Source organism: Lynx canadensis, chromosome C1 (genome assembly GCF_007474595.2).
Source record: "Lynx canadensis isolate LIC74 chromosome C1, mLynCan4.pri.v2, whole genome shotgun sequence".
NCBI lineage: Eukaryota > Metazoa > Chordata > Mammalia > Carnivora > Felidae > Lynx > Lynx canadensis.
Genome location: NC_044310.1, coordinates 105,592,830 through 105,728,575, shown reverse-complemented (window position 1 = coordinate 105,728,575; position 135,746 = coordinate 105,592,830). Strand labels below are relative to the sequence as shown.

General features: G+C 46.6%; 5 protein-coding genes and 1 long non-coding RNA gene across 17 annotated transcripts in view; 3 read left to right on the top strand and 3 right to left on the bottom strand.

The window, feature by feature from the left end:
• Positions 1 to 33,681: 33,681 nt before the first annotated feature.
• On the bottom strand, positions 33,682 to 53,267 carry LOC115522167. Its single transcript, XR_003971267.1, has 3 exons — positions 53,064 to 53,267; positions 52,069 to 52,148; positions 33,682 to 34,319 (listed from the first exon to the last, which is right to left on the bottom strand). It is a non-coding gene; the product is annotated as an uncharacterized LOC115522167 (long non-coding RNA).
• SELENBP1 (selenium binding protein 1) lies at positions 35,574 to 43,412 on the top strand. Of its 2 annotated transcripts, none has more exons than XM_030327801.1 (12): positions 35,574 to 35,666; positions 38,070 to 38,126; positions 38,310 to 38,422; positions 38,680 to 38,865; positions 39,523 to 39,643; positions 40,797 to 40,979; positions 41,256 to 41,434; positions 41,860 to 41,938; positions 42,033 to 42,154; positions 42,422 to 42,514; positions 42,686 to 42,804; positions 43,010 to 43,412. In XM_030327801.1, the coding sequence occupies exons 1-12, from the start codon at positions 35,663 to 35,665 to the stop codon at positions 43,170 to 43,172; spliced, it is 1,419 nt and encodes a 472-aa protein (XP_030183661.1). In that variant the 5' UTR covers positions 35,574 to 35,662; the 3' UTR covers positions 43,173 to 43,412. The 2 variants fall into 2 exon arrangements, with proteins under 2 accessions (XP_030183661.1, XP_030183662.1); XM_030327802.1 differs by lacking the exon at positions 35,574 to 35,666 and adding an exon at positions 37,872 to 37,985.
• Positions 52,955 to 59,213, top strand: RFX5 (regulatory factor X5). Of its 3 annotated transcripts, none has more exons than XM_030327797.2 (10): positions 52,955 to 53,041; positions 53,927 to 54,055; positions 54,286 to 54,319; positions 54,753 to 54,835; positions 55,088 to 55,207; positions 55,415 to 55,534; positions 55,678 to 55,759; positions 56,018 to 56,219; positions 56,460 to 56,560; positions 56,706 to 59,213. In XM_030327797.2, exons 2-10 carry the CDS (start codon positions 53,940 to 53,942, stop codon positions 57,693 to 57,695), a joined length of 1,848 nt encoding a protein of 615 aa, XP_030183657.1. In that variant the 5' UTR covers positions 52,955 to 53,041; positions 53,927 to 53,939; the 3' UTR covers positions 57,696 to 59,213. The 3 variants fall into 3 exon arrangements, with proteins under 3 accessions (XP_030183657.1, XP_030183659.1, XP_030183658.1); XM_030327799.1 differs by having other exon boundaries at positions 53,038 to 53,101; XM_030327798.1 differs by lacking the exon at positions 52,955 to 53,041 and adding an exon at positions 53,377 to 53,520.
• A 7,728-nt stretch (positions 59,214 to 66,941) lies between these two features.
• On the top strand, positions 66,942 to 94,251 carry PI4KB (phosphatidylinositol 4-kinase beta). Of its 4 annotated transcripts, XM_030327793.1 has the most exons (13): positions 66,942 to 67,485; positions 76,286 to 77,222; positions 81,756 to 81,800; positions 84,212 to 84,439; positions 85,459 to 85,686; positions 87,333 to 87,442; positions 87,993 to 88,097; positions 88,313 to 88,436; positions 89,096 to 89,361; positions 91,919 to 92,051; positions 92,305 to 92,425; positions 93,095 to 93,157; positions 93,462 to 94,251. In XM_030327793.1, the coding sequence occupies exons 2-13, from the start codon at positions 76,314 to 76,316 to the stop codon at positions 93,641 to 93,643; spliced, it is 2,514 nt and encodes an 837-aa protein (XP_030183653.1). In that variant the 5' UTR covers positions 66,942 to 67,485; positions 76,286 to 76,313; the 3' UTR covers positions 93,644 to 94,251. The 4 variants fall into 4 exon arrangements, with proteins under 4 accessions (XP_030183653.1, XP_030183654.1, XP_030183655.1 ...); XM_030327794.1 differs by lacking the exon at positions 81,756 to 81,800; XM_030327795.1 differs by lacking the exon at positions 93,095 to 93,157.
• Positions 94,252 to 94,505: 254 nt separating this feature from the next.
• On the bottom strand, positions 94,506 to 104,024 carry ZNF687 (zinc finger protein 687). 4 transcript variants are annotated; one of them, XM_030327791.1, is made up of 10 exons: positions 103,150 to 103,670; positions 101,625 to 101,719; positions 97,993 to 100,115; positions 97,677 to 97,855; positions 97,125 to 97,301; positions 96,874 to 97,036; positions 96,367 to 96,702; positions 96,157 to 96,269; positions 95,751 to 95,892; positions 94,506 to 95,605 (listed from the first exon to the last, which is right to left on the bottom strand). In XM_030327791.1, exons 3-10 carry the CDS (start codon positions 100,096 to 100,098, stop codon positions 95,111 to 95,113), a joined length of 3,711 nt encoding a protein of 1,236 aa, XP_030183651.1. In that variant the 5' UTR covers positions 100,099 to 100,115; positions 101,625 to 101,719; positions 103,150 to 103,670; the 3' UTR covers positions 94,506 to 95,110. The 4 variants fall into 4 exon arrangements, with proteins under 4 accessions (XP_030183651.1, XP_030183652.1, XP_030183649.1 ...); XM_030327792.2 differs by lacking the exons at positions 101,625 to 101,719; positions 103,150 to 103,670 and adding an exon at positions 103,949 to 104,024; XM_030327789.1 differs by lacking the exon at positions 101,625 to 101,719 and having other exon boundaries at positions 103,150 to 103,669.
• A 30,953-nt stretch (positions 104,025 to 134,977) lies between these two features.
• PSMD4 (proteasome 26S subunit, non-ATPase 4) overlaps positions 134,978 to 135,746 on the bottom strand; it is a 9,166-nt gene continuing 8,397 nt past the window's right edge. For all 3 annotated transcript variants that reach the window (XM_030327447.1, XM_030327445.1, XM_030327446.1), the window contains one exon: positions 134,978 to 135,271. In XM_030327447.1, the coding sequence (XP_030183307.1) occupies positions 135,101 to 135,271 (171 nt within the window). In that variant the 3' untranslated portion in view covers positions 134,978 to 135,100. The remainder of the gene's footprint in view (positions 135,272 to 135,746) is intronic.

Here is a 135,746-nt window from a genome sequence, read left to right as displayed (position 1 = left end):
GCTCAATTGGTAGAGCATCCAACTCGTGATCTCTGGGTCGTGAGTTCAAGCCGCACACTGGGCATGGAGCCTACTTAAAAAAATTATAAAGAAAAGAAAAAAGAAAAGTAAAGATCCTTCCTTAAATGACAACTGCAAACACCCTTTTTCTAAATAAGGTAACATTTATTTTTTTCAACTTTTTTTTTTTTTTTTTTTTTTAATTTTTGGGACAGAGAGAGACAGAGCATGAACGGGGGAGGGGCAGAGAGAGAGGGAGACACAGAATCGGAAACAGGCTCCAGGCTCCGAGCCATCAGCCCAGAGCCTGACGCAGGGCTCAAACTCACGGACCACGAGATCGTGACCTGGCTGAAGTCGGACGCTTAACCGACTGCGCCACCCAGACGCCCCTAAATAAGGTAACATTTATAGGTTGCAGGGCTAGGGAAGTAGATCTATCTTTTTTTTTCCCCCATGAATAAATAAGTAAATAAATAAATAAATGAGGAGGAGGAGAAGGGGAAGGAGGAGGCATTATCAACCAACTGCATCTGGATACAGAAATGCATCTGTTTTTTACCTTTATAGTTGAAAAATAAAACACAGAAGATCACGCAAAACAAATATATGACTTGATGAATTATTGTAAGGCAACTACCCTTGAAACTACCATCTAGATCAAGAAATGGAACCACTCCAACTATCCCACCCAGTCCTAATCACAATTCTTACTTTGCCCCTAAAAAGTAGCCACTATTCCTGACTTTTGTAATCATCACTCCCTTGTATTTCTTTTTTGTAATAAGTTTATTTTTTTCTAAGTTTATTTTGTGAAAGAGAGAGAGAGTGCAGGGGAGGGGAAGAGAGAGAAGGAGAGAGAGAGAATCCCAAGTAGACTCTACGCTGACCTGGGGCTCAGTCTCATGAGATCATAACCTGACAGGAAATCAGTGTACCCTCCCTTGTATTTCTTTATAGTTTTATCAAGGAGGCATGCTTCCCTGGACACTATCCTCCAGTCTTTCCCATTTCTTTGATTTGGCATGTATTCTAAGTTTGGTTTTGTTTTGTTTTCCAATCTTTAGCCCTTTTTAATGACATGTTATTCTTCTATCATTATATACAAATCAATATAGAGTCTTTTCATCTCCTCTTGCCTTTTAGGGATAGTTAGGACTAAGAAAAACCACTTATTTTTATTATTTCCATTCTAAAATCTGTAGAATTATTATTTTTTTATTACCCTTTGATTCTTGGTTGGAATGTGTCCAGTTGGGTAAAATAGTGAAGATATGCTAAAAGTGCTCCAGTTATAACTACTTAAAATTTTAAATATGTTGGGGCACCTGGGTGGCTCAGTGGGTTGAGTGTCCGACTTTGGCTCAGGTCATGATCTCACGGTTCGTGGGTTCGAGCTCCGTATCAGGCCCTGTGCTGACAGCTCGGAACCTGGAGCCTGCTTCCGATTCTGTGTCTCCCTCTCTCTGCCGCTCTCCTACTTCTGCTCTCTTTCTCTCAAAAATAAACGTTAAAAAAATTTTTTTAAGTTTTAAATTATGTCATAATTTTTTCGCTCTGTCTCTTTCTCTCAAAAATAAGTAGACATTAAAAAAATTTTTTTAAGTTTTAAATTATGCCATCTTTTCAAATGAAAAAATGAATTTAGAATGAGAAGTTGGTAAATGTCAAACTTAAAAGCTATGGAATTCCAAACAATTAAAATGGCTTAAAGATAATTCCTTACACTGACAATAGAAAATAAAGCTCTTCAAGCAGAAAACTTTGGTTGTTAGAGGAACTGTTCACACTTCACACGATGATTAGAATTAGGTTGCTGATTAGAATTAGGTTGCGGAAAGTTTTGTTAATTACAGGTGGCTGATTTTCCCTGAAGGCACAGCTCAGGCTTCCTGGCCCTCCCAACACCCTGCCCCTCCCATCTCATCTCAGATTGTCCTTTAGGATGCCTGGCTGGCTCAGTGAAGCATGCAACCCTTGATCCTGGTGTCAGGAGTTCAAGCCCCACGTTCGGTGTAGAGCCTACTTTAAAAAGAAATAAAAATAAAAATAAAAGTCAGGTCATGTCATAAAAAAAAAAAAATTGCAGTCTAACCTTTCCCTTAATCTTTCTCACCTTGAGCTCATTGGAACTGCTTTCATTCCACCTCTTGTGGAGGTCATGAAACAATCTTCTATTTTGAAGATTACTGAATGTACAGATTTCCTCTTCCATCCCTTTCTTTTCCTAACCGTTTATCCATTGAAGACTCCAGATGTCTGACCCGAGTACCCTTCCTTCTGCCTACAGCCTGGGTTTTGCTGATTGTATACCAATAGTGCAACTCACTGTGTTCCTCTCTCCTCTGCTTTTCTGCATGTGGGCAGCTCAACCCAGAGGTCTGATCAGACCCAGGTTGGATGCCTTTGGCGAGACTGTAGGTGGTGGTGTATTCTTTCATTGGAGGCCCATTGTGTCTGATTGTCTCTCTTTTTTGTGATGTTAACAATTGCTTCTGTTCAGTAAATTCACTGGTGTTGCAAAATAATGATATTTTGAATCTGCTATTTCATTTTCATTCCTTAGCTTGACTATTTCCGTAGAGAGACACTTACCCTCAGCTACTTTTTGGTTACTCAGCGCTAAACACATGTAAGGAAGGCGGGATAAGAGGCACCTGGCTCATTTGGTAGAACATGTGACTCTCAATCTCAGGGTGGTGAGTTCAAGCCCCACATTGGCTGTGGAGCCTACCTTAAAAAAAGAAAAGTTAAAAAAAAAGAAAAGCAAGATAACTGGATTCTTTCTCTTTTTTTTTTTATTTTTTATTTTTTTTTCAACGTTTATTTTTTTATTTTTGGGACAGAGAGAGACAGAGCATGAACGGGGGAGGGGCAGAGAGAGAGGGAGACACAGAATCAGAAACAGGCTCCAGGCTCCGAGCCATCAGCCCAGAGCCTGACGCGGGGCTCGAACTCACGGACCGCGAGATCGTGACCTGGCTGAAGTCGGACGCTTAACCGACTGCGCCACCCAGGCGCCCCTGGATTCTTTCTCTATAATGACTTTTTAAGATGATTTTGCCCCATCATTATTTAAATGCGACAATTTTTGTATTGTTTTAAGTTTATTTATTTTTGAGAGAGAGAAAGAATCCCAAGCAGGCTCTGTGCTGTCAGCACTGAGCCCAAAGTGGGGCTCAAACAGGGCTCAAACCCACAAACTGTGAGATCATGACCTGAGCCAAAATCAAGAGCCGGACACTCAACCAACTGAGCCACCCAGGCGCCCCGACATTTTTTGTATTTTTAGAAACTCATGGATTTAAACATTATTCATTTTAGTGCTCAAATTATTCCAGATTTGGCCAGTAAGAGTGTTTTCAAGCCTTTTAACATTTCCCCATCATTTTTGAGCCCATCCTTTCTGGCACAACAGGATATTCTACGCTCATCTCATAATTTCTCTCCGCACAAGCCCTGGAGTCAGCCATTTTTCCGAGGAGCCTTGATTTCTTTTAGTGGAGACTAGTATTTAGGAACCAAGATTGGGTCCTTAGGTGAGCTTTTTACTATGGAGATGTTGATGTTCACAAGACTTCTCAGTGGAGTGAGCTACACATGTACGTTTACATCAATATTTATTTCTATACTTATCTATAGGTATTAAAAACTGTTAAGTTTACACCAATATCTCCAATTCCAATCCAACACCACTGGGAATATTCTAATTTTCTCTCTTTTCATTTCTATAATTCCCTTTTTCTGAAAGTGAGAAACATGGCTACCATTAGCTTCACTGTATGATTTTTTTTTTTTTTTAATTTTCGGGAGAAAGAGCGAGAGCACAAGTGGAGGAGAGGCACAGAGAGACACAGAGAGAGAATGGTAGCCCAATGTAGGGCTCAACCCCCTGACCCTGGGGTCATGACCTGAGCCGAAATCAAGAGATGCTCAACCAACTGAGCCACCCTGGAACCCCTCACTATATGATTTTTTTTTTAATGTTTATTTATTTTAGAGACAGAGAGAGCACAAGTGGGGGAGGAGCAGAGAGAACTGGAGACACAATCTGGAGCAGGCTGCAGGCTCTGAGCTGTCAGCACACAGCCCAACGCAGGGCTTGAACCCACGAACCATGAGATCATGACCTGAGCTGAATTCGGACACTCAACCGACTGAGCCACCCAGGCGCCCCACTATATGATTTTTTTAATCAGCTCTCTTATGTGTGACCCATCTCGTGTCACTGCCACCATCTCTATCCCTGCACGAACATCCTCCTCCTGGCGCCCAGACTTCAGTTCTCCTTGCTGTGCTCTTGCTTTGCTATCCCAGCCCTGTGCCAGTGAGCTCCTCAGCCTGCTCTGATGCCAGCAGCCTACCTGGCCCACCCTTCACGAAGATGTTCCCTTTAGCCTCCTGTGGCTCCAGCGGTCCATCTCAGGTCACTGTCACTGCTCCCTCCCTGCCTAGATGTCTCCTTCACATCTCCTGCTGGGCCACAGTGCATCCATCTCTGCCTCACAAAAGAGGCCTGTCTTGCTTGGGCCCACCTCATGGCTTTTGGGCCAGAATTGTTTACAAAAGGAAGGGGTAGGGGAAGAGGAAAGGGGGAAATATATATATATATATATATATATATATATATATATATATATTTTATATATATATATAAAACAAAGTGTCTCAAGATTTTACACTGATACTTCCACTTCAAATAAAATAACCACAAGCCTTTTACTTAACCTAGTCTGTATTACATCTGTATTTCTTTTCTTCCACAATGAGAAGAGACTCTGTTTTCTCGAGGACATAGGGGGTTATAGAATTAACATATCCCAGGATTACTCATTTATTTTATCCCACAGTTTACAACAGTCTCAGGATAACAGTACTAATAGTACCACCAATATATTAATATCATTTCTACAACATTATTTCTAAAAAGTTAAAACAGTTTTTTGTATTTGTTCTTTAAAATATTTCTTCCCTTGATTTACAGCTTTTTTTTTTAATGTTTATTTTTGAGCACAAGAGAGAGCAAGCAAGAGTGAGTGGGCGAAAGGGCAGAGAGAGAGGGAGACACAGAATGTGAAGCAGGCTCCAGGCTCTGAGCTGTCAGCACAGAGCCCAACACAGGGCTCAAACTCATGAACCACGAGATGGTGACCTGAGCTGAAGTCGGACACTTAACCAAGCCACCCAGGGGCCCTGATATTTTTGTATTTATCTTCTTCCCCTGCTTTGATTTTCTTCTTTAGGTCTACTATTATTTGCTCCTGATCTTTACCTGTCTTTAGTATTTGTCACTGGCTCTTGAATCCTTAATATCTTTTCATTTATTTTCAACCTAAATTTTTTTTTACATTCTGCTTCTCTTGGGGCTTTATCTGTTGTATTTATTCAGTCTTATATTCCTTTTAGTTTATAGTCTTCATTTCTGAAAATACTTTTTCTTTTATTTCCAATGATTTCCTGAGGTGAGTCACCCACACTTGCATTTTTTTCAAATTCTGACTAATGTTGTTCTTTTATTTCTTGTATCATTTCCTACTGAGGAAATCTTTCAGCTCGTTTGGAAATAGTGAATTAGATTATTCTGCTTGTGGGAACATCTGTCTGGCATGCTTCCATTGCCTGTAGGGATGTTATTCTCCCTATTCTCGTTCTTGTTAGAATAACTTTGTGTGGGATTTGCCTTTTCTCTCATATTTTTGGAAACAATTGTTTTCCTGAACTTGTAGGAGTCGTGGTTCAGGATAGCTTTTCTAACTTCACAGAGCCCCCTCTGCTGTCGTGTTTTGTGTAATGCTTCAAAAAACCTAGCGTGCTAAGTACGGTTTCCTAGCTTGGTTCTCCTTCTCCCCTTTTGTGGGGAGAGAGGCAGAGGGAAAGAGAATCTTAAGCAGGCTCCACGCTCAGTGCAGAGCCCAACGTGAGGCTCAAACTCACAACCCTGGGACCATGACCTGAGCCCAAATCCAGAGTCAGATGTTCAACTGACTGGCCACCCAGGTGCACCCTCCCTCCTCCCCTTTATCTACACCTTCTCTTCCTTTGGCTCTGTTATCCCTGTTCTGATTAATTTTTTTCTCTACTTCCAGCAGTTTCTTCTCAGTGTGTAGCACTATCCTAGAAGGGAGCCTTGCTGTTCAGTTTGGAAGTTCCTGGGACCCAGACTACTCCAGCCACTTCAGACCTGGATCCCCTTGCCTTCTCAGCCATTGGATTGGGCATACCCCTTTTCTGTTTCAACTGCTGTTTCGAATTAGCCTGCTGTGTTTTCCAATGAATGCCTCTTAGCTGTTTTGGGATCTCCTGTTTTCAGGTGTTTCTTCTCCCACACAAATTCCAACAACTCACAGGTCTTTTAGGTAGTGGCGATTTTGAGACAGGGAAACTGAAGGTGATGCAGACAGGCCGGTCCGAGGACCCAAAGAAGGGGAACCCCAGGACTAGCCAGGAGGACCCTTGGCTTCACACAGGATGGAAGTCAACCGTGAGCCAGCAGGAAGTGAAGGCAGAGTTGACTGAAAAAAAATAGAGAGAGAGAGATACAGACAGAGCATCCAGGAGACTCGGAAAGGAAAAGAGCATGAAATATCATCTTTGCTTGGGGCCTGGGGTTTTTATTGGTGATTGTGGGCTTATTCACATGTCCTCTTAGGCATCTGGGAGCTGGTCAGAACAAGGATGGGGTCCAGGTGTCCATTATAAGTCACTCATTTCCTGAAGCCAGGGGTCTTGGAGGATGTACGCTCCTCCTGGTAAACTCCATAGATGTTATCTTTGGAAGACTCCAAAGATAACATTAGCTCTTTGTCCCTTACAAGGAGGACATATTTTATCTGCATTACAAGACAGGTGTTGATTGGGGGGGGGGAGGGGTGCAGGTCTGAGCAAGAATTGAAGCTGGGCAAGGAGCAAAGGGAAAAAATGGCTTTTTTCATGGGGTCCCTTTGAGACAGTGAAACTGAAGGGACCTCATGAAAAAAAAAAACCTCTCAGTGAATGCTGCTCTTCCTTTCTCTGGTCTTGCATTTGATTTCCATCCTGTACGAAGCCAAGACCCTCTGGGCTGGTCCTGTGGGACCTGCTCTGGGTCCTCATGATGAAGTTTTGGGGTGATGGTTGGTGGTTAGGATCTGCTCTGGGTCCTTGTGATGAGGTTTTGGGGTGATGGTGGGGTGGTCCAGAGCCCACGCCCAAGAAAGAATTCTTGAAGACGTCTTTGGTGCAAAAAAGGTGATTTTATTAAAGCATAGGGACAGGACCCGTGGGCAGAAAGAGCTGCGCTGGGTTGTGAAGAATGGCTGGTTACATACTATGGAGTTGGGGAGGTATAGACAAAAGGGAGGCCTCCAGAAGGACTTTGATGTGCTAAAGAGGACTCCGGAGATACCTGAGGCCTTGCTATTGTCCAGCTAAGGTGGTTTTTCCCTCTAGCAAAGCATTAGCGTTAAGACAGTAGGGAGTTCCTGGGAAAACGTTTTACTCTGCCAGCCTCAGGTATTAGTCAATGGGCTGCAGGTTATAAGGAGACTTAATTTTACCTGTCATTTCCTTCTGCCTTTGTTCCCCGTATCACTGTGGAGAGGCGATGTTGGGGCTCCAGGAAATTGACTTTCTAGGATTCTAGAGCTTAGGCTATTGATAAGATTGCCTTTTTCTTGTAATTTACTAGATGGAGACCTAAGTCTCCATGGAGACCCAAAGTCCTGTATGACTGTGATCTCTATCACTTGGCCATTTGTTTTCTTTCCTTTTTTTTGTCCTTGGGTAGCCAGGAGTGCCTGAGGAATGTCACACACATCCCACCTGCGGGAGGGGTGTGCTAGCATGTATTTTGCCCTCAGCCTGCCTGAGACTCCCTCATCACTTAAACCCGGCCCTCCTGCATCAGTTCGTCCTTACCCACTAATGTTTGGATGTCTCGGAGACAACTTGTCACCTAATTTTGTAATCATTGGAAACAAAGTTGATAGGATTTTGGTTTGCTGTCTAGTTCTCTCCTTTTTTTTTTTTTTTTTTTTTACAGTTTATTTATTTATTTTGAGAGAGAGAGAGGGAGGGAGGGGGAGAGAGAGAGAGAGAAAATCCCAAGCAAGCTCTGTGCTGTTAGCATGGAGCCTGACGTGGGGCTTGAACTCACAAACCTCGAGATCATGCTCTGAGCTGAAATCAAGAGCCGGACACTTAACTGACTGAGCCACCCAGACAACCCTCGTTTTCTTAAGAGAGAATTTGGTGAGATTAAAAAATCATGCCACTACCATTGTCTGAGAATGCTGTCATTCATTTTTACAGTGTACAAATACAGAAAAGTTTACAGTAGAAAACACTCAATAGTGAGTTTTCCTGTACATAAATTATGCCTTGACAAAGTTGATTTTAAATATTTAAAACAGAAGTTAATCTTTACTCTTACCACCTAGAGATAATCATTCTTAACATTTTGACATAGTTCCTTCCAAGATATCAATAATGATCATGTATTTTTTTCCTTACTAATACTGTTTACTTATTTATTTTAGAGAAGCATTTTTACTTCAAAGACAAAATACAAGTCAAACAATACAAATATATCTTTCAAAAGTTGGTAATCTCCCGGGCGCCTGGGTGTCTTGGTGGTTAAGTGTCTGACTTTGGCTCAAGTCATGATCTCATGATTTGTGGGTTCAAGCCCCACATAAGTCTCTGTGCTGACAGCTCAGATCCTGAAGTCTGCTTTAGACTCTGTGTCTCCCTCTCTCTCTACCCCTCCCCCGTCTCTCTTTCTCTCTCTCTCTGAAATAAATAAACATTAAAAAAATTTTTTTAATTCTTAAACTTTTATTGTTACCTAGTGATGCTTTTGTTTCTGTAGACTGAGTCAAAAGATACATACCTCTACTCTCTATGGATGGAGCATACATATAGTACACAAATCCGATGCATAATTCCACTAAAAATTGTTTTATGTTTATTTATTTTGAGAGAGAGAGCACAAAAGAGAGGGGGAGGGGCAGAGAGAAGGAGACACAGACTCCCAAACAGGTCTCTAGCTGCCAGCGCTGCAGAGCCCGACTCGGGTCTTGAACTCACAAACTTTGAGATCATGACCAGAGCCGAGATTAACCGACTGAGCTACCCAGGCAGTCCTCAATTAAAATTTATATATGTATATGTCCATGTAACCACTATTTAGATCAAGGTATAAATCTTTCTGCAGAAACCTTCCTTATACCCTTTCAAGTCAATAATCCTCCCCCGAGAGGAAACCACCCTCCTGATATCCGTTAATTTAGATTTGTCTGTCTGTTCTTGAACTTCAAATAAACAAATGACGCGGTACTCTTTTGTGCTTGGCTTTTGCTCAACCATATGTATTTGAGATTCATCTATGTTACTGTGTGTAAGAGTAGGGTGGTTTTTTTTTTTTTTTTTCTGTGTGGTATTCATTGTATAAATTGGAGTGCATATTTAAATTTTTTGTATCTTTTATTGTAGTAAAATATACATAACATAATTTACCATATTAACCATTTTAAGTGTACAATTCAGTGACATTAAGTGTATTCACAATGCTGTGCAACCATCACCATTATCCATTTCCAGAACCTTTTCATCACCCCAAATAGAAACCTTGTATCCATCAACAAATAACCACCCTTCCCCACAGGCCCTGGTAACCTCTATACTACTTTCTGTCTTTATGAATTTACCTGTTCTGTATACATCATAGTGAGTGGCATCATATAATATTTGTCTTTTTGTGTCTGGCTTATTTTACTTAGCATAATGTTTTCAAGGTTCATCCATGTTGTAGCATATGTAAAAAATTCATTATTTTTTAAAGCTGAATAATAGTCCATGGTATGTATATACCATTTTGTTTACTCATTCATCTATTCATTGGTATCTGGGTTGTTTCCACCTGTTGCCTATTGTGAATAAGCACATTTTTTTTGTTGTTTTGTTTTAATAGATGCTAGCAGCTTATTTTCAGAAAGATTGTGTTTTGGACTGAACTGTGATCACCCCTCTACCAAAATTCACATGTTAAAGCTCTAATCCCCAATGTGACAGTACTTAGAGATAGGGCCTTTAAGGAAGTAATTAAGGTTAAATGTGGTGGTATGAGCGGGGCCCTAATCCTATAGGACTGGTGTTTCGTTTTATCAGAAGAGGAAGAGGGGCACCTGGATGGCTCTGTCAGTTGAATGACTCTTGATTTCAGCTCAGGTCCTAATCCCAGGGTCATGGGATAGACCCCTGCATCAGGCTCTGCACTGAGCATGGAGCCTGCTTGGGATTCTCTCTCTCTCTCTCTCTCTCTCTCTCTCTCCCTCTCTCTCTCTCTCCATCTTCCCTTCTCCCCAGCACATGCTTGCTCTCTCTCTCTCTCTAATTAAAAAAAAAAAAATCTCTGTGCACTCTCTGTCTCCATAGGCATGGAAGAAAGGCCATCCAAGAACATAGCAAGAAGACAGTCATCTCTAAGCCAGGAATAGAAGTGTTGCCAGAAACCAACCTTGTTGGTGGCACCTTGACCTTAATCTTCCAGCCTGCAGAACTGTGAGAAAATTAATTTCTATTGTTTAAGCTACCCAGGCTGTGATACCTGTATTTTGTTATGGCAGCCCAAACCAACTAATACAGATCATATCAAACTTTTACTCTCATGAGTAGTGTATGACTATGTAATTAGAATGTGCCAGATTTCCCCACACTCTCAAAACCATTAGATAGTATCAGTCTTTAAATTTTTGCCCATCTGATAGTGAAAAATAATTTCCATTATGCTGATGAGGAGTGTTATACTCAATTCTCTTCTTCTATGAATTACTTCCACATAGTCTTTATACTTTATTTTGCTTATTTGTTTCACTTTCTAACATTTGGATCTTTATTCTCTGGATTTTTGTTTTGTATATGATAGGAGATAATGTATCTAACTTTATTTCCTTCCAGATCAATACCCAGTTGTTCCAGGGAGCCTGGGTAGCTCAGTTGGTCAAGTGTCTGACTTTGGCTTAGGTCATGATCTCATGGTTCATGAGTTCAAGCCCCATATTGGGTTTGCTGCTGTCAGCAAAGAGCCTGCCTCAGATCTTCTGTCCCCCTACCTCAGCCCTTCCCACTCTCATACTCTCTCAAAAATAAATAAAACATTTTTTAAAAATACACTGTTGTTCCAACATGATGTATAACTAAGCATCCTTTTCTTGGGGTGCCTGGGTGGTACATTCAGTTAAGCATCCAACTCTTGATCTCTGCTCAGGTCATGATCTCACAGTTCATAGGATTGAGCCCCTCATGGGGCTCCATGCTGACATCTTAGAGCCTGCTTGGGATTCTTTCTCTCCCTCTCTTTCTGCCTCTCCCCTATTCATGTGCATGCACTCTTTCTCTCTAAATAAATAAATTAAAAAAAATTTTTATGTTTATTTATTTTTTTGAGAGAGATACAGAGAGCAAGTGGTGGAGGGGCAGAGAGAGAGGGAGACACAGAATGGGAAGCAGGGTTCCCGGCTCTGAGCTGTCAGCACAGAGCCTGATACAGGGCTCTAACCTACAAACCAAACTGTGAGAGCATGACCTGAGTGGAAGTCAGACACTTAACTGACTGAGCCACCCAGGCTCCCCTAAGTAAAAAATAAAAATTAAAAATCTATCTATCTATCTATATATATATATATATTTGCTTTTTAAAAATTTTTTTAACTTTTTTTTTTTTTGAGAGAAAGAAAGTGTGAGTGGGAGAGGGGCAGAGAGACAGGGAAACACAGAATTGGAAGCAGGCTCCAGGTTCTGAGCTGTCAGCATAGAGCCCGACGTAGGGCTTGAACACATGAGCAGTGAAATCATGACCTGAGCTGAAGTCAGATGCACAACTGACTGAGCCACCCAGACGCCCCTGCTTTTCTTTTTCTTTTCTTTTTCTTTTCTTTTCTTTTTTTCTTTTCTTTTTTTCTTTTTTCTTTTCTTTTCTTTTTTAAGTTTATTTACTTATTTTAAGAGAGAGAGCAGAGCCCAGCACAGGGTTCAATCTGACAAATCATGAATTCATGACCTGAGCCAGAATCAGGAGTCGGTCGCTTGACTGAGCCACCCAGGTGCCCCTATTGTAGTGTTTTTATTCACACTCACATATTCACTGTATTTTAGAGTTCTTAAGTTTCAAAGAGCACGTGGGATCCACAGCACATGCTCTCCCCTGAACCGCTTGGCCTGACCATTCTATTCTGAGTATCTCTCCTGCTGAAAGCCCAGCCAGGAGTGCAGAAGAAAAAAATCAACGATTTACACATCTAGTTCCCTTCCCTCTGTTTATCTGTGTTGAGGGGCTGTAGCTGGTGTATTAAATTAAGAATACGCAGATTATGGGGCATCTGGGTGGCTCAGTGGGTTAAGTGTCTGACTTTGGCTCAGGTCATGATCTTGCGGTTCATGAGTTCTAGCTGACAGCTCAAAGTCTGGAGCCGGACTCAGATTTTGTCTCCCTCTCTCTCTCTGCCCCTCCCCCACTCACACAGGCTCACTCTCCCTCCTTCTCCCTCCCTCTCCCTCAAAAAACATGAATAAACATTAAAATTTTTTTAAGATATAGAATATGCAGATTATGACTTGCTGAATGAGAGGGCCCAAGCCACCCACACGGGGTGGGAAGGCAACTTCCTCAACATCCAAGCCCCTGATGAGGTTTTGGGGTGATGGTGGGGTGGTTCAGAGCCGACAGCCAGGAAAGAATTCTTGAAGATGTCCTTGGTGCAAAAAGGTAATTTTTATTAAGGCACAGGGACAGGACCCATGGGCAGGAAGAGCTGCACTGGGGTCTTGTCGGGTAACTCGTCATTCTATACCCTCAGGTTGGCAGGGGGTCAGGGATAGAGTAAGTCTCTAAGGAATTTTGGAAGCAAGGTTTCCAGGACCTTGAGGGACTAGCTGTTGCTAGGGAAACACCATTTATTACCATTTAATATAAGTTCAGTCATGAGACCCTTTAGATGTATATCAGGGGGCCATAAACTTGGAGTACGATGGCCAGCATATATCCTGGGGCAGTTGAGATAAAGGAAGTTGACTTACAGGGTCCTTGATGTTGGGATAATGTTAAGCTAAAGTTCTCTTTTGCCCCCCACAAAGTGCCAGCATCCAGGCAGCTGAGCTCCTAGAGGGAGGTCACTCTGCCAGTTTCAAGGACTTGTCAATGCACTATAGGCAGTAAGGGAATTTAATTTTTCATTTGCCTGAGTTTCCCCCATGACCATGGCAAGCACTTAAACCCCCTTCCTTTGTTCTTGGGTAGCAGGAATGTCTGAGGAGTATCACACATATTCCACGGGGGGGGAGGGGGTGGGGGGGGTGCTAGCTTGTGCTTTGCCCCTCAGCCTGCCTCATGTTCCCTCAACACCCCCACTTTGGGGAAGTGAAAACTCCATTTTGATTGAAGCCGCAGTCTCAGTATAAGCACACAAAGGAAGTAAAGTCACAAGAATTATTGTAAGCAAGGGGAAGAGCAGTCCTCTGTCCCAGGTCATCAGTGAGCAGGAGACAGAAAAGCAGGATAAGAGGCACCTGTTACTTACAAGATGGTTGGGACGGAGACCACTCACTTTTCGGGGGTTCAGCGCTAATTGGTTATTTTAAAAGGTGCCCCAGGAAAAGCACAGTGGGAACTGGGGTGGAATCCTAAACTCAGGTCCTTATCTAAGTATCCAGACTCTGGGTGTGAGCAGGGTTGTTACACTGTGAAACGCCAAGGCAGCAACTGAAAATGGGTTTCCTCATTACACTTATGTCTAACCTTGAAGCATTTGCTGAACTGCATACTTCCAAGTTCTAGAAAGGGTAGAGGAAATCTCATGCTCAACCCCCACACCCCTTTCAAGCAGATGAACCCTTTCTGGGTATGGGTATTCAGACTTTTCCCAATCCCTCCTAAATCAAACAAACAAAAACAGATTGGAGATGAGAAGGGTAATTCTAACATACTTCCTGCCAAAATTATACTTGAGAGCCATTGTCAATGTGAATAGAGCAGATTAGAGTCAAATTTTATCTCTAGGCAAAGGTCACTGAGGCTTGAGGCATGGAGATTATAAGGAAAGTTTAGGCTTTTTAAACATAATTGCAAAACTGATAAAATATTAGCAGATTAAATCTAATAGCATATTAAATAATACAGCATGACTAAGCAGGGTTTATCTCAGATTAAAGGTTAATTCACCATTAGGAAATTTATCAATGTAACTCACCAGATTAAAGAAGAGACACTATATAATTATTTCAATGGAAGCAGAAAGAGAATTTGATAATATTTAACAGCCATCCATGAAAAGAATATAAACAGCTTTTAATGAAGAAAGCAGAGAGGGGAGTTTCTTTAACCTGATTAAGGATATCCACCAAAAATCCTACAATAGACATTAGTTAGTGGTAAAACTTTAGATGTAGTCCCATAATCTCATTAAAGTAAAGAACAAGATAAAGAAGACCATTATCCCTGCATCTGATGGGCTGGCAATCCTCACCTCATAAATAACACAGATGGAAGGAAAGAAGGGAGGAAGAAAGGAAAAATTGAGATACAGGTGTTGAGAAAGAGAACGGAAAAATTGTGGCTAGGCAATCAATATGATTGCCCATATAGAAAATCCAAGAGATTAAATAAACATGGTATTCAAATGTAATTGAAATATAGAATGCTGTTCAGATGCACATAAAAATAATGAGGAATAGAAGTATTATGTGCATTCATGCATTGAGTCTGGATTAAAAGTAACATAAACCATAAATCTAGACGAAATAGTGTAATGAGAGATGTAAAATATTTAGAGACAAAAGCTTTTTTTCAGTATATAAGTCAGTTAATTACCTTCTTTTATTTTTATTTTTTTAATGTTTATTCTTAGAGAGAGAAATCGAACATGAGTAGGGGAGGGGCAGAGAGAGAGGGAGACACATAATCCGAAGCAGCTCCAAGATCTGATCTGTTAGCACAGAGCTGGACGTGGGGCTCAAATTCACAAGCTGTGAGATCATGACCTGAGCAGAAGTCGGATGCTTAACTGACTGAGCCACTCAGGCACCCCAGTTCATTACCTTTAAAAAAAATGTTTATTTATTTTGAGAGAGAGAGCGAGCAGGGAAGGGGCAGAGAGAGGAGGAGAGAGAGAACGAATCCCAAGAGAGCCTGATACAGAACCCATGAACCATGAGATCATGATCTGAGTTAAAATTAAGCGTCAGATGCTCAATCAACTGAGCCACCCAGGGGCCCCCAGTTCATTACCTTTCCTCAAAAGTTAAAGGTGAAAGTATTCTTTCCGCACATCCCTGCCAGCAACAGCTGTTAATAGCTCTTTCCCATATTATGCCTGACAAGGTAGAGCATGGCTTCTGATCCTTAAGTTGCATTTCCTGGACTGTCTGTGACTTTAAGCATCTTTTCATATTTCTTTGTAGAGAATTTTCTCCTCTCTGCATTGTCTCTTCATATTGTCTGTCCACTTTTCTGTTAGATTGCATGTCTTTTCCTTAACAATTTAGAAGACCTTTTCATGTAATGTGGATATTAATCTGTTGTCTGTCTTCCTGGGTATTTATCTTCCTTTAGGATCATTTATCGATTTAAAAAATCAACCCAATTGTATTGGGATTCTAATTGAAATTACATTTTGCATATATAATATATGATACAAATGATATGATACCATTTGTAATAATTTAAACACACAAAATAGGGGATGCCTGGGTGGCTCAGTGGGTTGAGTGTCCAGCTTCAGCTCAGGTCATGATCTCACAGTCTGTGAGTTCGAGCCCCATGTGGGGCTCTGTGCTGTCACCTCAGAGCTTGGAGCCTGCTTCAGATTCTGTGTCTCCTTCTCTCTCTGCCCCTCCCCCACTTGTGCTCTGTCTCTCTCTGTCTCTCAAAAATAAATAAATGTAAAAAAAATTTTTTTTAACGCACAAAATAATACATAAACATAAGGCTAATGGGCTCATGATGGTGGTTGAAAGTGACTTTTATATAATTTTACTTAGGGAAATTTCAAAGAACCTCTGAAAATTTTCCTAACAATAAAAAATCAAGAAAATCTGCCAAATGAAGTGGAATTAAAACAGGAAGTATGCTTTGCTGGGATGAGGGGAATAACTTGGCCCCTGGAGAGGGAAATGGAGTTGAGAGAAGTTATAATGGGATTTTAGCTTTACTATAATTTTTTTTTAAAGAATGGATATAACTGCTTACATAGTTGATTTTTAAGGTATTTATGAGACGTTTGGTTTTAGGATGGTAAAGTAAAGGTATCTGCACACCCTGGCATCTTGAAAAATCTTAGGATTTGGAGGCATTGGGTACCTTGAAAAGCTGGGCTGAGGTGGGGGTGCTGAAAATTCAGACTTTGATGGAAACAGGATCACCAGGGATCACTAGATATTTGAGGAAAGCCTTCAACATAAAGGAAACAGAAACCCTCTTCTGCAAACAGAAAAAGTTCTCTTGCCACTCCTGAGTATACACCCATGAGAGATGAGAACATATATCATAGGAAACCTGATACACACATATTCATAGTACTCCAAAAATGGAAACAGCGCATATGTCAATCAACTGATGAATGAGCACACAAAATGTGGTATATCCATACGATTGAATGTTATTTGGCCACGAAATGGAATGAAGTACTGATATGTGCTACAACATGGGTAGACTTTGAACCTATCATGCTAAGTGAAGTAAGCCAGGCACAAAAAGCCACATATTATATGACTCCATTTAAATGAAATGTCCAGAAAAGGCAAATCCATAGATTAGTGGTTGCCTAGGGCTGGGGGTGGGGAATGGAAAGTGGCCACTAATGAATCCTAGGTGGTTTTAGGTTTTTTTCTGACCTCATGGAGATATTCTAAAATGAGATTGTGTTGATGGTTGCATACCTGTGAATATACTAAAAATCACTGAACTACACTTTTTATATGGGTGAGTTTTTTGGTATGTGAATTATAGCCCAATAAAGCTTTTAAAAAAGTGATCTGAAAAGAAGCAAAGATATTGGAGGGCAAAGAAGAGGATGTCAGCCCTCCTCTCTTCATGTTTGGAACAAGCCCTTCGAAAATCCTACATCAGAGAATGTGTTTCTACACATTTGTCTTTTCTTTTCTTTTTTATATTTAATTATTTATTTTGAGAGAGAGAGAGAGAGAGAGAGAGACAGAATCAGACGCGGGCTCCAGGCTCTGAGCTGTCAGCACAGAGCCCGATGCAAGGCTCGAACTCATGAACCGCAAGATCATGACCTCAGCCAAAGTCAGACGCTCAACCAATTGAACCACCCAGGCGCACCTGGTTTTTTGTTTGTTTGTTTGTTTGTTTGTTTGCTTAAAGAGAACATGTTATACATACAGTTCGGCAGTTGGCACCCTGCTTTTTGCTCAAATATCTTGACTGTCCTTCTGTGCCAGTATGTATGGTCTGCTTTCCTTGTGTTCTACAGCACAGATATAACCCAAATTACGTAATCATTCTCTTCATGAAATGTCTACTGTTGTCACTATTACAAATAATGCTGTACCGGACAGCTATTTTTGTATACTTATGCACTTGTTAAAGTATTTCCATAAAATTGTATTGGGGTCAAAAACTTGACATCTAACATTTTGAAAGATATTAACAGTGTTGCCCTCCCCAAAACATCATTTTGAGCACAGCATAATGTATAGGAGTATCAAATCACAATGTTGTACACTTAAAACTAATGTAACATTGTTATACTATACTCAAATAAAAATAGTTTCATTTGATTTTTTAAGGCATTTCATTAACGATGAGTGTCATTCTCTCACACCTCTCCATTATAGGATATTATTAGCCTTTCTAACTTTTGCCAAACTAATAGGGCAAAACAGTTTTGCTGGCCTGCACTAGCTTGTGAAACGGACTTGTGCCCCATCTCTTCCCAATTCTGTGTTTAATGATGACTCATTGGCAGCTGGAAATCAGTCGTATTTACACCACAAAATTGGCAAAAATTACAAATTAAAAGCATACACACACATATATACACAAAGTAAGGAAGGGAATATGACTAGAGACTACAGTTCTCGTCTTTTTTGTTTTTTTTACTGTTCTCTTGTTCTCATGTTTTTGTTTTGTTTTTTGTCTTTTCATTTTATGTAGAGAGAGAGAGAGAGAGAGAGAGAGAGAGAATGAGCAGGGGGAGGGGCAGAGGGAGAGAGAGAGAGAGAGAGAAAGAGAGAGAGAGAGAAAGTGTCTTAGGCAGGCTCCACACCCAGCGCAAAGCCCAACTTGGGGCTCTGTCCCTCAACTCTGGGATCATCACCTGAGCCAAAATCAAGAGTCGGACGCTCAACCGACTGAGCCACCCAGGTGCCCCTCAGGTTCTTATTTTTAATTAAACTTCTTCTTTGGAGGTAATTATAGATTCCCATGCAGTCCTAAGAAAAAATACAGGAAGATTCTACATACTCTTCCCAGTTTCTCTGGATGGTAACTTCTTGCAAATTATAGTGCAGTTTTGCAACCTGGAAATCATTGATACAGTCAAGGTACAGAGCATTTATATTACTACAAATTTCCCTCATGTTGCCCTTTTATGGCCACACCCACTTTCTTCACACCTTAACTCCTGGTAAACATTAATCTGTTCTCAATTTCTGTAGTTTTATAATTTCAAGAATGTTAATGTAGATTGAATCATACAGTATGTAACCCTTTGTGATTGGCTTTTTTCACTCCACATGATTCTCTGGAGATTCATCGAGGTTACTGTGTGTAAAAAATAGTTCATTTTTTTTTAATTGAGATATAATTGACATATGACATTATATTAGCTTCAGGTATACAACATAATGATTTGATATTTGTATATATTGTAAATGATCACCACAATAAGTCTAGTTGACATCATCACCATAGTTACCGATTTTTTTTAATGTTTATTTTTGAGGCAGAGAGAGAAAGAGAGAGAGAGAGAGAGAGAGTGCGCATGAGCAGGGGAGGGGCTAGAGAGAGAGGGAGACACAGAATCTGAAGCAGGCTCCAGGCTCTGAGCTGTCAGCACAGAGCTCGATGCAGGGCTCGAACTCACAGACTGCGAGATCATGACCTGAGCTGAAGTCAGATGCTTAACTGACTGAGCTACCCAGGCACCCCACCAAATTTTTCTTTATTGTGATGAGAACTTCTAAGATCTACTGTCTTAGCAACTTTTACATTTGCAACATAATATTATTCTATGATCACCAAGCTGTATATTACATCCCTATGATTTATTTTATAACTGGAAGTTTATATCTTTTGACCCCCTTCACTGATTTTCCCCACCCCCCCCACACCCCTCTTCTCTGGCAACTATCAATCTGTTTTCCATATCTATGTGTTGTTGTTGTTGTTGTTGTTTAATTCTGCGTATATGTGAGATTTGTCTTTCTCTAACTTATTTAACGTAAAGCCCTCAAGGTCCATCCGTGCTGTTGCAAATGGTAAGGTCTTATTTTTATGGCTGAATAATGTTCCTGTGTGTGTGTATGTGTGTATTGTAAATAATACTGCAATAAACATAGGGGTGTGTATATCACTTCAGGTTAGCATTTTCATCTTCTTCAGATATATACACAGAAGTGGAATCGCAGATCATAGGGTGGTTCTAGTTTTAATTTTTTTTACAAAACTCCATACTGTTTTCCACAGTGGCTGCACCAATTTACATCCCCACCAACAGAGTACAAGGGTTCCCTTTTCTCCACATCCTTGCCATCACTTAACTATTTCCTGTCTTTTTAATAATAGCCATTGTGACAGGCATGGGGTGATATCTTATTGTGGTTTTGATTCACATTTTCTTGGTGATGAGTGATGTTGAGCACCTTTTCATGTGCCTTTTGGCCTTCTGTGTGTCTTCTTTGGAAAAATGTCTACTTATGTCCTCTGCCCATTTAAAAAAAAATTTTTTTTTAATGTTTATTCATTTTTGAGACAGAGAGAGATAGAGCATGAATGGGGGAAGGTCAGAGAGAGAGGGAGACACAGAATCTGAAACAGGCTCCAGGCTCTGAGCTGTCAGCACAGAGCCCGACGCGGGGCTCGAACTCACAGACCGCGAGATCATGACCTGAGCCGAAGTCGGACGCCCAACCGACTGAGCCACCCAGGCGCCCCTTCTGCCCATTTTTTAAATGGATTGTTTGGAGTTTTTTTCTGTTGAGTTGTGTGTGTCTTTGTATATTTTAGATATCCACTCCTCATTGCATAGAGGATTTGCAAGTATTTTCTCTTATTCTGTAGGTTCCCTTGTCATTGTGTTGATGTTTTTCTTCCTGTGCAATGGTTCATTTCTTTTTGTTGCCAGGGAAACTTACTGTGGTGTGGATATACCTTCGTTTAATCATACCCACATTGAAAGACATCTGGACTGTTTTTATTTTTGGCTAATAATAATAAAACTAACATAAGCATGCCTGTACAAGTTTTTGTGTGTACTGTTCTCATTTTCCCAGCTGGTCCTGAAGCTGTTGCTGGTATATATGACTTCCCTCTGTTACTTCTCATTCCTTTGCCTTAATAATGGCTAACATTTATAGGGTGTTTACTGCATGCCAGACCCTGTCCTGAGTGCTTTAGAAGTATTACTCAATTCTCAAAATAACCACTTGAGGTATGAACTATTATTATCCCTAGTTTATAGGTGTGGAAACTGTGGTAGGGTCCCCTCCCTAAGGAAAGAAAAAAAAAACCCTCAAGGCAACCTTGACAACATCCTTTCCAACGTTGTAACATGAGACCATTTAATCAGACTACGTGTGTGTGTTACCATATATGGGAGACGAAGAAGTAAAAAATATATAAAAAACTATGCCACATGGCATTCGGGGCTCCATTCTTTGGGTACAAACCCAACTGAGCGGTGCTGGAACAAATAAAGTTGCTGCCTGAAAAAAAAAGCCTCGGTGTCACGACTCTGTGCGAGAATCCTGCTACAGAAACTAAAGCAGAGATAGACATGCAGCCAGCTTGTGTTAGTGCTTAGATCTGAATCCATGTAGACTGGTTCTAGAGCTCAGCCAGGACTTAAGACAACTGAGGTTCTTTCCTTGTGGAGTGACCTCGGCCTTCACTCCTGGAGGACCTGAACTCTCAGTTCTCTTCTGCTGCTTAGTCTTCTGTTAACATTAACCATTGCACCTGGTGGTATGAGGTACCCTGGGGGTACCCGTGGGTTGCACCCATCTCTCTCCCTGACCCTGTGTGTAACAGCAACCTTATTTTCTCTCAATCATCAGGATCAATCGCCCCAGCTAACATCTTGCCCCCTTTTCTGCCTTTCACTCGATGGCATAAAAAACTAAAATACTCAGGTTACTGTCTCAAGGTCCAGTTCAACGGAACTACTGGTGTCTCCTCTTTGCAGAAGCAAATCTCCTTGGGATACCAAACCCCTAAACGGGCAAAGCTGATAGCCATGGATCTGCATGCAAAAAATGTTGTGAATGGGTTATAACTCCCACCCTTCTCTCTGTTTCTGGACTCATCGTGTATTCTGGCTGGAAGAGAAATGGTTGCTGGTTCAGAACATAAATTGCACTCTGTGGTCAGCGCTCCAATCTTAAAAGGTTTTACCATAAATGAGTCTTCTGGGAGGTCGGCTGCTTCTGAGGGATGGGATACATGATAAGATCCATGACTCCCATGAATCTTCGTGTGGTGGTTAAAGCATGGACTCTAGACCAAATTGTCTGGATTCAAATACAGGCCTCACCACTCACCTACTTCTGACTTTGAGCAATTTAAGAAACTTCCCTGTGACTCAGTTTCCTTATCTGTAAAATGGAGCTAATAATAATAGTATTTTGCTCAATATGATTGCTGTGAAGATTAGATGAGTTAATGTCTGCTGGACATTGCTAGCACTCCGTCACTGTACATTGAGAGCTTTGGTCAGAAGCCATGTTATGTGGGCCACCAAGGGAGCCTACAAAGCATCCAGGATGCCCACAGGTGGTGGTGGTGGTGGCAGCGAACATATGGGAGCAGGGAAAATAAGTCCAAATATGAAATTGACTTATAGAGAGAACACATTTCTGCCTCCTCTTTGTTGAAGAGACCTAACATAAGCATCCTTCACCAGGTGGTGGGCTGGTTTGGTAGCTTTTGTAGGCCAAGTAATAGCCCTGGTAGGTCAGCCACTGTAAGGGGGTAGTACATCCTGGGAAGGCCACATGCAGCCTGTGTTCTTGCCACCACAGCCACTTCTTTCATGGAATGTCTGGGGAGGAAACAGAATGACATCCACAAAGTAGGTTCCCTTGACCCACTTGGCCACCAGAAGCAACCCTAATTTCTGATGGTGAGGGACCACTGACACAAATATTCTTCACATTCTGGGACCCTCCTGTGTGGTCTATGCACAAGCCTTCTTCCTGAACCCGCTGTCCCCGATCCTCTGTTCTCATTCTGTTTGAATCTGTCCACCCAGCCAAAGCACTGGCCTTGCACGTGGATCAGTAAAGATCCTCAGACTGTGTCTTCCACCAACAGAGCCAGTAATAAATATTCTACTTGAAATTTTACCCACTGGAGGATTCTCCTTCTCCACTAACTTATTATCTTTTTAAATAAAGAGGCATTTATTAATTATCTGCAAGTTAAGAAAAGAATCACTAATTCTCTAGCTTTGAAAGTGAGTATCTTGGTTATAAAATTCTATGTGTAAAAACTTCAATTTCACAAGTTTTATAACATTTTTTATTGTGCTGAAGAATCTATAACATTAAATTTACCATCTTAACCATTTATTTTATTTTTTTATCTTTTTTTTAATATTTATTTATTTTTGAGAGGGAGACAAAGCGTGAGTGGGGGAGGGGCACAGAGAGAGAGAGGGAGGCACAGAATCGGAAGCAGGCTCCAGGCTCTGAGCCATCAGCACAGAGCCCGACGCGGGGCTCGAACCCACAAACTGCGAGATCATGACCTGAGCAGAAGTCAGATGCTAAATCAACGGAGCCACCCAGACGCCCCTATTTTATTTTTTTAAAATAAGTTTATTTATTTATTTTGAAAGAGAGCACGAGCAGGGGAGGGGCAGAGAGAGAGGGAAAGAGAAGATCCCAAGCAGGCTCCACACTGTCAGCACAGAGCCCAATGTGGGACTTGATCCCACAAACTGGGAGATCATGACCTGAGCTGAAATCAAGAGTTGGGCGCTTAACTGATTAAGCCATCCAGGTGCCCCCATTTTTTTTTTTATTCTAGAAAGAAAGAGAGAGCACATGAGTGGGAGAGAGTGACAGGGGAGAGGGAGAGAGAATCTTAAGCAGGCTCCACATTCAGCATAGAACCTGATGTGGGGCTCCATCCCATGACCTTGGAATCACGACCTGAGCCGAAATCAAGTCGCTTAACCGACTAAGCCACTCAGGTGCCCCCATCTTAACCATTTCAAAAAAACTTTTTTTAATGTTTATTTACTTTTGAGAGAGAGAGAGACAGAGAGACAGAGGGCAAGCAGGGCAGGGGCAGAGAGAGAGGGAGACACAGAAACCAAAGCAGGCTCTGAGCTGCCAGCACAGAGCCTGATGCGGGGCTGGAACCCACGAACAACGAGATCATGGCCTGAGCCGAAGTCTGGCCCTTAATCGACTGAGCCACCCAGTCACCCCTTAACCATTTTTAAATGTACAGTTTGGTTTTGGGTTTGTGCAACAGATCTCTAGAACTTCAGACAGGCTTTATTACTGCGATCATAACATTAGCACTCCAGTGCATGCTCACTGCTACTAGAAGAACTTTACATTTATTAAGTCATTTAATTTTCAGTGCAGCCTATGAGAGTAGGTATTTTTATTATCTCTCTTTTAGAGATGAGGAAACTGAGGTACACAGAGGTTAGATAACTTGCCCAAATTCATTCAGCTAGGAACTTGTAGAACCAGAATTCAAACACAAGAAATCTGGTTCTAGAATTTTTGCTGTTAATCTCCTGATGGGCCACTCCTGCCTGGCAATGGTCTGTTGTGGACAGCCAGCCACCTGTAACCCAAGCTAGAATGTTTTTTCTTCTCAGTATCTTTCCTGATGCCAGCAGCTTTCCTGATGAGCAGGCTTTTGAAGCCAGTAGAGCATACTGAGAAAGATGAGTTTTGGCAAGACAGGGCAAATGAGAGGGCACAGAGGGGCATTTTGTGGTTTCTTTCTGCCTTCAGGATGTTCTCAGGCTCCACCCAGCTATACTTGGAGGTAAGAAGCATGGAGCTACTGAAATCCTGGGCCAACTAGGCGAATCAGATAACCCTTAGTTTATGAAGGGGCTTGGGCCACAAAGTCACCCGGTGTCCCATCGTCCCACATTTTGTTTCTCTTGGGACCCAGAAGCCCACAGGAGTCTATTTATCAAAAGAGGAGTCTGCTGAAGGGGGCTAAGCCTCAACACCTCTTTTGGCCTCCGTGGGGACTCTCCTTCTGGGTCTTGCTTGCCACAGCCTCGTGGGTCACCCCAATTTGTCAAGCACTGTTGGATCCTTTGAGTCATACGGCCCCATTGGCAGATGTGTTGAATACAGCCAGGCGTGGCCAGAGAGCCCTTCTTGGTAGGAGACCCCGCAGTCTCTGCAGGGGTGGGGGGGTCACTGCCTCCACCCATCATGCTCCAAGTGCAGCCCTGGACCCTGCAGCATGGCTGGTCACCCGCACACTTGCCTGTGTCCACATCCACCAAAGCCCACTCACCACTGTCCTACCTCTTTGTGTCTGAGCCCTCCTGGGCACACCTACATGTCCAGGACTGTCATGTGCTTGATCCTAGCTGCAAAGGGATCTGGGACAGTGAGCATGGGGCCTTTTTGGTTTCTAGAGTGGTTGGTGGTGGGTTCCAGCTGCCAACAGACATAAAAAGAGCCATACGTGCTGGCCAGCCCCAAACAATGAAACACAAAACAACCCATCTCAAGGAGCTCTTGCGAAAGTTCTATGATTCACTACAGGAGAGTGTAGCCGTTATAGGCACAGAGTCTGAAGCTGACTGTCTAGATTCAAATCCTAGACTCTGCTACCCACTAGCTGTGTGAGTTGGAGCAAGTTACTTCCCTTTTGTATGCTGTCACTTCCTTATCTGTAAAATGGGCACAGTAAGAGTCTCCACTTCATAGGTTTGTTGTAAGGATTAATTAAACAAGGTAGAGGGGCACCTGGGTGGCTCAGTCGGTTAAGCATCCGACTTCGGCTCAGGTCATGATCTCGTGGTCCGTGAGTTCGAGCCCCGTGTCGGGCTCTGTGCTGACCGCTCAGAGCCTGGAGCCTGTTTCAGATTCTGTGTCTCCCTCTTTCTCTGACCCTTCCCTGTTCATGCTCTCTCTCTCTGTCTCAAAAATAAATAAACGTTAAAAAAAATTAAAAAAAATAATAATAAATAAATAAATAAACAAGGTAGAGCATGTAAAGAGCTTACGGAAGTATCTGGCACATAGTAAGCTTTTATGTGGATTGGGGTTCATTTCTTTTTTGTCTTTAAAGTGCTTAGAGCGATACCAAGGATATGTTAAACATTTAATAAGTGATGTCTGTTTTTGTTGTTGTTGTCATTATGACCTATTTATTGCCTACTTGTCCAGGTGCTTCTATGGACTGTATCCTAGAACTGGAACTCCCAGGTAAAAACGCTGTGCACAATTTAACTTTTGATAGGTATTGACGAATCGCATTTGTTAATAAGGCACCAGTTGGCACTGTCACCCGTCTCCAGTGATGACCTTTTCTTCATGTTCTCACCATGACTGGATTTTAACCTTTTAAATTTTGGCTCAAGACACAAGAGTGTTGGGGCGCCTGGGTGGCGCAGTCGGTTAAGCGTCCGACTTCAGCCAGGTCACGATCTCGCGGTCCGTGAGTTCGAGCCCCACATCGGGCTCTGGGCTGATGGCTCAGAGCCTGGAGCCTGCTTCCGATTCTGTGTCTCCCTCTCTCTCTGCCCCTCCCCCGTTCATGCTCTGTCTCTCTCTGTCCCAAAAATAAATAAACGTTGAAAAAAAAAATTAAAAAAAAAAAAGACACAAGAGTGTTATCGTATTCTTTCACTATTTCAATTTTTAAATTATGTGTGTATTTCAAGATTACTTAAAAAAATGTAAAAAATACATAATTGGTACATAATGTGAAAAAGAAATATTGTTCCCTATAATCCAAGTCCTCAGAGGTAACCAGTGTTGGTTACATTTGGTAAGTTTGGTATGAACTTACAAAAACTACAAGAAGTTTTGTCTCTTCAAATGCTTTTCTACAAACATGTAACCTTATTTATTTGTTTGTTTGTTTATAGTATACATTTATAGTACATATTAAATTAGAAGTTATGTAATTATATACTACGCAATTATAAATTATAATTTGAATTAATTAGTTTAATATGTAAAGTAGTCAAACTAAATAAAACTATATGGTTTAATTAATTAATTTTATATATAGTTTAAATTCTGCCTCTTTCCCCCTCGTCCATATTTCTTGGATATCCTTCCACGTCCATGTGTATAAAATTATACATTATGGTTTCTTGGTGTTCGTGTTATGGATGTTCCATAATATATTGAACTATTCCCCTACTGGTTGTTTCCAACCTGTCACTATTATGAGCAAGGTTGCAGTGGACATCTTATTAATAGATTTGAATACTTGTCCATTTCCACAGAGTGGATCATCCAAGGTGGATTCCCACTGAAAATGCTGCCAGGTGCTGCTAAACTGCCTTCTGAAAATGTTCCACCATTTTATACTCTTGCCAAAAAATACAAGAGTGTCCTTGTCCCCACACCTCTTCCAACACTAAATGTTAACAATCTTCTTATTTTTGAAAATCCTGTCATGTTGTTGTTTTAACAAGCATTTCTTTAGTTGCTAATGAGGTTGGGTATCTTTATTTATGTTTATTACCCATTTAGCCTTCATTTTCGTATCCTTGGAATATTTTTCTATTGTACCGATTGTCTTTTTCTGATTGACTTGTTGGAGATCTTTGTATCCTTTTTTTCTTTTGTTTTCTAAGTTTATTTATTGTTGAGAGAGACAGTGTGAGTGGGGGAGGGGCAGAGAGAGAGGGAGAGAGAGAGTCCCAAGCAGGCTCCACACTGTCAGCACAGAGCCCAATACGGGGCTTGAACCCACAAACCGTGAGATCACGACCTGAGCCGACGTTAAGAGTCAGAGACTTAACCGAATGAGCCACCCAGGTGCCCCGGAGATCTTTCTATATTAAGAGAGATCATCATTTTTCAGTTTAAGCCTTTTTTTAAAAAAATTTTTTTTCAACGTTTATTTATTTTTGGGACAGAGAGAGACAGAGCATGAATGGGGGAGGGGCAGAGAGAGAGGGAGACACAGAATCAGAAACAGGCTCCAGGCTCCGAGCCATCAGCCCAGAGCCTGACGCGGGGCTCGAACTCACGGACCGCGAGATCGTGACCTGGCTGAAGTCGGACGCTTAACCGACTGCGCCACCCAGGCGCCCCAGTTTAAGCCTTTTTAAACTCTGGTTTCTGAGCAGCCTTTTGATAAGGTGAGACAGGAAATCCCAAAATACCCCCTTTCCAAACAGCACTCTCCATCTTTCTACACTTGTGACCCTGGGGAAATTGCAGTGGTACAGCAGGTTAGATATGGTATATGGAAGACAGAGAGTCCAGGACATGCAGTGAGGCCCTTTCCCAGACCTTCCTCTGATTCCATGTAGAATGAAGACAGGTGTCCCAAAGCCTCAGGATTCCTGTCTCTTTGGGACACTGGAGGGAGTATCCAAGCTGCCTGCCCTTTTCCCAGGCAGCATCTTGGTGGTGAGGTGAGAAAATGTAGGCCCTGAGAAGGAGGGCAATTTGTTCCTGCCTGTCCTGAGCTTAGTAGAGAAACTGTGACTCAGAGATACGACTCCAGGGGCCAAAGGTCCTTCCAACCTCAAATAGAAGGGCTTTCATTTTCCTTTGGATTTTTTTTATTTGCAGTATTATAACATGTCCAAAATGGAACCTTGATTAGAGGTTTTGATGGCTTAATTTGGGCCATTAACCGAAACTGATGTAATTCTTTCTTCCCAGGGCTCGTAACTGAGAAGGTGCAAGCCAAGTGAGCCTCTGTAAAGGTGGAGACGATTGCATAAAAGCCTTTTTATGGTTCTCGTCTCAGCTCTTCTGGAGCCAGGCTTGGCACAGGAGGAAGGCTGGCACAGGAGGGGCCGGGGAGGAAGTCACAGCAAACTTCCCTGTGTCTCTGGGACTGATGTCGCTGTTACCTCCTCTAGACTACAACACTGGGTTCACACCCACCTCACTTTTTCTTCTTGTAGGTTAGATATGTGACAAGATACATAATTTCTGTTGTAGTGAGATCCTCCTTCACTTAAACTTGAATCTATCTTCAAGGTAGATAGATACCCTTGCTTTCCTACAGATTAAACAGATTTAAGAACAATAGAGGGGCGCCTGGGAGGCTCGGTTAAGCGTCCAACTCTGTTTTGGCTTGGGTCATCATCACACGGTTCGTGAGTTGGAGCCTCACATGGGGCTTGTGCTGACAGTGCGGAGCCTGCTTGAGATTCTCTCTCTCCCTCTCTCTTGGCCCCTCCCCCTCTCACTCTCTCTGTCTCTCTCTCAAAACTAAATAAATAAACTTTAAAAAATGCATAAGAAAAAGAACAATAGAAAGGTATGGACCCTCTTCAGATCTTGATTCAAATAACCTGTAAAACAAAAACGTGTAAGACAAAAGGGGAAATTTGAATATCTGATAATAGTGAAGACTTACTAATTTGCATAGGTGCGATTACGAGACAGTGGTTTAAAAAAAAAAAAAAAAGATGGGAATGCAAGCTGGTGCAGCCGCTCTGGAACACAGTATGAAGGTTCCTCAAAAAACAAAATAGAATTACCCTAAGACCCAGCAATTGCACTACTGGCTATATAACCAAGGGATACAGGTGTGCTGTTTCGAAGGGACACATGCACCCCAATATTCACAGCAGCACTATTAACAATAGCCAAAGTATGGAAAAAGCCCAAATTTCCATCGATGGATGAATGGATAAAGATGTGGTATATATATATATATATATATATACACACAATGGGGTATTACTCAGCAATCAAAAAGAATGAAATCTTGCCATTTGCAACTACGTGGATGGAACTGGAGGTATTATGCTAAGTGAAATTAGTCAGTCAGAGAAAGACAAATATTTTATGACTTCACTCACATGAGGACTTTAAGAGACAAAAGAGATGAACATAAGGGAAGGGAAACAAAAATAATATAAAAACAGAGAGGGGGACAAACATAAGAAACTCATAAATATGGAGAACAAACTGAGGGTTCCTGGAGGGGTTATGGGAGGGGGGATGGGCTAAATGGGTAAGGGGCATTAAGGAATCTACTCTTGAAATCATTGTTGCACTATATGCTAACTATGATGTAAATTTTTAAAAAATAAAATTAGGGGCGCCTGGGTGGCTCAGTCAGTTAAGCGACTGACTTTGGCTCAGGTCATGATCTCACGGTCTGTGAGTTCAAGCCCCGCGTCGGGCTCTGTGCCTGACAGCTCAGAGCCTGGAGCCTGCTTCGGATTCTGTGTCTCCCTTTCTCTCTGACCCTCCCCTGTTCATGCTCTGTCTCTCTCTGTCTCAAAAATAAATAAACATTTAAAAAAAATTTTTTAAATAAAAAATAAAATTAAAAAAAAGAATTCTAATCTTGAAAGGATGCTTATAGAAATATTAATGCAAGGAATAATACAGTGTCTCGTGTTGGCTTCAAGAAAATCTGAGGTAGAGGAGGGCTAGGAAGAAGAGTTGAAGCAGGTAGGGTTGTGAGCAGAGTTTTAGGGAAGATGGTGGTGTAACTGCAGGTTCATCATACTCTTCTATTTTTGTAAAAATTGACATTTTTTGCTGAGAGAGAGACCTAGAGAGAGAAAGAGATCTCCCTCTCTCATTTACCTTTCTTTTCTTCTGTCCCAAGAGACGGCTTTTTAAACACTTTCCTCTCCTTCGCATCTCCCTTGCTCTTAAATTTTTTTTTTAACATTTATTTGTTATTGAGAAACAGAGAGACAGAGCCTGAGCGGAGGCGGGGCAGAGAGAAGAGTAGACACAGAATCTGAAGTAGGCTCCGAGCTGTTAGCACAGAGCCAGACGTGGGCTCGAACTCACAAACCGCAAGATCATGACCTGAGCCGAAGTCTCAGCTCAACCGACTGAGCCACCCAGGCGCTCCAAGTCTTCCTTGCTCTGATAAAACCAAGCCATGCTTAGCACCTCAAGGGTAACCTCTGAGGCTGGAAGGTGAGAAGAGGACATCCCATTCCACAGAAATAAACTGTTAGTGGTGATCTTTCCAGCATCCGTGACAGGCCAGAAGGCGGCTATTTCTGAGTGCACTGAGGGTGGGCCGGAAGCCCTCCAAGTGCCTCTCAGATCACCCCCAGTCCTGGCAGAGGGCTTTTTTCCTCTCTCTGAGCTCTGTTATTCTGAGTGGCAGGCTTTGAACTCAGCATTGTTCAGAGATAGGGAGGTGCTGTGAAATTAGCGTGAGCAGCTGGTTGAATTTGTAAAACTCTGTTTCCTCTGATGTAATATGAAGAAAAAGCTGTTTACCTGTCCAGTTTGCTGTGGGCAGTCCCTGAGCTAACTGCTAGTGTGCAGGGCCCGGCCTGGCACCAGCCACACCTGCTAACAGGTCCTCAGTAAATGCTACTCCCTCCTGCACAGGGCGTGTCGTTGGTCTGTTAAAACCAGGAGAAATGAGCAGGACGTGGCTCAGGAACTGCTTAGCTGCGAAAAACCTCCACCTGTCCAGCCAGTCCCACATGAGGCCTCCGCAGGCTGCTGCCTTGGGTGCCACAGGCACCTTGGGTTGTGTGTTGGGTGTGTTCGTTCTGTTCGCGCTGCTCGTTTGCACACAAACCTGCACGTGTATAGACCAGAGCACCCTGTCCAATCCCTGTTTACTCTCGGCCACCCACATTACCCCATGTCCTTCATTGCACTTTATTGGTAATGATGCTATTGCCTTGATTAGTGGCCATCTCCCTCCGCAAATCATCTCTATGATGGCAGAAACTGCCTTGTTTCCCACTCTGCCTACCAAACCTGGTGGAGGCCAAGACGGAATGAATGAATGACCACGCACGCATGTCTCTCCCAAAGGAGAGGGCAGGCAGGCAAAAAAATAAATAAAATAAATTAGTACCTTTATTTGGGGTTTTGATTACAAAAGTAATACACGCTTATTATTTTTTAAAATGTACAAGTGTCGGGGCGCCTGGGTGGCTCAGTCGGTTGAGAGTCTGACTTTGGCCCAGGTCATGATCTTGTGGTTTGTGAGTTCGAGCCCCGCATCAGGCTCTGTGCTTGGAGCCTGGAGCCTGCTTCTGATTCTGTGTCTCCCTGTCTCTCTGCTCCTCCCCTGTTCATGCTCTCTCTCTCAAAAAAAAACATTAAAAAAAATTTTTTTTTAAATGTACAAGTGTCTGGGGGTGCCTGGGTGGCTCAGTCAGTTAAGCATCTGACTTCGGCTCAGGTCATGATCTCACGGTTCATAAGTTCAAGCCCCGCGTCGGGCTCTGGGTTGACAGCTCAGAGCCTGGAGCCTGCTCTGGATTCTGTGTCTCCCTCTCTCTCTGCCCCTCCTCCGCCTACTCTTGTCTCTCTCTCTCTCTCTCTCTCTCTCAAAAATAAAAAAATAAGCATTAAAAAATAGATATATACAAGTGTCTGAAACAAAAGTAAAAAAATTATCCCCTTCCTTCCGTTGCCTCTCTCCAAAGGTAACCATGGTTACACATGGACGTAGTACCTTTCCTGTAGCAGGGGGCATCCCCCACTCCCTCCGCACCAGGAAGACCCCACTGTTCAGTTCAGGAGACACCTGCTTCTTCTCTCCCCATTCCCAAGAAAGTGTCCCTGAGAGTCCCCAGAAACAAAACAGCACAGCTTTCCACATTCCTTCTGGAGCTTCTTCCTCCCCACCACCCACACCCCTCCCAAGCCAAACAGAGCCAAACAAAACACCAAATGGCCTGGAGTGATTAGAAAAACTGTGAGCTCCAGAACCCAGGAACCTGAGAGGGGTTCCTGCTCGGCACCTACCTTGGCCTTGGCCCCTCTGAGCCTCAGCTTCTTCCTAAGTCAAAAGAGAATGATTTACCTACAAGTTTGGGGTGTGGCAAGGGTTAAGTGGGGGTGCTGTGGGCAAGGGTGAGTGTGACCAGGTGGTTCATTCAGTTTAGTTCTGCTTGATCCCTGATATCCTCCCCCCCCCCCCCCCCCCCCCCCCGCCCCCACCGGCCGGACTGGGATTGCTTCCCCATTGCTTTTGTTTTGCGAGAGATGAAGAACAACACTTTTTTTCCTGTCTCTCTTTTTTTTTAATTTTTTCAAATGTTTATTTACATTTTGAGAGAGACAGAGCATGAGTGGGGGAGGGACAGAGAGGGAGACACAGAATCCAAAGCAGGCTCCAGGCTCCTAGCTGTCAGCACAGCTGTCGAAGCTCAAATCCATGAACTGAGAGATCATGACCTGAGCTGAAGTTGGACTCTTAACAGACTGAGCCCCCCAGGCGCCCCTCTTTTTGTCTCTTTTCTTTTTTAAATGTTAAATTATTCTTGGAGACTCTGACGTCATCTCCTCTCCTTTCCCTTCTCTGGATTTAATCTTTCTTTCCTCACTTCGCCATCTTGCCAAACAGTGGTCTGTTTAAAGAGGCCCAAAGAAGTCTGGCAGAGACTGGAAGGAAAAGGGGGAACCAGCAGAGGGGCTCCATACCCCCTACGCCACAAGAATCTGCTTTCTGTCTGTAGATGATGGAGCAAAGCCAAAGTTCGGGCAGCGGTTACATAACCGCCTGGCTGTTCAGCTGCTGGCCTGATAACCTACCTCCTCTAATATTTACTGTGCTTTTTTGGAGCTTGAACCAGCAGGAAGGAACATGGGCTGCACCCACCCTCCTTTGGGGTGGGGGTGCCCAGTGTCAGGCATATGGCCTCCTGGGATTAGCAGACCTGGGCTGGGGTCTCACCCTCCCTGGGACTGCCCAGGGCAGGAAGCTTGTGGCCCTCCTCATATGCCTTCATATCAATCTGGGAGTCAGCCAGCTCCAGTTGGACTCTGGTTGGCTAGGGAAGGGCAGATCAGAGAGAGGAGAGAATGCATAAGTTCCTGAGAAGCAACATTAGGGATGCCTGAGCCACAATGAGGCTGACTGGGGTGGCCCATCATGGAAGCAAAGATGCCATGGGCCGTGGACCCTTCTAAGACCAGCCTGAGCCCTCTCCCTGGGCTGCTTCCACCTGTAGCCCTGATTTGAACGAATTTTCCCAACCACCTTGCAGGCTGTGGAGGAAGCAGTAGGTAGGGGCTAGGGGTGCCATTCAGGAGCCACAGAGAACACCAGGTCAGGGTTCAGAGCATGGAAGAATCTACAGTCTGTGACAGAATGGTGCTTTGCGGTTCTTGTCTAGAATAAGCAAAATCACAGTTTCTTTGGGGGTGATGACTCAAGAACCTTTTTTTTTTAATGTTTATTTATTTACTTTAAGAGCACATACGCAAAAGGGGGAGGGGCAGAGAGAGAGAGGGAGACAGAGGATCTGAGGTGGGCTCAGCACTGAGAGCAGAGGGCCCGACGCGGGGCTCGATCCCACGAACCGCAAGATCGTGACCTGAGCCGAAGTCAGACGGTTAACCGACTGAGCCCCCCAGGTGCCCCAGAACTTTTGACAAGGGGGTGAGGATGGGCTTTCTTTCTCTTTCAGATCTTGGTTGTAAGGCTACTTCAAGCCCCAAAGCAGGAAAGTAGAGGAGGTATGAGATGGGGTCCGAGGAGGAGGAGGAGGAGGCCAGAGGCGCAGGCTGGAGGCAGGGTGAGGAGAGACAGCCAGCAGATGGGGAGGCGAGCCCAGGCGAAGAAGCAGCCCCCTGGGCCACCCCCTGGGGGACAGCTGCACCCACAGGGCTGACTGCGGCACATGCCTGGCTGATGGCGTGATGGTGAGGACCCAGATGTAGGAAAGAGTCAGGGGAGTTGAGTGATATTGAGGAGAAGGGGGTAAGGGCAGCCACAGAGCATCTCCCTCTGGGTGCTCCCTTACCCACGGGAACCAGGAGGACAGATGCCCATCATCTGTCATACTGCAGCCCAGCTTTGTTCTTCCTTTCACTCCGGTTTGGAAACACCATGGATCTTTCTGCCGGCAGTCTCGAGACCAAACTTCGTCCCTTTCACTATCCAATAAAAACTTCACCCCATAGCTTTCATCCAAGATGAAAGTGGCTTCTGTAGACGCCGAGTCAGCAGGTTCCTAGAAGAAGCAAATGTTACCCCTGTCAGGCAGCCAGGTTTCAGGAAAGAGGGCCCCTTGACTTCATGATGAAAAACAAGTGGGGTGGGTTCCCTTGCCCAGCCCTTCGAACCCGGGCCTCTCTGGATTGGGGCAGCCCCAGAGAGAGTTAACAGATCAGGCCTCAACCTTGCCTTGGTTCTTCAGCAAGCACCTGTCATTTGCTTGGCGGCTGTGTGGCATATCCCTGGGACCCTGTACTAGCAGGCTAGGCAGCCCTGGTGGCATTGAATCTTCCAGCTGGGGGACTCCTTCCTTCCTGGATGAATGGAACCCTGAGAGTCTTCTGACTTGTCACAGGCCAGTTAGGGACAGTGACATCATGCTGGACTGCTCTGGGGCCCTGCTACCCACCTAGGGAGCTGTATGAGGTACCCAGTCCAGAGATGGGGGGGCACTACACTTCCACCTGCCGGGATTTATGAGGGTAATGAGCGTGATAATGAGTGCTGCCAATTTTCCTTCCACTTCAAAGCTCAACAGGAATACACAAGTCAGGAGAAAGTGAAACCTGGACATGGGTCCTAGTTAACCCCGGTTCCTGTCAGGGCGGCCATAGCAGGAGGACAGGGTGGGCAGTTTGGGGGTGGGTAGGACTGTGCCTTTTGGAGCCTGGACGTCTAGAATCAGAGGGCAATCTTAGGAGAGAGCTGACCCTGGCTGTGAATAGGAGCAGATGGGCCCACAGCCCTGCGTGGAAACAGACCCAAGTACAGAGATGAGCACTGACACAGGAACATGTGCGCTCATACGCTCGCACAAACACACACACTCACGCACACAGGCACATATGCATAGGCCCACACAAGCAACACTCTGGCAGGCACAAACTCACTTAAGTACACACAGACATGCACAAGTCCAGACACACAGGAACACTCAAAGGGCACGTATGCACACACAAAGACACACACACACACACACACACAGGCATACAGGACTGTGCACATACACAGACCCACAAAGTATTCCCAGGCACCCACAAGAGATACACACACAGGTACAGTGCATATCTGCAAATGCACAGGCTCCTAGCACACGCGCACACACAGATACACACACACCCTGCAACTCAAACAGCAGCCTCCCAGGCTATTTGAGAACATCCTGGCCAGCTGCCCTTAGTGGTTCACCCTGGGCTGCAGCCGGGGCCCTCCCCCTGCCCCGCCCCGCCCCCCAATTGGTTGTATAAATTCCTTCCCTTTGCCCCTTCCCGGGCACAGCGTGCCTCGGACACCAGCCCGGCCTCTGTTTCTGCTCCCTCCTGACAGGCCAGTCAGGATCAAAGCATACCAGCAAGCAGCATGGGTAAGGAGGGGGCTTTCTGACAACCAAGTGCTGCCCACCCTGCCACAGGAAGTGGCAGAAAAGCTAGGTCGGGAGAGCTGGGTGGGGGGGCAGGCGCTGGACTCTGCTCCACCGGCGCCACCCCACCCCCACCCCTGAATCTCCCAGCTCAGCCAAAGTTTCTAGAGGGTGCCAGAAGAGGAGGGTGGAGGGGCTGCGGAGATGGGTGGCCCTGGACCCCCACCTGGCTTCTCAGCTGCAGCCCGGGCGCCTTTCTGCAGCTGGGAATATCTGGTGGGGCGGGAATACAGTGGCAGAATCTTTTGTCCCCGGCCTATCACCATAGGTGAATGACAGTCCTGATTTCAGCCCTGGGCCAGCTTCTTACTCCAGGAAGTAGGGAGCCCAGGCCTTTGGGGACAGATGGCTCTCTAGCCACCCGGAACCTGATCACTCTGGGATGGAAAGCAGAGCCCACACTCGGCCGCTGGGCGCCTATTCCAGTGCCTCCCACCCCTCAACCCACCCCCCAGTCCCCAAGCCCTCCTGTTCCTCACTCTCAGGCTTCTAGAAGCTCCAGTGAGCTACCCTGTGCTCATCCTAAACCCACAGATGTTCAGAGATCTTGCTTAAGATGCTTAAGACAGGGCATTGTTTCCCAGAAAGAACACTGATGCTCCTGGGGGCCTGGTGGGTGCATGGGCCTGACTGATTCTAAGAACTGCTGGGAGGGGGTGGGGGCAGGCACAGGAAGACAGCACAGCCAGCAACACCTCCCTCACACCTTTATTTCTCTCTCTCCGTTCAGCTTTGCGGGTTTTGTGTCTCTGTCTTGAGGTCTTGGGAGTTTTGAATCTCCTTCTGTTCTGTGTTGGGCAACCTCCCTCCCCTCTCCCTCCCCTCCTGTGCCAAGCCCTGGCACAAGTCCTCTTAATTCCTTTGGACTGGACCTCTCACCCTGCCACACCCACCCAGCCCTCTCTATGAGCACCAACCACTGCCTGGGATGTCTGTCCCCAGCTTCTGGCACAGTCCTTCCCATATTTATACAACACTTCTCCTTTAAAGTACTTCTGAATACATTGGCTTATTTGACCGTCATGGGCACCTAGAAAAGAAGGTAAGATATCATTACCTGCTTTTAGCCAAAGCAGGGGAGAGAACATGAGAGAACAGACATCAGACCTGGAGCTTGAAACCAGGTTTCCGCACTCAACAATGCTGTTGCTTCTACCTGGGCCTCCTAAGTCACTTGGCTGCCATGAGTAGGGGACCTGGCTTCCCGGCTGAGGCCCGACTGAGGGCCTCCAGGTACCATGGAGGCTCAACTCTGGCTACTCCTGCCTCCCTACTTGTGGCCCCCCAGCTGTCAGGGCAGTGGCCAGACCGGCCATGGGCTGCAGCAAGGAGGCAACGCCCCATCCTGTGATTTCCACTCCGGGATTTCTTTCCTCCTACAGCTCCCTTTGTGCTAGTCCTCCCTCTCCCTCCTGGTCAGGCTCCAAACCCTGATGCCTGACACCTGGTCCTGGCAGCCCTCCTTCTCAGAGACTGATGTTGGTCCGGTAGATCCATGTGGCTTCTCTTGCCAGACTTCAGGGACAAGGAGGGCCACACCCTATATAGCTCTGGTAGGTGGGCCTCTGAGCCCTCCAGAGCAGGACCAAACACCTAACATTACAGATGCAGGAAGTGGGTGACACCCGGGGGTAGAAACTAGTCTCTGCACATCCAGGTGGTAACAGCTCTGTGGCCCCAAACTTCAGCCTCTGATCCTTACCAGACCTTCGGAGAAGTAACCCAGGCTTTGGACAGCAGCCTGGGGTCAGGACCCAGAGGGGAGAAAGGCAGGAAGTGTCCCAGACCCTGGCAGAGACAGCTTTCTGGGAAGGGAGGTGAACAGGCACCACCCTCACTCGCTGAGGAACAGCCAGGCTTTGATGGGCTCCTGTCAGGCAAGCACGAGCTGCATACTTCACTCATTGCACCTTCTTGTTTCCTTCTAATAAAAGCCAATCGTGGTATTCTTATTACTTTCTTTTTACAGATGGTGTGGATGTTGAGGCTGGGGAGGTTAAGTAACTTGCCCCAAAGCTCCCATGGCTTGGAGCAAGTCCCAGTGAGCAGCCGGGACTGGGACGCAAGTCAATGTCATAGCCATTGTACCGCACAGCCTCTCCTGCCCCTCTCCTGGGTCCTGCTTGAGTGTCTGTCCACCTTCAGGTCATACCTGTGAAGGCTCTTCCTGCCACATGCACACATGCATCAGGGCTCTGAGGGCCGGGGAGGATGGTGGCGGTGACAGGGCCAGAGTCAGGACAGGACCTGGGCCAGCACGTGGTGAGATATGTGTTGCCACAGGTAGGGAAGGAGCCTTGACCCTGCAGCGAGTGACAGAGCCAACCTGCCTCATTGTTTTCACAGCTACAAAGTGTGAGAAGTGTGGACCGGGCTACCCTACCCCTCTGGAGGCCATGAAAGGTAAGTGTGCAGCATCTGCCAGCCTGTGCCCCCAGAAGGGAATTGTGCAAAGTCATCACCCTCTACTGATCCCACTGCCGGTGAGGGCAGGAGACCTGAGGCCTCAGCCTCGGGCATGCCCAGCTCCGTGCCCGTCATTCCTCTCCACCCTGCCATCCCCACTAACTGCTTTCTACCCTTTAGGACCCAGGGAAGAGATTATCTACCTGCCCTGTATTTACCGAAACACAGGCATTGAGGCCCCGGATTATTTGGCCACCGTGGACGTTGACCCCAAGTCTCCCCACTATTGCCAGGTGAGGTGCAGCTTGGGCACTGGAGTACCCTGAGTCCCCTCTCTAGCCCTGGCCCCGGCAATGCCCTTCCCCAGCCGCATCCTTCTTCACCCTCCTTGGGTACGGTTGTACAATCTGTTCCCTGCACAAGGGCACCCCCAAGGTACAGGACAACGATGAACACCAGCCTGTGCTGTGCTGCCCAGCCCAAGTGGGTCCAGGGATCCCAGTGGCATGGTCTGGGTGAGCACCACCTCCTGCCCCCTCTCCCATCCTAGGTCATCCACCGGCTGCCCATGCCCAACCTGAAGGACGAACTGCATCACTCAGGATGGAACACCTGCAGCAGCTGCTTCGGGGACAGCACCAAGTCCCGCACCAAGCTGATGCTGCCCTGTCTCATGTCCTCCCGCATCTATGTGGTGGATGTGGGCTCCGAGCCCCGTGCCCCAAAGCTACACAAGGCATGTTGCCTGCCTTTGTTGCTCAAGGATCTAACAGACACGCCACTCTGGGCACCCTCCAGGCCACAGGCCACCCCCCAGCCAGCTGCCTTCAGCTCTTGCACAGTGTCAGGGCTCAGCAGCAGGGGGAGGGGGCGGGACTTCAGAGGAGGGTTACCAAGGCCTGCGGGTGGTCACCATATAGAATCATGGGGGTGGGCACCAGAGGGGTTGGGAGGAGCTTTTTGTTTTGACTCTGAGAGAGTGAAGGAGCCCTTTTTTCCCCCAGCCAATTATGAGCCAAGGACTTCCCTCAGGCAGGAGCCTCTAACCACCCTTCCCAACACGTGGTTGAGTGCCATCTTTGTGCCTTGATGCTGGCGATGGCCCAGCAGGGGAGGAGCTTCTGGTCTCACGGACTCATGGTGCCTTCAAGACAGACAATGGGAGAGAAGTCAGTGCTTTCTGCCTGCGGAGTTAGTCTCTCAGACTCTCCCTTGCTGCTCTGCAGAAGCTACCAGACTGAATCTCTGCCATATTCCCCCTGGGAAAATTGTGTTCATGTCTTAAAGGAAAAAATATGATGGTGTCAGCAGATAGGAGTGGGGGGATGGGGGAGTCACAGGTGGGTCCCCCCAGCCCTATAACATTCCGATGCCATTCCTTACCCATATCCAGGTCATTGAGGCTGAAGACATCCATGCCAAGTGTGACCTGGGCTACGTCCATACCAGCCACTGCCTGGCTAGCGGGGAGGTGATGGTCAGCTCCCTGGGAGACCCCAAGGGCAATGGCAAAGGTACCTGTTGGCACTGTAGGCACATCTGTGGGGAGAACAGCGCCCAAGCTGAGACAGAGGGATAGAATGACCTTCCAGGGAGAACCAGAGGGCTGGGTCTTATCCAAAATTTAAACTATCATCAAGGAACTTCAGTCGTTTCAATGATTTCTATAAAGATGAAACTTGAATGACAAATTCACTTAGAAATTACAGTCAGAACAGTGCACTATGTTCTGGGGGACTATGACATGACTCCGGAAAACACAGACATTTAATATCAGCCTTTACGAATTCATGGGCAAGTCTCACAGTCCGTGGGGTCCTTAACCTTCACATCGGCACTCTCATTTATGGTGCTGTCTTAGCTAATACTTACACAATGTCTCCCGTGCGCCAGGTACAACCTATGAGGTAGGTGTGCCTAGCATCTCTGTTTTCCAGATGAGAAAGCCGGGGCACAGGCTGGGTAAATAACTTAGCCAAAGTCATACAGCTAATAAGCTGTAGAGGCAGAACTCAAACCCAGCAGTGTGGTTCCAGAATCTGTGACCTAATCACCACACTGAGCTGTTTCTCTCTGAACCTTACCTATTCCATCTGAGGGCTTGGAATGGGACACCAGTTCCTTCTCAGAGGTAGGAGGAATGTGACCCTCCTAGGTTTAATACCACTGAGGAGTTGACATCTAGTTGTATTTGCAAAGGACTATCAAGGTGTCATAACACACTAAGCAAGGGAGGACATGTTAGGCATTCACAGTGAATAACGAGTATACGCAATTTGTCTGCTCTAAAAAAAAAATACAACTTAGTGAGCAGAATGGAGCCTAGCCTCTGGAAGGGAGTCCACACTGAGAGAGAGGCTGGGCAAGAGAGCCACAGCCTTCTGAGTCCCAGACTCTCGGCTCAAGGGGACAGAAATGTCCCCTGTGGTCTAGGACCGGGATGAAGTTGACGGGAGGTAGGGGCACCAGAATGAGTCCCCACCTCCCACCTGGTCCCCTGGATGGAACCCTTTGGGCACCTGAATTGAAGGAGCTAGCAAATCCAGGGGGAGGAAGGGGCACCATGAAATGGACTTGCAGCCCCTTGGACGTGCCTGGGGGCAAGGGCTGGATAAGGCTGGCATCTCTACTGTTGCTACCTGCCACTTTACTTCCTTCACTGTTCAGGGGGTTTCGTGCTGCTGGATGGAGAGACATTCGAGGTGAAGGGAACATGGGAACGGCCTGGGGGCGCTGCACCCATGGGCTATGACTTCTGGTACCAGCCTCGACACAATGTCATGATCAGCAGTGAATGGGCGGCTCCCAATGTCTTTCGAGATGGCTTCAACCCCGCTGATGTAGAGGCAGGTGAGACTTGTCCCCCATAGACCAGTAGGAGCCTGGGCACACACACCCCTACTGTCTGCTTGAAAACCCCTCTTCAGGTCTCCTACTTCTCTCCTGTGAACCTGACTCTTGGGGTGATTGATGGTATAGGACTCGCTGAGTACTCCGGCTTGCTCAAGCATCCTTCTTATCCCTCCAACCGGTTTTTCAACCTATGCCCTGGGTTGTGCCCCAGCCTTCACTCATGCTGCCCTACCCTGATCCTGAGCCCATCCTCTGGCCCCATCCCTTCCCCAGGGCTGTATGGAAGCCATTTACACGTGTGGGACTGGCAGCGCCATGAGATCGTGCAGACCCTGCCCCTGCAGGACGGGCTCATCCCCCTGGAGGTCCGCTTCCTGCACAACCCAGATGCGGCCCAGGGCTTCGTGGGCTGTGCCCTCAGCTCCACCATCCAGCGCTTCTACAAGAATCAGGTGCCTCTGTGTCCTCTGGCCCTCTCCTCCCAGCCGTCCATAGCCATGAGGCACCCCTCTCTCTAGGGCTGACCCAAGCCCCTCTGCCTGGCTCCGCTAGCCCTATTTCTCCGGGAACAAAAACCAAGGCCACTTGTCCCATCTCTCTTCTCCCCTGAATCCTAAATTCCTACTCATTCATTCAAAAAACGTCTGTGGGTTTCTATGTTAGGCACTGTGCTAAGTGCTAGGAATGTAGTGGTGAAGGAGACATCATCCCTACCTTAAGGGTCTTGCACAGGAGTTAGACCCAAGTGGCAAGAGGGCCCTCCATCTGCTGTCTCACTGCAGACAGCAGGCGCTGGGGAGACCCAGATGCAACCCCAAGTCCCCAATCTAACAGGCTCACCTCTCTGCCTAACCCCACCGTCCACCTCCCGACGCAGGGAGGTACTTGGTCAGTGGAGAAGGTCATCCAGGTGCCCCCCAAGAAAGTGAAGGGCTGGATGCTGCCCGAAATGCCCGGTGAGTGTCCAGGGGACGTTGGGAGTCAGAAGGCTGATTCCTGGCCCCGGGGAACAAAAGTCCTTACAGCCTCTGAATGGCACCCCTGCCCCAGGCCTGATCACCGACATCCTGCTGTCTCTGGATGACCGCTTCCTCTACTTCAGCAACTGGCTGCATGGGGACCTGCGGCAGTATGACATCTCTGACCCTCAGAGGCCCCGCCTCACGGGACAGGTGGGGTGCTAACATGATGGGGGAGAGAGAAGGGGGAGGAAGAAGAAGGCTGGGGATGAGGTGGACGGTAGGAAGTGGCTGGGGGATGATCAGGGAGGTTCAGGAATAGCAAAAATGCAGACTGAGGGGTGGCACAGGCCAGGACTGTGGGCAGCCGTGGCCACAAGTGAGGGAGTGTGGGCACACTGACTGAGGCACCCTGCTCTTCCTGCGATGTCCTCACCTCCCACCACCGTCCTCCTTTCTGCTCTGTATCCCCCCACCCAGCTCTTCCTTGGGGGCAGCATTGTTAAGGGAGGGCCTGTGCAAGTGCTGGAGGACCAGGAGCTAAAATCCCAGCCAGAGCCCCTGGTGGTCAAGGTGAGGATCTACCCCCAACATCCACCCCTCACCCGCACACCCCCACCCTCCACTCCAGCTCATGGGTACCCTCATATCCATGCTGGAGAAGTATGGGGTGGGGGCATGCTCCATGATCCCTCTCCCAGGACCCATGTGTTATCACGGGCCCTGACCCCTGATTTTCCCAAGGGGAAACGGGTACCCGGAGGCCCTCAGATGATCCAGCTGAGCCTAGACGGGAAACGTCTGTACGTCACCACATCTCTGTACAGTGCCTGGGACAAGCAGTTTTACCCTGATCTCATCAGGTGAGAAGCAGACAGCCTGGGCTCCCCTCCCCAAGTCCTCCTTTCCCAGAAGAGTCTGGTTTCCTGAAGACTCCTTGGGCACCCCACCCGCCTCCGCCATACAGGCCCTGCTCCTTTCTTAGGACCCACCCCTGCATCACAAACTCTTGGGGGAAAGGGATGGCCACCCCTGACCTCTTTCTTACCCCCTCCCTCTTTCTGCCAGGGAAGGCTCTGTGATGCTGCAGATCGATGTAGACACAGTAAAGGGAGGCCTGAAGTTGAACCCCAACTTCCTGGTGGACTTTGGGAAGGAGCCCCTAGGTCCGGCCCTGGCCCATGAGCTCCGCTACCCCGGGGGTGACTGCAGCTCTGACATTTGGGTCTGAAGTCCACCCCGGGTAGCCCCATCCCACATCTGAGCCCTCACTTCCTCAGACACCTGGCTTCACGCTGCTCCCTCTCGGCCCCCACGCCTTGGCAGATAGTCCCACCAAAGCCAAACAGAAGCTATTGGGACGTATTGAGTGGTGTCTTCATTTACTGACCACCTGTTGCATGTTGCTCACTGGCTGTTTTTACACAAACTTTTGGAAATTGCTTTACCAAGAAATAAACTACTGAACCTATTTCTTAGATCACCTTGTCTTTGGGGGCACAGTCTGTGACCCCGCTTCTGCCGATCCTTTGTATCTTGTATGGGAAAGTCCTGACGAGGACTCCGGGGGACTGACTAGTTCACACCAGGGATTACAACATGATACTGAAGGTGCCCAAATCTCACTTCTATGGCCAGACAGAATGTGAAGACTTTGGAGGTGGTTGTCACAAGGAGACCTGAGGGGACAGAGTGTCTACTGGTGTTCCTAAACTTCACTATTTTTTTCAATCCATCCTCCACAGCCTGGAGGCTTTTAGGCTCCCTCTCCAGGATGGGGCCTCCTGCACTTAACCTCAGAATGAACATATGTCACATTACATTGAGACTACCCGCTTATTCCCAGCACCTGGCTTGTGCCTTAGCACAAAGAATGCTTTACTGAACAAATGAAAGTAAGGAGGCATGTGTGATGCGTGACTTATGGGGGCCTTGGGATCTAGGGTGTCTTACTAGACGTTTCTCTCCTAAGTTTCTCCCCTGTCCTTTTCAATGACCAAACTGCTTCAGAAAGAAAAAGGATCATATCGTTCTACATCGTATTTAAATATTTCTAAAGGTCTGGGGCACCTGGGTGACTCAGTTAAGCGTCTGACTCTTGAGTTCAGCTCAGGTCATGATCTCATAGTTTGTGACTTTGAGGCCCACGTTGGGCTCTGTGCTGACTGCGGAGCCTGCTTGGGATTTTCTCTCTCCCTCTCTCTCTCTGCTCCTCCCCTGCTCTCTCTCTCAAAATAAATAAATAAACATTAAGAAAATTTCTAATACTTCTAAAGGCTTAAAATTCCATTCAACAAAATGAGCCTCAAACACTTACCATGCCAGAATCTATGAAGACTACAGGGGTTATATCTAAAGGACATGGGACACATCTGACTGACCAAAGACTTGTATCTAGAATACAAAGCTCTCAAAATTCAACAGTTAAAAAAAAAACCCAAATTCCAGTTTGAAAATGGACAAAAGACGTGAACAGACATTTCACCAAAGAGGATATAAAGATGGCAAGAAAGCACATGAAAAGATAATCAACATTACCAGACATCAGGGAAATACAAATTAAAGCCATGTGATATCACTACACACCTATCATGATGGCTAAAATAGAAAATAGTGATAATACAAAAATGTTGGCCAGGATGGGGAAAAACTGAATCATTCAGACATTGCTGGTGGAAGTGTAAAACTGTACAGCTACTCTGGAAAATACTTTGTCAATTCCTTATAAAGATCAAACATGGGGCACCTGGGTGGCACGGAACCTGCTTGGGATTCTCTCTCTCTCTCTCTCTGACCCTCCCCAGCTGGCACTGTCTCTCTTTTCCTGTCTCAAAAAACAAATAAATAAACTTAAAAAGGGGCGCCTGGGTGGTTCAGTCGGTTGAGCAGCCGACTTTGGCTCAGGTCATGATCTCGCGGTCCGTGAGTTCAAGCCCTGTGTTGGTCTCTGTGCTGACAGCTCAGAGCCTGGAGCCTGCTTTGGACCCTGTGTCTCCCTCTCTCTCTGCCCCTCCCCCACTCATGCTCTGTCTCTCTCTCTCTCTGTCAAAAATAAATAAACATTTAAAAAAGAAATTAAAAATAAATAAATCAATAAACTTAAAAAAAAAAAAGACCAAACATGAGTGGGGGGAGCTAAGATGGAGGTATAGCAGGAAGACCCTAGGCTTGCTTCATTCCTTGAACACGGCTACGTAACTGTCAAATCATTCTGAATACCCAAGAAATCGACCTGAGGACTGAGAGAACAAACTGTACAACTAGAGGGAGAGAAAAGGCCACGTTGAGGAAGAAGGAAGCAAAGTCACCGTAAAAGACAAAATAATTCTCAGTCTGAAGCAAAACAACAACAACAACAACAACAACAACAACAACAAAATTGAACTTTTGGGCATATATCCCAGAAAACTGAAAATGTATGTTCGCACAAAAATCTGCACACAGTTAGTTGTTCATAGCAGCTTTACTCGTGACAGCCAAAAACTGGAAACCATCCAAATGTCTTTCAGTGGATTAATGGTTAAACTGCTATATCCATGCCATGGACTATAATACTCAGCAATAAAAAAGGAATGAACTATTAGTACACGCAACGGTCTGGATGGATCTCAAGAGAATTATACTGAGTAAAAAAAAAAAAAAAACAATCTCAAAAGGTTATAGATATTATGATTCAATTTATATAACATTCATGAAATAACAAAAGTATAGAACTGGAGAAAAGATTAGTGGTTTCCAGGGGTTAGGGATGGGACTGGGTGTGTGTTGGGGGGGGGATGGCTATCAAAGAGTAGCACAGAGGATTCTTTTAGTGATGGAACTGTTGTGTATCTTGACTGTTGTGATGGTTACACAAATCTACAATGTGATAAAATCGCAGAGAACTAAATATGCATATACGTACATATAAGTGAGTGTATGTAAAACTGGTGAAACCTGAGGAAATTTGGTGAGTTGTATCAATGTCAGTCAGTTTCCTGGTTATGATATGGCACTATGGTTATGCAAAGTGCATCATCAAGGAAACTGGGTGAAGGAAGGGTACATGAGATCTCTCTCTCTCTATCTGTATTATTTCTTGCAATTATATGTGAATCTACAATTATCTCAAAAGAAAAAATAACACAGAAGTCAACATGAAGGAGCTTCCACTGGCCAAAGATGGGACAATTAGAGTTTCAAAGAGAACAATAATTGAAATAGATTGAAATACACTATGTTAAAATCCAGAAGTTCATGAAAACACACATAGGAAAACTCTAATTGGTCATGTTTGAAAGATACTAGAAAACCATCTTGTTATTCTGAAAACTGGAGAACAGAGAGAAAGAATCAAGTATTTATCTTGCTTTTCCTCAGGAATCCACCTTAGGACAACCAAATAGTTGATGAGGAAAAGATCTTTAAGGAATTTTAGCTAGTACATTAAGAAGGAATGATAGAATTTGGATAACACCAATTTGTAACTTCTAGTGACAAATGAGCCTAACCAGTGGTCACCAGTAGCTGCTAAAACCATTAAATGAAACACCAAAATGAAATTTTATAATGGATAGAGCTGACCGGCAAAACCAGAACTCACTAATCAATCTGCATCACAAAAAGAGTAATGACCAGGCATTATGTGCTACCTATGAAGTATTCTTGCCAAAACATCAAAATGAATCTGAACAAGTCTCTAGATCTCACAGTCGGTTTATAGGAAATATAGGAGACAGAAGAACAAGTTTCAAAAGCTTAAAAACATTACAAAGATGCAATTGTAAAAATGAAGAATGCGGGAAATTCTACAAAGCAAATGACTTGTTTCCTCAATGAATAAGTTGAAAGAGGGAGGGTATAGTTTAGAAAGATTTAAGAAACACATCAACCAAAACTAAATGCAACGTTTGGATCTTGTTGATACTGATTTGAACATAACAGGAAATACATTTTCTGATTAAATTAGAGAAATTTGGACACTGGCTGTTCAATGATAATAACTTATGTTTAAGTTTTTTAGGCATGATAATGGCATTGGGACTATGTTTAAAAAAAGTCCCTTTTTTTAAGTTATACTGAAGTATTTACATGAATACTAAGTTACTTACAGATGTACTGATATAATGAGCACCTCTATTAAAATGACCAGGAGCAGGTAAGTTGGAGAGTGGAGGAGGTACAGATAAAACAAGATTGACCAGATGTTGTTAATAATTCTTTTTTTAAATTTTTTTCTAACATTTATTTATTTTTGAGAGAGAGCACAAGTGGGAGAGAGGCAGAGAGAGAGGGAGACACGGAATCCAAAGCAGACTCCAGGCTCACACAGGGCTCAAGCTCACAAACCATGAGATCATGACCTGAGCCAAAGTTGAACGCTTAACCAACTGAGCCACCCAAGCGCCCTTCTTGTTAAAATTCTTAAAGTAGGGTGATAGGTATAGGTATGCGGGAGATTATATACTTCCTTCTTCTTTTGTATGTTTGAAAATTTTTCATAATAAAAACTTTTTAAAAATTCACCTGTATCCTAGATCTGTACTTCTGATCCTATATCACTAAAACAGAAACTCCAAAAAGAAGATAGTACTTCCTGTCACAGATGACCCACTCACCAGCAGTATGTGACCCAAATCTTCCCTAATCCCTGCTGTACCCACCCTGACAGGACCTTTGTCTGTTGTACTCACAAAGATACCACCCCTACACCAGACTAAGGGAGCAAGAATACCAAAACTGAGCTTAGCATGTCTTGAGTCCAATGTATCATCTAGGGGCTCCTGCTAGCACCATGGTCAGCTCCACAAATTGGTTTATGACACCATCTGGAAAGTTCTAGAGAGTTTGCTGAGCTCAAGGATATGCCCAGAAAAGCTGTAGTCCCAGGCCACCATGTCAAAGAGTATGACAGAGTTCTGGAAGGTGTCCACTCATCTTTGGTCCCTTTAGACGGATTAGACCTCCTACCCATTGTAATTTGGGTAAGTCTTTCAGGACAACCTCAGGTAATTGAATTTGTCTTAGTGAGGATCACCCTCCTTCTTGCATCTTCCAAAGTTGATTGCCTGGCTGCATGTTCTAAATATCTGCTCCTGGCCATTCTCTGGCACCCTACTGGGAGTCTCTTTCCTGACTTACTGATTTTTGAGGCCTAGCAAATTCTCTGCTCTAAACACTACCTGACTCAGAGGAATATGTACAACATTATGTTAAGTAAACAAATTAAGTTGCAGAGTTATATATATAAGAGAGAATAGTATAACCCCATTAAAATTTTTTTTAATGTTTATTTATTTTTGAGAGAGAGAGAGAGAGAGAGAGTGAGCAGGGGCAGGGCAGGGGCAGAGAGAGAGGGAGACAAAGAACTCGAAGTGGGCTCCAGGCTCCATGCTGTCAGTACAGAGTCTGACGTGGGGCTCAAACTCATGAACTGTGAGATCACGACCTGAGCTGAAGCTGGATGCTTAACCGACTGAGCCACCCAGGCGTCCCTATATTCCCCATTTTTAGGAAACGATTGAACAAAAACCTTGGGTTGGGTGGACCTGGGTTTGTAAGAACATGAAATGGGTATGGAGCATACTTACCAGAATGTGTTGTCCTAGAGGGATGAGGGTTATATACGAAATTTCTAAGCTGTTTCTAGAACTAAGCGGGAAATATAAAGGCATAGTGCTCCAGTCATCTATCGCTGGGTAACAAACCACCCCAACACATAATGACTTAAACCAATGGCAACACTACTTTTTCTCACAAATTTGTAATTTGGACAGGTCTCTATGGGGACTCCATTCAGTGTCAGCTGGAGCAGCTTAAAGACTAGAGGCTAGAATCATCCAGTGGCTCACTCACTCCATGTCCAATGATTGATGCTGGCTGTCACCCAGGACATTGGCTGGGGTTATGAGCTACACATGGCCTTTCCATGCGGCTGCTTGGCTTCCTCACAACATGGTGGCTGGGTCCCAAGGGTGAGTGTCCCAAGAGACAGCAAAGAGGAAACTGTACCAGCTATTCTAACCTAGACTTGGAGGTCACACAGCATCACTTTCACTGCATTCCATTCACTGAGATAGTCACAAAGGCCTTCCCAGATTCAGGGAGACAGGAAATAGATTCCATCTCTCGATGGGGAAGTGGCAAGTTCCTGGAATAATCTGTGAAACCAGCAATACTGTTGTGGCCGCATTTGGAAAATACAATCTTCCATATGTAGACACAACTATTTTAATTAATGAAACTTAGGGTGGAAAATGTTCAGCATTAGATAGCAAAACATACTACATAATTACATTAATTAAAACAGTGTATTATTTGGGGCACCTGGGGGCTCAGTCGGTTGAGTGTCTGACTCTTGATCTCAGCTCAGGTCTTAATCTCAGGGTTATGAGCTCAAGCCCTGCGTTGGGCTTCACGCTGAGTGTGAAGCCTACTTAAAAACAAACAAAAAAACCAGTGTGTTATGGGTGGAGGAATAGACAAATAGAGTCAATAGAAAAGAAGAAGGTCCAGAAACAGACCCAACTAAAAAAGGGAACTTAGCAGGCACCTGGTGGCCCATTTGGTTGAGTGTCCGACTCTTGATTTTAGCTCAGGTCATGATCCCAGCGGAGCCTGCTTGAAATTCTCTCTCTCTTCCTCTGCCCCTCTTCCCTGCTCATGCGCTCTCTCTCTCTCTCTCTCTCTCTCTCAAAGGTAAAAATAAATAAATAAAATAAAAATAAACATTAAAAAAAGGGAACTTAGCACCTGATAAGAGTATGAAAGGAAAGCTATAACAAGAAGGAAATGAGGGGCACCTGGCTGGGTCAGTTGGTGGAGCATGCAACTCTTGATCTCTGGGTTGTGAGCCCGAGTCCCACATTGGGTATACAGATTGCTTAAAAAAATTAAGTCTTTAAAAAAAAGAAGAAGAAGAAGGAAATGATAAGTATTTTGAAAAGGCTGTCCGTCTATTTGGAAAACAAACAAATTAAATCAGATCCTATGGAAGACATTGTCGATTGGCTCTTGAAGAAACATTCCCAAAACTCTTTTCCCTTGCTCACTGAAGGTAAGTTATATCTTTACTTTTATGGTAATAATTCTATTACTCTTACTCTTTACCACATATGTATTTATCCATAAACAATATATTATGCAGTTTTGCCTGCCATCAAATTTTGCAAATTGCATTGTACTGTATGTTCTCTTCCGTGTTATAGTTCTTTCACTGTTTCTAAAGATTCGTCCTTGTAGATGCATGTGGCTGTGGCTCATTCATTCCCACTGCCCTATGACATTCCATCGTATGAATATACCACAACTTTTCACTCTACTGTTGATGGACATTGGGGTTCCCAGGTTTTGCTAATGCAAACAGTGAAACTATAAATCCTACTGCCTCTGTCTTCAAGGCATGTTTGTAGGAGTAGAATTGTTGAATTATAAAATATTTCCATATTCGACATTATCAAGTAATTCCAAACTCTTTCAAAATGATTACAGAAAACCACGTCCCCACCAGCAGTGGGTGAGGGCTCCTCTGGGCCCACAGCCATGTCAGCTGTCAGCATTGGCAGACTTTGGAATTGTTGCCAATTTAGTGGGTATGAAATGGCATCTTATCGTGGTTTTAATTTGGAATTTCTTGATTACTATAGAGAGTGAACAACTTTTCATATGTCTATGAACCATTTCTGCTTCTTTCTTGAAATTCCTGTTGATCTTCTCTGCCCATTTTTTGATTTGGCTATTTATCTTTTTATTTGTAGAAGGCCTTTATAAATTCCAGATAATAATCCTTTGTCAGTTATATGTCTTGAAAGTATCTTCTCCCAACGTGTGGCTTGATTTTATATACTTTTCATAGTGGTTTTAAAAATAAATTTAAGTTTTTAATATTAATCTATCTAAATTTATCCATCTTTTCTTTTATGGTTTGCTTTCTAATGTTCAACAAATTCACTCCCAACATTAGTAGGCATTGTACAATAGTGTTTAGAGCAAATTCTGAATCCAGATAGCCTAGGTTCAGATCTTGGCTCTCTCACTTACTGTGTGACATTGGGCAAATTATTAACCTCTCAATGCCTCAGTCTTCTCATCTGTAAAATAGGGATAATCACAGTACCTATTGGCTAGAGTTGCTATGAGATAAAGTGGCAACATCTGGGAGGCCCTTAGAGGAATCCTCGGCACATATTAAACTCTATATAAGTTCTTGCTATTACTGTGGTGATGCTTATCAGATAATTTTTATTGTTACTTCTCAGGGCAAGGTACATCATACCTCATTCAGCTTTATATCCCTAGCCCTTAGCGCAATGCCTGGCATAAATGAATACCTGCCTTTTTTCCCCATCTCAAGTCTCTCCCCCTACACAACCTCACCTTCTACAGTGCTGTCAAAATAATCTCCTTTACAGAGCTATGATACTTTTTCTCTCTTTCCTGAAATTTCCATTTATTCCCCACCACCTGCGAATTCCTAAGCTGGCATAATTTATCCCAAACTCTTTTTCCAATCAAGTGCTCTATATTTCCCTTCATACCAAACCGTGGTGTTTGGGGGTACCTTTCCATCAGTCTATATCCATATTTGTATATGAATATCTACGAATATGTATCTACACGGCCTAGGACAGTGTTCAAGAGAATGGGCTCTGAAGGCAGACTGCTTGCCTTTGGATTCTGATTCCAGCACTTAACTACATATGTAACTGTGGACAAGTCCCTTCACTTCTCCAAATCCCAGTTTCTTTCCCTGGAAAACGGAGGCGGTAAGTACCTTCCTCAAAGAGCTGCCAGGAGCATTAAATGAGGTGTTTAGCATTTGGTATGGTGTCTAGCACACAGTAAACATCAGACACATTTTTGCTGTTATTAGAAAACCGTCTTGCCACTATATCCTTATTCCCCCAAACTCTGCAATTCCCTGGGTTCTCCCAGTACCCATAGAAGCTAGTAGTAGATAAATGGAGGCTAAAAAGGGCAAAGGTGACAAGATCAGCCATCATTGCTGTCCTCCTTACAAAAGTACACTGATGATGAGACTAGAGAATGTATTAGAAGTCAGGACTCCAAATGCAGTTTTAGGTGTAACGTATCTGTTGTGCCAAACAAAATACATCCATTCAAAAAATCGTTAACCTGCAGTCCCTTACCTTTGAAATTAGATGCAAAACTTAGTCCTCACGTGCATTTTTCATAGCAGAGGGTCCACTGCTTTCATTTGACTCGCGATCTAAACAAAGCCGTAACCGAGAGGTTAAGAACCCATGGCCTATTCAGCACAATGTTCTCTTCAAGAGTTCATGTGGGCATCCAGCACCCCCTGGGGGTGTCAGTCAAAATTCCAGTGTTCACCAAGTGCAGAACTACAGGTATGCAAATACATTAGCAACTCTTCGGAAGGAAATAAAATACCCACGGGAAACCAAGAAACGCTTGGCATTTTAACTTAATGTGGTACAGCTGCTGAGATTTTGAGGCCTCCATCAGAGAGCAACGTGAGCCCGTGTTTGCAGATTTGCTGTGGATGCCTGTAGGCTGTGTTGAGGGCGGGGGTCGGAGGGTGGGGTGTTCAACTTATTTTTCATCAAAAGGAGGTGGTGTGAACTTTCAGCGAACCTCCATCACTACTACCCATAATTTTCCAGTTATTTTATCAGCCACTGATTCTTTTCTTCCAGTTGCTCTGACAACCGAAGGCAAAACTGAAACCCTGAAGACGAGGGCAAAGGAAAAGAAAGCTCCAAAGGGAGCCCAGCGCCCGGCCTTTCGTCCTGCGGTCCCTTTAAGAGAAGAACCTCTCGGGACCGGCAGTCCCAACCGACCCCAGTTTTAACCGAAACCTAACCCGGACTTCCCCCTCTTCACTCAAATAAGACCAACTTTGGATTTTCCCTCCCCTATTGACCAATCAGAATCTGTTACCAGGCAGACTTTAGCTGCCGCCGGTGCGAGCCCGGCGCCTTCTGTCTCCGGGTGGCCGCAACGACCAATGAGAGAACAGGCCGCGCGAGTCTCTAGGCAGATCGGGACTGCTCCAGCCACTCAGAAAAAAGAAAATAAAGCAACGCACGAGCCCGCTGGGCCAGGACCGTGGGGCTGGGCTGGAGTGAAGGTGGCTACGAGGTAGTTTCTCTTTCTCCCTTACCTTTATTGTTGCTTGTGTTGGAAGGCGACTGTTCAAAGGTAGGGAGGGGGCAGTATGAGTTGGGAGGAGAGCAGAAAAAGATTGTGGCCGTATTTTCAACAGCTCCTTCGCCCATGTGCACGTGCCCCGAATCCGGGACCCCGTTCCCCCAACCGGGTTTCCTACGCCCAGCCCAGGAGTTCGCCCCCCTGAAGCCTCCCACCTTGCAGCAACGCGGGATTGAATGCAGGGGGAAGGGAGGGAGGTGGGGGTGCGCCTCAGGATGGGAGGTTGAGGGAGATGACGTAGGGACCGGCGACGTGGGGAGGGGGAGCCGCGGGGGAAGCCGTGGCGAGATTAAGTAATGAGAACTTGGGCCCAGTTTTTTCCAAGCCTGCAAGGGCAGAGTATGTTCGTATCCTTTCTGACCTCCCAGGAAAATTCAGGCGTGAGGAGAATCGGAGAACTTTGTTTTGTGGTGGTTCTTGTTTTTGGTTTTTTAAGGGGGTGAGGGCGGGACGGAGCCAGAGGCAGAAATGGACATTTCTAACGTGGATTCCCAACCCGCCTATCTCTTCCTGTACAGTTTTCCACACTCAGGAGACTGCAGGAAGCGGGGGGGGGGGGGGGGGGGGGGGGGGACACAGATAGAATGGAGGTGGCAGAGATCTCTTTGGGTATATATGGGCCTGGAGAAGTAATGGGATCATTTCTAATTTGGGGAGAAGGCAAGTGGTGAGAAAAAAAAGACCACTGAGGACATTCAGAGGCTTTCTGTTTCTCTGTGTTTCTGGGTAGGGAGAAGAGGAGCGCCTGGGGAGCGGCGGGGTGGCTCCAGGGGAAGGGAGGTTGAATCTTCCTGTCGTGTCTCCTCTCAACTCTAGCCCTCATGCCGGGATGGCAGAAGATGAACCCGACGCTAAGAGCCCCAAGACTGGGGGACGGCCCCCCTCAGGTAGTGCTGAGGCGGGAGAACCCACCACCCTTCTTCAGAGGCTCCGAGGTACCATTTCGTAAGTACTCCTCACCACCTCCAAGTCTTGCTCCAGAACCGTAGCACTTCACTTCCTCTGTAGATGAACTGCCTCTCCCTGAGCAAGTGCCTGTGAGCACTGGGAGATTCTCCATCATGGTAGCCGTTGCTGAGCACCTGCCAGGCCTCTCAGCCCTCTTCCTCTCCCTAACAGTAAGACACCAGGGAAAATCTTGTGTGTGACCTCCAGCTTTCTCCTCTCCTCCACAGCAAGGCCGTGCAGAACAAAGTCGAGGGGATCCTGGTGAGTGTTTTCGGGAAGAGGGCAGTAGAGAGATGGAGTTGGTGCAGCGGGGAGGAGGAGGAAGAGGGTATGCCTAAGTGAAAGGTTTCTATGGGACAAGCAGTGTTGTCTTCCCCGTCAGAAGATAATTGGCTTTGCAACTTGCTGCCAGTTTGACCTTGAGCATCTTAGTTCATCTCTCTGTGACCTGTGGTATAGACACTCAGTAGGAATAAAATCAAAGCCGATCCCCTCCATTCCCCTCTCACCATGGTAGCTCACCTAGGTGCCTCTCAGATAGAGTGAGAACCCGGCGCCAGATCATTTCTAAGGTCCTTTTTCACTCTGACAGTCTCTAAGGCAGCCCAATTTTGGGGGAAGGATCAGAAGATCCTACCTTGGGTCCTTCTTGGCCTTATTTATTTTCCCCTGCCTCTGTTCCTCCCAACCTCAGCAAGATGTACAGAAATTCTCAGACAACGACAAGCTGTATCTCTACCTTCAGCTCCCCTCAGGACCCAGTACTGGAGACAAAAGGTAGGTTTGGTGCTACAGTTGAAGGCGTCAGAGGTTCTGGTTCTTAAAGGAAGGCTCACTGAGATGGGGCTGGGTGACTAGGAATACTCATAACCGCTTGATAAAGAAGGAAATGTGCTGTCCTGGTTTACCTGGAAAAGGTGGATTCTGGGCTGAGTGATTTGGTCCAGCACTGCTGAAGTGGTAGTCTGTTGAGAACCACAGCAGCTATTAGGATCTTAGTAAGGTGTGTCCCTTTTACTTCTCTTGCAGCTCAGAGCCAAGTACACTTAGCAATGAGGAGTACATGTATGCCTATCGATGGATCCGCAACCATCTAGAAGAGCATACTGACACCTGTTTGCCAAAGCAAAGTGTTTATGATGCCTATCGGTGGGTGAATGGGGGGCCGGGGTGTGGGTTGGTGGGCTAGGACTACTCCCTCACTTCTGGAGAGCTCCCTGCCTTGATAGAGCCCCACTGACTTGTTAAGGGGTTTCCCATACTTGATGCCAGGGACCCTCCGAATCTACCCATGATTCAGATACTCACTGGTGTCTAAGTATCTTCCCTCTTTGCCCCCTCCCCCCACTTACTCAGGAAGTACTGTGAGAGTCTTGCCTGTTGCCGCCCACTCAGCACCGCCAACTTTGGCAAAATCATCAGAGAGATCTTCCCTGACATCAAGGCCCGAAGGCTTGGTGGCCGAGGCCAGTCCAAGTATCCTTGAGTGGAGAGGTTGGGGCTGGAGGATGGACCTGGGGAGGAAAACTTAGGGTGTGGAGGGCCAGGAGTAGAAACAGCCTAACCTTCCCACGGGGCTTGGAGATCCCCGTTGTTGGCTGCTCTTTAACTTGTCTCAGATATTGCTACAGTGGCATACGAAGGAAGACCTTGGTGTCTATGCCACCCTTACCTGGACTTGACCTGAAGGGCTCTGAGAGTGTAAGTAACAAACAACCCTCTGATTGCATTCTTCTCTCCGAAGTGGAGGGTGACACAGCCTAGGTCATTCTGCATATAGCTTCTGGGTGTATAGGATATTCCCTTTACCTACCTGATGGCTCAGGCAGACGGTGAAGAGAATTTGTGGGTTCCTGGGGCGAGTTACTCCCATTTGCAGTCTGGTCTTGCTGTGGTTGACACTGGTGTCTGACAGGGGCCAAGGTGGGGTGTGATTGGGCATGTCCTTCCCCACTGCAGCCAGAAATGGGCCCAGAAGTAACCCCAGCACCCCGGGACGAACTGGTTGAGGCAGCCTGCGCTCTGACCTGTGACTGGGCAGAACGAATCCTGAAACGATCCTTCAGTTCCATCGTTGAAGTCGCCCGCTTCCTCCTGCAGCAGCACCTCATCTCTGCCCGGTCTGCCCCTGCCCACGTACTCAAGGCAGTGGGGCTCGCTGGTGGGTGGACCATCATCTCTCAAGTCCTGAGAAACTCTCTGCCACTTTCAACTTCATAGGCCCTCCCACCTGCTAGGGTAGAGACACCTTGCATTTGCTTTCTATTTCTAGTGGCCCTTATAGGACATTAGGTCATGCCTTAGACCGCCTTCTTCCTCCTTCTCCACCAGTCAGAGTTGCCTCACTTGTCCATTGTTTCCTCCTCGCCCTCGCCTTACTACCTTTCCTGCACCTCCACAGACGACGATGAACATGCCCCTCGGGAGCGGTCCTCTAAATCCAAGAATGGTGTTGAGAGCCTAGAGGGTGGAGCCCATAAGAAACCAGAGAGACCAGCCCAGGTAAGGAAGTTGATGCCCCTGACCTTGCTGCCCTGGGCTGGGGGCTTTTGGTATCCCTTTCCCCATATTTTCTCACCCTTCTATGCCTGTGTTGACTCCAGTGTCCAGTCTTCCCACTTAACTGTGTCCTCTCTTTACCTTTCAGCCACCTAAGGAGCCGGAACCCCGGGCTGGGGCTGGCCCTCCTGCACGTGGAGAGCGGAAGAAGAGTGTAGTGGAGAGCCCAGCCCCAGCAGCCAGTAACCCACAGGTTAATGCCCTGGTGGCCCGGCTGCCTCTGCTCCTTCCCCGGGCCCCTCGCTCACTTATTCCACCACTCCAAGTCTCTCCCCCCATCCTGGCCCCCAAGCTTTCTTCAGGCCCTCTGAAAGTGGCTCTGCCCAGTAGGGCTGGGGGACCCCAGGCAGCTGTGCCCATCATTAACATGATCTTACCAGCTGTTCCTGCTTTGCCTGGACCTGGGCCTGGGCCTGGGCCTGGGCCTGGGCAAGCCCTACCTGGGGTGCTCGCTCAGCCACGAGGCACAGAGAACAGGGAGGTAGGCATAGGTGGTGACCCAGGACCCCATGACAAAGGTGTCAAGAGATCAGCAGAAGTACCTGTGAGTGAGGCCATTGGGCAGGATCCACCAGCTAAAGCAGCAAAGCAGGATATAGAGGATACAGGAAGTGATGCCAAAAGAAAACGGGGGCGCCCTCGAAAAAAATCAGGTGGAAGTAGGGAAAGGAACTCTACCCCTGACAAGTCAGCAGCTGCCGTGGACTCTGCCCAGCCCTGCCGGTTACCACGGGAGACATGGGCCTCTGCAGGGGAGAGCAACTCTGCCAGAGGGTCAGGGAGACCAGGGCCAGTGGGAGGGGCTGAGAAGGGGATGGTGCTTGCCCGGGATCAGGAAGATGGTGTTGTTTCCAGAGGAGGAAAGGGCCCCAGTTCCCGGCATGCCAAAGAAGCAGAAGATAAAATTCCTCCGGTCACCTCAAAAGTGAGTGTCATCAAGGGCAGTAGAAGCCAAAAGGAGGCTCTTCCAAAGGGAGAGGTAGACACCGCAGCACAGGGTAATAAAGACTTAAAAGGGCACGTGCTTCAGAATTCCTTATCCCATGAAGGGAAAGACCCCCAAGCAACACCCCCTTGATAGGTACGTGGGGAAAAGTGTTTATATTCACATTAACTCTACCTGCCTAGTAGAGGTCCTTCTCTGCACTTGCTTCTCATTTGGCTCTTCTTTTCCTAAGGCAGTTCATTCTCCTGTAGAGACTGCTGAGGCCCCCTTGTCTTACACAGTGTCTGGCTCCTGCCTCTGATGTTTCCAGCTCAATACCCTTGGCTTTAGAGTCCTTGATAAATGTAGTGACTGTCTTACCTGGATCTCTGCTATCCTGTGGGAGGATAGGGATGGAGTAAGTATGATGAATGTATCGGCTACGAATCTTTCGGTTTTAAATCAAAGAAAACCTTACAAACTGGCTTAAAAATTAAGACTTCCTGGCTCACGTAACTGTGAAGTCCAGAGGTAGTACTGGCTCCAGGGAGAGCTGATGCAGTGGCTCAACCAGTTTCTAAATACCTGATCTCCCCCCCTGCTGCTGCCTTCTATAGGATCATTTTAAACCTGGGCCACCTCATGGCTGCCAGCACTCCTGGGATTACACGTTTTCTCATTTATATCCAACCTGAAAAGGGAACATCTTTGTGCCAGGAATCTTAGCAGAAGCATCAAGATTGACTGATTAAGCCATCCTGGGTCACATGCCCACCCCTAACCAATCACTGTGGCCAGAAGGATGGTGTATGCTAATTTGTTCATTCTACATCGGGGAAAGCCTGGGATCAGCCTCCTTAGAATCACAAAGGTCTCCAAACGGGCAGTTCCTGGGGAGGCAGCTGACGCAGGCCACACTATAAAGTACGTGTGGTTTTAGCTTTCTAGGTTGGGATCGGCTACACCTGTTTCCTTTTTCCCCTCCCTGTCTTGCATTTTCCTTACTGCAGCTATAATAATAGTCTCTTTCCTCTGGTAGGCTCAGAAGGAATGAGAGGGATGTCCCTCTCCTTTAAGGACTCTCTTTGGTCTCATTTAGATGATACTTCCTACATTTCAGAGATGGAGATCCTTCCCTTTCCTGTTTCTGAATGTTTGTTTTTTCCTCATTCTGCTTCCCTACTCATTCTGCTTTCCCGACCCTACTGCCAGCTTTCACCAAGTGGAGTGAAAGATGAACTTCTTAGCCATTTTATTAAATCCATTCTGTATCCACCAGGTGTCAGTCTCTTGTCATACATGTGTCAGGACTTGGCCAGGGTTGTGGGGTTTAGGCTAGGTGTGTGGCAGGAGGTAGCTCTGCAGATCAGCACCAATAGTAAGGGAACCCAGACCTTATGTTCTCCTTTGGAAAAGCAGTAAACCAATATTTACTGAGGACCTACTTTGTCTTCTGCGTAGGGTAGCTTCTGTCAGGGAATCTGGTTCTGCCCAGGAAATAAATTTTCTTTCAGGGAGACTTCATTTCCACCACAGCATATTTTTTAAAATTATAATATGTAATATTTGATATATATAAAGAATATATTTAACATGAATAAATTATGAAACATAATTAAGTGAATACCTTTGACCCATCACTCAAATTATGCATTAAAACATTAGAAATACCGTTGAGTTTCTTGTGTTCCTACCCTGGCCTATTCTGCTGCCTCTCCCCCGACAATAACCACGGTCCTTAACTTTGTGTTTATTAGTTACCTACATACACACACACACACAAATATATGTGTATCTCTATATTTAACCATATACATATAATATTCTTTTAAAATATTCAGTTTTGCTTTTTTAGCTTTACAAAAATTTTGTACTCTAATAGTCCCCTGCAGTTTTTCACCTAACACTATTTTTAAGATTCATCTATGTTGTAAGTAGCTATAATGCTCATTTTTCACCTGTAGAGTATTCTACACATTCACCTATTACTGGACATTTGGGTTGTTTCCATTTTTTTGCTATTACAGTGTTGCTATGAACATTCTTGTACCTGTTAGTGCCTTTTTTTTTTTTTTTTTTTTTTTAGTAAGATTTCGAAAAAGTTTCTAAGATGGTTCATTTGATCTGTGCATCCTCTGAGTTGGGAACTGTTCCCTCTCATTCTCTGAAAGAGTTGACATCAGATCAGTAAAACTCAACTGTTGAACCATTTTTGCCTGGCATTCCTTTTTGGGAAAAATTTTAACCATTGATTGGACTTTCTATTTTTTGTTGAGTCAATTTAGGTTAAGTGTTTTTTTTAGGATTTTGTAATTTCATGTCTTTTTTTTTAATTAAATTTTTTCCTTTTTTTTCCCCCCCTGTGCTCTCTGGGTAGTCATGTACTTTGTTTTTCATTTCTACTATTTACTTTTACCTTCCTTTGCACCAGAAATTTGTTATTTTACTTATTCAGCTACTACTTTTGGTTTTGTTGATCCTCTCCCTTATGTATTGTTTTCCATTTCATTAATTATGGATATTATCTATAATATTTCCTCTTTTCTGCTTTCTTTAGATTTAATTTTATGTTCTTCCATAACATCTTAATTTTGACACCTAACCTAATTTTCAAGCTGTTATTTTTTTCTACTGTAAGTTTTTAAGGACCTGTTTCCCTACATCCCCCCAATTTTTCTGTTGTAAATTACTTTAATTATAACTTAGTCCTAAGATATTTAAATTACCTTTATGATTTGTGATTTATGAATTATTTAGAACAATTTTTTGAACTTCCAAACATCTGAATATTTAAAGTTTTACCGTTTTGATACCCACTTTCAACTTTAATCATTTGTACTCAGAGATGTGGTACCCTATGATGCTAAATTTTTGAAACTCGTTGGGTTTGTTATTTTGTATTTCTGTAACTTTCCTGGATATCTAAATCTGTTTTGTTTTCTGCTCACTCTTGCCTCTGGTAGCTTGTTTCTTTGTATATTTTCAATCTTGGGGTTTTGAGCTCAAATTTTGTTAAACTTAATCTATGGGAATCCAGAGAGCCTAAATTGGGGGCACTTTCCTGCAGAGAAGATTTGCATTTGCTTCTGCCAGGAGCCAAATGATGCTCCTGACCTGGGACTGTGTTAGCCCCTTCATGGGGCTCAGTTTCTTTCAGGAGTCCCAGGTTTTCTCCCCTTCCTTGGCTAGGCCCGGGGTTTAGCCTCTGTTCACAATACTGTTCACTCCTTCATATAGGTTTCAGCTTAATGTTATTTTTTTCTTCCTTTAGTGATTTCTCTTACTTTCTAATGAGCCCAGCAATATGCTGACCATTATGTTTGTTGTAATGTATCCAGGATCTACTTGTATTTTAATGGGAGAGCCCTTTCTTTTATCCAGGCTGTCAGAAATCAGCCTTACTGTGGTTTTGGCAATTTCCTTTTTGTTTTTTAGGTGCCAGGCACTTTTTAGAAGCCAACTGACTTAAGCTGTCTTCAAGTCAATAATGATCATAGCGTAGTGGCAACATAACAGTTATGTTAGCAGTAAGCATAGAGCTATGGGGGCCCAGAGGAATAGCATATAGATCAGACAGGGATCCAGATGACTTCCCAGTTGAGGTAAGTAGGAGTCACCTGGACAAGTCTAACTCCTAAAACAAGGACAGAACAACATAAGACCTATAGAAAAAAAGCTAAATCATGGTACTCATTCTGCATAAGAGCTATAAATTTAGAGAGATCACTTGGGCTGAATAATTTTGGAAGACTTCATGGAAAAGATAGGGTAAGTAGAGCGTAGATAGGTGGAAAAGAGAGGACATTCCAGGGAAAGCAGAGGTTTGGGGATGTGAGATGTGACTAAAGACCTAGGAGAACCATCCCCTGATAGAGACCTGTCAGGTAGAAGCGGGGTGTACGAACAATAGTGAGAAGTCAACTAGAAGGACATGGAACCATCATAGTTCTCTGTTGACTGAATGAGTGGATAAAGGTATGAAGTTTGCATTAAAGGATGGAGGAACTGGAGTCATAAGGAAACAGCCAAGCAACTGGTTCCATGTGGAAGGAGAAGAGGGACTGGACTGGGCTGCTGATACATTAAAAGTGACAGGCAGGGGCACCTGGGTAGCTCAGTTGGTTGAGCATCAGACTTCGGCTCAGGTCATGATCTCACAGTTCGTGAGTTCGAGCCCCGTGTCAGGCTGTGTGCTGATAGCTTGGAGCCTGGAGCCTGCTTCGGATTCTGTGTCTCCCTCTCTCTGCAACCTCCCACTCTTGTGCTTGGTCTCTCTCAAAAATAAATAAACATTAAAAAAATTAAAAAAAAAAAAGTGACAGGCATATGGGAAAATAAACCACTCATGTTAGAATAGATGAAAGCATCCAAGAAAACCTTGTCCTCACCATGGTTGGCTTTGGGGATGTATCCATTCACTCTGGGAGACCAGCCCACCTGAGGATTTTGAGATTTATGGTTTTTTTTTTTCCAAGTTTGTTTATTTATTTATTAGTAAACTTTACACCTAATGTGGGGCTCAAACTCACAACTCCAAGATCAAGAGTTGCATGCTTTTCTAACCAAGCTAGCCAGGCATGCGCCACTCCCTCCCCAGCCCCTAATCCCTGCCATAGGATTTTTAAGTAGCCTATTTTATTTATTTGTTTATTTTATGTTTTATGGTTGTTGTTGTTTTTTAAGTAGGCTCCACATTCAACTAATGACCCTGAGATCCAAGATCTGAGCTGAGATCAAGAGTCAGACGCTCAACAAACTGAGCCACCCAGGCGCCCCAGTAGCCTATTTTTAAAACTTACCTATTAAAAAAATTTAACGTAAGGGGTGCCTGGCTGGCCCGGTTTGAAGAGTGCAACTCTTGATCTTGGGGTCTAGAGTTCAAGGCCCACGTTGGGTGTAGAGATTACTTAAATCACTTAAATAAGTAAAACTTTTTTAAAAATGTAACATGGGGGGGGTGGGGACCTGGGTGGCTCAGTTGTTTAAGTGTCCAACTTTGGCTCAGGTCATGATCTCAGTTTGTTGAGTTCAAGCCTCACATCAGGCTCTCTGCTGTCAGCACAGAGCTGGCTTCAGATCCTCTGCCCCCCCCCCCAAATAAATAAATATTAAAAATAATAATAATAATCTAACATGGGGTACCTGGGTGGCTCAGTAGATTAAGCATCTAAGTCTTGATTTTGGCTCAGGTCATGATCTCACAGTTTGTGGGTTTGAGCCCTGTATTGGGCTCTGCACTGTCGGTGCTTGGGATTCTCTGTCTCCCTTTCTGCCCCCTTCAAAAATAAATAAACATTTAAAAATAAAAATAATCTGGGGCACCTGGGTGGCTCAGTCGGTTGAGCGCCCAACTTCAGCTCAGGTCATGATCTCGTGGTCCGTGAGTTCAAGCCCCGCATCGGGCTCTGTGCTGACAGCTCAGAGTCTGGAGCCTACTTTGGATTCTGTGTCTCCCTCTCTCTGCCCCTCCCCCACTCATTCTCTCTCTCTCTCTCTCTCTCTCTCTCTCTCAAAAATAAACTTTTAAAAAAATTAAAAATAATCTAACATGAAACAAATTATTCTATAGTTTAGGCAATCTTCAGTTTACTAGATGAAGGGTTAAACTAAGATTTTGGGGATTGCCTACTGCTTCCTCTACCATTTTTATTCTTTCCCCAACACCCTACTCTGTACTCACATGATCTCACCCCCCAAGTGTCATGTTTTTTCATTTTAACCCTATCATAAATTAAGTTAAAGATAATTTATAATTTACTAAGATTTGAAATAACTTTACTATGAAGCCAAGATAAACTCTACATGTCTAGTCAATGGCCCCAAATAGGTGAACTTATTATTTTTGTGGACAATTAACTTTCTTTAGAAATCAAAGCAAATGCCACATTTACTCACATACTAAATGAAAGGACTAATGTCATCACATGTTTGTCTAAGTATTTCATCTTATGGTATGGTTCCTCAGTAGGTCTATCCCTTCTTTGCCTAGGTAGCTCTGTCCTATGAGATAAAACTAAGCACAACATGTAGGTAATGCATTATTTAAGAGATGTTCATGAGAAGGTATTTGTTTGCTGAAAAGAGCATGAATTCAGTTCATATCTTAGCCCATTCATGGGTTGTAAAACTGATTTAGCAGGGTGCAAAACAGTGTTTTCAAAAGTGAAGTAAAACAGAAACTATCAGAGTTATTTGCATATAGTAAGGGTAAGTATTAGTTCCTGAAACCTTTATTTCAGCGAAGGTACGTCTGTGTATTCTTGATCATGATATAAAATGTACTTCTTATTGTGGGTTGAAGTAAAACAACCTTGAAAAAGTGACTTAACCGTTCTGAAGCTTAGCTTCCATAAAATGGGATAAAATCTCTTTCACAGGGTTGTAATGAGGAACAAAGCAGGTAATATTTGTATTCATACACAGTAGGGGCTTGGCCAACAACTGCTGGCTTCTTTATCTTTTCTCTGGAGGAAAAAAAAAAACCCTAATTTCTGTGGCTCAGGGAGAAAAAGTTGTTCTTTATAATTTCTTTAACCACAGGGGTATTTAAAATATACCAGGAGTTACATTATGAACTGGGTCCGCTAGTTATACCAACTTTTGATGACTAAGCCAACTTCTTTACCTGATTTGGTTAAACTTAAATAAATAAACGACATGGGGTGGATCAGTCAGTTGAGCATCCAACTCTTGATTTTAGCTCAGGTCACAATCTCAGGGTGATGGGATCGAGCCCCACATTGGGCTTCATGCAATCAGTACTGAGCCTGCTTGGGATTCTCTCTCTCTCTCTCTCTCTCTCTCTCTCTCTTTCTGCCTCTGCCCCTCTCGCCTGCTCACACTCTGTCTCTAAAAAACAAAATAAAATAAATGACATTACCTGACCCTGTTGGTACTTTCCTGTCCTCCCTATACTCCAAGGTGCCACACACACATATACTTTTCCATCAAAACAAGAGGTGTCCCACACACATAGGACAGTACAGTTTCCCATAGGGTCACATCATCCATGTGCAACCATCTACACCTGCAGTGGCTCCCTGGGACCTAGGAAGGAGGCAAATGGTACTTTTTCTAGCAAAAGAAAATTTTCAGAAATAGGTTCAATGTGGTGGGGAATTTTAGAAGATATCCTAAGTGTTATGCTTTTAATTTAATATGGGAAACAGAATAGCATTCAGCTTTATAATTTGACAACTGAAAGCAAATAGGATGAGAGAAGAAAACTAGTCAATATTTACTTGTTAACATTTTTAATTTATTCATTTATGAAAAATAACTTTTTCCAAACCAAAAAGAAAAAAAATCGGTAAGACAGTTGGTATTGTTTTACATTTTTGGAAATCCCTTTAATGCCTAACTAGATTCTTATATCTGCTTCTGCATTCCATCTGTTGCTATATCAACAAATATAATTTCTGCCCCTGTGGTAGAAACTAAAGATACAGCTAGAATACACAGGTGAATCCCTTCCTGCCTTGGGTTCAGACTAGAGGGATTTGGAGACTCACAGAAACAGGAGAGTAACAACAACAACCACTCCAGAGAAAGAAAGACCAAGTCATACAGAGATGCAAAGAAGTTCACACGTGAGCCCTTAGAATCATAAACACAGAAAATCAACATACTTCTGCTTAATATTGTTTGTAGGGGAGGAAAAAAGTGGGGATCTCACTTGGTTAATAAAGGACTTAATAACTGCCTATGGCTATAAAAAGTTCCACTTAAAGTTTGAACAGAGATGTTCCTGAAATCTTGTTTTGTTGTTGTTATTGGAAAATAAAAAACTTCCTACTATAAAAAGTAGTGCTTTCACATCCCTTTTCACACTGTTTCAAAAGCTGGTCTGAGGCCCTTTGGAATCCTATCCACTGGAAGGGAGGGATGTATGACATTTTAAACTCTAGGCTAAAGCAGGATCATCACCTCTTGACCCTTGCCTGACAGCTGATTGGGAGCTGGCCAAGAGTTGCAGGACCTAACAGGTGGGTTGGTGATTCTCTCCTCCAGACCAGTGGTGACAAGTTTAAACTATCTATGGCACTCTTGTCCTCTTTCTCCGCTCATCTTTCATAACTGTACTCCTGCTTTAACCAAGTTTATCAGCTTGCCCTCAAGCAAATTCCCATCTCTATTCTTCACCATACAATTTTTTAGTCTTCAGAATGCTCTCTCCTTTTTTGTTCTGCTGGATCATGTCCAATATCTCTTCTAAGACCTGGCTTATAGTATTTTTTGAGAAGTCTTCTATTCATTTGTTCACCATAATACTGAGTGGCTAGGCCTTCCATATTAATTCATCAGACTCCTCTATGTTCCTTCAGCAATTGGATAGCCCATTTGTTCTACTTTTGTACATACTGCATTGCATGTTTTACATAGGTATTTTAAAGCGACTACTCTTTATTCTGCTTCCCTATTAAACACAGAAGCAATGACCCTCTTTTCTTTCATTATCCTATATAGTTGTCCAAATAACAGTAATATATAGTACCATGGTAGTAATCTATACCTCTTTTAATCCTCACAAAGCCTGTGAAGTGTTAAAATTCCTGTATCCATTTTACAGACCTAGAAACTGAGGTTCAAAGCGGTTACTTCAGTCCCCCCAAATCAAACAGCCTTTAAGTGGCAGGGAAGGCGGCATCCAAGATCAGGGCTAGCTTCAGAAATCTAGCCTCAACGTCGAATGTCCCAGCGAGACTGGGACTGAGGTTCTGAGAGAAAGGGCTCCCAATCAAATCAATCAATATTGACAATATACAAAACCAACACCAGAGGTCCATTGCAGGGCGCGTTTTTATTTGTTTAGCTGCATATGGTTTGGTTTGGAAAGAGGGGTTATGATCACTCACCTCTCCCAATTTAGGCCCGTCCAGCCCCTCCCTGGAGAGATCAAAGTCCGGAGGCTGGAGGCCAAAGGACTCAGGCAGGTGGTGACCTCGGAGGCAGAATCGCGGCCTCGAGTCGCGCCGGTAACGGCGAAAAGATTGACGCGGTTGGACCGCGCCATTTCCGAAGCGACAAGGGGCGTAATCTTGGAAGCTTCCTTAAAGATGAATTGGAAAAGGGTGTTGAGGGTGACTATCTTCCCCGCCCGCCCTTTCTCTTTCTCCTCTCCCGGCTGGGTCCCCTGCGTGTATCCCACGGTCTGATTTACTAAGAGAGTCATGTGGAACAGGGGAGGGGGAAAAGCCACTGAGAGCAATTACGGTAACTCGGTGGCTAACGCAAAAGGACTTATTTACATATAATTTGCATGCTCAGAAACGTATGGAAATACCCGATATGTCTGTACTTCCTTTCTAACAGGTCATCCGCACCCGCCTGCTTGCCTGCTCTTCTCTCCTCTAGGGCGGCAGCCCGGTCCCTTATCCAGTAACTTTTACGACCTTTTCGGTTACCCAGCCTGGCACACGCTACCTCCTAGCCTTCGGAAGATTGACCCCTCCTCCCACCCGTAGGCTCCTCCCTTCCTCTTCTCCCTCTCCTGCTTTCAAAGGCCTCTTCCCCGCCCCCTTTTCTATTTCTAAACAGGCATGTTGCAGGCAGCTCAGCCGACTCCTTAGATTGCTATGGGATTGGTAGGGTCCTGAGCATCGAAGAAGCAGGAAGGCACATCCCACGAAGAGCTGCTGGGACTCACGAGAAGACTCGAGCCCTGCTGGGATTTTATTTATTATCTGTCTGTTATTTTTGGTCTTGCTTTTGTGGAGGGAGGGAGAGGAGGCTGTGCGGCTCGGTCGAACTTGAGGCAGCGCGAAGGTCCCCTCAGGCGGCGCCGAGGGCAGCCCCGAAGCCGGGGCCTGGCTCAGCCGCCGCGGCCGCTGTCAGGGAAGCGCAGGCGGCCAATGGAACCCGGGAGCGGCCGCTGCTGCTGAGGCGGCGGTGTCGGCAGCCCGACCCCGACCGCCCGCACCCCCTCTGCGGGGTTCTCCCGGAGGTAAGCGACTCCTACCCCGTGAGTCCCCCTGGCCCTTGTGAGTGGGGGTGAGGGGGGCCCTCTCCCACCCTGTCCCGCACAGCCTCTCCCCGCCCCCACACCTGGGTTCAACTACAAAACTGACGTCCTGGTGGCAGCTGCACCCCGAGTGTCTTCTCCACTCTTTTCCCTCAAGCCTAGGGTCCTCTTATGCTTTTTTGGCTTCCTCTTCTGTTTAGCTCCTCCCTCTGCCCCGGGGACCACCCCCCCCCCCCGTCCCTGTTGCCTCTGTCCCGAGTTATTTTCTATTAAATCATGAACCCTTTCCACATCAGGACACCTCTTGTAATGCCCACCCTTGTTTGCCCTTCCTCGTCATCTGTGTTCTCGCCCCAAACCTTTCCCACAGCCTCCGCCTTCATCCCCTTTCCTATTTTGCCCCTTTTCTCCGATGTGTTCGTGCAGCCCCAGCACTGGGTTCCACTTCCCCGTGGCCCTCTTCCTCTGTTTCTGATTCCATTACCTCACTGCCACCCACCCAGCTCCTGGCTTTCAAGAATTGTCTCTTTCTCTCTCCTTAAGGAATCTCAGGCCCTCATCGGCATTCCCAAAGTACCATTTGCATTGTACTTTGACCTTAATTCTTACCCTTCTTCTCTAGAGTGCTTTATGAGCCCTGTAACTTTCTTTAGCTTCCCTTTCATCCCTCCTCAAACCCCCCAACCTCTGGAGGTTTGTTCCTATAGAAGAGAAAAGATCTGACAGTGCCCCTTCCCATTTGGGATTTCCAACTTTGACACCTTCTGCCTCGAATTTCAAGGATTTTTCTGATCCTTGTGACACTTGATTTTGTTTTCCATGTGGTCTTCATGTGCTCTCTGTCACATTCTTCATCTTTACATACCACTTATTTCAGGATCAGCTAAACCTTGAACTGAGATAAAATGTGTTGGGAGGAGGGGGAGCCTCAGCTGTCTCACTCAGGCTGTTCTGGACAGAAGGGTGTTTCTGAAGGATGGAGCAAGTTTTGAAGAAGTCCCTATCAGATTACACTTTGTTGACTACTCAGGATCAGCCACTAGGAGGGATGAACAGGCCTGCATGGAGACTGAATGAGGTTGTGAGAAATTTTGTTTTGGATTACTTAATTTTAGGCTTGTCTTTAAGGCATCACAGAGTAGAGTGTCTTCCCACCCCTGTCCAGATCCAGGAATCAGTTTACTGTCTGTGGCTTACTGGAACTTACTGGAATAGTTTTGGTTGATTCTATAAGAGCTTAGGCCTGGGGTGGGGTTGGGAGGTAACTGGGAAAAGGAACATGAGACATTAGAAAAAGGTTGTACATTCGGAATCAGGATTCCTGGGTTCAGCATATGACTTCCTCACTTGACCTCTAGAGTGACCTTTTGGGGAGAATGGCCCACTCTGTGGGCATTGGTGTGTAATAGGCTATTTGTAGGATGTGGGTTAGGGGAAAATTAGACTTGGTTTATTTGTTTACAGAATATTATGGGTTTCTCAGACAAAAGGCACTTATTAGTAGTGGCTTAGCTGACCTAAGACTTTTCCTTCATTGTGGTCTCTCTGTTGGGTCTTTCTAGTTGCCAGCTGTGGTGATAAGTCCGTTTGAAAGAACTGAAATTACTGACCACCTCTTCTGTTCCTCATGGACTTGGTCCATAATCCAAATTTTATAGGTGGGAAGTATGTTTGTGGGAAAGCCCTTGGAGGGAGATGGCTGGAGAAGAACTTGGAAACATGCTCCCTGTGTCCATGTCTCCCGGCCTATGACAGTGAAGAGAGCTGGTGAAGTTCCATTCATCTTCCGACTCTAGGCTGTCTGAAAGTAATCATGCTTCCTCTTCCCCCTTCTTCCTGGTCTCCCTCCTTGCTCCTGAGCCAGAGCACAGCCTCCTCATCTCCCCTTTTAGGAGGACTTTCACTCTTTTCAAATACCCCCAAAGAGAAATCCTGTTTCCCCTAGCTTCCCTGCTTCATTCTCAGAGCTGGGTCCACGCCTCATGAGAACATGTTTGCCAAACGCCATCCAAAGCAGCAGATTGAAATTCTTTGATTTGGGGAAGAAGTTTGGGTGGAACCTTTCAGCAATTGGCAGGAGACAAGACAGGGCCTAGTCCAAGCACATTTGGGGCTTGCAACAGGGAGTAACAGTTCAGAGAGAGGTGAGTGCATAGGTTACTTTCTTTGCCATCTGTCTCTTTCAGCAGGGGCTCCCAGAGCTGGCTTGGACTGTCTGGCTGGAATCTGCCTACACCAGCTCCCATGGCCCTGCACAGAGACTTCTCAGCCTGATTCAATATTGACTTAACTACCCTGCGACCACTGCCCTCCCTACCCTCTTGCTGGTAGCTTGAGAATGCCCTCTTCCCTGATACCAACTCCCCACTGGGGCCTTGGGGAAGCACTTACCTGGTTCCTGCTCGGGCCTGAGCCTGCTTGACTGTTCAGCCCGGAGTTTCTACAGGGGAAAAATAGTACTCTGTCTCTACCTTATCCATTGAGGTCAAGGGGGAAAGATGAGCAGAGACCTTCTTAAAGGAAGGTTTGAGTTAGACTTTAAGATATAAGAAGAAACTTCTCAACAGCACAACAGGCAGCCTAGGGTGATGTGGAGTCTCTTTGGAAGAGCAACCTCTTTTTTTTTTTTTTTTTTATGTTTTTTTCAACGTTTATTTATTTTTGGGACAGAGAGAGACAGAGCATGAACGGGGGAGGGGCAGAGAGAGAGGGAGACACAGAATCGGAAACAGGCTCCAGGCTCCGAGCCATCAGCCCAGAGCCCGACGCGGGGCTCGAACTCACGGACCGCGAGATCGTGACCTGGCTGAAGTCGGACGCTTAACCGACTGCGCCACCCAGGCGCCCCAAGAGCAACCTCTTTTTTTTTTTTTTTTTTTTTTTTTATGAAATTTATTGACAAATTGGTTTCCATACAACACCCAGTGCTCATCCCAAAAGGTGCCCTCCTCAATACCCATCACCCACCCTCCCCTCCCTCCCACCCCCCATCAACCCTCAGTTTGTTCTCAGTTTTTAACAGTCTCTTATGCTTTGGCTCTCTCCCACTCTAACCTCTTTTTTTTTTTTTTTTTCCTTCCCCTCCCCCATGGGTTCCTGTTAAGTTTCTCAGGATCCACATAAGAGTGAGACCATATGGTATCTGTCTTTCTCTGTATGGCTTATTTCACTTAGCATTACACTCTCCAGTTCCATCCACGTTGCTACAAAGGGCCATATTTCATTTTTTCTCATTGCCGCATAGTACTCCATTGTGTATATATACCACAATTTCTTTATCCATTCATCAGTTGATGGACATTTAGGCTCTTTCCATAATTTGGCTATTGTTGAGAGTGCTGCTATGAACATTGGGGTACAAGTGCCCCTATGCATCAGTACTCCTGTATCCCTTGGATAAATTCCTAGCAGTGCTATTGCTGGGTCATAGGGTAGGTCTATTTTTAATTTTCTGAGGAACCTCCACACTGCTTTCCAGAGCGGCTGCACCAATTTGCATTCCCACCAACAGTGCAAGAGGGTTCCCGTTTCTCCACATCCTCGCCAGCATCTATAGTCTCCTGATTTGTTCATTTTGGCCACTCTGACTGGCGTGAGGTGATACCTGAGTGTGGTTTTGATTTGTATTTCCCTGATAAGGAGTGACGCTGAACATCTTTTCATGTGCCTGTTGGCCATCTGGATGTCTTCTTTAGAGAAGTGTCTATTCATGTTTTCTGCCCATTTCTTCACTGGGTTATTTGTTTTTCGGGTGTGGAGTTTGGTGAGCTCTTTATAGATTTTAGATACTAGCCCTTTGTCCGATATGTCATTTGCAAATATCTTTTCCCATTCCGTTGGAGCAACCTCTTTTTAAAAATTACTATCAAAGGTGGGGCGCCTGGCTGGCTCAGCTGGTGGAACACACCTCTTGACCTCGTGCTTGTAAGTTCAAGCCCCACGTTGGGTATAGAGATTACTTAAAAATATAAAATCTTAGGGGCGCCTGAGTGGCTCTGTTGATTAAGCGTCTGACTCTTAATTTTGGCTCAGCTCATGATCTCATGGTTTGTGGGATCAAGCCCTGCACTAACAGTGTGGAGCCTGCTTGGGATTCTTTCTCTCTACCCCTCCCCCCACACTCATGAGCTCCCTCTCTAAATAAACATTTAAATAAATATGTAAATAAATAAATGTTTGAAAAATTATTATCAAAGGCAAACATATACTGGGTAACAAATCCAGTGGCACTTTTATGATGAGATCAACAGTTCCTTTCCATTCATCCCTACTCCTATTCCTTTAATGTCTTCATTATCACAATATTTGTTTCTGAAGGTTAGCACTGTAGCATTGGATAAAATGCTTGTGCCTCTATTTCTTGATTTATTAATTGTAACAAAAGAGGATTGAACTTTAGAGGAATTGCACTTCTCGTTTATATAATTGTCACTTTTATTTATTAGAAGCCTGTGTAACTATAAATAACATATGTGACCCTCCCTTTCTTTTCCATGAACTTGTAAGGGTCTCTACTTTTTTAATGTTTTATTTATTTTTGAGAGAGAGACAGTACGGGCAGGGGAGGGACAGAGAGGTAGGGGGGACACAATACGAAGCAGGCTTCAGGCTCTGAGCTGTTAGCACAGAACCCGATGCTGGGTTCAAGCCCACGAACCGCGAGATCATGACCTGAGCTGAAGTTGGACGCTTAACCGACTGAGCCCCCCAGGCGCCCTGTAACAGTCCCTTTCAGCTACTCACCTTGTAGGATTAAGATAGTGGCTTCACTACCTTTTTTTCTAATTCACATGATCCATCTCAAAGGGAGGGAAATTGAGCTTGCCAACCTGCTTGGAAATTCAGATGTTCTCTTAAGACTATTCTATGAAAATACAGGAACATGTAAAAACATGAGGTTTGGTTTGAACCAATCCATATTTATCTATTCCCCCAAGAAGGGAATGGTGGTTAACTGGGTGAGAGGATTGATTTGGGACTTTTTACCTCCTATCCTAGCAGAGGCCAATCCAGGAAGGCCTTTAATGGAGACCAGTACAGGGGTGGAAGGTTGTTGCTTAGAATCTTTTGAGAAGTGGGAAACCAGGTTAAACATCCCCTCCCCCTAGAGGTTTTGCAGAGATTTACTTAAATCCTAGGTCACATAGAACACATGCATGTATAGCTTTTCTGTCTGCCCCTGCTGCGCTCTGCCCTGAACGGCCGCCTGATGCTCAGATGAGGATTCCCTACATTGCCCAGACAGTAAGCTGTGGAGCCCAGTCAGTTTTTAACACCCCCCACTCCCATCGCAGTGCCTAGAAGCCAGCTGCTAGACTGCGGCAGGGGAGGCATTTTCAGTCCCCTTTATCTAATTGGAAGGACAGTTTAGATTCCCAGTGTGAAATGTGGGGCTCAGTTGTTTGAACATCTTTGAGAGCATAGGAGCCATTTGATACTAAAGATTTGGATTTTCTTCTCTTTTTGCTTATTCTCTCTCTCTCTTTTGAGAGAGAGAGAACATGCAAGTGAGAGGGGAAGAGGGAGAGAGAACCTTAAGAGGCCATTCTCAGCATGGAGTCTGACTCAGCGCTCGATCCCATGACCCTGGGATCGTGACCTGAGCTGAAATCAAGTCAGATGCTCAGCAGACTGAATCACCCAGGCACCCCTCTTTTTTCTAATTCTCTTACAAGGGGAAGGGTGATGAATACAGGACCTGTTTCTTCGTTTCTTCTTTAGCTTTCTAGTCCTTTCCCTTTCTTTAAAATGGTTACTTACCAAAGCTATATTGTCTTTGCTTTTGAAAAGGAATGAATTGATGTTGAAGACCATATCAAGATTTAGGTTTTAGAAAATCCTTTTCCTGTTTCTTATTGTCTAAATTGGCAACTCAACACCTCCTTCCCCCCATGACTTGCTTCAGATGCAGGCAATCCCTGAGGCTCAAAGAGGCCAGGGAGGTCCACCTCCAGTTTGGTAGTTTCTAGTGGCAGAGCCTCCTACATAGGAGAAGAATCCAGTTTTCCTGCACCTCATGACACTGGTTCCCTAGGGAATAAAGACTGCTAGATGGGGGATCTGTTCAGTGAGGAGTCCCCTGAGTACTGTGATGTGGGATTCCTGGCTGAGCCCTGGGATTAAAAAAAAAATAATGGCAGGCTTACCTCCCTTGCTGGTGCCAGTAACAATCCCAATTGTGATCAATGTGGGCAGGCATCTGCTGCAGATCCTGGTGAGGTCTGTGGTGCTAAATGTGGGAGATTGTCTGAACTTCACATCTCTCAGAAGTTTTGAAAAGTGGATTTTAGGAGCTTTTGGTGACTTGGAAGTCTCTGGAATACAGGGAAGGGGAAAGATGTGCCACTCATAGACAGATTGAGGAAACAAAGTTAGTTGCATAAAACAGTTGAAGCTGTCATGTGAGTTTTTCAGCAGACCTAAAAGGTAGTGGTCTCAGTTGAGTTAGAATGACCCTCTGCTCAGAGAACCCTGCAAAGGTGTGGCAAGGGGAGATGAAACTTCCTTATGACTCCTGTGTCACCTAAAGCTGTGAGTAGGGACAGATCCACCTAGGCAGCCATGCTGGTTCTGCTGTTCAGAGGATGCTGCCCAATTTTAGGAGAGATAATGAACAAGTTGCCAAATTTTTACTGATTCCGAGCTCAAGCTGCATCGGAGAAATTAAATTCAGGGATGGGAACTTCTTGTTTGACAGAGTTGGGAGAAAGATAAACCGAAGAAGCCTTTTTTGGTGATCTCTGAGAACAGAAGAGTTCCTCATCTGTCTTCCAGCAAGACTTCAATGGGGACTGCTGGGAGGCAGGGAGCTGGGCTATAATAGTATTGGCAGAGCAGAATAGCTTTGACTTTTAATGTTTTAGAGGTTCAGGAAGAGGCCCTGGGAGGGTGGCAGTGGAAAATGGGGCTTCTCAGTGTGATCAGAGAATTTGTATCTTGAGCCTCTTTTCACCTACCCAAAGTCCTATGTCCCCAGATTCACAAGCATCCAAGGTGATGTCACTAATAGTTGGAAATTACCTGCATTCCAGCTCTACAGTAGATTCTGCCTTCCTCTTGCTCATGCTCTTGAGTTTATCTTAGATTCTGTGTTTTCATGAAGGGGCCTCTGAGCCCATTGCTTACTACAGTCAGACTCTGGAGCTGGGTTGAGCTGACATTAACAATTTGCCTCTCCCAGTCCCCGTTTTGAAATTTCCTTCAATTGTGCACTAACTCTTCTGATGTGGATTCGGTGAGGCTCTGAAGAACCGTTCTAGGAGAGCAGTGGCTTTTGTCACTCCAGAGAGGGCTTCTTGGTGATGTGATTCCTGTTCCTCCCTGTAGTTTGCATGTTATAGACCCATGAGCTCTGGCCCAAGTTCTTTTTTTTCTCTCAGCCCTTCCAGTTCTTGAAGTGTGTGTGTGATAATGGGGAAAGTAGTGTCGGGGTAGGAGAGAGCTGTCATAAATGTTTTGGAGGATTCTCAGACAACGAGTGTAACTCAAGTTCACTTTCCTTACAAACAGTATATGCGTGCGCACACACACACTTGCATGCGTGTACACTGTTTACTAGCCTGTTAGGTGATTGGGAGTCACCTAATATTTATTGACTGCTAATGTGTGCCAGGGACTGTGCTAGATCCTTCTACACACATGAAGTTATTCCACACAGTAACAATGAGAAATAGATGTTTTTCCCATTTTCCAGTTGAGGAAACTGAAACTCAGAAAATAGATGGTTTGCATAAGATTACACATTTCATAATGGCAGAGCCAGGATCTTGAATCCCATCCCAGCCTATTTGACTCCAAGTTCAGGAGTCTTTCCACTTTACTTCAGCTACCACAGCACTAGAGAAAGAGAGAATGGTGTCATGAAGTCAGACAAGCAGAGAAATGACACACTTCTGCAGAGTTGATGATGGTTGTTTTAGAGCTGTTTTCTTCTAAGTGAAGCCTGGATATTATTTGCTGGCCCTATTCCTTGGAACTTTGAGTCTAAAGAGAAGGTAAAGTATCTGTGATTAGAAAAATATATGAAGGGGCGCCTGGGTGGCGCAGTCGGTTAAGCGTCCGACTTCAGCTCAGGTCACGATCTTGCGGTCCGTGAGTTCGAGCCCCGCGTCGGGCTCTGGGCTGATGGCTCAGAGCCTGGAGCCTGTTTCCGATTCTGTGTCTCCCTCTCTCTCTGCCCCTCCCCCGTTCATGCTCTGTCTCTCTCTGTCTCAAAAATAAATAAACGTTAAAAAAAAAAAAAAAAAATTTTAAAAAAGAAAAATATATGAAGACTTTGATACTAAATAAAGGTGAGATGCTTAGGACCTGTGTATGGAGTGTTATATGAGTAAGGAAATAACAGATTAAAGAAGAAAAGAAAAAGGTTATGGGCAGGCATGTCAGGGAAGACCCAGAAAGAGTACAAAGATAGAAAAACATTTGAAGAGTTAGAGACAAGGGAGTAAGACGAGAATTGCTTCTCAGTCTATCTGCAGAATGTATACACCTATACAAACATAACATGTAAAGCAACATTTTGCAAATACAAGGTAGGAACAGAGGCTAAGCCGAGTAACTAAGTGCAGAAGGAAGGAAGAGTAATGTGATCAGCCATAGAGGTAGGAAGGGGAGGCTCCATGGGAGATGGCTTGTCGTCTGATTTTGAAGAAGTCCAGGAAGACAAAAAGAGGAGGGGCCTGGGAAGGTTTCATGGTGGGCAAAGGAAGACCCAAGGATGCCACCACTAACTGGTGTGTATGTGTCTCCCTTTCTGTTCCTTTCTCTCTCCTTCCTCCTCCAGCTTGGAAGCTCGAAGTCTGGCTGTGGCCATGGGAGACATGGTGGTGGAACCTGCCCCTCTGAAGCCAATCTCTGAGCCCACTCCTGGCCCACCAGGGAATAACGGGGGCTCCTTGCTAGGCGTCATCACGGAGGGGGTTGGGGAACTATCGGTGATTGACCGCGAGGTGGCTCAAAAGGCCTGCCAGGAGGTGCTGGAGCAAGTCAAGCTTTTGCGTGGAGGTGTGGCCGTCTCTAGCACAGGCACCCCACTGGAGCTGGTCAATGGAGATATTTTGGACAGTGCGATCCGTTGCCTGGATGATCCACCTTCCCAGATAAGGGAGGAAGAAGATGAAATGGGGGCCACTGTGGCCTCAGGCACAGCCAAGGGAGCAAGGAAGCGGCGGCAGAACAACTCAGCCAGACAGTCCTGGCTCCTGAGGCTGTTTGAGTCCAAACTGTTCGACATCTCCATGGCCATTTCCTACCTGTACAACTCCAAGGAGCCTGGAGTACAAGCCTACATTGGCAACCGGCTCTTCTGCTTTCGCAATGAGGATGTGGATTTCTATCTGCCTCAGTTGCTTAACATGTACATCCACATGGATGAGGATGTGGGTGATGCCATCAAGCCCTACATCGTCCACCGTTGCCGCCAGAGCATTAACTTTTCCCTCCAGTGCGCCCTGCTGCTCGGGGCCTACTCTTCAGACATGCACATTTCCACTCAGCGACACTCCCGTGGGACCAAGCTCCGGAAGCTGATCCTCTCAGATGAGCTGAAGCCAGCTCACCGGAAGAGGGAGCTGCCCTCTCTGAGCCCAGCACCTGACATGGGGCTATCTCCCTCTAAAAGGACTCACCAGCGCTCTAAGTCTGATGCCACCGCCAGCATAAGCCTCAGCAGCAACCTGAAACGAACAGCCAGCAACCCCAAAGTGGAGAATGAGGATGAGGTAAAATGCCTGGAAGGGGCAGTGGGGCAAGGTGGCATGGAGACAGGATGTCTGACATACAGTTCCTCTGTCCTTTTCTCTCCTTCCCTCTGTTTCATTTCACTGATAAAAGCATGGGATGTCAGAGTGGAAAAAGACCTTAGGATTCATGTATTCCAACTGCCTCATTTTACAAAGGAAGAACTCAGAGACCCAGAGAGATAAAGTGACCTCCCTCAGGTCATATAGCTAATAGCAAGACTGACACTCCTGACTCTGCCCGGGTGTTTTTACTCAACTTCCCTGCCTTTCCATTAACTGTTTACTGAGAACTGTGGCAGAGACCCCTCCCACCCTGGCTTGATAGATACCTGGGGTATCTACCAGAACCTCTCAGAGCAGCAGCCATAGGGGAGGAAAAGGGATGGTGTGTGTGCTGGAGGGAAGGCGTGTTAAATACAGCCTTAGCTTCATTCTCCTGGTCCCTCCTCCTCATAATCCCTCTGCCCCACTCCCAGTGATCCTGCTTTTTGTCGACTTAAGAGTAAGGTTTATTCCCTGTCACTGAGGCATCTGCAGAATGCCCTTGTGCCTGCCTTTCCTCCAGAGAAGGGATGTCTTGCTGGGATCTTTCACTTTGCATTTGGGAGAAGCACAAAGGGAAGAGGAAAGTAGTCTTGGTGTGGAGTAAATCTTGGGCATGCCCAGAGGCTTGTCAGAGACTTGAAGGCTGGAAAGAGGAGAAGGCTGCAGGAACAGCTGGGGGTGTCCGGTTTAGGACCCAGAGCAGGGAGGAGATAAGCACATCAGTAGGTTATGCCCAACTGCCATCCCATGTCTGGACAGATAGCTTGGGAAGTTGCCAGGGGACAACCAAGTGTCAGTGACCTGGTGTCCCAGCCAGACAATGGTGCTCCAGTACCCCCTTCTGACTCACCACCATCCCGGCTCTCGTCCTGGCTGCCAGCCCAGCCTACGAAAGAAGGGAGAAAAGAACAAGGAATTTGCACTTGTTGGAAAATGCATATAGCCATGGTGCTGGCATGTGCCCCTGTGGGGCACATAACCCACCCACGGTTTTGATACAATGAGACTTCTTTCAGCTTCTTTGAATCAGAGTGACTAAGGAAGGGAGAAAGCAGGAGGGACAGAGACTACAGAGCCTGCTTTCTGGAATTTTGGGATTTTGTTACAATAGTTTAATAATCGTGAAGCCAACAGAGCTAACATTTATTGAGCATCTATTATGTGCCAAGCATCATGCCAGGTACTTTACGTTTCATCCTCACAAAGTCCTAAGAGATGGGGATTATTTTACCATTGGGGAGACAGGTTTAGAGAGGCGAGGTGATTTGCCCAGGGCTGCTCAGCCAGGCCTCAGTTCACAGCTGGTACTCCTCCATCATTCAGCCAGGCCATCTTGCTTACTTCTCAGCATCTGTTTTCCTAGGCCCTCAGCTGTCTGAGTCGACCTGGGGAAGAATGGCCTAGGCCTTAGCCATCTAGGTTTCCACAGTTCCGTGCACAGGCAGAAGAGCTCAACTGTTCTCAGAACCAAAATGGACCATTTCCTTTTCTGGTTGAGCTTGGCAGGGAAGTTCAGAATCATGAAGGGTGGTTGTTACAGAACAAGAAGAATCATTTCGATCTGGTGGGACTACGGTCATGAAGGGTTTGGGAGCTCCTCTTCTTGGGCTCAGGCCCATAGCAGTGTGTGTGTGAGCAGCTGGAAGTGAGCCCCTTGGTGCCTCCTGTCAGGCGTGGCTTTTCTCTGTGTGCATTTGATGGTCCTCATCTTAGGATCAGAAAAGCTGAGGCCTCAGGGCTACTCTGTGCTGGTCCTTGATCTCTCTTCCTTGGTTCTAACTCCTTCCCAAGATGCAATCATGAATGACTCTGAGACCTAGGTATTCTGTTAAATCCTCTGGGATGGCTTCTCTGGCTGCCATTCTTTCCAACCTGGCACCTTATCGTGGGTCACTAGATCCAGGAAAGGAAGGAGATACCCCATCCCTAGGCATTCCTGGGTTATCTGATGCTGGCAGAATGAGATACCTGAACCCACTGTGCGTTCTTAGGAAACGTGAGAGCAGGAGTGAGAGAATAAACATGAATATCTCTACGGGTCCAAGCACTGGCGTCTGGCACAGAGGTCTCTCCAAACCCCTTTGTCAATTTGAGGATACATCTGTCAAGGCCCAATACCAAGGGAATGGGTTTGCCTCCTCCTCCTCCTCCCCTGTTATGCAACATTCATTCACTCAACAAATGAGGTTGTACAGTGTGCAGAGTGTCCAGTGCCAGAGGCAGTGGGGGCTGGCCTGTCCCTCCAGGAACTTGGAATGTTGAGACCCCATTATCCGAGAGACCATTTAGTGTGGGACTCCCGATTTTGTTTCATGAAACTTCACTGAATTCATCAGTTCTAACAGTTTTTTGGTGGAGGTCGTGACTCTCTTGAAAAGCTGTCTCCTGCGTATAAGGAGGAAGTCACCAGCTTACTAAACAAAGCACGAAATTATCTAAAGAGAAGCTCTGGAGAGTAAAGTGAGGCCGCACAAGAGGCGGCCCTGGGGCTGCTGGTCTAGCTGTCCCCCTGCCCGGAGTCTCCCTGCAGTCTTCCCCTCCCCAGATGTCACACAGGGTTCTGTTTTCCTCTAATGATGGGTCTTTTCCACTCTGGACCACAGCAGCCAAGGGCTCTAGCGCGGATTTCTCCCACCCCTCACCATTTCAGCCCCTAGGACGCACCGCTTCAAAGCAGTTTTTGTCAGCCTAACCAGAGGACTCTGCTCAGGTGGTTTTCCTTCCCGTTTGTAACCAAAATGCTGGACATTCTGACCTAGAGTAGGGGCCCAGGGAGCAGAGATGATTTAGGTACCACCCCCACTCCACACCCCGTCCCCATACAATGACAGTCCTAGTAGATGAGCTTTGTCTTTTCAGGACTGCAACCTTTGTACAGAGAAATCTGCTGCGTGTCACACTGGAAACCCCGGTGGGCCTTCCAGCCTGATGCGGTGTGATGTCAGCTTCTTGGCCTTAGCTTTTGTCCTGGAGCTGACTCAGTATGAGTGACTCAAGCCTACAGAGTAGGACAGATATACCTCCCTTCCCCCAGGGCTGTTAATGAGTCAGACAGGGCCCGTCCGTGGAAGACTCAGCTGGAGTGTTGCTCACGGAGCCAATATCCTGCCTGCTGTTTCTTCCCCAGCCAGCTCATAGGTAGAAATTGAGCCACTAAGTCAGAACAGACTCTGGCATCCTCCTCACTGCCTCAGCTCTCCCTCCCACCTCTGCCTACCTACCCAAAGCAGAGGAGTTGTTGCCTTGGGAGAGTGTTTGGCTTGCCTTCTCCCTCAAAGTGCCCTTCTCCCCAGATCCTTCAAGGAATGATCTGCCTGTAGGACCTCCAGCTAGAAGAGAATGTAAACCATGGAATGGAATTAAGTAGATGCTTGACATCCTGATTGCAAAGTAGAAGCTCAGTGACCACTGCCCTCCTGCCCCGGGACCTCCCAGGGCTTTGTCTCCTAAGGCCAGGCCCCTGCCCTCCTGCAGGTTGGTGCACAGGTATTGCCCCTTTGTCCCTGCCCTGGGAGACCTTGGCGACAGAACTCAGGATGGGTCTGTGCGTGAGCTGCAACAGAGCCGCTGGAGGAGAGTTTGACCACTAGCCGTTTCCCCTGATTTGCTCTAGACACCAGTAAGACACAGGGTGAGATTTAGACAAATCCCCTCACCTGGGACCTGGATGGCTGCTACCCAGCTGCTCAGCTTTCTCAGGTGGATGCAGCTAGGGCCAGCTCCCCAACTTGGGTCCAAGAATTGTAATTTATTGAGTGGGGCATGAAATAACCTGATAGGAAGCCTGCGGAGGTTTGATAGATAGAGTCATCCCCTCCTTTATGCCCAGCAGCATCTAGCCCTGAGGTGTCATGCTCATGGCTCTGGAGTGTCCCTTGTCACCTGCTTCAGTGTTGGGACTGGTCTTCCCAGGGTGATAATGAGGCTGATTGGAGAGGAGACACCCTTGACACTGAAAATTTAGCTTTTCTCCTTCCTCCTTGCTGTTTCCAAGAAGCTGGAGGAATGCGGGCTTTCCAGTATGGGGGCCACACAGCTTGTTACATTCAGTCCCTTTGTGGTGGTTTCCACAGAGAAGACTCTGGGTGGGAGCGCATGAGTGGACTGAGTGGACGAAGAGAAAGCAGGCAGCTTGCCAGGGCAGTTACCGCCCTGAGGCACCCAGATGTTAGAGGGAGAGCTGGGTTCAGGCAAGGAGAGAAAGGCAGAAAGTGAAAAGCACAGGCCCTCTGTCTCTTCAACCCTTCTTTTACGAAGGTCTGAGCTAGCAGCCTTCCAGTGTCTCCCACAAGTGTCAAGAATTGGGGCAAGTGGTGTTTCTGGGTTGACTTTCTCCTGTTAAAGCAGCAAGGTAGAGATCACAAGAGAAGCTGTTATGATCCAGGTTGGAGCTAAATTCTTTGCCTTTGTCTCTCTCCCCTCCCTCCCTGCCCCTCCTCCTCCCTTTGCCCTCTGGCCCTTTCCCAGGAGCTCTCCTCCAGCACCGAGAGTATTGATAATTCATTCAGTTCCGTAAGTGGGGCCAGGCTGGGACTGGGTGGCAGGCTCCCCCTGTGGCCGCATTTCCTCTCCGTCCCCAGGTCTTCTGAGTCCCCAGGCCAAGGCTGGAGTTAAAAGGTGCCTTTTTTTCCTGGGAGAACCGCCTCTCCCACCCGGCCTCCCCAGCCTGGAGGAATCCCCCGTCCTTTGCCTCTAGTACCCTGAGTCCAGGTGGGGCCTTCCCCCAGATGCACCTGGGATGCAACATGACTCAGCCCCTGTTCCTGGGTCTCTAGAGAAAACAGCTGGGAGAGAGGTAGAATTTACCCCTGGATTCACGCCAAGAGCTGTTTGGCAGAAACCCCCAGGATCCTGTTTCCCCCACCCAGAACCCTTTCCCTATGGCTTCTGCCATCAGACCATCAAATATTTATTCAGCCCTTCTAAATGCTAGCCCCTGTGCTGGGGGAGCAGACTCCAAAAGTAAACAGGATTTGGCCTGAAGGAAAGTTTTACCTCCCCACAGCTGGTTTTCTTTTTTAGCTTCAACCACCTTTCTTCCAGGTCTGAGTTCTTCCCTTTCCCAGCTCACTGCCAGGAGGTTCCTTAATCTGCATTCTCCTTTCTTGTTCCCTCTGGACTAACCCCGTGACCCTCTGATCCCACAGGGTCTTGGACCTTGTTGCTGGGCAGAGACGTGAGAGGAAATGCTGGACCCTCTGGGAGTTTGGATGATTTTTTTACATTTTCTTTTTGATTTATCTACCCAGTCAATTTTCTCCGTTCTGTGCTGATTTCCTTTCAATCATGATTCCTATCTCCTCCCATGTGGCAGAGCCTCTTTCGAGGCCTGGGGTCACATCTCCAACATACTCAAGGAATGTAGGGGCCCCCGACCCAAATGCTGATTGGAGGATGGGAAGGAATTCTGCCTTTTCTAATCTAAGATGACTCTGAATTGGTTGGGGTGGAGAGTCCTTGGAACAGTGACCATTTGCCACCTGAGTGGATGGATTAGGGGATCAGGATGAATGAAGGAGTGAGTCTCCAAATTTCCTCGTCCTTTCTTTTGCTTTCTCCATGGGCCCCTGTGATATTTCCAGGGGCCACAGAAGCCCAGTTCTGCTCTCTTCCTGTCTTTATCTCTTTTCAACCCTGTTTCCCAGAGCAACCCTGATTGATTCTGATACCCTGTTTCATTATTGTGTGGAGCCCTGAGCCAGCCCCTCTGTGGGGCAGAGGCTGAGAGATGAGCTGTTCCTTTGAACCCTGGCCCTTTGCACATGCAGAGATGGGCCTGGTACTGCCCAGCTTTCAAAAGAAGCTCTTCTTTGCAGTGTAAGGGAGTGAGGGTAGAAATTCTCAATTCTCAGGAAACTAAACAGGACCCACAGAGAGGGAGAAAAAGGCCTGGTGAGTGAAATACTGTTTCTACCAGAAGAGGAGATACTGTTCTTACATAGCTGAGGGGAGCTGGGATGGGGCTGCTGGTTGGCTACCTTGATAAAGTGCCCTTATGATAGAAGGACTTGGACTGGGAAAAGAGCCCTTCTTTGTGTCCATCTTTCCTCCTACTCCCACCTCCCTCCCCAGGCAGACTTTGCCCTTTCTGAGAATGACGAAGTACCCAGCCTGCTAACCAGCCTGCGGAGCCAGGCCCACAGCAGGGAGCTAATAAGGGGACGCTAGTCCCTGAGAAGGGGGAAGAGGACCTAAGGAAGAACCACTGAAAGAGATAGGCCTTCAGGGCCCTTGGCAAGGGCTGAAAGGAGCTATTGCTTTCTCCACCCACCTCCCCGCACCTCCCTCCCTCCATCTCCTTTTTCTGTCCCCATAGATTGTTCCTTCATTAATGCAAAGTCTACTCCCATCTCCTCCTCATCCCCTGCATGTGCAATGACCCCTTGTAAGAGACCGTGGGGTGGACCAGGGGGATGCCATGGAAGGTAACAGAAGTCATTTGAATGGTGTAAGTCCTCCTTCTTTGCAAGGGGACATAGTGACTCAGAGCTCCCCTCCCCAGCCGTGTGGGCTCTGGCAGAACCCTGCAGCAGAGACTCAGCCCAAGAACCTTGAGCCGAGTGAAGCATGTCAGGTGTAATCAGCTCTTCTCTCCGTCCGCTCCACCCATCTTGAAACCTTGGGACAGTTCCTAAGGAACTCAGGGCCAAGAGAAGAGGGGTGCCTCCCAGTGACCCACATTCATGCCCTCCTCCCACCCAAGAATCAGCCTGTGGAGGAGTGGGCTGGCTTTTCTACGTACTCCCAGCTCAGGTTGTCTGGGGTGGAGTGGTGGGATCTGCTACCAGTGCTGAAAGGTAGCTCTTTCCCTAGGGTTCAGACATTGGGATCCCTGCCCTGCACGGCCAGGAGTGACTGAGTGGGTGGCCCACTTTTTTCTATGGTCTCTTCACTGTCTTTTACTTCACCCCAACCCCCTGTAGCCCGTCAGACTGGCTCCTGAGCGAGAATTTATCAAGTCCCTGATGGCAATTGGCAAGCGGCTGGCCACACTCCCCACCAAAGAGCAGAAAACACAGCGGCTGATCTCAGAGCTCTCCCTGCTCAACCATAAGCTCCCTGCTCGAGTCTGGCTGCCCACTGCTGGCTTTGACCACCACGTGGTCCGAGTGCCCCACACCCAGGCTGTTGTCCTCAACTCCAAGGACAAGGTAGGTGGACTCTGGCCCAAACCCATCCCTACATTTGACTCTTCTCCCATGGTTGTCCAGGTTTGTGTGTATGCCCAGATATGCTGCACCAACATCCTGGATTCCTTCACGGTTCATGTGCGCCTGTCAATCTTGACTTTACCTCAATGCTGTTGTGATCCTGGGGCCATCTTGTCCCCCTTCTTGGGCCTTTTTTCTGGTCCCAGAGAGGCCTAATCTTTCTAGTCCTCCTCTTCCCATGGTCAGGAGAGAGTTGCTCTCCAACCTCCTTCCAGCCCATCTTTAACTCTTAGGCTTTCCAGGCACAGTGACAGTGGGAGTAGAGAAATCTCTTGTTTCTAAGACCTTCTCTCATCACAGTGGGTAGGGAGGAGAGAGAAGGATGCCAGACACACGTTGGAGAGAATTAGCTGAACTTGCGTGCTGATTGGAACGAGTACTAAGGTTCGGGCTTTTTCGGAAGAAGTATTGAGGATTAGAACCCTGCTTGGAACAGCACCCAGCTTTTCCCCAGTCTCTTTGTCTATCTTTAGGACAAGCCCCCAGAGGCTTCCAGGCCTCTTTGATGGTGATAGTCAATAGTTTTGCCTAAGTGCATCATCTGTACATGTGGGAGCTCAGCTGAAACATTCATTCATTCATTCATTCATTCATTTATTTATTTTTAAAAATTTTATTTTGAAGTAATCTCTACACCCAACATGGAGCTCAAACCCACAACCCTAAGATCCAAGAGTCACATGCTCTTCCAACTGAGCCAGCAGGCGCCCCTCAGCTAAAACATTAAAAAAAAAAAAACCAAAACCTGTGCATGCTCTCACGCAAATTCTTGAAATGCGTGTTCGCAGGACAAGTTCCTGCCCTGAATGTCGTGTTCACAGTGTCAAGGGACTGACAGGCAAGGGTTGGAGCTAGGAGTGGGCAGCTAGAAGGACAGTGTTAGCAGAGGGGAGATTTGGGAGACGGTGGAGCTAAGTGGCAAATACTGGTCTCACACCCACTGCACCCCACCCTGCCAGGCTCCCTACCTGATCTATGTGGAAGTCCTCGAATGTGAAAACTTTGACACCACCACCGTCCCCGCCCGGATACCTGAGAACCGAATTCGGAGCACACGGTCCGTGGAGAACCTGCCCGAATGCGGTATCACCCATGAGCAGCGGGCAGGCAGCTTCAGCACCGTGCCCAACTATGACAACGATGACGAGGCCTGGTCGGTGGATGACATCGGCGAGCTGCAGGTGGAGGTGAGGGAGCTCCCAGGAGGTGGTACTAGGGCCCAGCACCCGTTCTCCAGGAGCTTTCGTTATATTTGAGACAGGACCACACACCCTGAGAGGCAGGCTGAGGCAAGTGCCCATACGAATGAGCTAGGTAGTAACGGGGATGAGGGGAAAGGCTCTGGACAGAGCTAGTCTGGAATATTCAGGTGGAGCTCGTTTTCCTGCTGAAGGAATTTAGGTTAAATATAAGGATGAATTCCTAAGCCCAAGGAGTGAGGGAAACTTAGAGTATTTATTGAACATTTGCTATATAAAGCTGTCTTATGGAAGCAGAGAATGATAAGTCATACATTCATTCATTCAAGAAATATTTATGGACCTTCTTTGTGCCAACCTTGAGTGCTGTGTGCTAGTGAGCACAATGGCCCCTGCCTGCAAGGAGTTATGACCTGAAAAGACAGACGACAAGACCAGTCAGCAGGTAGCTGTAGTCAGGCGAGACCCCAGTTGTGCTGCAGAGGGCAGGGCGTTATCGGGAGCACCTGAGGGTAGAGGTAGGACTTACTACAGACTTGGGCCTGGGCACACCTCAGATGATTTCCTAAGGAAGTAATAGGTCAATGGGGGCCTGAAGATGGGTAGGAATTTACTGGACGGAGCACTCCTGGCAGAGGGAGTAGCAAATGTGCAAAGGCTGGAGGACAAGAGAGCTCGGCCCGGTTGAGGAACTGAAGGACATTGTGTGTGACTGTGATGTGTGGTGTGGGTGAGAAGTGGTGAAGAAGGAGGCTGGAGAGGTTGGCATGGGCCCGGTTGTAGGAAGGATCCTATCAACCATGGAAAGAAACTTGGACTCTCGTGCAGAGCCAGAGCCACATTTTATGGAGGACTGTGACACAACCACATTTCGTTTTGTGAAGACAGACTCTCTGTCCTTGAGCTTACAGTCCAATTAGGGAGACTGGACACAGACATCTAAGGGGAAAATTTTTGTTTAGGATATACAACAGGGCAGTGTGCAGTAAGTGCCGAGTGGAGTTGAGGAGAAGGGATCCACTGCGAAGGAAGGAGAAGGGAAAGGCCTTGCTGTGGACCCTGGGGTCTGGTAGAATAATTTGTATTTGAGAGAGATGGGGAAATAAGACTGAATGGCTGAGACTGAAGAAATGGTCAGAGACGACTAGTCGAGAGAGGCTCTCTTCTCTCCTAAGGGAGAATGAGGCCGAAGCTGTGGACAACACCTAGTAGAAGGCCTGAAGTCCAGCTTTCTGTGGCCGTTGTGGCGGGGCTGTGCAAACTTGAGCACACTTGGGGTCTTCTGAGAACTTGTTAAAAGTTCAGACTTCCAGATCCCATTCCCAGTAATTCTACTTCAGACTGATGGCAGGAAATAGGAGTCTGTGTTTTAGCAGCGTACCAGGCAATTCTGATGCAGGTAGAGTCCACGCCTGGAGAAACACTGCTGTAAGGCCTGTGTGAGTGCCTAGGCATTTGGGGTCCAGGTGGCGAGGATGGCATGGAACCAGGGCAGTCTTTTTGGAACAGCATCCATAAGGTGGTGGGGTGATTGTGACACAGAGGCAGCAAGCAGGCAGAGTGGCTGGAGGAGTAGATGACAGAAGCGAGGCCTGTGCTTGGCACTTCTGACTTGTGGTCCCCTCCTCTCTCAGCTCCCTGAAGTGCACACCAACAGCTGTGATAACATCTCCCAGTTCTCTGTGGACAGCATCACCAGCCAGGAGAGCAAGGAGCCTGTGTTTATAGCAGCAGGGGACATCCGGTATGGCCAGGCCACCACCCTGCCCCTTGTTCTTCCTCCCTCTCAGGCACTGCCTGTCTCCGTCCCCTTCCTGTGTGTCAGCCTGTCTTTCCCTCTTCTCTCTCCTTACTCTATCCTTGTCCTGAGACCACAAAACTTGAGGCAGTGAAGGTGCAGGTTGAGAAATTATTGGGCTACCACAGAAGGACGTTACATTTTAAGAGGACTCCAAAGGGGTGAAAGCACCAGAGGAAGGAATTAGAACAGCGTTTCTCGGACCCAGTCTGAGGACTACACGTGTCAGAATCAAGGGAGAGGGGAGGAGAGCTTGCTGGAAACACAGATGCCAGAGCCACACCTGATCTGACTCAGAGTCTCGGTGGAGGAATGGGGCCTGGTAACCTGCATTGCAACATGATTAGAAACCACCAGGTTAGCAACACTCTCAGCCCAGGTTTCTAGCTCTGTGTGCCCGGAGTCAAGGAAAGAGTACAGGAAATTCCGGCATTGACAGGGACGTGAGGCTCTGGGGTGTCTCCTCCAAGCAAATGATATAGTTTCTTCCTGCTAGACGGCGGCTCTCGGAGCAGCTGGCTCATACCCCCACAGCCTTCAGACGAGACCCAGAAGACCCTTCTGCAGTTGCTCTCAAAGAGCCCTGGCAGGAGAAAGTAAGGTGAGTCAGGTGGGAGTGATCTCTAGGCCCTCCCAGAGCTTGCAGGTGACCCGGGACTCACCGCACCCCCTGTCTTGTCCATCAGCCTCTCCCAAACCATCAGGCTCCCAGGCTTCTGAGTCCTTGCCTTGTGGGGAGTTTGATCTGGACTTCGGGCAGAAGCAGTGTCTGTCCTCTCCTGGCATCACCTTTTGCTTTTGCCTCTTTCTTCACAGGCGGATCAGAGAAGGCTCCCCCTATGGCCACCTCCCCAATTGGCGGCTCCTGTCAGTCATTGTCAAGTGTGGGGATGACCTTCGGCAGGAGCTCCTGGCCTTCCAGGTGTTGAAGCAATTGCAGGTAAGAAGGGGCAGGGGGGACAAAGGTGAAGAGCCAGCTGAGGTGAGCGTGCAGGTTGTCCCACAGGGCGCTTGCTGGGGCCCAGCTTTCTGCCCGGGGCTAACTTGGATGCAGACACAACTTGAGCTGGTGCTCCTTCCCCAGTGCACTTCCCCAGGAAGTACAACCATGGGAACAGCTCCACAATGACCCCTCGTGGCTTTTTCGTGGCCCGTGTCTGCTGTGATCCCTGAACTTTGGGGGCTGGGTTTGTCCTTTAGTCTCCGGACTGGCCTGTGGCAGGTGGTTTGCAGTGTGCTGTCGATCCCCTGAACCTTTGAATTGGTCGCCTGCAAGCAGCTTCGCCTATTTCATCCAGTTCTTTCTGAAAATATTGTCATTTTCTAGGGAGGGCTTTTCTGCACCTAAATCCTTTCTTTGCCTTTTTGGGGCTTTCTATCTATCCGATGCTTTTCTCACATACCTCCCTGTGTATTGTTGGGCCCTGGACTTCTTTCAAACCTCCCTGGTCCTCAGTGGGATCAGTGGGTTTTTTACTCACTTGAAGATCCAGAATCCAAAACCATGGGGACTGTCCAAGGTTGAGGTCAGAGGGGGATTTTAACCTCCTCCCCCAGTTTGGAAAGATGATAGTCGCATGCCTCTGTGTCTCCTCACAGTCCATTTGGGAACAGGAGCGAGTGCCCCTGTGGATCAAGCCATACAAGATCCTTGTGATTTCGGCCGACAGCGGCATGATTGAACCAGTGGTCAACGCTGTGTCCATTCACCAGGTGAAGAAGCAGTCACAGCTCTCCTTGCTCGATTACTTCCTGCAGGAGCACGGCAGTTATACCACTGAGGCATTCCTCAGTGCCCAGCGCAATTTTGTGCAAAGTTGTGCTGGCTACTGCTTGGTCTGCTACCTGCTACAAGTGAAGGACAGGTGGGTGAACTCCTCATCCTAACCTCGGCCTTTCATGCGTGTTCTCACTCTTCCCCGCCTCCTGTTGCCTAGATGTCAAAGTGGAACGAACAGCACAGTTGAAGCAGCGACGTGTTTGCGCGCGGGTTCAGCAGGGAGGCAGACTGACAAGTACTAGGATACAGAGGCGGAGACCTGAAGGACCTAGGGGAGGAGCAAGGGATTGAGCAGGCAGTGTCTTGAAGGATGAGGAGGACAAGGCTAGAGGGCACTGTGGGGCAGGGACTCTCCAGGAGAGGGACCAGCCCAGTGTGCTGAAAGCCGGGGCCACGCTGCCTGGCAGAGGGAGCAGAAGGCACCGCAGGTAAGCCGAGGCCAGGTCGGAGGGCCTCCCTTGTGAGGCCCAGGAGCCTCAGTCTGCAGGCACAGGAGTGACAGAGTCCAGTCTGTGTTCAGTGACCGTTTGGTGACCGCCCCTGTGGCGCTGAGGGTGAGGCTGGACTCATCCGGGTCTTCAGCAACAAAGCAAGAGGTACTGAGGCCCAGCCTGAGGGTGGTGGCGACGGTGACAGAGAGCAGGAGACAAGATGCATGTGAGGGACATGGTGGACACAAAGTTTTGCCTCCCAGCCCCATACTCCCTTTCTTGTTCCAACACATGACTTCCAAAGCTTTTAAGTGTCTGTTGTTTCCCCCAGAGTGGTCATTTCTTTCAATATCACATTGAACTTTGTGAGGTCCGACTTCACCTATAGGTGAACAACGTGTTGTACAGAGATAGTTACCCCTGAGAAAGTCTGTCTTAGAGAGTCTGTCTCCGGACAGTGAGTGACTCAAGGTCAGCACCCTGAATGTTCCTGTGACTTGCACCTCTCACTAGATAGAGGGCAGCCTCCTGGAAAGACAGGTGTGCAGTGGCCTGAGCTCCTAGGGCTCCCGGTAACATGGCAGTGTGTGAAGATCTAACGGGATGTTTAACAGAAATCTCACATCCGTTAAGTACCTTTCATGGCCTGGCATTCTCGTATTAAAAGCCAACGAAAACCTTGTGAGGCAGGCGCTTCCCCCAAGGGAAATGAGGGTCCAGGAGCTTTCAGGACCTCTGCCTATTCTACCCAGGCAGCCCTACAAAGGAACCCAGCAGAGGCTCTGCATGCACAGGCCAACGGGAAATGTGATTATTTGTAAGGATTTTGGTTGCAAGCTTTAGACTATCCCTGAAGAAGTAGGATTTTGAACCCAAGGCCCAGAGAGCCTGGAGCTGAGCCCCGGATTAAGTGGGGGTGGCAGGTGGGCAGGTGCTAGTCAGGCCTTTGAGCTTTCCTGTAGGAAACTAGTGTGTTTGGAAGAGTAGAGATCATCCTTTAAAGAGGGTGAGGGGTCAGGCAGCTGATAAGCCTTGTAAAATAAAGAGCAGATGTCATCAATCTGTGAATGGATCAGCCACTGGAGAGAAGTGGTGACAGTGAACCATGTAGAATCAGGTGTAAGATCTCCTTAACTGCTGCAGAGAGCCCCGGACCACCTTGCAGCGGAGTGGATTCCAGCATTTGAGAGAAGCCTCCCCTCCATAGCCATGGGGCCGTGGGCATGAAATTCCCTTCTCTTGGAGCCTCTGTTTCCTCACCTGTACAATGAAAGGTTGGACTAGGACATCTAAAACCCTTCTCACTCCCAAGACTGCCTGTATTGCTAAATTTGTAATGCTTTCCCCAAGGGGGAAGGACTGAGGTGGGACTGACTCCCCCTCTCTTCCCTTTTTTAGCCAGTCACACCAGACCTAGAGAAGGGGGCTCCAGACTAGGAGCTCTTAGCCTGCCAAAGCCTCTGTTGACACTGAGAGAGAGGGTCAGTTAGGCTGAATGGGCCGGGCTCACATGCTTGGCATGCTAACTGTTCCTCCTTCTGCTGGCCATTTTGGGGGGATCACGGAGACCTGGGATTTCTCTCCCTCTAACTCTTCTTCCTGCAGCTAGCTTGTAATAATTGTCTCCGGAGATTTTTTTTCTTTTAACGTTAGTGATCTTACCATGTAGTTAGAATCTCCTGCTCAGAGCCCCACGCTATTTTACACGTACACTCTGCTCAGCCTGTGCTCTTATAGTGGGGCTCTGCTCTGCAAGGGGCTGACAGGAATTACCATGAAAATACAGGTAAAGTATGTTCTGACTAGAGGCCTCCCACTGAGCAGAGGGCTTGGCCTCTGAGACAGCTGGCTGGAGCTAGAGACCTTTCCTTGCCTCCAGGTGCTCTATTTGGGATCAGTTTGGATGCCAGAAGCATGATTTTTGGAAAATGGGGATATTCTTAAACTGTTTTCAGTTGTTAATGCAATTTCAAAAATAATCATAATACAATTTCAGATTCCACGGCCTTTGATAGCAGTTTACTTTTCTGATTTCCCTTCTTTCCGCTGTTAGCTTTAGGTCCTAGGAGGTTGGGCCCAGAGTTCTAAGCAGCAACAAACGTGGCAGGAGGTGCCCCTGCCTGGTATCACGTGGCCAGTGTGTTGCATCTTGAGGCTCCCGCCTCAGTCAGACTTACTACTGCCTCTTTCTCTCCTCTGCCCCCTCCTCAGACACAATGGAAACATCCTTTTGGATGCAGAAGGCCACATCATCCACATCGACTTTGGCTTCATCCTGTCCAGCTCACCCCGAAACCTGGGCTTTGAGACGTCAGCCTTTAAGCTGACCACAGAGTTTGTGGACGTGAGTCAGGAAGGAGAGGTGCCTCACTGTGTCCTTTCTCTGTCTTGGGAGAGGGAGCTATGGGCTCCCCCCAAATTAGGGACAAACAACAGAAATGGCAGCAAGTCAGGGTGAGGCTGGATGTCCTGGGAGGCTTCCTGCCTGATAAGAGAGCGGGGAAGTCATGGAGTTTGGCGTGTCTGCCCCGACGGAGGGGGTCCTGGCTGGCTTATAGGACACTGAGCCCTGTGCACACACAAGTGTCCCTTCACAGGTGATGGGGGGCCTGGATGGCGACATGTTCAACTACTACAAGATGCTGATGCTGCAGGGGCTGATTGCTGCTCGAAAGCACATGGACAAAGTGGTACAGATCGTCGAGATCATGCAGCAAGGTGGGCTGGGAAGAGGCCGTATGTTTGGGGACAGGGCAATGCCCATAGTGCCTCAGGGTTCCCACTCATATTGGGGCCCTGGAGCATGGAACTTCCAAAAAGTGGATTCCACCTCAAGACGGGGTGGGGGGGGTACTCCCAGAGGGTTTCCAGCTCCCATGATCTAGTGCCATTCTTCCTTTGGGACATTCCTCCTGATTCCTGATAGAGCTGGAGGGGAGGTGGGAGGGTATGCAGGGGGTGGTGCACAGGCCACAGAAACCACCCTCTAGGCACACTCAGGGAAAGAACAGCATCCCTCCCTGTCTCCTGTCCCTTGTCGGCCTTAGCTTGTTTCCTTCCATGTCTCTGACTCTTTTCTTTGCCACCCCATGTGTTTCTGGTTACCACTTTCCCCCCTGCTGGCCCTTGACCACACACTGCCCTGTCCCTAGGCCCCTTCCCTGTCCCAACACTGCCCTCTCCTGCTGAGCTGGAAGTATTCCCTCGGCTCTCCTCTTGATCCGCTCCCACGGAGCCATCTCCTGGCCACCTCGCCCTCCTGTCCCAGATCCCTCCTCTCCCAGCTCTTCTGGGCCCTGTCTCCCATCTCCCTTCTCAAGGCTGCAGTGCACACTGGGCTAAGCTGCCAGTGTCCTCCTCCTCCCCGCCCCTGCCCCCACCCCACAGGTTGTCGCCGTTGCTCAGGAGCATCCCCGTCTGGCCCCGTGATGACGGTGGCCCAGATCATCTGTGAGTGTCAGACGTAGCATAGGCATTGGCCTGCGACCAGATAAGTGCCCAGCTCAGGGCCCGTTCCCCAGACCCTCTCCCCAGCCTTTCCTCTGGGTCCCGCCCTTGGCGAGATGGTGCTGGTCCTCTCCCCTTCTGCCCTCATGCAGCACCTGGAGGGCCTGAGGAGTGTGGGGTGCAGATGGGCTCAAGACGGAACTCCCCTTCCCAGGCAGAACTGTGTCCGCAGCCAGGGAAGGTGCTGAAGTGGGAGGGGAGGGCCTCGGCAGACAGCCCATGACCCGCGCCCTCGCCACTCCCCCAGGCTCTCAGCTGCCTTGCTTCCACGGTTCCAGCACCATCCGCAACCTGAAAGAGCGCTTCCACATGAGCATGACCGAGGAGCAGCTTCAGCTGCTGGTGGAGCAGATGGTGGACGGCAGCATGCGGTCCATCACCACCAAGCTCTACGATGGCTTCCAGTACCTCACCAATGGCATCATGTGAACTGGGCCGGCAGGGGTGGGGGACCCTCCCGGGAGGAAGCCCCGCCCGCCCATGGGAAATGGAAGGCAAGAAATACAGAGGATCATGTGGTAACTGTAGAGCTTGCTGGGAGTGGGAGTGCCAGCAGCGGCAGGGCCCAGACCTGCCAGGACCTCCCCTCCCGACAAACTGCAGGAAACTGCAGGACTCGATGCCCTCCCCCTCCGGAGGAGAGGCGACAGATGGGAGGGACACTGGGGCCTTTCTGCTCCTCACCAGGGTCCACAAGGTTCTTCCCTTAGGCCATCCTTGCTGTGTTCTGGGCCCCAGGAAGGGGGGAGGGTGGGGACAGTAGGTTCTTGGTACTTAGGACTCCTGTGGTTGCCCTTTGGCTGTGCTGCTGCCTGCCTCTGTCCCCTCCTAGCGGCTGGCTCTGACGTAGGGTCCTGCACGCGTGGTGGTTCCCAGTCCCGGGGTCAAGGGCAGGAAGGACTGGGACCCCTTCTGTGGATGAGGGGATCAGCCTAGCCACAGGGGATTCCTTGGCCTGATCCCTCCCCCACATCCGGGGAAAGAACTCTCAACTTTTTATTTTAATTTTTGTTTGAAATAAAGTCCTTAGTTAGCCATCTGTGTCATTACTGGGTTGTGTTTTTTTCAGGGGTTGGGGGGGAGGGGGATAGGTGAGGAAGTGTTGAGCAGATGCCTCAGTGTCCCTGATGCAGAAGGCACCACACAGAGCCAGGTGGAAGAGGACTGCTCCTTCCCTGCCTTGGCTCAATCAGTGCCTCCTTGTCCCTGGGAAGGGCCTCCCCGGTTTTGACTCTCACCAGCTCCCTGTCAAGTCCCCAATGTCTAGGTCACATAAAAAGAGGAGCCTGAATGGGGATTAAACCATGAGCAGTTTTAATGGTCTGGTTTTCTCCCTCCCATTTCCCCACTGTTAGTATTATTACTACAAGAATAAAGGATTCCTGAGAGCCTGTCCACTCCTCTCCCTTGGGCCCTCCCTTGACAACACTCATCCCCACCAACCCCCTCTGGATTTCTGGATTAAAAAAAAAAAAAAAAAAAAGTGAAAGGCACTGCAGGGGTGGGGGGCTCAAGTGCCAGGGAGTCTGAGGGGTGGTACAGGGGCAGGGCCAGGCCCTTGAGGGTGGAGAAGCATCCTGAGGGCCCCAGTGGCCTAGGAAAGTCCCTCCTCCCACCCCCAGACCCACCTAGGGGGTCTGCAGCAGGAGAGTAATTAGTGTTGGGCTCAGAAAGGAGGAATGGAGGGCCCATTCTACTAGGACCCACGGGCCAAACCCAAAGGGGACTGCAAACCACTATAATCCTCAAAAGCCTGTTGTGTTTGGGGGATGGGGGTGAGGAGCTGAACAAAATGTGAATTAGGATGAAATCCCTAGTCCAGGGACCACACAGCAGCAGTGACCCAGGCTCCCGGCAAAAAGGAAGGGGAGAGGGCTGGTCAACTCAGGCCCAGGCCTAGTTGTCCCCACTGCCCCCTTGCCGAGCCCTGATGAACGCCATGCCGTGTGTGCGAAAATGGGTCTTGAGGTTGAGGGGGCTGTCGCAGCTCTTGCCACAGACCTTACAGGTCAGCGGGCCCCCAGAGGCAGGCAAGGGGGACTCTCCCCCCTCTGGATCAGACCTCAGTGGAGGAGGGACCTCTTCCCCATCACCCAGGCCCAGGGCACTGGCACCACCCACACCCCGTTTCTTTTTGTGGCTGATGAAACGGTGCCGGCTCAGCGAGCCCGGGGAGGCGAAGCACAAGCCACAGTCGAGGCACTGCTGGGCACCGCCGTCCACCCTCAACCCCACCATAAGGCTCTGCTCCACTGAGCCACCACTCCGGTAACGCAGGGGCCCGTGGCCTCCTGAGCTGGGCCCGCCCCTGGGGGACTTGGCCGGGGGTGTTGTGCTGTCAGGCTCCTCACTACAAGAGTCAGAGGACTGGCGGCGTTTCCGTCCTGGCCCCTGGAGGAGAGAGTACAGAAACTAGGCCTCCCCATCACCCCGCATGGTCCCGGGCACACCCACCTAGCTTCCCGAGGCCAAGGCCTAGAATCCTGCGGCGCTCCAGCCCCAGGGCCCCGACACAGTGGGCCGGGCCTCTGCCTACCTGGGCTCTGGCACCGGGGCCCCGAGCCAGGGTGCTCCCCCGGCCAGGGGACTGGGACCCGAGTGGCAAGCCATGCCGAACCTGGACGTGTTTCTCCAGGATCAGGCGGCTGCTGAAGGTGCGTTTTCCCTCTGTGCAATACCTAGAGGGGAAGAGTGCGGAGCGTGGGCACCAGGGGAACAGCCCAGAAACCAAGGCCTAGGACTCAAGGTTGGGTGGGGTGGGGTGGGGGGGGGGGCAGGGCGGGACGGGGGGGGGGCTCCCAGAGAGGAGACCTCAACCTTCAGTCCACTCAAGACAAGACTCAGGTTGGCAGGTACTTAGTGGGGCTGGGGGCATGGGGTGGGCGGGTCACTTGCTGGGCAGAACGAGGAGGGGGACGAGGCGGCAAGCAGCCAAGGGTTACCTGCATGGGTAAACTCGCTTGATCCCCTCATGATTGACCCTGACGTGGCGCCTCAGGCTGGGGGCGGAACAGAAGGAGCGCTCACACAGGCGACAGGGAAACTTTTTCACAGACTGGGAGAGCAAAGGGCGGGGCAGCTCAGAGCCAGGCTCCAGGCCACTGCCCCTCCAAGGCAACACAGACCAATGCCCGAGGGGGAGCCCCACTCACCTTGCCATGCTCCTTCTTCATGTGAGCCACATACTCATCTCGCTCGGGGAACCAGGAGTGACAAAGGCCACAGGTCCAGCCTCCAGGGCCCCCGCCCCCACCACCCTTGATGCCTTTGCTCCCTAGCTCCCGCCGGGGCCGTTTGGTTGGGCGAGGGGGTGAGGGGGAGCTGGGTAGTTCTTCCTCTTCCGAGGATGAAGACGACTCCTCAGTGGGGACGGTTGTTCCTCCCCGAGACACATCCAGCTCCTCGGGCTCAGCCTTGGGGGTCGTTAGGGCACCCGCGGCCCCTTTCCCAGCAGTGTCCTCCCCCTGGCGCCCGGACTGATGGGTGTTCTGAGACAGGGAGACAAGGGTGCAGCCGTTGCAGGGGAGGGCCTGGCTCAGCCAGTGGCATTTGCTCCCACACCCCCACTTCCTGAAGGTCATGTGACCCCAGCCCCAGGTCACCAAAGCTGAGCACACCACCCCACCCCCACCCCCGCCTCTGTCCCTTAACTTCTATACCTTGAGATGATCCAGCATGGTCCTTTTTTGGGCAAAAAGCAGAGGACAAGACGGGCACTTGAAGACGCTGACACGCTGGGGCAGCAGGTGCTGGTCGAAGTGTGAGGAGAGGAGGGGTTTGTGAGTGAAGACCGTGTCACACATGGCGCACTTGTAGATCATCCTGTGTGGGCGGAGAGGACAGTGCAGACACCCTGGCCAGCAGGGCCCCAAGCCCACTCCGGCCCGCCCCACCCCCTCCCAGGTCTCACTTGGCCTGCTGCGCATGGAAGCTGGGGTGCTGGGTGTACAGGTGGGCGTGGGCGCTGGGTGCAGACTTGAAGGCCATGGGGCAGATGGGGCACTTGTGGAAAACCTCGCAGTGCGACGTCTGGATGTGGGACTTGATGGAGTTCACACCCCCAAACACCACTGCGCAGCTAGGGCACCTGGGGGGCACGGAGCGTGGAGGTAAGGTGGGGCAGCTCCAGCCTGTCCCCCAGCCCTCTCATCCCCGGAGCCGCTGGACTTAGAAGCTCATCGGCAATGGAGCATGAGCAAGGTGGGGACAGGAGGGGTGAATAGACCCTGCTCCTTGAGGGAGGCGTGTGGAGAGTGGTCTGGGGCTTTCTCTGCTCTCCACGGGGGCAGGGCAAAGGCAGACAGATCCCAGGAGGAGGGGTTCAGCAGGGGAGATGGGGCGCTCCCTGAAAGACCGGCTAAAAGGCTGGTACCGGGCCACAAAGTGCCGAGCTGCACAACGGTGGGCTTGGGGGGCGGGGATAGATGGTCTCAAGACAACGAGGCAGGAAGGCAGGAGGCACCTGTATCCCACACGGCGAGACAAATGCAGACAGGCCTCCCGGAGATGGGTCTGGAAATTGGCTTGCAGGAAGTTGCCCCCACACTCAGGGCAGACGTGGGGAGGCCGGTTCTTATGCATACGCTGGTGGGCGCTGAAGCTGCAGCGATTGGGGAGCATCATGGGACAGGTGGGGCATACCTGTCGAGGGGGTGGAAACAAGACAGTGAGCAGTGGCCTGTCCCCTGTGACCTCCCCTAAGCTCCCAACCCCCTCCCAGGTCCTACTCCCCGGGCATCGGGCTCTACCCCGGGGAAGGGCAGTGAAAGGCAACTCACAGTGCTGTTGGCCCCAGGGGCGGGGGGCCCAAGCTGCTGGAAGTGGGCAGCCATGCCCGCCTTGTCCCGGCACTGCTCCTTACACTCCAGGCAGCGAAAACACGTGTAAGCCGAGGTGGCAGGGGCAGCAGGGGGCTCGGAGGAGAGCGGCAGCACAGGGGCCTCGGCAGGAACTGCGGTAATGGCAGCGGTGATGGCCCCGTCCCCCTTGCCCAGGGCAGGCAAGGCTGGAGGTCCGAGGGCAGGAGGGACAGCCAGCAGGGGCGTGATATCCGGCTGCCCCACCATCTGGTCCAGAGCAACGGGCCTCATGACCAGGTGTGAGCACTGCATGACAAGTCCTTTGTCCTTGTGCTCTCGGGCATGCAGCAGCAGGCTGCACTTGTTGAAGAAGACCAGGCGGCGGGCGCAGTGGTTGCAGGTGACCTCGATGCGCATGCTCCGGCGGTCATAGTGCCTCGCCAGGCTCTTCTCCAGTGAGAAGGCATCCCCACACTCAAGGCAGCGGTAGCCGGTTGGAGGCAGGGCCAGCCCGGCCTCGGCCGGAGGACTCAGGTTGGGCCGGTAGGCAGGCAGCAGGTTCTTGCTATTGAGGACCTTGTTGAAGGCCTCCACCAGGCTAGACTGAGTCCGCGAGATCACCGTGCCACCGCCCACCCCGGGCCCGGGGGCCGGCTTGGAGGGCTGCACCATCACCACCGAGGCACCGTTCACCTTCTGCCCCCCAGCCCCCAGCCCCACCCGCCCCTCGGCCTTAGGCAAGGTTTGGGGCACCAGACCTAGCACATTCTTAGCCATCGTCTTAGGGCTGGTGGCAGCACCTCCAGGCAGAACCACGGCCTTGCGGGCCACGCTGGCCGCCATCAGCATGGCCGTACTTGCGTTCTGGATGGTGGCCACAGGAAGCACGGTGCCTTTTAGCCGTGTACCATCACCCAGCTGGACGCTCACCACCTTTGGACCCTCAGGGGTCGGGGGCGCGGGGGATAGCTTCAGGAGGCCAGCCTCAGCTAGGAGGGTCCCTTCGGCCAAGGGGGCAGGGGGTTCGGGATCTGACGGGACCCGGGTTACCGTCCTTGTGATATTCCCGCAGGAGGTTTTAATGGTCTTGATCCGCACCTTGAGAGGCCTTGAGGAGCTGGAAGAGGCAGGGGAGTCGTTGCTGTCCTCATCTGCGGCCTCGGCTCCACTAGAGGGACTCTGGGGACTTCTGGGGGAAGACTTGGCCACCGGCCCCTCCTCCTCCTCTTCCTTCAGGGGCTGACAGCGGGGCACTCTGGGGGAGGCAGGAGGGCTCTGATGCCCTGGAGACTGCTTGAAGAAGGGCACCCCCGCAACCTGGGGAGGTGAGGCGCCGGCAGGAATGTCCATGGCCTCAGGGCTAGAGCCAGAGCCTAGCCCGGCTAGGCCCGGAGGATGAATGGGGCTGCAGCTGTCTTGCTTCAAGGTCCCCAGAGGTGGGGGAGAACCAGACGACAGCAAGGCTGGGCCATTCTCCCGGGACAGCTCAAAGGGAGAAGAGAAAGGAGGTGGGGTCATGGCCCCTTCCTGAGGCGGGGAGGGTGCAGCGGGAGGGAGGGGATCAGGGTGCTCCCCTGGCTCAGGCCCAAAATGAGCAAAAAGGTCCAAAGGAGCTTTGCCTTCCATGGCTTTTTCTTTCCAGGTACCCCCACTGGGAGGCGCTGGAGAGTGGGGTGTACCTGGAAGGGATGACTCAGGGCCCCCAAAACCATTCTGCATCAGACGATGTCCCACAAGCCCTTCCTTAGTCACCCCCACAGCCCGGGTCCCGTCCCCTCCTGAACTTCCAGCCGGGGACTCAGGCTGCTCGGGACACACAGTGTTCTTGACAATGACGCTGACTGCTGAGATGTCTGGGGGTGGCAGGCCATGATCAGAGGCCTGGGCTGGAATCTCAGGGCCATCCCGGGCAGCTGCTGCTGTTGCCTCTCCAGATTCACCCCCTACGCTGGGTTCTGGCTTCCCTGAGTCTCCGGGCCCCTCATTTTCTTCTGGCCCAGAGTGGATGGCTTCATTCGCATCAATGTCAGGGATGTCAAAGGCAGCAAGGAGGTCGTCGAAATCAGGGGTCTTCATGTCCCCCATGGCAGCGGGTCCCCAACCTGATGAAAACAGAAGAAAGGAGGAGAAACTGAGCCCTCTGGAGGCAGGGACCCCGGCCCTCCTCCCTGGAGGGTTCCAGCTTCACCTGCTCAGGACCTGCGCACAATGTGACCTGGGCACACCTTTACCGCTGCGCAAATCCTAGGGAGCTGGTGGAGGTCTGCCAAACCCTAAAACTGAAAGAGAGGTAGTGTGCACATTCCAGGGAAGACACCAAGATCCAGAAAAAGCCGAGGAAAAGGCACTTCTCAGAAACACAGCTGAGAGACAAGGGCAACAGAGACAGACGAGTTCAGTGAACATCTTGGTTAAAACTGCCTCAGCCCCTCCTGGGCCCTGCACAGAACCAATCAATTAATCAATAAAGGAGCAAAATGTACACAATGCTCTGGGGCTAAGGGCTCATTCAAGGCAGCACGGGACCCATTCACAATTTCTTCAGGGATCTTCTGGGGGTCCACAGAGATCTGAAAGGTCAGTGTACAAAGAGACAGTGACTTAGACCAAGATGTAAGAAATGATTCCAGTTCCAGCTTTATCAATGGCCTGCTGTCCACTGCCTTACTTTTGAAAAGGAGGGCCAAGTAATCCATACATTACAGGGTGAGTCTGAGCATGATAGGAATCGTAACCCTGAGAGTCAGAACCCAGAAGATTTGTTATTACAGCTGGGACAAACAAGGACTAGTCAGGTCAAGGAGGAGCTAGGAAGAAATAAGCACTGAAAATCCAGGACTGGGGTCAGAGAGAAGAATCAGGGGTTAAGTCTGGGGACTTGGGGTCATCACTAGCACCTGGAGATCTAGCTTGGTTACCAAGGAGAAGTGGACTGAGGGAAACCACCCAAGAGACCAAGATGGAAAGAATAAGACACAGGAACAGAAAGAGACAAAGAGACAGAGGGGAAAACCGTGACGGCACCCTGGTCACAAGGGCCCCAGCCTAGGCCTCTCCTGTCACAAACACCTGCTGCTAGCTCACCTACCTTCCCCAGAGTGCCTCTGCCCTCCCATGGCCCCCCCTGGGCCAGCCCCTCCTCCCTTCCACTCTCCCTGGATCCTGCTCTCTCAGGGCCAAAACTCCAGGGTAACTTACCCAGCACAGCCGCCACAAAGGGGAAAAGCCAATCCCCCTCACTCCTGTCACTTCTGCTCCGAGCTCCGAACTCATACTCCTCCCCTTTTCATTTTCCCTTGGCAACACCAGTCCAGGAAGTCTCGCCCAACCCCAACCTGGCCCAGTGTATGCGCCCGCACGTGCACGCGTGCACACACACGCACGCGCACGCACACGCGCACACACACACACACACACACATCCCACAAGACTCATGTGGCACTAAACCAACAAGAAGGATAGCCTAGGGCTTGTGGGGAACCCGGGTCTGTTCCTCACCAGTTTCTCCCCAAAAGTGTTTCCATATCTAAGAGGAAGAAACTGAATAAGTCTCTGTCCTTACACATTCTCTGCCCAGGATGCAAGCCACTTCCCAGGGCCAATTCACTCACCTCCTGCCAGCCTTTAGACCGAAACTGGAGACAGTCCCAGCAGGTGGCAGCTGGAAATGCTGGGAGGAAGGTAGGGTAGAGGAAGAGGGTACCAACTAGAGAAAGAAAGGGAAGTTTCCCCTCATCACCCCCTACTTAATTCTGCAGTTTCTGGGTTTAAACACAGCCCTCCATCCCTTGCCTCTGCCCTGATGGAGAGCCAGGGCCCTCCTCTGCCTGGCTGACTCCCCAACAGGAGAAACCCGAGCTACCTTCCACCCTGGCCACCAGAAAAGCGGGTTGGTGAAGCACAGATCACTGGGGACTACAAGGAAACATATGCCCACTCACCCTCCCCAAGCAACTCCCCCTTTGGCGTCCAAGTGACTTAGAGGTCATGCGATAGCCAGGAGCGGACAGTCCAGCAAGCAGCGGGAGCTCAAGGCCAAAGAGGCTCCCCCCCACCCCACGGCTGAGGCCTTTTCTCCGGCCGTTGTGCCCGAACTCTTGGGCTCCGGCCCTCCCCCCACCCCTTTCCTTCTGTTCTTCCCCAAACACCAAAGGAAGGGGCTGAACAGGAAGAGGGTGAACTGGCCTGGGTCGGGAGGGGGCTCCACTGCCCTTTCCCCTGGCCCGGGGCCTGCAGTGCAGAGGAGGGCGAGGGGCCGGCGGCCGGGGGCGATTAGGCTGCCGCCAAGCTGGGCAGCGAGTGGAATTAAGTCCCTGCCATCTGCCGAGGGCCGGCGCGGGGAGATGTCCGGGGTTTCGAGGAGGGGGCGGGGTGTACAGAGGAAAAGCCGCTGGGGAAACTGAGGCGCACCGCGCTTCTCTCGCTCCCACCAGCGTGCGGAGGGAAGGACGGGCGCCGGCCAGGCCAGGCCCCACGGGATCTGCCGCACAGCACCTCCCGGCCCAGGACTTCACAGGAGTAGGGAAGGCGCGTGGAAAGAGAGGAGTGGGGAGGGGACGGTCTTTGCGTGACTCGCAGCTCTCCGACCGGGGTCCGTCCCAACTCCGACCTCCTCCCCCCTCGTCCCGGCGCAGCACAGCCTCCTCCTCCCGCAGACTCCCGAGGATCCCTCGAGACTCGAGTGAGCCGAAGGCGCGCAGCGGACCGGGGCGCGAGCCTGAGTCCCGCCCGGGCCCGGACGCTGACCCGTACCCAGTCGGGGTGCAGGCTCCGCTCCGGCCAGGCCCAGCTCCCCCGCCCCCGCCCCCGGACACGGACACCATTTTAGGTCGCGACATCCCGCAGCCTCCAGTCACCGGGCCGCGCTTCGGACGCCTCTTGGGCTCGGGGCGCCTAGACTTGGGGACCCTGACCCTCCCTCCACGTTTACCCGACAGGGGGCTGTGCTTTCAACAGGCTGGGAGTTTCGCCCATCCGCCTCAAGGGATGGAGGCGCCGGCGGGGGCCTTCCTAGAAGCCGCCCCAGGGGGGCGGCGCGGAGAAGGGGGTAGTTGACCAAGTGGGGGAGGGGCGGGGGTATTTACCCGCCCCCCCGGGGGCGGGGCCAAGGGCGGGTATTACCCCAGGTAGGCTTACTTGTTCCGCTCCAAGTGCGGGCCGAGACCCGGCGGTCTCTCGCCTGCTCCCACCGCCACCGCCACCGCCGCCGCCGCCCTCCCCGCGGCCGCCGCTACTTCCTGCTTCTCTCCCGTTCAGCCTCCCCCTCCTTCAGCTCCCTCCGCGTTCCAGGTCTGGGCTGCCCGCTTCCGCACTCGCCATTGGCCCACGCTCCCGTCGTTCAGCACTGCGCCCCTCCCGGCCCCGCACTGGGTTGGTCTTAAGTACTGCCGCTCGGAACTAGCCCCTCACAGTCCTCCCAGCCTCATTGGGCAAGGAACCTAGTCCTTCTGAAGATGCCTCTCCCCATTGGCTGCGCCGGGCCCACCTGCCCCATCTGGGCATCTCAAAAATGACTGGCTTCCGCTACAGTCGCTTAGAAAGAAGCCAATCTGATCCCCTGCTTTCCCTCTAGAGGCGGTGACTATCCCAGGTGCGTCTCCGCCCCCTCACTCCCTATTGGCCACAATCCTTGAAGCCTGCAGTTCACTTATGCAAATTAAAAGAACTCTCAGCTTCTATTTGGTGGGCACTTTGAGGAGCGCCTCGTTGACTCCTAACGAAGCCCGGATGCGTAGATCCGCTTGCATTGTCTTCTCAAGCTAAACCCCAATGTCAGTCATGCCGTGCAGAAGTCACAAAATGGGACGTTACCCAAAACATTACGTCATCTGGTTGACCAGTTCCTTGCAGTCTTCCTACTGTCTAAATCGTCATATAACCTGCACGGATGGGGTTCTCGCGCGGGCCAGCTCCTGGGCGACGGCGTTACCCCTACCTTCTCCCTCTGCAGGAGCGCTTGCAGTGGGGGCGGGATTAGTTAAGAGTGTGGAAGGAACCGGCACCAGGAGCCCGGGACGGCTTTGCAGACCGGAAGTGGAGGAGAGGTGACGTTAGAGTGCTGGCGTGGCCTGAGCCATGTCGAAAGGGATCTTAAAGCGGCATGCTGGTAGGCTTCCTGAGCACGGGGACTGGATGGGACCGACCCTCGCTTCCATTTCCCATTTTAGGGCTCTCCTTTTCCCCGCCCCCAGCACGGGGTGGGGGTGGAGTCGAAGCCGGTTTTCCCGCGCTTTGTTGCCACGCCCCCTGGAGGCGGGAGAAGGGGTGGGGATCCTCCGTAAATAAGTTGCTTTGATATTCATAATACAGATGCTAGCACTGGCTGCCACCTCGCGCGCGGGCTGGCCTGTCCGCGAACCTCCACAGCCGGTCGCGTACGCAGCAGCTCAGCACCGGGACGCGATTACTAAAAGCGGTTCTGTTATCCTGCACAGGAGTCACTGGACCTCTGGACCTAGGACTCTCCTACGCGCCCCGAGACTTTACACGGGTAATAGCGACTGTATTGAGATGTCAATCAGAGTCTCTGAGTGGAAATCTTCGGGCCACCACCATGGAAATCTATGGTTCCATCGGGCAAGGCGCTCGACCTCCCTGCACCGATTTTTCTCATGGATAAAATAGGGACTATAATACCCACCGACATGATTGTTTTTGTGAGGATTACACCCGTTCAGAACCTAAAAGTGCTTTGTAAAGTGATGGGCAAATGGAATCAGTGCTCCCCAGTCGGCCGCCTTCTTTGTGGAGGTTTGCCTGCAGTTAGTTACCCCGGCTCACAGTGTTCTTCCATGTCTGAACCACTAGCTAGAGTAGCTTCCTGGATGTGGCCAGACTGCATTCCATTCCCACCTCCTTCCCTGCGTCTTCCTGCATGGAATAATAATTACCACTGATGCACACGTACTATGTGTGGGACCTATTATAAGCACTTTATATGTATTAACTTATATAATCCTTGCCACAACAGCGTGAGGAAAGTACTATTATTATCTCCATTTTACAGGGGAAGAAATTGCGGCAGACAGGTTAGATTAGGTACCTTAACCAAGGTCAAAGGCAGTGGAGTTGAAAGTCCTAAAGGTCTGGAAAGCTGAACACTTTCGCAGATTCCTTTGTCAGGAGGACTGTGAATAGAAGTTTGTTCTTCAATTAGATGCACTATTCACTCAATTAAGAAATACTCTAATTCAGGGGCACCTGGGTGGCTTAGTCAGTTGAGTGTCAGACTTTGGCTCAGGTCATGATCTCCTGGTGGGTGGGTTTGAGCCCTTCGCGTTGGGCTCTGTGCTGACAGCTCAGAGCCTGTGAGCCCAGAGCCTGGTTCGGATTCTGTGTCTCCCTCTCTCTCTGCCCCACCCCTGCTTGCTCTCTGTCTCTGTCTCTCAAAAATGAATAGATTTAAAAAAAAATTTTTATAAAAAAATATGTTATTGTTATTATTTTTTTTAATTAATGTTTATTTTTGAGAGAGAGTGCCCAGCTGGGGAGGGGCAGAGAGAGAGAGAGAGAAGGAGACACAAAATCCAAAACAGGCTCCAGGCTCCAAGCTGTCAGCACAGAGCCGGATGTGGGGCTCAAACCCATGAACCGTGAGATCATGACCTGAGCTGATGTTGCACCTAACCAACTGAGCTATCCAGGCGCCCCAGAAATATTTTAATTCAACCAATACCTGAGCACCATCTAGGAGTAAAATAATGTAGACACTGAGGATACAGCAGTGAACAAAGCAGACAAGAATTGCTGGCCTTATGAAACATACTGAGAAGACAAACGATAAATATGGTAAATAAGTAAGATAAATAGAAGCATGTTAGAATCTAACTGCCGGGAGAAAAATTAAGCAAGGCTATTAAGCCATAAAAAGAAATGCGAGGAGCTTAACTGCATATTGCTAAGTGAAAGAAGCCAACTGGAAAGTCTATATACTGTATGATTCCAACTATATGACATTCTGGAAAAGGCAAAACTGTGGAAGCAGTGAAAAGATCAGTGGTTGCCAAGTGTTCAGATAGAGGGAGGAATGAACTGGTGGAACACAGTGGATTTTTAGGCAGTGAAACTATTCTCTGTGATACTGTCATAGTAGATACATGACATCATACATTTGTCAGAAACCCTATTGTAAACTATGGACTTTAGTTAATAATAATGTATCAATATTAGTTCATTAATTGTAACAAATGTACCACACTAACACAAGATGTTAATTAGAGGAAAAACTAGGGGGAAGGAAGTATATGGTAACTCTAATTTCTGCTCAATTTTTCTATAAACCTAAAACTGCTCTAAGAAATACTATATTAATCTTTTTTTAATGTAAAAAATAAAGCAGGAGGGGGGTACCTGGGTGGCTCAGTCGGCTAAGCATCTGACTCTTGATCTCAGCTCATCTTGATTTCAGGGTCGTGAGTTCAAGCCCCACATTGGACTCTGCACTGTGTGTGAAGCCTACTTAAAAAATAATAAATAAATAAATAAATAAATAAATAAATAAATAAAGCATGGAAGGAGTACAGGAAGTGTGGGAGGATTGTGATGGCCTTTCTGAGAAGGTGGCATTCAAGTAAAGGCAGAAAATTGGTGACTGAGCCATGCAGCTATCTGCATTGCTATCTGTGAGAACATTGCAGAAAGAGGGAACAAATACAAGGTCTTGAGATGGGAGCATGTTTCAGAGGGATAAGGGGTGAGATGAGTGGGTCAGGCCACCAGATGCTTTCGGAAGGACGTTGGTGTTTTCTCAGAATGGGATGGGAAGGAAACATGATGTAGTGGCCTGACTTAACTTTTAAAAGGGTTGAATGTGCAGGGAAGTGCAAATCAAAACCACAATAAGATATCACCTTATGCTTGTCAGAATGACTAAAATAAAAAACAAGAAATGGCAAGTGTTTGCACAAATGTGGAGAAATGGGAACCTTCATGCACTGTTAGTGGGAATGCAAACTGGTGCAGCCGCTGTGGAAGACAGTATGCAGGTTCCTCAAAAAATTAGAACTACCTTATGGTCCAGTAATTGCACTACTGGGTATTTACTCAAAGAATACAAAAACACTAATTCAAAGGAATACACATGCCCCAATGTTTATTGCAACATTATTTACAATAACCAAACAGGAAGCAACCTAAATATCCATTGATACATGAATGGGTAAAGAAGATGTGTGTGTGTGTGTGTGTGTGTGTATACACACAATGGAATATTACTCAGCCATAAAAAAGAATGAAATCTTGCCATTTGCAACAACATGGATGGAACTAGAAAGTATAATGCTAACTGGGATAAGTCAGTCAGAGAAAGACAAATACCATATGATTTTACTCGTGTAGAATTTAGGAAACAAAACAAGAAAAAAAAAGAGAAGCCAAAAAACAGACTCTTAACTATAGAGAACAAACTGATGGTTACCAGGGGTGTCTGGGGGTCTCAGTCAGTTAAGCGTCCAACTCTTGGTCTCAGCTCAGGTCATGATCCCACTGTTCATAAGATTGAACCCCACATGGCTGGCTCAGTCAGTGGAGGCCACAACTCTTAATCTTGGGGCTGTAAATTCAAGCCCCACAATGGGTGTACAGATTACTTAAAAATAAAATCTGGGGTGGGGGGAAGGCGAGGGGAGAACCAGGAGAATATCGTATCCTTAAAGTCACCAAAAAAAAAAAAAAAAGCGTTTCAAAGAGGAGGAGAAAAGAATGATCAACTGTCAGATGCCACTGAGAGATCAAATAAAATGAAGCCTGAGAACTGATCAATGGAATGGGTTAAGCAAAATTGAGGTTATGGGTGAGCACGATAAGGACAGATTAAATGGATTAGTGGCAACAAAAGCTTGCACATAGTGGTTTCAAAAGAATGATAAGGGGGTAGGGGAAACAGTGACTGTGGACAGTCCTTTCCAAGGAGGGAAGGAGAGGAAAGGGGTGATAACTGGAGGGGAAACAGAGGTGAGGAAAGGACTACTTCAAGATGAAGGAATTTCACTATGTTAGTACACTGAGGGGAAAGATCCTGGAGAGAGGAAAACCTGAGGTTGCAGCAGAGATAGAAAAAAGTTGTGGAGCCAAATGGTTAAAAAGATGAGGGGCGCAGTCTAGTTCCCGAGTGGAGGGACATGTAGAGTTCACCCATAAGGACAGGAGGGAAGGCAGAACGAGTGGGCTTGGCAAGGAAGCTGTAAAAATCTCTCCAGTTGCTTTTGTTGCTGCTTCAGTGTAAGAAGCAAAATCGTCCCTGGAAGTGAGAATGGTGGAGGAGCTGGAGGTTTGAGGAGAGGGTGGGTAAGCTATAGGCATTCAGGAGCCAATCAAGGGGCTGAAAGGCCAGAGGGTTGGAAAGCTCATTGACAAGAATACTGAAATTAAGAATTAAGATAGCTGTAGTGTGGGAAAGAGGGAAGGGAGCGGGGGCGCAGATGGCTGCAACCGAGAGAGGTGGTGGTAGTTTAATCACAAGGTACTACTACGTGTGTGTGTGTGTGTGTGTGTGTACGTTACTAGCTCCCTCTTAGCCCTTCCCAGGGAATAATTATTACTATCTGCTTCTATCACCATCGATTCATTCCATGTGTTCTTGAACTTCATATAAAATGAAATCATAGAGGGGCGCCTGGGTGGCTCAGTTGGTTAAGCGACTGACTTTGGTTCAGGTCATGCTCTCATAGTTTGTGAGTTGAAGCCCCTGCATCAGACTCTGGGCTGACAGCTGAGAGCCTGAAGCCTGCTTCAGATTCTGTGTCTCTGTCTCTCTCTGCCCCTCCCCTGCTCACAATCTCTCTGTATCTGTCTCTGTATGTTTAAATAAACATTAAAAATTGCTTAAAAAAATAAACTGAACAATTGACTGGCATTAGTATAACCATGATGTTATATAACCACCACATCTAACTGCAGCCATTTTCATCTCCCCAGAAGAGAACCCTGTATGCATTAATTGTTCCATTCCCCATCCCCCAAGCAATCTGTGTTGTTTCTGTGAATTTACCTATCTGGTTATTTAATATAAAGGGAATCATACAAGATATGACCTTTTATACCTGGCTTCTTTCACTTAGAATGTTTTCAAAATTCATCCAAGAAGTTCTTAATTTTAATAAAGTCTAATTGATCAACCTTTTATTTACAGTGAGTGTTTCTGTGTCCTGGTTAAGGTCAAGAAGTTTTTGTGGTTTTTTTTCTAGAAGCTTTATTTGTTTTACTTTTCACATTTAGGTTCAATGATCTATTGTGAATGGATGTATATGGTGTGAGGTTAGGGATCATAGTTCCCCCCGGCCCCATATGGATATTCACCATTTATTGAAAAGACCATCCATGGGGCACCTGGGTGGTTCAGTGGATTAAGCGTCCATCTTTTGATTTCTGCTCAGGTCATGATTCCTGGGTCATGGGTTAGAGCCCCATGTTGGTCTCTGTGCTGAGTGTGGAGCCTGCTTAAGATTCTCTCTCTCCCTGGGACGCCTGGGTGGCGCAGTCAGTTAAGCGTCCGACTTCAGCCAGGTCACGATCTCGCGGTCCGTGGGTTCGAGCCCCGCGTCAGGCTCTGGGCTGATGGCTCAGAGCCTGGAGCCTGTTTCTGATTCTGTGTCTCCCTCTCTCTCTGCCCCTCCCCCATTCATGCTCTGTCTCTCTCTGTCCCAAAAATAAATAAACGTTGAAAAAAAAAAAAAAAGATTCTCTCTCTCCCTTCCCTCTCTTGCCTTCTCCCCTTCTCCCAAGCATGTGTGTGCATGTGCGTGGGTGCTGTCTCTCTCTTTAAAAAAAATAAAAAGAAGAAAGAAAAGAAGAAAAGACCATCCTCTCCTCCCACCAAATTGCAGTGTAGTAGCATTGTGTTCTTGAAATGAATAGTTCCAGTAGTAACCAGTAACTTCCTGATATCCTCCCAACTTCCTAATCATGACAAAGATAGCAGTTTCCCTGGCAGACTGGTTCCGCCATTTCCTGAGAATCATTCCTGGAAACCCAGACTAGAGCCTGCCCCTGTAACCTTTCCGAGTACTTTGCAAACACCTGATTCAATACATTGAATTTCTTTCTTAAGATTGGATTTTGATTTTTGCACTGAACACTGACCAATTGAGCCCTCACACTTACGTGTGCTACTCATCAGGCTTGTCCCCAGTGTTGTTGGTGCATATATTGTTGCCTGGAGCTTAAATTTGTCTAATTTTCCCAGCAGCTGCCTTGTTACCAGGTAGGTGGAACTATGGTGACAAAGAAGGGAAAAGCCTTCTTGTGGTTTATTTTAGACTGTTGCTCCCAAGGGAAAAGTGAGCCACTGAAGTGGCCATAAGTGAGTGTGCAGAGTGTAGCCCAAGTCTGCTCAGTCTCATCCTACACACCACAGTACTCACCCAGGTAGACTCAGCCTTCAGACACTAGAAGTCCTCACACTCCCTGACGCCAACACACCCTCTTCAATCCACATCCTCCCCCTACGTACCTCATCCACAAGCATCAGCACCTTGGCCCCATGGCTCTGTGTGTGTGTCACTCATTCCAATCTCCCACCTGAGTTCCGGAGTGCCGCCCAGAAATGCCACAGACCCCACTCCCGAGACCCCACGATAAGAACCAAATTCACCTCTTTCTACCAAACGTCTCATCCCTGGTTTTACATTTTAGGGAAAGTTAACACTACTAATCCACACACGGAAATCTGGGAGGCATCTTTTACTCATCCCTCTTCCTTATCTATCACCCATGATGACCAAGCCCTGCCAATTCTACCTCCTTAATATTCTCATACCCACTTCTCAGGCCCATAATCACAACCCTTGTTCCAGCCAGCATCATGCTCAACCTGGTTGTTTGCAACAGATTCCTTATCTTTGCCCTACCCTAACTGAGGATTTTCTTCTATAAAACAAAGCTAATCATATTCAGAAGCTTAAAACCCTTCATCCTCTCCACATGCCTGCACATTGGAGGGTGCACATGTGAGGGTGAAGTAAAGACATTTTTACACCAACAGAAACAGAGAATTGAAAACCAGCATATCTCCACCACAAGAACTCTCATGGGATTGGCAGCTCTTTTTTACTCATGGGTCTTGTCCCTCTGCTTTAATAAAATCACCTAAAGAAGAAGAAGAAGAAGAAGAAGAAGAAGAAGAAAGACATTACAGGATTGCCTTCTGGGAGAATAAAAACTATCTCAGAAAGAAGGTCTATGAAGCAAAAATCAGTGAGAAAAAATTAATAAACTTGTGGGTTAAGCTAATGACTATATCTGACTTATGTGGTTTTAAAGCAGGACAGACTTCTGGGTGTAGAGGATATGTTATATATACTCATTTGTTTTTGCTCCTTCCTGAAATCTACTGCAATGATAATAAAGGAATTTAAAAAAAAATTTAATGTTATTTATTTTTGAGAGAGAGAGAGAGAGAGCGGGGGAAGGGCAGAGAGCGAGGGAGACACAGAATCTGAAGCAGGATCCAGGTTCCGAGCTGTCACACAAAGCCCGATGCGGGGCTCGAATCCACAAGCCACGAGATCATGACCCGAGCCAAAGTCAGCCGCCCAACTGACTGAGCCACCCAGACCCCCAATAATAAAAGAATATTTAAGAACACATAAGTTCACAAAGACAAAGAGAATGGAAAGTGAAATTCTGGGAGCTAGAAAGCAGATTGATATACGTAACTGCACAGACCAAAGAAAACTGAATTCTACGTCAGAGGCCAAAGCTGCAAGACAAGTTGGTTAGATTGCAGGTACCGAATCCCATGATTATCAGGAATCAGCAACGCCAGGTATTTCTGAAGGGGATGCTAAAGGCGGGGTGGAAAATAGGAAAACTATTTGAAACTCTAAGGAGGGTTGTATCCGAGGTCCCCTGCTCCATTCCATGCCCTTCTGTGACTGTCCCTCCTCCACCATGGCAGAAAGGTGGAGTTTAATGCTCCAGAGAGGGCAGGAATATTATCCTAAAAAAAAAAAAAAAGGAGGACCAAAAGAACATTTACATCCTGAATTCTGAGAACCCCAGCCCTTTCCCCAAACTCAGTACCCAGAATGCTAGCAATCAGAACCATACTTTCCAAGTAGGAGACTGGAATATGCTTGCTTGGAAGGATCTGATCTAAAGATCCTGACATCAGGGATTCCCCCAGGAAAAGGCCTGGCCAGATCATGCTAGAAAGAACCTTACAGCTAACAGCTCCCCACCAAGGCTCAAAAATATCGTCTCCCACACACCCCGAGACAGTAAAACTTAGAGGAGGTAAAACCTGCCCTGCCATTCATGAGGCTGAGATAAGAGATACAGAGAGCCCCTGAGGTGAACAAGAAACACTATTTCTCCCAAGGTACATAGCGATAAAGTTCGTAAAACTCCCTTTCTGTGACTATTGCTTTCTCACGCACTGAGAAACTCTGTTCTCTAAATTCATAGGCTAAAGAAACACTGCTGTTTGAAAGCATATCAGTGAGAGTGAATCATTCTTTCTTTGCCTGAAGGATTCAAGTCACCTTGAGACAGAGAAGCAGTTTTGATTTACAGCCCAGGTGCAGAGCCTCAGATAAGGGGTTTCTGGACACAGTATTCCACATCAATGTTTACTTCACAGTCCAGCCCTGATATTGACCTCTTTGCACGGATCCCTATTTACCTTGAGCCTATTAGAACACTGTTTCTTTAAAATTTCACCCAAGCCTGGGGTGCCTGGGTGGCTCAGTCAGTTAAGTGTCCGACTTCAGCTCAGGTCATGATCTCCAGGTTTGTGGGTTCGAGCCCCGCACTGAGCTCTGTGCTGACAGCTCGGAGCCTGGAACCTGCTTCGGATTCTGTGTCTCCCTATATCTGCTCCTCCCTTGCTCACGCTCTGTCTCTGTCTCTCTCTCAAAAATAAATAAATGTTTAAAAAAATTAATTTCACCTAAGCCTTATCCTTGCCATAAGTCCTGTCGTACATGGATCTCTTCCTCTGGGGAGGTACCTGACAGTTCCTCTGGTCTGTGGTCTCTCTCACTGCACCACAGGCCGATCTGCCCATGTTGGCTGTTGGGTTGGTTAGGCTAGGACAACTCTTTCAAAGAAAACTAGAGGCTTTGGCTCAAAGCAAGAAGTAAACCAAAAATGAAGTCCAGTGTCATATGAGAAATGGGATCTGACACAGGCAAGAAGTAAGGAGAATCGCAGGGTGAGAGTGAAGGGAAGTCACGGGGTGGGGGGGGGGGAGGGGGGCGGAGAGAGCAAAGAAGTCAGAGAGGATCAGGCCAGGAGCCTCCAGGAAAGACTTCAGGGGGAAGGTGAGATTGATTGGGTGCTTTCAGAGGAAATGCAGACAGTTGGAGAAGAGTTTGGGGTCAGTCAGCAACAAGAAGAAGAAAGGCACTTCAAGGAAGGAAAAGTATCATAGGGACACATCTATGAATAGCGTTTACATAGTCAAAATAATGTAAATTCTGAATAGTCCTTTAACCAAAGTTGTTGTATAATTATATGGAGGAAGTGGGGAGGGAGGGTGAGAAAATGGAACAGGTGAGTCTTCCTCTTCCAGTTTAGAAATCCATGCATAATATTATAAAGTAAAAAATCAAGTATTCACAATGTAAGATGCTATTCAGAGATGCGGAGATAATTGATAAACTTTGAGGTACAATATTTGAAAGTGGTTGCTTCTAGGTAGGGGAGAATGGGGAGAGTGGGCTGGGATGTGTTGTTTATGACAAGTATTGTAACTGTTTAACTCCAAATTGTGCACGTGTATAACTTAAAAGAAAATGAAAACAAGAAAAGGTAGAACTGGGCGCCTCAGTGGCTCACTCAGTTAAGCCTCCAGCTCAGGTCATGATCTCACGGTTTGTGGGTTGGAGCCCCGTGTTGGGCTCTGTGCTGACAGTATGGAGCCTGCTTGGGATTCTCTCTCTCCCTCTCTCTCTGCCCCTCCCCTGCTCATGCGCATGCTCTCTCTCCCTCTCAATAAATAAATTTAAAAAAAGAAAAGACAGAACTAAAATCTTGAGCATAGGGGCGCCTGGGTGGCGCAGTCGGCTAAGCGTCCGACTTCAGCCAGGTCACGATCTCGCGGTCTGTGAGTTCGAGCCCCGCGTCAGGCTCTGGGCTGATGGCTCAGAGCCTGGAGCCTGTTTCCGATTCTGTGTCTCCCTCTCTCTCTGCCCCTCCCCCGTTCATGCTCTGTCTCTCTCTGTCCCAAAAATAAATAAACGTTAAAAAAAAAAAAAAGTTTAAATAAAAAAAAAAATAAAATAAAATAAAATAAAATCTTGAGCATAATTGCATATTAGTTGGGATGGATTGATTAAGGTTATTCTAGGGTTTTAATATTGATTGTTAATGGAGTGCCTGGGTGGCTCAGTCGGTTAACCATCCGACTTTGGCTCAGGTCATGATCTCGCAGTTTGTGAGTTGGAGCCCCCAGACTGTGCTGACAGCTCAGAGCCTGCTTTGGATTCTGTGTCTCCTTCTCCCTCTGCCCCTCCCCTGCTCACGCTCTGACTCTCTCTGTCTTTCAATAATAAACGTTAAAAAAATTTTTTTTTAAATTTTTTTGATTGTTAAATTAAATGTTCAAGTTAAATTTTTTCATTTTAATATTAGTAAAATAGAAGCAGAGTACATCATTTCCAAGAAGGTAGGGAGAAAAAAAGGAATGGAAGAGAACTCAAATAGTCCAAAAGAAGACAAGAAAAGAGAAAAATAAGTAAAAGACTTAAAAAGTTCTGGACAGATTAAAACCACAAAAAACAGGAGCACCTGGGTGGCTCAGTTGGGTAAGAATCTGAGTCTTGATTTTGGCTCAGGTCATGATCCCAGGGTCATAGGATCGAGCCTTGAGTTGGGCTCAACATGGAGCATGGAGCCTGCTTAAGATTCTCTCTCTCCCCCTCTGCCCCTCCCTTGCTCTCTGTCTCAAAAAATAAAAATAAATTTAAAAGAATAAATAAATAAAACCACCAAAAAACATTTGCTAGAAATTAATGCAATGATATCATAATCATAACCAACTTAAATAAATTCTTCAATTAAAGGCAATTTTTAATTATTAGGCTAAATCATAAAAAGTAATATCCAGCTATATATTGATTACAAGAGACATACCTAAAACATAAAAAATATAAAGGTTAAAAGTAGAAGAATAGAAAATATATTATTTTCTATTATAATATTATTCTATTTTCTATTATATATTATACTATTTAGGCAAATACTAACCAAAAGAAAGTTAGTGTAGATGTATTAATATCAGATAAAATAAAATAAAATTTGTAATAAAAATTACTTACAGATAAAGAGCTACTATATTGATTTGTTTCAATTCACCACAGACATGATAATTATAAATCTATATGTTCTTTTTTATTTTTTTTAATTTTTTAATGTTTTATTTATTTTTGAGAGAGACAGAGACAGAGTGTGAGAGAGGGAGGGGTAGAGAGGGAGACTCAGAATCCAAAGCAGGCTCCAACACGGGACTCAAACTCATGAACTCTGAGATCATGACCTGCGCCGAAGTCGGATGCTTAACTGACTGAGCCACCCAGGCACCCTTATATGTTCTTTTGTAATCAAAAAAAGAATTAGGTTTATGTATTTATTTTGAGAGAAAGAGAGAGTGAGAGAGCAGGGAAGGGGCAGAGAGAGAAAGGGAGAGAGACTCCGAAGCAGGCTCCATGCTGTCAGCACAGAGCCCGATGCGGGGTTCAAACCCACAAACTGTGAGATCATGACCTGAGCCGTAACCAAGAGTCAGATGCTTGACCAACTGAGACACCCAGGCGCCCTGTATTCTTAATAATATAGTGTCAACTTTATCAAGAAGAAATTGACAGAACCTTCCAGGAGAGATTGATAAACCCACCACACTTGTGGGAAATCTTAACCTACATCCCTCAGTTAATGGATGGATCAAGAAAACAGAACAAGTATATATAAATATATGTTTTTCATTAAGAATATGGAAGATTCAAACAACACAATTAAAGTTTTGACCTAATGAACTTATATAAAACCCTGCAGTCAATCACTAGAGAATACATTTTCTTTTCTCATATGCATACAACACTTTAAAAGATTTACTGAGGGGCTCCTGGGTGTCTCAGTTGGTTAAATGTCCAACTTCAGGTCATGATCTTGTGGTTCGTGGGTTCGAGCCCCGCATCAGGCTCTGTGCTGACAGCTCAGAGCCTGGAGCCTTCTTCGGATTCTGTGTCTCCCTCTCTCTCTGCCCCTCCCCTGCTCTCTCTCTCTCTCGAAAATGAATAAACATTAAAAAAAATTATAAAAAAATTAAAAAAAAAGATTTACTGAGACATAACTGACATACAATGAGCTGCACATATTTAAAATGTACAATTTGATAAGTTTCTTTTTTTTAATTTAAGTATTAGATAAGTTTCAACTTAGCATACATCCATAGGACCATCACCATCATCAAGATAATGAACATATATTCATCAATCCCAGAAGTTTACCCGTGCATCTGTTACCTTGGGTGGCAATGGAACTAGTTTAAAGATGCCATTTTCCACCTCTTACAGCCGCTTGTGACTATGTGACTACAGTCCATGCATATAAGTGTGAAAAAGAGTGCTGTTTCCTGGATGGATCCTCCCAGAACGCTCCTTCAAGAAGGAACAGACAGCTGGCATATACCCTTTTTAGTCCTTTTGATCTTTTTCCCCTTTCCCCACTTTCTGTTTCCTGTTTGGAGCACAGACCTGACGATGGAAGGATCTTGTGATCTGGAGCCACACTGAGGATGGAAGACATGGAGAACTGCAAGGAACCTGGAAAGCTGAGGAAGCCCTGACACTATGTTGGCCCTGGGCTGTCTACGTCCAGACTTCATTCCCTTGAGAGAAAAGTTAACTTCCATCTTGTTTAAGTCTCTATTTCCAGTCTCAGTTACAGACATAGACGTAGTTCCAATTTGATGCAAGTTGGAGTAGTGTCAGTGACAGTACCTGAAATGTGGCGTTTGCTTAGGGGAAGTATGTTGGGCAATTGTTTAGGGGAGGATTGGTTCTACTGCCATATGGAAAGCTGGAAACGCCTGGTATTTACAAACCACTTGATCAAATGGTCGCTCATTGTACCTTAGAAATCTACCAAGCAAGGGTTTTGTGTTCCGGTTTGTTGGTGCTGCTGCAAAATTCTGCATGAGACACAAAATTATGCTTGAACCAGTCTGTAAGCAGAAAAGAACAGAAAGAGAAGAGAAAAGAAAAAAGGAAAGGAAAGGAAAGGAAAGGAAAGGAAAGGAAAGGAAAAGAAAACAGAAATAACACCACTAAGGAAAGCACTCTCTCTCCTCACACACACACACACACACACACACACACACACAGGAATATAAAAGTTGACGGAGAGTCTCATTATATGGATGCTTTTGGATTGAAAAAGCCAATTGCGAGGCGCCTGGGTGGCTCAGTCGGTTGAGTGTCTGACTTCAGCTCAGGTCATGATCTCACAGCTCGTGAGTTTGAGCCCCGCATCAGGCTCTGTGCTGACAGCTCAGAGCCTGGAGCCTGCTTCTGCTTCTGTGTCTCCCTCTCTCTCTGCCCCTAACCCACTCACATTCTGTCTCTGTCTCTGTCAAAAATAAATAAACATTAAAAAAAATTTTTTTTTAAAGAAAGAAAAAGCCAATTGCTTCTCTACCCCAAACTGAAGCAGTTGAGAATGGCAAGTGCTAAACAGTCACTCACTAGGAGATAACACTGTGGCCCCCAAGCCTTTTTCAAGCACCTTTGGTTAAGAGTTCTGTGCTTGCCAACAGTGCAAGACCTGCAAAGATCAGCTTAGCCGGGTTACCTTCCCCTTCAAGCCTTAACGAATTGGGGGAATGGTCAGGGCACAGAGGACAATATGCAAATCATGAGTTTCTAGCCTCAGTATGATATCTTTGGCCACAGTAACTCATGTTTAAGAATGGACTGGAAGCTATAATTATTTCATGAAACTATGTTAACAAAACAAAAACAAACAAACAAAAATCCATACCTGGCAACAGTCTGGCAAAACATCCTGGACCCACTACACATTAGTGGCTCCCTCTAGAGGCAGCTGCCAGAGATGTATAGCACTCAAGAAGAGAGAGCATCACTAGGGGGCACCTAGGTGGCTCAGTGGGTTGAGCGTCCCACTTCGGCTCAGGTCATGATCTCACTGTTCATGAGTTTGAACCCTGCATCGGGCTCTGTGCTGACAGCTCAGAGCCTGGAGCCTGCTTCGGATTCTGTGTCTCCCTCTCTCTCTCTCTGTCCCTTACCTGTTCTCTCTCTTTCTTATCTCAAAGATGAATAAATATTTAAAAATTAAAAAAAAAGAAGATATCTATCACCCACACAGGACTCTGCAGATGGTCAAGAGTGGGGATTTTCCCAGGAGCAGAACGAAAGTGAGCCAGACAGACCAACTAAGGCATGTACTCTCCTGTCAGGGCAGGTTGTCCTTGCCCCCTCCCAGACTTGATATACACTGTTGTTCTGGTTGTGTATTTCCATGTAACACAGCCCTCCAAAACTTCAAAATAGCAGTCATTTATTATCCCCACAGTCTGTGGCTCCCAAGGGTTTGGCTGGGTCCTCTGGCACAGGGCGTCTCGCGTGGCCGGAGTCACACCGTTGGCACTGGAGCAGCGGAGGGCTGACTAGGCATCATACCCTCTCCGTACATTCTCAGGGCTTCTCAGTGGCTCTCTGTAGAGGCTACTTTGGGCTTCCTCACAAGATGCTTAGCTTCAAGAAGGAAAACCATAGGCTGAGGATGGTGACACAGAGAGAAGGAGCCTGGGCCCTGATGAGGATGGGGCTTCTGTGAACGACCTACCTATGGACTTTTTACACGATAGAAAAATAAAACTTCAATCTAATTTAAGTCACTGTTATTTCTGGTTTCCATTATTGGCAGCCAAGTGGAGTTTCCACCTTAAAGAGTAAGCCTTTCGTACTTGACTATCCATAGGGGCAGGGATCCCTTTGGTTTTGGTCATTTTTATTCCCTGAAACTCATATACAATCTGGCACAGAAGAGGCATTCAGTAAATACTTGTTGAATGAATGCATGGCACTTTATGTTATAACTGGTTTACTGAACTGTCTGGATTCAATAAGTTGCGAAGCATCACCACCCCACCGCATGCCATCAGCCACTACTCTCATCCCTGCCCTGTCAGCAACCTTCCCTATCCCTGGGACACATTTCTCAAATATACTCCATGGCTTTCTGGTTGTTGTCATGGATTTCAAGTCTCTAACCACCCATTTTTAAAACTCATGAGGTGTGGAGTGGGAACCCTTAGAACTTGTAAAGACTTTAAAAATTAGAAATTCTTAGTCCTTTGAAAGCAGGGTCAGGAGGTTTGAAAATTCCTTTTGGGGGACAATGACCAAGGAGAAAAAGCTTACGGGAACTCAAAGACTGGCTCCTCCCTCATCCACCACACAGCAAGACCCACCAGCTGACTTTTTCTGGACCCTCTATGAGCTTTCAATTGCTCTTTGGACCTCACACTTAAGTCAGAACAGATAGCCAAGGATCAACTGAGAGTTGAAGGCAGCCTCAGACATGAAAGACAAGAAAAGGAACCAAGAGAGTAATGGAAAATGAAGGGATCAGAAGAAAATTCCAGGGGCACCTAAGTTGGCTCAGTTGGTTGAGCATCCAACTCTTGATTTCGGCTCAGGTCATAATCCCAGAATTGTCGGATTGGGCCTTGAATTGGGCTCTTTGCTGTCAGCATAGAGCCTACTTTGGATCCCCCTCTCTCTCTGCCTCTCCCCTGTTCATTCTCTCTCTCGCTCTCTTTCTCAAAAATTAATAAACATTAAAAAAAATCTCTATCACTGGGGTGCTCGGTAGCTCAGTTAAGCATCCAACTTTGGTTTGGTCACGATCTCATGGCTCGTGAGTTCGAGCCCTACATCAGGCTCTGTGCTGACAGCTCAGAGCCTGGAGCCTGCCTCGGATTCTGTGTCTTTCTCTCCCTCTGCCCCTCCCCCACTTGTGCTCTGTCTCTCTCTCTCTCTCTCTCTCTCTCTCTCAAAAATAAACAAACATTAAAAAATTTCTCTCTCTCTTCCTCTGCCCTTCTCCTCCACCCATGCATCCTCTCTCTCTAAAATAAATAAATAAATAAATAAGTTCCAAAAAACTGAATATCCTCAGAAAGATAAGAGAAGATAATGCACCCATCATATAAGAAGAGGATACTATTTTTCAAAGGAACATTCAGACAATAAAAGACTTCTCAGACATTAAAAGTATGAAAATGGAAGTAAATAAATTAGTAACAGGATTCTAAGATAAGTTTAGGAAATACCCTGGAATATAGAGTAAAAATACAAAGAATGGAAAATAAGAGATAAATACAAGAAAATTAGAGGTTCAATCTAGGGGATAGAATATTTGATTAAGAGGAGTTTTGGAAAGAGAGAACAAATAGAGTGGTTGGTAGGAAATTATTAAAGAAATATCTGGGTAACATTTTCCTGAACTGAACTTTCCAGATTGAAAGGGCCTAACACAATAAATTTAAAAAAATAAAGAAACGGGGGGCACCTGGGTGGCTCAGTCGGTTAAGCATCCAACTTCAGCTCAGGTCATGATGTCATGATGTCATGGTTCATGAGTTTGAGTCCTGCACTGGGCTCTTCGTTGGTGGTACAGAGCCTTGGGATTCTCTCCCCCCACCCCTGCCCTGGCTCTCTCTCAAAATTAAAAAACAAAGAAAGAAAAGAAAAGAAAAGAAAAGAAGAAAAGAAAAGAAAAGATTTTTGAAAATCAAAAACCCAAGGGTTTTTCACTATGAAATTTCAAAGTAAATATTAAGAGAAATTTCTAAAGGCTTCCAGAGAGAAAATTAGGTTGCATACACGGAATAATCAGTTGCATACACAGAATGGTACTGGATTTAGTAATACTCCCAAAAACTAGAAAACGATAGGGGCAATGCCTTCAAAATTCTAAACAAATATTATTTTTAATCTGGAATTCTATACTCCTCTAAGCTGTTTCCAGGCATGCAAAGACAGGAAATTTACTTTCTGTGCTCCCTTCATCACAAAGCTGTTAAGATGGTAAAGTATTAAAACAGAGCAGTGGGGTGCCTGGGTGGCGCAGTCAGTTAAGCATCTGACTCTTCATTTCGGCTCAGGTCATGATCTCACAGTTCATGATCTCAAGCCCCAAATCAGGCTCTGCACTGACAGTAGGGAGCTTGCTTGGGATTCTCTATCCCTCTCTCTCTGACCCTCCCCCACTTGCAAACACTCTCTTTCAGTCAAAATAAATAAGTAAACTTAAAAAACAAAAACAAAAACAAAAAAAAACAGGGGGCACCTTGGTGGCTCAGGTGGTTGAGCATCTAACTCTTGATCTCAGCTCAGGTCATGAACTCATGGTTGATGAATTCCAGCCCCACATGGGGCTCTGCATTGGCAGTGCGGAACCTGCTTGGGATTTTGTCTCTCCCTCTCTCTGCCCTTCCCTTTCTCATACTCTCTCATTCTCTCTCTCAAAATAAATAAATAAACTTAAAAAAAAAAAAGCATGAAACGAGGGAAAATCAAAACATGGTATCCAGGAAATAAAGGATTGACCCACACAGAAGAGAAACAAAGAAATTCCCTGGATGAAGATATAGGAAAGCCAAGACAGCTTTGCAGCAGGCCTCCTGCCACCAGATCAGCTAGACATCACATGAGGTCAATAGGCTACCTACTGTGTTTGACCAACTTGAGAGCTTTACACTTCTAAAAGAAGGAATGAAAAGAAAACCAACAACAAAAAACCCAAGGCAATTGTAAATTCCAGGAAAAAAAAAATGTGCGTAAGAGGCAAATTTAGTCTTAATATTCATGTGGCTTAATTGTAAACCAAATTTACATAGTCATAACTATATAAAAATAAATACTTATTTATCCTAAAACGCACCAAAACAAACAAACAAACGAAACCAAAAACCCAATAACTATGATCTACTATTGGAAAAGGTGATGAGTGCTGCATGTGGAGTATTTAAAGAATGAAATCCTAATCTTCTATCACAGAAAGTGTACTAAGTAAACTAAAGATTTTATTGATTTTTTTACCAAAATTTGTGATAAAGTCTTTTTATTTTATTTTTTTAATGTTTATTTATTCTTAAAAGAGAGAAACAGAGAGAGATCATGAATGGGGGAGGGGCAGAGCAGGACACAGAATCTGAAGTAGGCTTCCGGCTCTAAGCTGTCAGCATAGAGCCTGACGTGGGGCTCACAAGCTGAAGATCATGACCTCAGCCAAAGTCAGATGTTTAACCAACTGAGCCACCCAGGCACCCCTGTGATAAAATTTTAAAGTGACATTTATTCAAAGCAGTAAGGCAAAATTTTATTTTGTTTCTGATGAGCTATGGGTCTAGTTTTTGTTTTTTTAAAGAATGTTTAAAGAATGCAGCAATTATAAGAACAGGGATGGGCCTATAAGGTGCAAGGAGAGGATGAACATTAAGCAAGATAAACCAGTAAGAGAAAGGCAAATATCATATGATTTCACTAATATGTGGAATTTAAGAAACAAAACAAAGAAAAAAAGAGAAAAACAAAAACTAGACTTTTTTGTTTGTTTGTTTGTTTGTTTGTTTGTTATATTGGGGGGAGGGGGTAGGCAGAGACAGAGGGAGAGAGCCCAAGGAGGCTCCACAGCATCAGTGCAGAGCCCAACGCAGGGCTCAACCCACGTTTGTGAGATCATGACCTAAGCTGCAATCAAGAGTCAGACGCTTAACCAACTGAGCCACCCAGGCACCCCAAAACCAGACTCTTAAATACAGAGAACTGGTAGTTGTTAGAGGAGCAGTAGGTGAAGAGATGGGTGAAATAGATAAAGGGGATTAAGAGTACACTTATTGTGATGAGCACTGAAAAATGTATAGAATTGTTGAATCTGAGATTTTGTGTCTCCCTCTCTCTCTGCCCCTCTCCTGCTCATCCTCTGTCTATCTCTAAATAAATAAATAAATAAATAAATAAATAAATAAATAAATTTAGGGGTGCCTGGGTCGCTCAGTCAGTTAAGCATCCGACTTAGTCTCAGGTCATGACCTCACAGTACATGGGTTCGAGCCCTGAGTCAGGATCTGTGCTGACAGCTCAGAGCCTGGAGCCTGCTTTGGATTCTGTGTCTCCCTCTCACTCTGCCCCTCCCCCTGCTTGCGCTCTGTCTCTCTCTCTCTCTCAAAACTAAATTACTTATTAAACAATTGTTAATTGGGGCGCCTGGGTGGCGCAGTCAGTTAAGCGTCCGACTTCAGCCAGGTCACGATCTCGCAGTCCGGGAGTTCGAGCCCCGCGTCAGGCTCTGGGCTGATGGCTCAGAGCCTGGAGCCTGTTTCCGATTCTGTGTCTCCCTCTCTCTCTGCCCCTCCCCCGTTCATGCTCTGTCTCTCTCTGTCCCAAAAATAAATAAATGTTGAAAAAAAAATTTTTTTTAAATAAACAATTGTTAATTGTTAATTTAAAAATAAATTTAAAAGTGTATATATATTGTCCATTCCTCTCTCATATAATATGAAAATAGTGTAATCTTTGAAGCATCTTATGTCAGTTTTACCAGAGATGCTGATTTAAAATGCAGATTCATTACCCTGTCCAAGATGTACTGAACCAGTATGTCTCTGAGATCTGGCAGTGACATTTAACTGCATGACCCAGTGATTTTTAGGTATCCTAATGGAATCTATTACGAAAACACATCTTGAATTATCCTAAGGTATTTTCAATTACAATAATTTATTTTTTATTAAATTTATCCTCTCAGGATAGGAAGTTAATTTTCTCTCACAGCTCTGAGATATAGTGTTGATTCTATCAGTCTTTAACCACAAGGTCTCATTCTGTTGTTTCATCATTATAGTCTTAATTTATTTGTCATATTGCTCTGATTTCTCTATCCTTACTCATCAGATAATGGTCTTGTATTTTATACATATATTAATTCCATTGCATTCTCAGGAAGTCCAGTAGAAGAATACCTCACAAGTATTGTTCAAAAGGGGTGCCTGGGTGGCTCAGTCAGTTAAGCATCCGACTCTTAATTTCACCTCAGGTCATGATCTCACAGTTCATCAGATGGAGCCCCACATCAGACTCTGAGCTGACAGTGTGGAGCCTGCTTGGGATTCTCTCTCTCCCTCTCTCTCTATCCCTATTCTACCTGCCTTCTCCCTCAGAATAAATAAATAAACTTTAAAAATGTGCCTTTCAAAAGAACCAAATAAGTATTGGTCAAAATATGACAGTGGAGTATAAAATAAAATCTGAGGAAAAAATATACTTTAAAAAGCTGTGAAGATTGACCCAAAAAAGGAAACAATAAACAGTAAAAAGTGAAGAGCTATGTGTTGTTCAATTCAAGAAATTAAAAACAAAATAGAATAAATCCAAAGAAAATGGAAGCACATAATAGAATTCCAGGCTGACATTTATTTTCCCTCAAGACTTTAGATATAATTCCAACATGTTTTTATATCTATTGTTGCTGATTAGAAGCTTGATGTCAGTCTGATTTTCTTTTCTTTTTTTCTTTCTTTGGTAGATACTCCACTGATATTTTCTTGCACACTAATATGTGTGATAGGAGAGGATGAATTTGGGGTATTTTAAGGAGGTAAGAGGGGCAGAACTTGACCACTCCTTGATAAGGAGGATGGAAGAAAAGAGAAAAACCAAAGATGATTCATTCCATTGGGAACAACAAAAATACAAGCAGATACGGGGTAAAGATGAGATGGGTTAAGTCATTCCAAGAGAAGATTCTTGTGTCTGGAAGCATCTCTGGGTTTGAAACTCTGGAAGGGGTTTCCATTTATAGGTTGAAGCTACAGATGCAGGAGTTAGCATATAAAAATGTGATAGATGTTGGAGCACCCCACAAATGACATGTTGAGGATGTGGAGTGCAAGAGGGTACAGAGTGAGAAGAAAACCCAGGACGGGATCCTGAGGAATACTAACGCTTTAGGAAAGAGCAGTGAAAGAGAAGCCTGAGAAGTGTGTTGAAATGGGGGAGCCAGAAAGATGGGGGTGGAAATAGTGGAGAGTGCCATCAGAGAAGCCAGCAGAAACAAGTTCAAGGAAGGGATGTTTAACCAGGTCAAGTGCAGCCGAGAGGGCAAGCAAGAGAAGGGATCAGTTTTGTAAGGAGGATGTCACTGGCCACCTCGGCCAGAGAGACATCTTCAGAAATGCGGAGCCGAGGAAGGTGAGGAAGGAAAGCAGGGAGAGAAGACTCTGGAACAGCTGAAGTGTGGCAAAGAAAGAGACGGGGTGGTGGCTAAAAGAGGAAGAGGCATTTTATTTTGGTTTAAAAACATTTGGGTTTTTCTGATAACAAAACTAGTTACATATTCTTGTCATAAAACCTGTGGAAAGCAAAACAAAGTGTAAAGAATAGAGAATTCTATAAACTCAGCTGACAGGGGTAGGTGACAACTATCCATCCCTAGGTGATGGTCCTTTCACCCACGTATGTTTAAATAAAAATTGGCTACTTTGAAGGATGCTTGTTTCATTTCATACATCATGAGCATTTTCCATTTCAATAAATAACCCATGGTTTTTATGATGAAGGAAATGATGTTCGTTGTAAGATAAAATGTCAAACAGTATGGTCTCAGATAAGGTTATTGGTGATGTGGGCTTGATGTGTGTCCACTGAGAGGAAAGCAGGGGCAGAGCAGGTGTTGAGGACAAAAGAGACTCTGCAGTGAGGTGGTGGCTGATGCCAGGAGGTGGAGGAGGAGGCTGGAGGGAAGGGACTCAGAAGCAAAAAGGTGGTATCTTCTGCTGAGGATGGGGGCGTACACCAAAGTATGACATGATTGCTGCAGGGAAATGGTGACAGGGCTGACCACGAGGGCTGCTGAGAAGGGGAAAGAGCTGTTTCCTGGTGACACACCTTCCGGGGAGAGAGACCTGGGTTTTGATCCTGGTTCTGCCCCTTCATCAGCTAAATCCTTGGCCAAATTACCTAATCTCTCCGAACCTCAGAAGTTGAGATAAAAAGGTTGAAAAATAGATGGTTCGAGGATCAGTTCAGGCTTGGGGTTCAGCTCAGCTTGGGTGGAGGGAAAAGGAACTTGGGAGATGAAGTTACTGCCAAGACAGTGGTTTAAATGATAGATTACGAGATCTTTGCTCTTGACAGATGGGAGCAAAGCAAGGAAGAAACTAACAGTAAAAGAAAGGAAAAGGAAATTCTTTTCTTTTCTTTTCTTTTCTTTTCTTTTCTTTTCTTTTCTTTTCTTTTCTTTCTTTCTTTCCTTCCTTCTTTCTTTTCTTTTCTTTTCTTTTCTTTTCTTTTCTTTTCTTTTCTTTTCTTTTCCTTTCTTTTCCTTTCCTTTCCTTTCCTTTCCTTTCCTTTCCTTTCCTTTCCTTTCCTTTCTTTTGAGAAAGGGCATGAACAGGGGAGAGAGACAGGAGGAGAGAAAGAGAGAGAGAGAATGTCTTAAGCAGCCTCCACATTCAGAATGGAGCACAACACAGGGTTTGATCCCATGACCTGAGACAAAATCAAGAGTCAGACACTCAATCAACTGAGCCACTCAGGTGCCCCAAGGAAGTTATTTTCAATCTAGTGAAGTTATTTTTACATGTTTTACTGCACTGCAAATTTCTATCCCCCAGAAATAAATACTATGACATTTTCACTTATGTTTTGCCAGTGCTTATAGAAAGAAGGAAATGATTGATACAATGAAACATGTAAGAGTATGGACCCTACAGGGGCACTTGTCTGGCTCAGTCAGTAGAGCACGCAGCTTCTGATCTAGAGGTCATGAGTTTCAGCCCCACACCGGGCCTAGAGCCTACCTTAAAAAAAAAAAAAAAAAAAAAAAAAGCAAGGACTCTACAACCAAATTTCCTGGGGTCTGTCCTCTGTTCCATCACTTCTGAGCTGTAGAACAGTGGTTCTCAGGATCTCTTTCCACTCTTAAAAATGGAAGCTTCCCAAAAGGCTTCTGTGTATGTAGATTACACAGAGAGATATTTATTATATTAAGAATTAAAAAACTGAGAAATATTTTAAATATTAATTTATTTAAAATCACAACAAACCCATTATATGTTAATATTCCTTAGTTTTTATGAAAAAATAACTGTATTTTCCAAAACAAACATTTAACGAGATGGGTATGCTATTTTACATTTTTGCAAATCTCTTTAATGTCTCATTAATGGAAGAAGACAACTGGGTTCTCAACTTGTTGCAATATGTTGTTTTGGTTGAAGGATATAAAGAAAATCTGATCTCACAAATATGTTGTTGCAAAAATGGAAACATCTTTTCCTTCCTTCCTTCCTTCCTTCCTTCCTTCCTTCCTTCCTTCCTTCCTTCCTTCCTTTCCTTCCTCCCTCCTTCTCTTTCTTTTTCTTTCTTTCTTTCTTTCTTTCTTTCTTTCTTTCTTTCTTTTCTCTTCCTTTCTTTCTCTTTTGTTTCAGTTTTTAATTCCAGTTAGTTCATATATAGTGTTGTATTAGTTGCACGTGTAGAATATAGTGATTCAAAGTAGGCATATTTCAATAGCTTTTTCAGATAGCAGTGGGTATTTTTTTATAGTATACCAAAACTTGACAAATAGTAGTTTCTTAAACGTTAGTTGCAACATAGAATCTGAAACCATATCAATGAACTTTTTGTAACCTGTTACATTTGAATCCATTTCTTTTCTTGTATTTGGAACAGATCATTTGGAGGCTATTGGTTCGATGTGTAATGCAGATCTTCCAAATGCTGGCACATTACCATATACAATCTGATACAGATGAAAAAAATAATATCATCATCCATCTCATTTATCCAAAGGATACAAAAATGCTGATTCAAAAGGGCACATGCATCCCAATGTTTACAGCACTATCGACAATAGCCAAATTATGGAAAGAGCCCAAATGTCCAACCACTGGTGAATGGATTAAGAAGATGTGGTTTATTGGGGCGCCTGGGTGGCGCAGTCGGTTAAGCGTCCGACTTCAGCCAGGTCACGATCTCGCGGTCCGTGAGTTTGAGCCCCGCGTCAGGCTCTGGGCTGATGGCTCAGAGCCTGGAGCCTGTTTCCGATTCTGTGTCTCCCTCTCTCTCTGCCCCTCCCCCATTCATGCTCTGTCTCTCTCTGTCCCAAAAATAAATAAACGTTGAAAAAAAAAATTAAAAAAAAAAAAAAAGAAGATGTGGTTTATGTATGCAATGGAATTCTACTCAGTGATGAAAAAGAATGAAATCTTGCCATTTGCAATGACGTGGATGGAACTGGAGGGCATTATGCTAAGCGAAATTTGTCAGTCAGTGAAAGGCATATATGATACAATTTCACTCATGTGGAATTTGAGAAATTCAACAGATGAACATAGAGGAAGGGAAGGAAAAATCAAAACAGAGAGGAGGCAAACGAGACTCTTAAATACAGAGAACAGAGGGTTGCTGGATGTGGCTGCGGGGTTGGTGGGGGGTTAAGTGGGTGACGGGCGTTAAGGAGGGCACTTTTAGGGATGAGCACAGGGTATCATATTTAAGAGATGAATCACTGGGTTGTACTCCTGAAGCCAAGACTATACTGTGTGTTAACTAACTTGAATATAAACTTTAAAAATATTATCCATCTCAAAACCTCTGAGAAACTTGTGGCACTTGGAAGAGCATGCGGCTCTTGATCTTGGAGTTGTAAGTTCGAGCCCCACGTTGGGTGTAGAGATTACTTAAAAATAAAATATTGGGGCACCTGGGTTGTTCAGTCAGTTAAGCATCCGACTCTCGATTTTGGCTCAGGTCATGATCTCACGGTTAGCAGGTTCGAGCCCCGCATTGGGCTCCACACTGACAGTGCAGAGCCTGCTTGGGGTATTTTCTCTCTCCCTCTCTCTCTCTCTCTCTCAAAATAAATGAACTTTAAAAAAAAAAGAAAATATGAAAGATGTGCACTCAAGGGTTGAGATGTAATAAAATTAATATGTTTTACTGCTTCATCAAGAACAGTATTTTTGTCTGTTGTTTTAATTATTATTTTTTTAATGTTTATTTATTTTTGAGAGAGGGAGAGAGACAGAGTGTGAGCAAGGGAGAAGCAGAGAGAGAGGGAGACACAGAATCCAAAGCAGGCTCCAGGCTCTGAGCTCTCAGCACACAGCCCGATGTGGGGCTCGAACCCACAAAGCGTGAGATCATGCCCTGAGCCGAAGTCAGATGCTCAACCGACTGAGCCACTCAGGCGCCCCTTGTCTGTTTTTTTAAGCCATGAGGATGTGGGGGTGAAGAATACCATGACTAGCGGTATAATTTGGTGCTGGTGTCTTGGATTTGTACTAAGGCACCAGCAGTTTCCCCTCACTGCCTTTGCATTGATGTAAATCCCAGCACAGCGGAGAGTCAAATGACACCTTCGTGTCATTATGAAAATAGTTTTGACCTCACAACCCCCTTGAAAGTGTCTTGGGGATGCCCAGGGGTTTGTGGATCCCACTGTGAGAATCATCGTTTGCAGAGGAAGTTACCTGGCTTCACAGGGTTTCAATTTCCTCATTTATCAAACAGGATTAATAATGCTACACCTACATCATAGGATTGTCATGAAAACTAAATAATTTAAAACACGTAAAACATTTAAAAATAGTCTCTGGCACATTATGTTATGCAAGCATTTACTAATATTATAGTCATATATCCAATGTCATCAAATGGTCTTCCAAAATAAGTTTATTGATAACTTTGGTCCATACTAATGTAACATAATTGTTGGATATCAGGTTGTTTCCAATTTTTCAATACCTTTATACATAAATCTTTGGTACTTCTCTGATGACTTAAATTCCTACAGCAGAACTGCCCAAGGAGTATACCCATTTCTTCACAGTACTATTGAAAAGTGTACAGAGACTATCAAAGTAGGACAGCTAAAAAAAATAGGGGCCTATGGGCCCAGTGAATATTTGACTTCAACAGGGAGCATTACTTAAGGTGGACATGATCTAGGGTGTAGCCGTGAGTGTGGAAGATTGAACTATGATGATGATCACAGAATGAATGTGTGGTGACGAATTGGAAGAGGCCATGGTGTCGACTGAGTCATCCTCATGAACACTGAAGTCACCCAGTTGACCTACAGAGGGCCAGAAGACTGGCACACAGTTCTTCCTGTCATTACTTGATGGACGGGCTCTCTCAGAACAGGATTTTGCTTGGGGAACCACACATAGGCCCAGGAAAGTAACCAATACCTTTATAACCAAAACCAGTAAGATTCCCAAGATTTGATGATGGGCCATTTCTTTCAAGTTATATTTGATTTAAAAAATACCAGTCTCCCCCAAAACTTAGAGACAAGTATCTACAAACTCATTATTCAGAAATGGAACTCATCCAGCATGAATATAATGGGAACACAGGTAGGTTTTCTAGCTTCTCTTTGTGGAGCCTTGTTTACATTCAGGGTTTAAGGTCTGACTTCAGGATATTGGAAACAAAACTCATGGAATGTTGGCCCAGGCAGAAGTAATAGTGCAGATCACTGGAGAAAGGTGGAATTTCTCAATAAATAATGCTGTAAAATATAATTGTCCATATTAAAAAATTAAAACTGTACCCCTATCCCAATGTATGTAACAATCAATTCTAGATGGAATACAGAATTTCTACATGAAAGACAAAACCATATAAACCTTTAAGAAAGAAAACAATATCTTTCTGACCCTGGAAGTGTTTGCTGGACACAAAAAAACAGTAACCTTGAAAGAAAAGATTGAGAAATTTGACATTAAAAATTTTGTTCACTCAAAAACACTTTAAAGTGAGAGTCCCTTGGGGGGGTGGGAGGGAGGGGACGGTGGGTGATGGGTATTGAGGAGGGCACCTTTTGGGATGAGCACTGGGTGTTGTATGGAAACCAATTTGACAATAAACTTCATATATTGAAAAATAAATAAATAAATAAAGTGAGAGTCCCAAATCAAACATATATGTTTAATATATATATACCTCATATATATATCATATATATATCTCAAACGTATTTGATATATATATGTATTTAATTGGTATATATTTAATCAATAGTTTAGTATCAAAAAGTTAAAGAACTCTTACAAAACATCAATAAAAAGACAATCCAATAGAAATATGGACAAAAGTCATGAAGAAACATTTCACAAAAATGTGAAATACAAAGACCTATTGTTAAAAAATGTAAAAAGGAGCACCTGAGTGGCTCAGTCAGTTGAGCATCTAACTTCAGCTCAGGTCATGATCTCACGGTTTGTGGGTTCGAGCCCCACATCGGGCTCTGTGGTGACAGCTCAGAGCCTGGAGCTTACTTCGGATTCTGTGCCTTCCTCTCTCTGCCCCTCTCCCACTCACACTGTGTCTCTCTCTGTCTCTCAAAAATGAACAAACGTTTAAAAAAATGTAAAAAGATCAACCTCATTAGTAATCAGGGAAATGCAAATCAAGACCACGGTCAATTATCATTTATCCTGATTGGATTGGCAGAAATTAAGAAGTCTTAACGATATAAAGGGCTGGAAAGGATGTTGCAGGAATTCTTACACCACAGGAAGAAGTGCAAATCCACACAGCCACAGTGAAAAACAACTCCGCATTATTCTATAAAGCAGCCTAAAGAAATTCTTGGACATGTGCATCAGCAGGGATGTACAAAACATTCCACTGTAACCCCATTGCCAATTGAAAAATAACAGTGCAGTGCAAATGTCCACCAACAGGAAAATGGGTAGATTGTGGTATATTCTCAGCAAGTAGTACTATACAACCAGAAAAAAAGAACGACTACATGCAAAACTTTGAAGAACCCCAGAAATGAAACATTTGTTTATTTATTTTTTTTTAATTTTTTTTTCAACGTTTATTTATTTTTGGGACAGAGAGAGACAGAGCATGAACGGGGGAGGGGCAGAGAGAGAGGGAGACACAGAATCGGAAACAGGCTCCAGGCTCTGAGCCATCAACCCAGAGCCCGACGCGGGGCTCGAACTCCCGGACCGCGAGATCGTGACCTGGCTGAAGTCGGACGCTTAACCGACTGCGCCACCCAGGCGCCCCGAAACATTTGTTTAAAAAGTTCCAGAAGTCTCCAGGTGTGTGAGCAGCTCAGTTGGTCAAGTGTGTGACTCTTGATTTTGGCTCAGGTCATGATCTCGGGGTCGTGAGACTGAGCCCCATGTCAGGATCCTCGCTTGGCTTGGAGCCTGCTTAAGATTCTCTCTCTCTTTCTCCCCGTCTCCTACTCATGCTCTCTTTCCCTCTTAAAAACAAAAGAAAGAAAAAGAAAAGAAAGTTCCAGAAGTGTCACAGTATAAAACTATTAAAAAAATTTTTTTTTAATATTTATTTTTGAGAGAGAGAGAGAGAGAGAGAGAGAGAGAGACAGTGAGTGGGGGAGGGTCAGAGTGACAGGGAGACACAGAATCCGAAGCAGGCTCCAGGCTCTGGGCTGTCAGCACACAGCCCAACGCAGAGCTGGAACTCACAAACTATAAGATCATGACCTGAGCTGAAGTCAGCTGCCCAACTAACTGAGCCACCCAAGGGCCCCAAAACTTTTTTTTTTATAAAACTCAGAAACAAGCAATACTGAAAAAACTATGAAAAGGAAAAATGATAAAATGTAAAATTCTGGATAATAGTTATCTCTGGGGAGGCTGTAGAGGTGGGTTCAAGAAGATACACCAGAGGAATGTGGCGTTAGTAATATTCTAGCTCTTAAGTTGAATGCAGATATGTTCATTTTGTTGTTATGATTCATGATTTATATGTAGGTTATTTTATAGGTCAAATATCAATTACCTCTTTAAATATAATAAACAAGAGGATTACGTGATTTAGAAACTGAAGTAGAGCTGACAGTTACATTAGTTTCAGGTGTACAACATGGTGATTTGCCAGGTCTATATGCTGTACTCACAAGTGTAGCTGCTGTCACCATACAACACTAATACAACACCATTGACTATATTCCGTTTGCTGTCCCTTTCTTCTGTATGCTGCGACTTAATCATTCCGTAACTGTTAGCCTGCACCTCCCAGTTCCCTTCACCTGCTCTGCCCATCCTGCAACCTCCACCCCTCTGGCAAACCACCAGTGTTTTCTGTATTTACAGGTCTGTTTCTGCTTTTTTTGGTGTTTGTTCCTTTTAAAAAAAAATTTTTAAGGTTTTTATTTATTTTTGAGACAGAGAGAGACAGAGCATGAGCAAGGGAGGGGCAGAGAGAGAGGGAGACACAGAATCTGAAGCAGGCTCCAGGCCCTGAGCTGGCAGCACAGAGCCTGACGCGGGGCTTGAACTCAAGGACTGTAAGATCATGACCTGAGCCAAAGTCAGACACTTAACCGACTGAGCCACCCAGGTGCCCGTTTGTTCCTTTTTTTTAGATCCACATCTAAGCGAAATCATATTTGTCTTGCTCTGTCTTACTTAGCATTATATCTTCTAGGTCTGTCCCTGTTGTAAATGGCACGCCCTTTTTTATGGCTGATATTCCAGTGAGTGTGTGTGTGTGTGTGTGTGTGTGTGTGTGTATCTCACATACATATCTCACATCCTTATCCATTCATCCACTGATTGGGTTGCTTCTGTATCTTGGCTATTATAAATAATATTGCAATAAACAGAGAGGTGCATGTGTCTTTTCAAGTATTTCTGTGTTCTTTGGATAAATACCCAGAAGTTGAATTAGTGTATTATATGGTATTTCTAATTTTTTGAGGAACCTCCAAACTGTTTTCGCCAATTTCCACTCCCACCAGAGTGTACGAGGGTTCCCTTTTCTTCACATCCTTGTCAACACTATTCTTATCCTCTTGATACAAGCCATTCTGACTTGTAAATTGAGATCTCATTGTGGTTTTGATTTGCATTTCCCTGACGATTGGTGAGGTTGAGCATCTTTTCACGTATCAGCCATTTATATATCTCCTTTGGAAAAAGGTCTATTCACGTCGTCTTCCCATCGTTTAGTCGGATTGTTGGTTTTTTGTTTTTTGGTTTTTTTGGATGTTGAGCTGTAGAAGTTCTTTTTATTTAATTTTTTAAAGTTTGGGAGAGAGAGAGAATGCAAGTGGGGGGGGAGGGCAGAGAGAGAGAGAGAGCGAGAGAGAGAGAGAGAGAGAGAGACAAAGAATTCCAAGTAGACTCCACACTGTCAGCGCAGAGCCGATGTGGGGCTTGAACTCACGAACCACAAGATCATGACCTACACCAAAGTCAGGAGCTTAGCAGACTGAACCACCCGGGTGCCCCGAACTGTAGTTCTTTATATATTTTGAATAGTAACCCCTTATCAGATATATATTTGCAAATATCCTCCCATTTAGTAAGCTGCTTTGGGATTATGTGAATTTTGCATTCTATTCCACACCCTATGAGAAAACCGTCCTCTAAATGTGGTGCTCCAAGAAGATGAACAGGTTTATCTTGTGGTTTCACAGGCCTCACCTTGTCGAAGTCAGGTCTCAAGGATCCCTGGTCTTCAGTGTTTTCACTGCTGACCACTTTCCCATCTCCTCCACTCACCCAGCCAGTCTCTGAGCTACTCAGTCCTTCCCAAGTGCCTCTGTGTCATCAGCACATACGGTTCCTGCTGACTGGAAACATCCCCGTCTCTTCCCTGTTGGCTGATGGACATTTCGCGCTGATGAACATGGAGGACTCAGGTGTTACCTCCAGGAGCCTTCCCAGAGACTGTGAGGGTTTGGCCCTTTCTCCCATTCTCACAGCGCCTCGTTCGTGGCCCTCTTTGGGCACTTTCCGAAGTGTGTAAACACACATTTCCAGGCCGGCCCTGCTCCAGACTCGAGTCTCCAAAGGCCAATACTGTTTTATTTTTAATTAATTAATTAATTAATTAGAGACCAGGTACTGAGGACTCAGTAGGGGAAACTCCCCTTCGTGCCAGGCACTCCTCCCCTCTCTCACACTTACAGCTACTACTACTGGAGGCAAAAGGAAACAAAAGTTGCCAAGCTTTATTGAGGCGGCAGTGGTTACAGGTTAACATATCTAAGCCTACACCCCGCCCCACCCTGTGTGGCCCCTGAGCAGGCTCAGCCACCCTTGCCCCCAGTCTCATTTCTTGTCCTCCTCCTTCTTGTCTTTCTTGCCATCCTTGTTGGCCTGGGAGGCGAGGGACCCCATGGCATTTCGAATAGCTTCATTGTTGGGATCCACTCCTGGCAGGTTCTCCAGGACACTCTGAAGGAACTCGGGGTCCTGCATCACATCATAATCCTCCTCCTCCTGAAAAAGGGCAGGGTGGGCTTGGGGCAGGGGCAGGGCCATGGCCATCTGGGGAGCACACGGCTGCCTGAGCCTCTCTCTCCACCTGACTGGGCGCGGGGACACCTCTGGCCAAGAGTAGGAAGGACAATTGAGGAAAATATCCAGTGCCTATATGCGGTACAAACTCACACATTTAGTACTGGCCAGAGAAACTGGAACTCAGCTTCCTGAGCATACAGCATAAAATCACATGCCATCACGTTCAGATTTCTTGCTCTCAGATACCCATTCTTTTTTTCCGCCTTTCACCCTGGTGGGAAGACAATATCCTACACACCCGTCCAGACTGCTCCCACCAAAAAGGAAGGACAATTACAGAACATGAGGACACTTACTCAACCTTGACTGTGAGTGTCCTATTGCCTTAGCAAAGTTTACCAACAAGAAACGTATATACTTCTGTTTCTTTCCCTGTGCTCCTCAAAAAGCTCAG

What these genes read in the sequence shown, in the direction of transcription:
- SELENBP1 (XM_030327802.1), top strand. Translation starts at nt 37,898, where the DNA reads ATGCACACATGCATCAGGGCTCTGAGGGCCGGGGAGGATGGTGGCGGT. An exon ending in AGGACCTGGGCCAGCACGTG is followed by an intron (nt 37,986 to 38,069) that starts GTGAGATATGTG and finishes TTGTTTTCACAG; the next exon opens with CTACAAAGTGTGAGAAGTGT. An exon ending in TTTTACCCTGATCTCATCAG is followed by an intron (nt 42,805 to 43,009) that starts GTGAGAAGCAGA and finishes TCTTTCTGCCAG; the next exon opens with GGAAGGCTCTGTGATGCTGC.
- RFX5 (XM_030327797.2), top strand. Translation starts at nt 53,940, where the DNA reads ATGGCAGAAGATGAACCCGACGCTAAGAGCCCCAAGACTGGGGGACGG. An exon ending in GGTGGCCGAGGCCAGTCCAA is followed by an intron (nt 55,535 to 55,677) that starts GTATCCTTGAGT and finishes AACTTGTCTCAG; the next exon opens with ATATTGCTACAGTGGCATAC. An exon ending in AACCAGAGAGACCAGCCCAG is followed by an intron (nt 56,561 to 56,705) that starts GTAAGGAAGTTG and finishes TTTACCTTTCAG; the next exon opens with CCACCTAAGGAGCCGGAACC.
- PI4KB (XM_030327793.1), top strand. Translation starts at nt 76,314, where the DNA reads ATGGGAGACATGGTGGTGGAACCTGCCCCTCTGAAGCCAATCTCTGAG. An exon ending in TCGGCGAGCTGCAGGTGGAG is followed by an intron (nt 85,687 to 87,332) that starts GTGAGGGAGCTC and finishes CTCCTCTCTCAG; the next exon opens with CTCCCTGAAGTGCACACCAA. An exon ending in ATAGCAGCAGGGGACATCCG is followed by an intron (nt 87,443 to 87,992) that starts GTATGGCCAGGC and finishes TCTTCCTGCTAG; the next exon opens with ACGGCGGCTCTCGGAGCAGC.
- ZNF687 (XM_030327792.2), bottom strand. Translation starts at nt 100,098, where the DNA reads ATGGGGGACATGAAGACCCCTGATTTCGACGACCTCCTTGCTGCCTTT. An exon ending in CCATGCTGGATCATCTCAAG is followed by an intron (nt 96,703 to 96,873) that starts GTATAGAAGTTA and finishes TCCCTGTCTCAG; the next exon opens with AACACCCATCAGTCCGGGCG. An exon ending in TGAAGAAGGAGCATGGCAAG is followed by an intron (nt 96,270 to 96,366) that starts GTGAGTGGGGCT and finishes TTGCTCTCCCAG; the next exon opens with TCTGTGAAAAAGTTTCCCTG.